Source organism: Coptis chinensis, chromosome 7 (genome assembly GCF_015680905.1).
Source record: "Coptis chinensis isolate HL-2020 chromosome 7, ASM1568090v1, whole genome shotgun sequence".
Taxonomy (NCBI): domain Eukaryota; kingdom Viridiplantae; phylum Streptophyta; class Magnoliopsida; order Ranunculales; family Ranunculaceae; genus Coptis; species Coptis chinensis.
In genome coordinates this window covers 1,947,746-2,071,166 of record NC_141462.1, presented here as the reverse complement: position 1 = coordinate 2,071,166, position 123,421 = coordinate 1,947,746, and the positions used below count along the sequence as shown (strand labels likewise).

Sequence of the window (123,421 nt, the reverse complement as noted above, 5' to 3'; positions counted from 1 at the left end):
ATCCGGTCCTGCAAATTTTGAAAATAAATAATTAAATTAATTAATTAAATAGATAAAAACGTATTTTTAAAATACGGGCATTACACTATCTCTATACAACCAAAAGTATAAACTTGACTCTGTCCTCGTCAAGCATAAGGAAATCCTCCCAAATCACCATAACCTTCATCACTAGGGTTAGGAAAACCCTCCTCCGCAACTGGCTCGTCTGAAATATTAAGTAGGATGAGCAAACAACTATGCCCAGTAGAAACGCACATAACCAATACTAGACTGCTTATAACAAAACATTTAAAACATGCAGGTTTTTATAATAATATCCAAATATCGTGACTATACAATAAATCACTAGCTAGCATAAATCATATCGGCATGCTTATTTAATATTCAAAATATAGTTTTCACAGTCATCATACAACTATTGTGGCCGCTGCATCCTATTAGAATGGTGAGGGTACGACCGGTACTTTCGGCCCGATCCGCGGGCAATCTCGGTTCAAGACTTTCCAAAGTGTGAACCATGCACCGTTGTTTTCCGATTTTACCGGGGGAGAGCTGAAATGCCGTTGTTGTTGTGTTCGCACACACAAAATCCCCAAACTTTTTAGGGCTCAGGTGGGCCCAGTGACCACGACCCCATACGGCCGTCACCTAACTTACGGTGGTCAACCGTTCGACGACCGCAGACTCTTTCGGGATCCCGACACATCCGAGAGTGGACTAAACTCTCACTCGCCTAAACCTCATCGAGGTAGCATGTAACCCCACTCAAACTAATCACCATACAGAGTGACACGTACAAGCATGGTTATCTAGACAAGTAGAAAAGGAATTCCCGGACTACATCCAGTGATGCATCCTTTAAAGGTGGTCCACCACCTCGAAGGTGTACACCACGCTTGGAATCTAGAAAATTAACTGCGTCTCCTGAGTTCGACAACAGTTCCTTCTTTATAGGAATTCACAATTCCTTTTCTAAATCCCCTCGTGATAAACCTAATAATATCTATATATATACTCCTATTACCGATTGTTTTCAAATACTCTAGTTACATATTTAGTTTTTCTTTTAAAACTGTTGATTATGTAGGTGTGAGTTCCTGGATTTCCCATAATCGAGTAGAACAACCTATGACTCCCAAACGGCCAGTCATAGTAAATAACAACCGATGATTCCCAAACGGCGAATCATCGTAAATAACACAACCATCCCGGGAACAATCCAGAACCTCCCACCTAGTTACAAACACCCGGGTAATCCTCACCCGCATACAAAATCCATCTCTCTGTCTCCTTACTGAGACAAGAGACGCGAACCCTTCCCAAAACCAGTTTTTCTCTTTTAACTAAGAAAACAAATCCCCGTTACCCCGATTTTACCAAAAAAACTCATTTCACACGAAAGCTATCTATATATATAATTTATAGCGAAGAAATACAGTGCAAAACATGAATATCATATATACATGCATGGTTGATACACAAACTATCTATTTCCAATTTAACAATTCAAATCATGCATGAAAATAAGCATGCTATATATTGGTATGTAGGTTCCTACCTTAGCAAGCTCCGTTCTCCTCAAGCCCACTTAAATAAATCCAGCCCGCTTAACCGAATCCAACTCCTATAAAATCATATAAGCCCAATCGTAAATCTATTAGAACCCGAAGAAGACAATTAATATTTCCTTTCAACATAAGTCGAAAGAAATAATTACTCGTTGATTATATTAACCACTAACGTAATTATTAATGTACTACCATTCTAGTTACCAAAAGTTTTGTTCTAGACTGCTATAGGCCACCACAAACCGTTCTGTAACACCGACGAGACTTTGCCGGCGATCGACTCCACTACGTTTATTTCTTTTATATATTTTCTCAAGAACTTAACCCCTTTAGATGCTCCGTATTCACTCTCCTCCCATCCCACACAAATTTCCATTTGTAATAAGATCCCAATCCAAGTCCAAATTTCCACTACAACCCATTCCCCACCCTTCGGTTCATCTTAAATCTAACAACAATTACTGTCGTGTTCCTTATCAATCGTGCATTACTGAATCAAATCCTAAACAAGTTTAGACTAACATAACTTCTTTAAATTAAAGTGAATATAGCAATTCTTATCGAGTCAGCAAGCAAAAATCGCTCCTAGCTTGCTGCTCCACCAAAATCGCTCCACTTTGTCTCCTCCCACAGCTGCTGTCGACATAACAACCACCCCATTTCAATCATCCTTCATCAATACAACCAAATAGAACGAAATCGAGTTCAAATTATTTGATTGAGGCGAACTAACTCACCTTTTATCTCGATACGACGCGATTTCCAGAAATTTCGAATCCCCACTCTCGCGTTCAGTGTTGACAAGGTTTGGGTGTGAGGAATTGAGGGTTGAATCGATGGACTGGGGAGAATTCGTGTTTCTCTCTCTTAGGTTTTCAGAAATCGCAATTTGGGGAAAGAAAGGGAATTTGGGTGCGATAATTTGGTCGTGCGATTTGTTTAATTTGGGCCGATCTGTGTGGTTAAGGCCCAAGCCCAATATGTCCTAATTAGACTTAAGTCCTAATTCACTCCTAACCACCACTAATTCGACTTAGTGTCTTGATTATTTTTCGGCCCATCCCGCTAAATTTAATCTTCTATATTCTATCTCACCGCAGGCTATGACAATAACCCACTCATGCGTGTAAGCTGTTAACTCGTGCGAGTTTCGACGCGGAAAAGCCGCTAACCTACATTTTTTGCCAAATTTTCGCCTATGGTCGCTTACCTAACGTGCCTTATGAGTCGGAGTTAAGTTTCATCTAGTTACGTACGTTTGAAAAATAAACCCGACGACCAATTTACATAACGACCCTAGAATTGATATGAAATTTACAAAAATACCCTTAACAAGAATTCAGGACTTTACAAAGGGTTTATGTGGGCTGGTCCTAAAATTTTAAGTGGGTCGCATGAGAAATATTTAGTTTCGAAATTTTCAAGTTGGGCCAAATCAGTTTATGGGCCGGGTTAAACTGGGTCAGTTTAGCCAGTCGCTTAGGACCAGGGTTTGAACTCTTTTTAAATATGGGTTTAGGTGAGGATCGGGTGGAATGACCACCGGTTAGGACCGTTGACTATTGGGTTGACTGTTGACCCGTTGACTGTTGACTTTTTCCAAAAATGTTATAGATTGAATTTATGAACCAATCCGATGATAGGATGTGGGTGACACTTGTATAAACTTGTTTGTCAGTATCTAATATAGATTTGACGTCTATCTTGTGTAAATTTTGACACGTGAAGATAGAGAAATTTTAAGATGCATAGATATTTACATTTGAATAAATTACGTAACGAAAATCCTAGAACCTAGCTACCACAACTCATGTGATTTGCCCCCGCGCGGTGTGTGAAATTTGATTGGCCTTCGGTTTGAAGAAATCTGAATGGCCTTTCTGGCGTAGCCGAATAGTGGCTTGATTATCTCGTTCGCAAAACTTTAGAACGAGACGCGCGTTACTTTTATGCCGAATAGTGGCATTACTTACATAATGGCTTTCGTGTTCGTATGAGGGTTACCTGGTGTGCGGCATCCCGCTCAGGGTAGTTATGCACGGAGTGGTACATTATGTAAGGGGAGGCATGTGGATGTACATGTTCGGCGTTGGGTAGCGATTGTGGCAGCCAGAAAAACTAGGTAAAACATAGAGACGACGGGTTACTAGGGACACTTGATAAATGTTACTGCCATGATATTTTCCCTCAGGTGTGGTTATTGATTTAAGACTTTCAAGTTAAGTTTCATTTTTGCTATGATTATTACAAATTGCTTGCAGGAGAGTGGGTTAAACTAATTATTCTTGCAGAGAGGACCCACTCTGCGATAGAGCATGCATAAGGGTAAGTATTAGGCTGACATAAGTTATTTACTCTTAGTTAGAAGTTAAGGTGCCTTTATGAAGGAACTAACTACCCTTAAGCTTAGGCGCCTCGATGGAGGAACTACCTGACATGTAAAGAATGAAATATTATGTATGTCTAAATGGTTTTACTAAGGCTACTCATACCAGCATTATTTATAATGCTGACCCGATTTGCATGTTTGCTAATCGGGTGTGTTCTTATATGAACATAGTCGATCAGCCTGAACATGGTTAGCTGATGTTCGAGAAGGTGGCGTGCTGCTCGTGATTGATGTTAGCATTTATTTAAATAAGATGTCGTTTCATTTTTCCTCAGAGATGTAGTGGAATTTGTTGGGGACATATTTTTAATTTATTTTTTTCCGAATTCTTAAGTGAAGAAGTTTGTAACTTAATTTTTTATCACAAGTTTTCTTAATGATGAGTGGATTGTTTTGAGTATTTTATTGTTTAGTTTTCCGCATGTGTTATTATTCATTAGGGTTATTATATAGATTGGGTTGTGAGGTTGTTGTCACATCTCGGATATCGAGGAGTCGGATATCATTATTATTATCTGATTTATCGAAACTCAGGGTGTGACATAAAGCAAGATAGGAGTGTGTTACACAATGACAGTCAGAGTGTTATACATCCTGGTAAGAATTCCGCCTTTCATTCTAGGACCAAGCACATTGGTCTCCGGTATCATTTTATCCGATCTCTGTTGAAGGATGAGGTTTTGGCACTTGAGAAGATCCAAGGGAGTGAAAATCCGGTGGATATGTTAACCAAGACCGTGCCTACTAAGAAGTTGAAGTTGTGTTCAACTTTCGTGGGTCTTCTAGCTTGAAGACCATGATGGATGAGCAGAGTGTTTCATTAGTAAATTGAATTTGGATTGAGTTGTTTCAATTGAGATGTGATGTGCATGTAGAATCTCGAAGGTTCCAAATGAGAGATTGTTGGGTTTGTGGAACCGTTGAGCTTTGCTTCGGTGTCCGATGTCACGTTCACGGTTTTTTCTGTTTTGAGAAGGGGCACGACCTGCGCTTGAGTTGGCCTTGTAGAAGGCGGGCCCCGCGCTCATGCTTGCGAAAGTTACTGGAAGTTGGTAACGAAGGGGGTGCGACTTGCGCTCGACCACGCCTTATCCAGGGCGCACCCCGCACTCATGCCTTTCGAAATTTTCATTGATTTTTTGATATTTCAGCCCAAAGCCCATTTTCTGACATTTTTCTATGTGTACCTATATAAAGGACATAGAATAGGGTTTTGAGACAACTTTGAGAGATTCATTTCATGGGAATTGTGGGAGCTCTATTGAGCTAGGGTTTGAGTGGGGCCTCTTGTTCTTGATTCTAGATACCTCTTGTAAACTCTCCAATCTTTACTATAAAGAAAACTCGGCTCTTGTGTGGACGTAGGTAATATTTACTGAACCACCTTAAATCTTTGTGTCTCTTTGCATTTACTTCTTGTTTTGCTTTGTTGAGTTTGTTGTGATAACTACCAAAGTCTTGGGTGGGTGACTTCCTTGGTGTGATCTCCAAGTTGAAGTCATTTGGGATAGAAAGTAACTAGGTTGAGGTGTGACTTCTTAGTGAAATCTCCCAACATAAAATGGAGTCTTTGCTTGTGTTAATTATCAAAACTCTTCTTTATTAATTTGATCACAAGTTTTTCTTATAGTATATGAAAATATTTGCCGTAAAATAGCAAAATTATGTCTCGGTTATACATTTTTTTTTTTTTTATGGTTTTGGTGTTGTTCTTGGAGTGTATAAAGAAGCTTTAATGAAGAAAATGAAGTATCCATATGTCATGTGTGTTCAATACGCAAAATTTGAAGTGGAAAAAAAAACAAAAAACACAAAAAAATCCTTCGCGGCAACTCCCGATGCCGTGAATTGTGCGATTTTGCAGCAGCTGTCTGCCGTTGGATATGAGATATCGCGGTAACCCAATACTATAGAACTATCGAACATGTGGGGTGTAAAATGACATATAAAAAATAACCATTATTGTTCTACTTTGTGTCAAAAGGTGCCAATCCCATAAAATAGGGTGCCAATACCGCACTCAGGAATCAGGATGCAAACACCTTCAATAACGAAAACATGAGCAATGATGAGATGGACTCGGAGTAGCACTAAATATGAACTGGATAAAAGAGATTTTTTTTTGGAATAGAGATAAAGTGTTGACAACCATTGGACTCAAACTAAGTGAAACTTCAATGTGTTGTTGAGTGGTGAGTGGCCCACTTACAAGCCCGGGACATGGTTTTAGAGTAGCCCTAACGATTTATGAGTAATCAATTAAGAAAAAAGAATATGTTAGAAACCTAAAATATACTTGCGTTATCTGCCTTTACTGTTATTAGATTTGGGCACGTGGTTCACCGAGAATCATTTGTGGCAGCATATTTTATGCACTCAATATATCCAATATAGAGTTAGTGAGTTAGCTTTTCTAAAGGCAATGGTTTTTCTCACAGCCGCCGCCATTACATGAATAAAAAAAAAAAAAATCCTCCAACCACTATTGTCAAAAGTGTGTGGGAAAAAAAATTTAAAGAAAAAAAAAAAAAAAAAAAATCTAGCCGCCACACAATGTGGCATGTAGTTTAGATTTCTTCTACTCGCCACTCATACTGCCGTGTAGATTTGATGCTATCTCGACATCTCATTAAAACTGGCGTTGTAAATAAGTAAACTTATATTGATAGAGTTGGCGGATTAGTGTTTTGACGTACTATTGTATTAGAATTTCGGTGATATTTGGTATTTTACCACACCATTGGACTTACACCTTTAATCATCAGTATCGACCGCGCCTCGATTAGCTTATTATCACTTTCACTTTTTGGACAGTTTTGATATCAAAAATTCTTTAGCAACACACAAAATGAACCGAAATTTGTGAACACAATGACGTGGTACTCATCAGGCAGGGGGTGTGTGTGTATTTCTCAAAGAAGTACTGCAAATCAAGGTCTTTCTGCTTGCCACGTCATTGTGTTCACAAATTCGGTTCAAAGTGTGTGTTGATGTAGAAACACTCTTTTGATATTACAAACTCTAAAGTCTAAACAAATCTCAACCACCCCAAAAGAGATATTATCAGTATTTATTGAGCGTTAGACTTTTATGCAAAATATATCAGGCTCTCCGTCTTACCAGATGTCCCATTTTATTAGCAGATGCAGAAATGTGGAAGTAACTGTAAAGAAAAAGAGATGCCTTCAGTTGCATTTAGCACACTGGGAATAAGGCAGTCGCACTTGACTTGTCAAAAAAAAGGGAGAAAGAGAGAAATTTGTGATATGTGTGTCGGCACTTGATATTGAGATAAGTGTGTCATTCACGCTCCTCGTCCTGGGTTCTTTTTAAGTGTAGAAAGTTTCCTGAGCTGTATGCATTCGTCTGGTTCATTTTTAAGTTCCAATAAACAGGCCCACTCCATTACCATTGCAATTATTTTTTATATCAGGCACGTTTTATGGAATATTAGTTTTGAGCACGTGGGCTACGCCACGTGTCTATGCAATAATTTATTTGTTTTACTCACTTTTTTTCACAAAAATCTTAAGACGTTTTTGCCTCTAAAGTATACCAGTTATTAGTCTGATATCCAAATATTTATCTTGTAATTTAAAATGCAAATAGGAACAGAATAGTCTAAAAAATTATCTTGATTGAGACAACTCAATTAATAAATTTGCCCACGCTAATCATCTCGTCAAACCGTCCAAAGAAATATAAATGAAGTTGTCTTTTTGTGAACCGATTGTCCCCTCACTCGCCTACGCCTCATTACAACGTGACGTTGCTTTTTTTTTGGAATATGTTGCTATATACCATACCAGTAGGCTTAAATGCTTAATTGATTTTTCAACGTACATGATGTATGTAGCTTTCCCTCTCATTATATATATATATATATAGCTAGATTAGAGGCTCAAATAAACAATTCAATCTCAAAGAATATAGGAGGAACATGTCGTCTTCTAATCTACTGATTGTACTAGTAATCTTTATAAGTTTATTTGGGATGTCGAATGCTCAACTGAATAGCACGTTTTATGCTAATACATGCCCGAATATATCAAGAATTGTTAGAGGTGTTATACAAGAGGCTCTGCAATCAGATCCTCGTATTGGTGCAAGCCTTATTCGACTTCATTTCCATGATTGTTTTGTTGATGTAAGCTCTTAGTTCATGAAAATTAATTTTTTCATCAATCTATAGTTCTATGCCAAGAGTTAGATCTGCAATTTGATTTTGATATATCATGTTCCTTGATCTACTATTACTTCTAAATTTGTTAAAGAGAAAAAAGTAATACTCTTCCTTAGTCCTTAGTTTGTATCTCATTCTACCATTTGATACGTACTAGACTTAAATATGTGCTAATTAATTGTATCTCAAGAAAGTTAAAAATAGTAGAAGCTGCTTTTCATATAAAACAGTTTTTATGTAATACCAATGCAATCAAAAACTTCAGAAAGCGGCTAGTTTTTCCAATGATTCAAACAGACTCGCATGCTATAAGGTTTGAATATATGTATCTGTTTATTTCATAGGGTTGTGATGGATCACTATTGTTAGATAACAGTAGCAGCATACGGACCGAGAAAGACGCTGGTCCCAATCTTGCCTCTGTCAGGGGTTTCGATGTGGTTGATAACATCAAGACTGCAGCAGAAAACGCTTGCCGTGGTGTCGTCTCTTGTGCTGACATTCTTGCAATTGCATCTGAAGCTTCTGTTTCTTTGGTATGTTTCAGCCTTTATGTATGAACACAGTACCCTGGATGATTATGTTTTACCAATATCCAATTCATGTTTGTAGGCAGGAGGTCCTTCCTGGAACGTATTACTAGGAAGAAGGGATAGCAGGACAGCAAACTTTGCTGGAGCCAGTAGGTTTCTTCCTAGTGCATCTGAAGGGCTAACCAATATAACTGCAAAGTTCGCAGCTCTTAATCTAAGTGTCACAGATTTAGTAGCATTGTCTGGTAAGAATTATTTCAGTGCGTTTTAGAAACCACGAATGGTAAATCTGACATGTTAGAGCACATGGTGGCAATGTAGGCATAACACAACTCTTGGTTATTTGTAGGAGCTCACACATTTGGACGTGCACAATGTTTTACATTCAGGGATCGCTTGTACAATTTCAATGGAACAGGAAACCCAGACCGAACATTAAACTCATCATACCGAGCTATTCTTCGTCAAATATGTCCTCAAAATGGAAATGGAAGCATTGTAACCAATTTGGACCTTAGCACGCCGGATAGGTTTGACAGTAACTACTTCAGCAACCTCCGAAGGAAAGAAGGCCTACTTCAATCAGATCAAGAATTGTTTTCAACTAATGGAGCTCCCACTGTGGCCATTGTTAATAACTTCCGTAGACATCAAAGCAGATTTTTTGCAAGCTTTGTGCAATCTATGATTAATATGGGCAATATTAGCCCATTGACGGGAAGCCGTGGAGAGATTAGATCGGACTGTAAGCGAGTTAATGGAGCTGGTAATTGGGTTGGATGGAGCTCCTCTTGAACACAGCTAAGAAATAATCGAAGTGTTCACGATCAACTGCTGGTTCACGAATAAATTTACATATGTTGTAATATATCTATATATCTGGCTAAGATAATACAGGGCTGTATCTACACAACTTTGATTATGATATGAATATCAGGACATTGATAGCTACTATCGATTTTAAATATGGGTAAAAAAGACAAAAATGATGGCTTGTATCCCAATTTCGGGTAAAACATCTTCTACGGCCTTCTTCGCCGAGGTTGAAGGAGAATTTCTTAAAGGAGCAGGATGGAAGGGGCGCGGTATTGACACCCTTGACCAATTCAAAAGTAATGGCACCTTTCCATTAATCACATAAAAAAACACTCACGGCAAGTGGTTGCAGCGATATCGCATAATCTACAGAATCGGGTTGCCTGCCGCAAGATCTTATATCTCACGGAAGGATGTTGTCGTAGGTCATTTTTTGTTTTAAATTTTTTTTAATAGCCACCGTAAAAAAACGTTAGTTGCCGCCAGATGGTTGTCTACTATCTATATACTAAAACAGAGAGTTCTAGGTGAGATTTTTCTCTCTCTTAGGTGGCACTCTATTATAAAAGATAGCCCTTTCTCTCTCTTAGGTGACTTTCTACAATGTTTCCTACCATACCACGTGGCACTCTCTTATAAGAGTCCACATTATTGTATAAAACAATCCAAGTCTAGAAAAGTTGATTCTCTTTAAATAGGCAATTATTCCCTAAAAAAATAGGAAAGATAGATCTTATACTTACACCACAAATTTCATACATATAAGGAATCCTCACTTTTTGTTCTAAATTGATGCTCTTGCCATTGAAGGAAGGTTACCCCGAACTCCGCGATACCTAGGCTCAATCAAGACCTAAACGACTAATCTACGTTGGGTGCAGCAAAAGAGTTATCATCATCATTTTTACTAACTAATTTTACATCATCACAGTACCTAGGAGAAGGACCATGAGGAATGGGGTCGGTGCACAAAAGCACCTTCACACTACTATCAGTGTTAGCTTAGTTTTTTTTTTTTGTAAAGTCTATCACAGTTGGCTTACAAGTCCATCCAGGGGGTTTATATCCAAAACCATTGGATACTCAGAATTGCATGTGGTCAGGCACATTACCATTTGGTATGGTACTAATATTTTGCTCCTCGGATCTGACTTCCAATTTCTTATATCCCCAACCGCCATTTTTATTGATAACTTGCAAGCCAAATAATTCATCACAGCTCCCTTGATCACAAGGTTCTAGCTATGTAACTGCTCTTTCTACGTCGACTAGAGCGCATAATAAGGCCAATTAATCAAGGTTAATGGACCCTATCGTATAGCTACTATGTTAAGTGCGGGTTGTGTGGCACGCCGGCACAAAGTTTTCTCTGCAAGAATGAAAAGGTCGGCAGATTCAAGCTTTGAGTATGGATACACGTAGGGCTAAGTCGGCTAACTACCAGGAATGAAGACCTTCAATGTCTTGCTTAGCTAAACCAAGGGCTGCAAAGTAGATTTTGAGCTACACTTTCAGCTTTGGTTTAACCTCATCACTGAGGTCGCGTAATTGTATAACAGCTCATGAGAGTAACACTATCACAAGCAGTAATGGGGAATTAGAGAAAAAATTTAAAAATTGTCTATACCTACACTACCACGAGCAATATGTAATAGGGAGTCCATTAGTGAAAAAATTTATTGTGTTCTCTGTCCAGGTTCCGTCTCTAGCTACATAAAATACATTACATTCCGAAATTAAAGATGAGAAGGAAGCAAGTAAGATGAGAAGGTATATATGGATCGTTAGCAGTGCCGGCTCAACCCTTAGGCGAGTTAGGCAGCCGCCTAAGGCCTCAAATTTGGAATGCCTCATATTTTCTAATTTATCCCTATATTTGTTTATTATTACCTAATTTTATAAAGAAAACAACACAAAAAACGGATATGATAGTCAATTTGTTTACAAATGAGTTTTCTATCCACGCACTAAATTCCGGAGTGAATTAATTTGGAGTGTATACAATCCAATAGTCCACTGCACAAATGACATATCGAAGTATTAATATGAATCCAATTGCTACAAGTGCATAGAAATTTCAGTTTTTGTAGAAGTGTGCTCATTTAATCAAATTGATTCGTTGTAAGAATAAAAATAAATGGGGGAAATCCCACATTAGTGAAAGAATCTCCACATTCTATGCCTTTTCAATTCTTCTTCTCTCTTAATTAAACTGCCTTAATTAAAGAAATTCCCATTACTAGATTTTCATTGATACTAGATTTTGACTCTTAATTTATAATAAAATTGTGAATTTTTTTGGTGATTATAGATACCCTAGGAAATAAATGCCTCGCAAATAAAGGCCTTGCCTAAGGCCACATCTTGGCTTGAGCCAGCCCTGATCGTTAGATCAAGTACTACTTGCACTAATTTTGGTTTAACATGTTATTATTCCACTTAGGCTGACATATATGAATCATCGATCACATTATCAAAATGATATTTGAGGGTATAAAAAACCCAAGCAAGGATGGAGCAAAGGATTCTTGATATATTAGCAATTAGATGAACAAAAAGAGGTTATGTACAGCTGAGGTGGACAATCAATCCTAGGTGGCAATTTCTTATAACAGAGCTCTCCCACGTGGATCAATTAAAATTGTCACATAGACTCATCTCTCCACTAAAACTCTTCACGAGACAATAGCAAACCCAATTCATCACCACTTCTAAACTCACTTGGTTTCTGCCGCTATAGCTAAAGCTTTAATTACCTAGACACGAGAAGAGAAAAAGAAACCTTTCAATCGATCAAGTTCTGAGCCCGATTCACATGCCTTAAAATGTACAACAGCCCAAGCATCATATCATATAGTAAAACCCAATTCATGGATGAAAGTTTTGCTAGATAACTGGTGGTTAATGCGTCACTGTGGAGATTAACTACGAGCAATACATGTATGTCACCAAGATGCGAGTCAGAAACATCTTTGAGAAGATTAGAAGATTTCCAATACCCCTTTTCATTATACATAAAATAGTCCTCAACAGGATACGATGTTCATCAAATTTCAATGAGCAAGTGTTTTCAAAATTGAGCTTTCTCTCGGGAAATATTATATTATACTACACAATTGTCGACTACAAGTTTGGCCAGAGTCTGGACAAGTATTACATTTCAGCATCACATAGTTAACTTATTAGAGCAAATTCTATTAGTAATCGAATTGTGATGCTCATCTTCTATATATTAACAATAACTTTTCCTACTCATCGTCCTGCTCATCTTCTGATTACTATCTTTTTTTTTCATTACCATTGTAAAGGTTATGTTTCGTTGACCTTACAAATGTAGGCAGTTAGGGGGAAGATGGTATTTGTGATTGGGTTTGACTGAGTTCATATGGACAAACTGCCTACGTATCAAGTTCTCTCTCTGGGGGCAAACTTGAATCAGGTCAGACCTAGTTCCTCATCCTCTTTACATAGGCAAGGTGCCCACGCCTCTTGCATTCCCGCATCAGGTCAGATCCAGGTCTTCAGGTCATTCGCCAGCCTTGATGGCGAGTTATGGACATTTATCATGAAGCGTGCTCGAAGCTCCGGTCTTGATGATGGTAATAAAGACATACGTTACAAGCTGTTGCGGAACGAGAGGAGTGAGCGCTATGTAGGTCGCTTCTGGATGAGACCACCCACTCGACTCGAGTCCCTTTGAAGCAAGCTCACAAGACGAATGTGAGATCGGTTGGTGGTAAGGTCGCTCTGAGCGCGAGTTGAGTATGTTGCTTGCCTGATTCGAGTCACTATGAAGCGAGCTCTGAGGACGAGGATACGAGGTCGGTTGGTGGTTCTGTATGTGTTAGACACGTGTCTGGTATCCATTGGTTGTGGATATTACACCCTCACACAACCACATCTCAATAGGTCGCTATATCCGAAATAGCGATCTATTGAGAGAGAACAGTGGCACGTGTATGGCACATGCGAGGGTGTGGGGATTTTTTAAACTGGATAGGAACCATTTCATTTTAGGGTGGGTGAAAATATCACGTACTTGAAAAGACCACGCATAAGAAGACGTGTCAATCTAGGTCTAGGTGTAATGATGATTTGCATTGGAAATTGAGACCTCTAAGGGAGGATTTTCTCTCTCCTAGGTGGCACTCTAATATGAGAGAGAATCTTTTTCTAATAGCCTACAATACCACATGGAACCTATTTAGAGAGTTTGAGTGTATTTCTACTTCCTATATATTTTACCAAAGAAAAAAAACTTGCTAAAAAATAGTTTTCTCTCTCCTATATGGCTTTCTATCATACTCTTTACCATGCCACGTGGAACCTCCTTAGAGAGTTTGATTGTATTTCTACTTTCCATGTTTGGGCAAGAGAATTCTAATTGGCAACCATATAGAAAACGTTGCTAAAAAATAGGTAATTCTAAGTCCAATTTGGAAACTACCAAGTATGGTCGCAAACCAATCCTATTCGCCATGAATTGATAAGAAAAGATCGACCTACTAAAAAGGTCTAATTTGATAGAAAACGATGGTATGATCTACACAAGAAGTTCAGATTTAAAAACGCACTGCATTATTAAATTTATTAAGTGTTTTAACTAATTAAGGAAAAGATTTAAGGAAACAAATGATTTTTTTCCCAAATAACATACAACTTACTAATGACCCTAGCGTTCCTTATATTTGTGGGAAACTGATGAGAATACAGTTGGGTACCAAGTTAAGTCCATACCAATTCCTGCCAAATTGTTTTATTTTTATTTTTTATGCAGAGACTTATTGAGTATATAAGCATGAAATAGATTTTAGTTTTTGAAATGTGCAAGATTAAAAATAGTGAAATATCAACGAATTAGCATTTTTGTATTGTTTGGAAATCAATGTCTAACCGTATTTATATTTTTTTTTCGATAATCAATGTCTATTGTATGGCGATTGTGTTAGGTTACTTATGATTCAATAACTGAAAAGCGCTTCCTTCAGAGTTCAGATGCTCATGGCTGTAAGGATGTTATCTGTCATTACATCATATCACATTAATTGGGTCTTAGGGACTTTATAGACCATGCATCTTGCCTAGACTCCCAGAGGCACATATATTTTACGGTCATGTGAGTGGGGTGGTTTACACTTTCCACACAAAAGGGTGGTTTCTTTGGGAATTCAACATACACACTCCAAGCTGCGTGCAACAATTCTAGAGAGGACATGTTATTTATAGAACAATCCTTAAATAGACGACCTTTGAGAGTTAAGGATACAAATTTTGGAGTAGACATCTTGATCTTGCAAGACTTCTTCTTGTACTCATTTACTACTACCAAGTTATGAAGTTGAGGAGCACAGATGATAAATAGGGCCAATATTAGAGTATTTTAAGCTCAAAATTTTCAAAATAGGATAATTCAATACTACTTCACCGGAGGAAATAGAGCATGACTTAATTTCAAAGTTTTAAGTTGCATTGAACTGGGAAGTCAAGAAACTACGGAACTTGATACTGAGATTGTTGATGTATATATGTCGTTGAACTGCAACTATAATCCAGTTAATGATTGGAAGTTTTGTATATCGGAATCATCACGGAATAACAAAACTTGGTCCACGAATTCTAAAGTTTGTAAGGTTGACATGTAGTACTTAACACAACCAAATTGAAACTAATTTAGTGATGATGGAGTTAGGGAATGATTCATCTATTTGTATGGTTCTCCAAAATGCTAATGAAGGAAAGGAGAACAATAATGACAACATGGTTAAGATGTTGTTTGATTAGCTGCTGAAAAAGCACATCATTCAAAGGAAGAAACCAAATTAAAGGAGAATCTCATGAGCGATTGTGTATATGGGGACTTTTCCAGAAAATGCATGAACTGAATATAAAACATAATGTTGTCACCTTCTCATCTATTTTGAATGCTTGCAAGTAAACTATACTCTATAATCCTGTTATGTCATGATATGTTTCTCTATTTTTTCTCAAGATAATAGAGTTTGATGTGAGTGTAGCAGGGCCATTGAGTTTGATAGTACAAATAGTCTAGACAATATGCGTTCAATTTGTGTTCAATTCCTATATGTAATGCATATATACAATATAATTATGTTGGTCATGCAATTGCATGTATTACATGATTGAGCGGTAAATAATTATTGAAGAAGTTAGAAAATCCTTAACAAGTGCAGAAACGTTAGCAGTGTATGTGATTTGGACAAGACACAGTAAGTCGAAACAAGTTTGCAATGGAGAATATATAACCAAGTATGGAACACGTGGAGAATGGTAGCTAGCAATATTAGGAAGCACTCAAGACTCGGTAACGAATATGTTAGAATAAAAGAATGTGTATTAGCGAGAAATATGATTGTAAGTGTATGGCCCGAGGAATTAATTACTACTCACTCTGAAATTCAGTGTGATATGGGTAGGGGATGAGTTTGGTTTGAGGATGACGACTGGGCAAGAAAAAGCTTAACTCAATATTGTCTTAATCTGAAGGTATTGTACATCCAAGCTCGATCAATGCCTAAAGTAGAGCTCAAGGCTTTCAATGTCCTGTTCAAATTCATAAACATAATATATCCACTAAAAACCTTATGCATAATAGTGTGGCAGCATATAGGGGAGTCACTCAAATGTAGGTGAAGATACTGGCCTGGACAAAGATAATGCTTATGAAATTACTAACACTTTGAAAACTAAGACCACTTATGCTATTTTAAAGTTGCAAAGTTGTTAAAACTTAGATACTCAACAATTAGCTCATTATCTTGCTTTAATTCTCCTAAATATTCCCTATTCCTTTTTCTAATTTCGCAGACATCTAAGCGTTAAATTTTATAGGTTAAATTATGGAATTATTTTTTTTTATGTAGTCCATGGTACGACGGTTTTTCACATTATAGAGCGTTGGTATTTTAGCTATGAGGGCATGTAAAAGTTTTTTTTAAGCAATTATGTAGGGGATTGTACCTTTGTTGATTGTTTTACTATGAATTTTTACGAAGCAGTTTAAAATTTGTCATTACTAAAGGTGAACGTGTATATGCTTGACTTGATAGCTTCACCTTTGTTTTTTATGGGAAAGAATTCAATTTTTGTGATACCTAAAAGAGTCCGACTATACGGGACTTCTTAAAGACTACAATGTATATATACAAATAATAGATTGCTTAGAGACTACAAAGTGCAAAATTTTGAAATGAAATTGGATTAAAAAAATTCATCCTATATATTATGCAAAATAACTTAAAGAAGCCGGGCGTATGCCCGGATCCAAAATCTAGTGTTCACTAAAATGGAGTTTTTGTTTGTGTTAATTATCAAAACTCTTCTTTATTAATTTGATCACAAACTTTTCTTATAGTATATGAAAATATTTGCCGCAAGATAGCAAAATTATGTCTCGATTAAACTATTTTTTTTCATGGTTTTGGTGTTGTTTTGGAGTGTATAAAAAAGTTTTAAATAAGAAAATGATGTATCCATATGTCATGTGTGTTCAATACGCAAAATTTGACGTGAAAAAAAAAAAAAAAAAAAAAAAAAAAAAAAAAAAAAAAACAAAACAAAACAAAACAAAAAAAACAAAAAAATCCTTCGCGGCAACTCCTTGCTGTAGGATATGGGATCTCGCGGCAACCCGATGTCATGGATTGTGCGATCTTGCAGCAGCTGCCTGCAGTTGGATATGGAATCTCGCGGCAACCCAATGTCGTAGAACTATTGAACATGTGGGATATAAAATAACATATAAAGAATAACTATTATTGTTCTACAATCCCATAAAATGGGATGCCAATACCGCGCCCACGATGAAAAGGCCTTCAATAACGAAAATATGAGCAGTGATAAGATGGACTCGGAGTAGCATTAAATATGAAGGGGATAAAAGAGATTTTTTTGGGAATAGAGATAAAGAGTTGACAACCATTGGACTCAAACTAAAGTGAACTTCAATGTGTTGTTGAGTGGTGAGTGGACATTGACAAGCCCGGACGTGGTTTTAGAGTAGCCCTAGCGATTTACTTGCGTTATCCGCCATTACGCCATTACTGTTACTAGATTTGGGCACGCGGTTCACCGAGAATCATCTTTATGGCAGCATATTTTATGCACTCAATATATCCGCAATATAGAGTTAGCGAGTTAGCTTTTCTAAAAGCAATGGTTTTTCTCACAGCCGCCTAGTACATGAATAAATAAAAATTCGACGCTCCAACCACCATTGTCAAAATTGTAGGAAAAAAAATTAAAAAAAAAGAAAAAAAAAATCTAGCCGTCACATAGTGTGGTGTGTAGTTTAGATTTCTTCTACCTGCCACTCATACTGCCATATAGACTTGACGCTATCTCGACATCCCGTTAAAATTAACGTTATAGATAAGTAAACTTATACCGTTAGCGTTGGCGGATTAGCGTTTTGACTCACCATTGGATTAGAATTTCCGTGATATTTGGTGTTTTACCGGACTTACCTTTAATCATCAGTATCCACCGCGCGTCAATTAGCTTATTATCACTCTCACTTTTTGGACAATTTTGATCATGGACCAAAATATCGCCGATATATCCGATATACATCGGTATTTTGGTACACCGATATCGATATTTCCGATATATATCCACCGAATATAGAATCTTTTTTTTCCGATATATATTGAAATTTCCGATATAAAATTTTATCTCGCCGATATAATCGATATATCCGATATTTACGATATATATCAGTTGACTTTTTTACTATTTTTTAATATAAATCCAATATTTCTAATATATTTCCGATATTTTTGATATTTTAAATAGTTTAGACTGGTCAAAAAAAATAGATATATCCGATATATCTGATATATATTGGCTTTTGAGTACACCGATATATTTATCGGTATCGATATTTTGGGCCTTGGTTTTGATATTACAAAGTCTAAAGTCTAAACAACTCTCAACTACCCAAAAGAAATATTATCAGTATTTATTGAGCGTTAGACTTTTATGCAAAATATATCAGGCTCTCCGTCTTACCTGATGTCCCATTTTATTAGCAGATGCAGAAATGTTGAAGTAACTGTAAAGAAAAAGAGATGCCTTCAGTTGCCTTTATCACTGGGAATAAGGCAGTCGCCACTTGACTTGTCAAAAATAAAAAGGGGGAAAGAGAGAAGTTTGTGATATGTGTCGGCAATTGATATTGAGATAATTGTGTCATTATGACATTATGTCATCGCGCTATCGTAATAGTTGAGCTCAATCTCTTATCTGTCCCCCGTCAACCGTATTTGAGACATGATTCACGCTCCCCGTACTTGGGTTCTTTTTAATTCTACAATCAAATTTATCTGGTATAGAAAGTTTCTGAGCTGTATGCATTCGTCTGGTTCATTTTTAAGTTCCAATAAACGGCCCACTCCATTAACATTGCAATTATTTTTTATATCAGGCACGTTTTATGAAATATGTTGCTTTTTATTTGTAACTGCAATATGTAGCAGATGAATAGAACATTGATAGAGAGAGCTAGGTGTATGCGTACACTAGCAGGTTTGCCCAAGCAATTCTTGGCAGAAAGTGTTAGCACAACAGTTTACCTGATCAATAGATGACCGTCAGTATCTTTGGATTTTAAGATTCCAGAGGAAATGTAGAGCGGGAATAATGTGAACCTTTCTCATTTGAAGGTGTTTAGTTGTGTCATATGTCCACATTAGTGACCAAGCTAGAAGCAACCTTGATGCTAAGTTACAAAAGTGTACCTTCATCGGCTATGGCAGTGATGATTTTGGGTATTGCTTTTGGGATGATCAAAATCGAAAAATCATTCATAGTAGAGATGCTGTGTTTAATGAGAAGGTGATGTACAAGGATAGAGATGAAGCACAAACCAAGGAATCGGTTACAAAGAGTGGCATATAGTATGTTGAGTTGGAAGACTTTGATATAAGTCGTGGTATAGTGGGAGCCCCACAGTCAGAGGATGACAGTAATAGTGACTCAGATAATAATGAGGATACTACACCACCGAGTCCATCTCCACCTCGTGCCCCAAGGAAGACATTCAGGCCACATGCACCAAGTACGAGATATCCACTCTCCACCTATGTGAATTACTTGCTGCTTACTGATGGTGGCGAGCCTCAATGCTATGATGAAGCATTGGCCGGAGGTGAGTGATGCAAGCAAGTGGGAGCTTGCTATGCAAGATGAGATGAAGTCCCTCATCTCTAATGGCACTTGGGAGTTAGCCAAACTATCCATGGGCAAGAAGGTTCTACAGAACAAATGGGTGTTTAGAGTCAAAGAGGAACATGATGGTTCAAAGAGATACAAAGCGAGGCTAGTATTCAAGGGCTTTCAACAGAAAGCAGGTGTTGACTTCACAGAGATATTCTCCTTAGTGGTGAAACTGAATACCATTCGGTCAGTGTTGAGTATTATTGCAACGGAAGATTTGTATCTTGAGCAGTTGGATGTTAAAACTGTCTTCCTCCATGGTGACCTAGTTGAGAAAATTTACATGTAGCAACCGGAGGGTTTCATCAAGAAGGGTAAAGAGAATATGGTATGCAGGCTCAGAAAGAGCTTGTATGGTTTGAAACATTCCCCTAGGCAGTGGTACAGGAAGTTTCATAACTTCAAGCAAGGAAATGGCTACTATAAGTGCAACGCTGACCATTGTTGTTACTTCAAGAGATTCGACTCCAGCTATATCATCATATTATTATATGTTGATGATATGTTAGTAGCGAGTTCTGATATGTTAGAAATTGGGGGATTGAAAGAGAAATTGGCAAGTGAGTTCTCTATGAAGGACTAGGGTGCAGCGAAACAGATTCTAGGGATGAGGATCAGAAAAGATAGGCAGAAAAATATTCTGAAGTTGTCTCAGGCTGAGTATATTGAGAAGGTATTGAAGAGGTTCAACATGGGTAGTGCGCACACCTTTGGCAGTCCACGTCAAGTTGTCCAAGGAACACTCTCCTAAGACTGTTAAGGAAATAAACTTCATGGCTAAGGTACCATACGCCTCTGCTATTGGAAGTCTTATGTATGTCATGGTTTGCACGCGTCTGGATATATCCCAAGCAATGGGAGCTGTCAGTCGATTTATGTCTAATCCTGGCAAGTAACATTGGGAAGCCGTGAAGTGGATATTGAGATATCTGAGAGATACTACTGATAAATGTCTATGTTATGGAAGGGGTGTTGTGAACTTGCAAAGGTATGTGAATCCCAACTTTACAAGTGAGGTAGATCGCAGAAGAAGCATTACTGGTTATATCTTTACAGTAGGTACTACTGCAGTGAGTTGGATTTCTCAGTTATTATATTTGGGCACGTGGTTCACCGAGAATCATTTGTGGCAGCATATTTTATGCACTCAATATATCCAATATAGAGTTAGTGAGTTAGCTTTTCTAAAGGCAATGGTTTTTCTCACAGCCGCCGCCATTACATGAATAAAAAAAAATCCTCCAACCACTATTGTCAAAAGTGTGTGGGAAAAAAAATTTAATGAAAAAAAAAAATCAATCTAGCCGCCACACAGTGTGGCATGTAGTTTAGATTTCTTCTACTCGCCACTCATACTGCCGTGTAGACTTGACGCTATCTCGACATCTCGTTAAAACTGGCGTTATAGATAAGTAAACTTATATTGATAAAGTTGGCGGATTAGCGTTTTGACGCACTATTGCATTAGAATTTCCGTAATATTTGGTATTTTACCACACCATTGAACTTACACCTTTAAGCATCAGTATCCACCGCGCGTCAATTAGCTTATTATCACTCTCACTTTTTGGACAGTTTTGATATTACAAAGTCTAAAGTCTAAGAAATCTCAACCACCCCAAAAGAGATATTATCAGTATTTATTGAGCGTTAGACTTTTATGCAAAATATATCAGGCTCTCCGTCTTACCAGATGTCCCATTTTATTAGCAGATGCAGAAATGTCGAAGTAACTGTAAAGAAAAAGAGATGCCTTCAGTTGCATTTAGCACACTGGGAATAAGGCAGTCGCACTTGACTTGTCAAAAAAAAAAAAAGGGAGAAAGAGAGAAATTTGTGATATGTGTGTCGGCACTTGATATTGAGATAAGTGTGTCATTATGATATTATGTCATCGCGCTATCGTAATAGTTAAGCTCAATCTCTTATCTGGCCCCCGTCACCCGTATTTGAGATATGATTCACGTTCCTCGTACTTGGGTTCTTTTTAATTGGATCTACAATCAAATTTATCTGGTGTAGAAAGTTTCCTGAGCTGTATGCATTCGTCTGGTTCATTTTTAAGTTCCAATAAACGGCCCACTCCATTAACGGCCAATCATCTCGTCAAACCGTCCAAAGAAATATAAATGAAGTTGTCTTTTTGTGAACCGATTATCCACAGTTCACCAACTCACTCGCCTACGCCTCATTACAACGTGACGTTGCTTTTTTTTTTTTTGAATATGTTGCTTTATACCATACCAGTAGGCTTAAATGCTTAATTGATTTTTCAACGTACATGATGTATGTAGCTTTCCCTCTCATTATATATATATATATAGCTAGATTAGAGGCTCAAATAAACAATTCAATCTCAAAGAATATAGGAGGAACATGTCGTCTTCTAATATACTGATTGTACTAGTAATCTTTATAAGTTTATTTGGGATGTCGAATGCTCAACTGAATAGCACGTTTTATGCTAATTCATGCCCGAATATATCAAGAATTGTTAGAGGTGTTATACAAGAGGCTCTGCGATCAGATCCTCGTATTGGTGCAAGCCTTATTCGACTTCATTTCCATGATTGTTTTGTTGATGTAAGCTCTTACTTCATGAAAATTAATTTTTTCATCAATCTTAGTTTGTATCTCATTCTACCATTTGATACGTACTAGAGTTAAATATGTGCTAATTAATTGTATCTCAAGAAAGTTAAAAATAGTAGAAGCTGCTTTTCATATAAAACAGTTTTTATGTAATACCAATGCAATCAAAAACTTCAGAAAGCGGCTAGTTTTTCCAATGATTTAAACAGACTCGCACGCTATAAGGTTTGAATATATGTATCTGTTTATTTCATAGGGTTGTGATGGATCACTATTGTTAGATAACAGTAGCAGCATACGGACCGAGAAAGACGCTGATCCCAATGTTGCCTCTGTCAGGGGTTTCGATGTGGTTGATAACATCAAGACTGCAGCAGAAAATGCTTGCCGTGGTGTCGTCTCTTGTGCTGACATTCTTGCAATTGCATCTGAAGCTTCTGTTTCTTTGGTATGTTTCAGCCTTTATGTATGAACACAGTACAGATGATTATGTTTTACCAATATCCAATTCATGTTTGTAGGCAGGAGGTCCTTCATGGAACGTATTACTAGGAAGAAGGGATAGCAGGACAGCAAACTTTGCTGCAGCCAGTAGGTTTCTTCCTAGAGCATCTGAAGGGCTAACCAATATAACTGCAAAGTTCGCAGTTTTTAATCTAAGTGTCACAGATTTAGTAGCATTGTCTGGTAAGAATTATTTCTGTGGCGTTTTTGAAACTAGGAATGGTAAATCTGAAATGTTAGAGCACATGGCGGCAATGTAGGCTTAACACAACTCTTGGTTATTTGCAGGAGCTCACACATTTGGACGTGCACAATGTTTTACATTCAGGGAGCGCTTGTACAATTTCAATGGAACAGGAAACCCAGACCGATCATTAGACTCATCATACCGAACTACTCTTCGTCGAATATGTCCTCAAAATGGGGATGGAACCATTGTAACCAATTTGGACCTTAGCACGCCGGATAGGTTTGACAGAAACTACTTCACCAACCTCCAAGAGAATCGAGGCCTACTTCAATCAGATCAGGAGTTGTTTTCAACTAATGGATCTCCCACTGTGCCCATTGTTAATGACTTCACTAATCAAAGAAGATTTTTTGCAAGCTTTGCACAATCTATGATTAAAATGGGCAATATTAGCCCATTGACAGGAAGACGTGGAGAGATTAGATCGGACTGTAAGCGAGTTAATGGAGCTGGTAATTGGGTTGGATGGAGCTCCTCTTGAACAAAGTTAAGAAATAATCGAAGTGTTCACGATCAACTGCTGTTTCATGAATAAATTTACATATATATGTTGTAATGTATCTATATATCTCGCCAAAATAAGACAGGACTGTATCTACAGTTCTACATAACTTGATTATGATATGAATATCAGGACTTTGATAGCTACTATCGATTGTAAACATGGGTAAAAAATACAAAAATGATGGCTTGCATCCCAATTTAGGGTAAAACCTCTTCTACGGCCTTCTTCGCCGAGGTTGAAGGAGAATGTCTTAAAGGAGCAAGATGAAAACACCTTAAATAAAGAAAACAAGAGCAGTGATGAGATGGGCTACTGTAAGAGGAGTAATCAATTAAGGAAAAAAATCTGTTAGAAACCTAAAATATACGTGTGTTTATCTGCCTTTATTGTTCCTAGCCTTGGGCACGTGGTTCACCGAGAATTATCTTCGTGGCAGCATATTTTGAGTCCGGTTCCTCTATAACCGGGTACAGAGAGATTGATATCCACACACACACACGTCTCGTATCTCGAGACTATAGAGTATTCACACGGGTTAGGCACACACACACATCTCGATTTCAGATCGACGGTAAAATCTCTGTAACCGGTTGGCAATAACCCGCATATTTTTTATTCAATATATCCTGGCTCACTATAGAGTTAGCGGGTTAACTTTTCTAAAGGCAATAGTTTTTCTCACAGCCGCAAGTACCTATGGCTTACAAAAAAAAAAAACTCGCCAATTGCCATTGTCAAAAGTGTGGGAAAAAAATTTTTTTTAAAAAAAAAATCTAGCTGCCACCCAGTGTGGTGTATAGTTTAGATTTCTTCTATCCGCCACTCATACAGCTGTGTAGACTTGACGCTATCTTGTCAGGAGTGACCCTGAGTTCTTAAGGGCCCTAGCCGAACACTTAATGTGAGGTCCCCTATTTTGAGCTATATAGAGAGAGTTGATTAAAATGAGGTGAATTGATAGGTTGGAGAAGAAGAAAGTGTCATTGTGTAGTACACTTTCTATCATGTGAGCAAACTAGTGGTTTTCTTAGTTGATTGTGAGAAAACATAAAACGTGTAGTAATAGTCGTCACTGAATTTAAGACTCTAGTTATAAGCAAAACATTTGGAGCCCTCAAAACACAACTCTAAACCACCCCAATAAAAGAGACTATCAGTATTTATTGAGCGTTAGACTTTTATGCAAAATATCAAGCTCTCCGTCTTACCAGATGTCCCATTTTATTAGCAGATACAGAAATGTTGAATTAACTAAGGCTGAGTTCAATGGTCTGCTACTCTCCATCTCTATCCCTCAAAAGCACAGTGTTATACGGATAGAGAATGGGTTTAGCTGAAGCAAATGGTTTGAACCATCCTACGCCACTTGAACTAGCACGGTTTGAAAGCCACTTTTTTCCACGCCACTTCGACCAACGCAGAATGAAAACCAAAAAAAAAAAACCATTCGACGCCACTTCGACTAGCACAGAATGAAAACCCAAATTTTGAAAAATATGAAAATGCCTCTACGCCCTTAAACAGAACTGCTCTCTTCTTCCTCAACTAATTTTGCCAGTTTCACCCCAAAATTATTTTAGCATCACTTCCCCAAAGATTAACACTATGCTTTTGAAATTGATCACCACCAAAACTATTGGACTCTAAGGTCCATTGGTTTTGAAACCCCATGTTCACCATAACTCGAAAACAATACCAAGGAGAGAGTGTGAGGTAATTAAAAACCCAAAAACATAATCGATCAAAACCCACCATTAATAATGACTAGATCGACCTTAACATACCGGCAGCTTAACAAACACCATCAACACCAATTAAGAAATCTAATGGAAGGTTAAAGGTTCAAAACCTTCCAATGCACTCACTCTCTCATCACTCTCCGCTCACTCTCTCGTCGATCCGTGCAATAAAAGAATGTAAGGTTCAAAAAAATTAGCTTTTCTTAATGGGTTTCATAAATTTGGGAGTATTTCAGTTTTAGTTTTTCTTGCAATTCCTCAAATTTGAATTTTATTGAATATTTATTTATTTATTATTAGTTTATCTTTTTAATTAAATTGAAAAATAATTCTCATACAGTACAGTTCATCCATATTTGAATTGAAAGATTTTCCCATCACAATCAATGAAGTGAAGTGAGATTACTATGTCGACTGCATTAATTAAGTATACTAAGAGAACTCCAAGTTCAGTTTCTCAAGTGTTTAAAGTAACTATGTCTAGTAAACATTAAGTGCTGGCTAAGAAACATAAACATATATGATCAAATGGAAGATTCATAGTGGAAACATACATTATTGCATGTAATACAGTACATCAAAGTATTTGAATTATTATCGTGGACGCTTTGTGGTTAGAATTTCACCAAGACTAAATTAATCTATATCATCAGTAATTTCATTTTGTTTTGTTAATAATAGAAATGCTTCACTTCATCACATGCATGTACATATATCATATATATCATAACAAGATTAACTATCATCAGCACTTCAGAAGTGTATAGTAAAAATAGAAATGCATCGTGTATCATTTTTCAAGTGGTATTGTGTCTCGTTTGTGCATCGTGTATGAGATTGTGCATCATGTTTCAAGTGGTATTGTGTTTCGTTTGTGTATAAGAACTATTTTTCAAGTGGTATTGTGTATGAGAACTTTGTTTAATAATGTTAGCATAGTGTAGTTTGTTTCGTATTTGACTCATGAAACACATTAGTTTAGTGGAATTATTGTTAAATTATATCTTCATGTACATTGTTTAATTCGAATTGATCTCTAGTAAAATGTCCGGATTTGGGCGTGTACTTTGGAGTTCAAGAAGTAGAAAAAAGGTCGTGAAACAAATATCTTCTCATTCAGAGGATACAAATCCTACTATTACATCGGATGATCCCACGTCGTATGAACATGTTGTTCCAAATGAAGAGACACATGTATCTTACAGTTTTCGAAATGGTGGGACAGTTCCAAAAATTGGTCTCAAAGGGATTTGGACTCCGGTGTTAAAGTGGATCAAATTAATAGACACCGTCGAATTTAGGCAATTCATTAATGACATTAGGTTCGACATTTTTGCACGAATAGATGATGAGTAGGCCGACCATGCTTTAACAGAGGCCATTGTGGAGAGATGGTGGGATTCTACCCATACGTTTCACTTACCATGTGGGGAGGTAGGAATCACGCCACTTGATTTCGCTATGTTAACTGGTTTGTGTATTGGAGTTGGGAAGCCACTGGCTTATGATAAGAGCTTTGAGTCATTTGAGTTGGCTGAAGAATATCTCACATTGTTGAATGAAAATGACATTCAGTATGGTAGCATCAAGTTGGTTCATTTGGAGCAATATATGTGCTATGCCTATTCCGATGAAAAGGTGGAAAGGGATATGTTTTTACGAGCTTTTATGTTGTATGTTATTGATCATATTTTGTGTCCAAAAAGCAATAGCACGGTGCGTTTGGGGTATTTGGCGAGTCTTACTACTATAGACGATATTTGTGGTTATGATTGGGGAGGAGCTGCATATGCGTACCTAATTCGATCTTTGGACAAAGTACGTCGCTATGGCACTGAACCTAAGACTAAAACTATGTCGGCGATATGGCAAGTGCTTGAGGTAATGAAAATTTATTACATGTTATTTATTAAATTAAGTACTTAATTATTTAAATTTGTGAGTTAATCTAAATTAATTGTGTTTAATACTGGTATTACTCTTATTGCCAAAATGGCATGCACGTTCGCAAAGTACCCGAGCCTAACCAATTTCCAACTATAAATAATTGGGGTCTAAGTTTTTGTTAGCGTTTTCGGGTGAAGGTCGCCATATTTTTTACCTAGACCTAGTTTGACAGCTAGAGTTTTTCACGAAAATTTAAGCTTCTATTATATGGCAGCCATGGAAGTGTTACATAGAACATCATTATGTTCGAAGGGCTAAAGAGTTGACCGACCTACGATGCATCAGGTTTGGAGCTCATGTACATACATGGTATTTGGGAGAGTGTTGTCACCAAGTTGACGGGTGAAACTTCAATTCCTTGTGCTCCACCTTCCCCTAAATTCGATCTTAGTTATAATTCTCTTTTCGCGACAACTACTGCATTTAAAATATCAAAAAATATTGGTGTTCCTGCTACTAGTTTGGTCCGACTTGTTAGTGAGGACCAAAGAATTTTAACATAAAATGTAGCACAATTAAAGCTTATCAAAATCTATGTAGTTTAATACTCACGTTAGTAGGTATGCTTCTTCCCGCCACGGCTAATGTCAAATCCTTAAAAATGTGGACTACATTGGTCCATCCGGTCTCCGTGATGATGTGAATATCTCACAACCGGGATGCCAAACCTTGTCTTACACACACCTTTACCCCCAAAGAGCGGGGTAGATGCACCCAACACAAAACTATTATGTTTTAAAATAAGCAACCGGACTGGTTCCTATCACTTTACGAAATAAAGCAATCATTCATCACCATATTGAACTAGCGGGTCGAGAATCAAATTCCCTTAATCCAACTTCCTATTTCGATAAGATGTCTCGTAAAGTAACTTAATTTGTTTGATTGTTTTATTTGTATTTATTACCATAATCTTGTTAGTGTTGGTTATGATAAGTAATTGTTATCTTTGAATATATGCAGGTTCTAAGATGAAGGCAATGTTAGATGATATTCTACATGCAAATGCTTCAAAGGCTCGTGGTTATATCTCATATCTCAAATGGGATGTATAGTATCTTCAGTGATGTCATTCGAGCTTTTAATGACACGCTTCCCGTCATAGTAGTTCAAAGAATCAACATACTCATTCCCAAGTATTTGAGACTCATATGACCCCAACCGGAGGTGTATACTATCCTCAATTTGAGCCTCCACAAACATCTAGGCCCCTCTCCTCTTTCATGGTGACTCCGCTTTGATGGCGTTAGAAGTACTTTTCAGGGGGATAGTAGTGGCAATGGAGGGTGGTGGTAGCACGGTACTCTAATAGCTCCCTTGGTGGCTTGATGGTATAACATCCTCAAATTTTTAACCTTAGATTATTTTAGCTATTTTTATAAATATATTTTTGTGATGCTTGTACCATTTATTTTATTTCTTTTATTTAGATGATTAATCAATGTTAGTGTTTTGACCTTTGGGCTTAGACTAACTTCAGCCCATGTTAAGTAATGGGCTTATGTATGGTGGCCCAGTAGCTGAATGTAAATTTTCATTTTACAGATGACTTCTCTTCAGTATAGAAAGCTAGATTTCAAGAGTTACCGTGGTTCATATCTATAAGTGTGCATCGATGGAGGCAATGGAGAGTTGGGAGTAGCATGTACATGGTGCATATGAGCTCTTTGAGAATGAAGGAAACAGGCCAATTTTTATCAAGGAACTTGCATCAGTAAGTTTTGTTTATTAGAATCGGCTAGTGTCTATTCTATTGCTTGAGTACATCAGTTTATTTATGGTCAATATATATTGTTCATTTAAGAAATTAAGAGCATTAGTAGATCGCAAACATAATGCATTACATTGTCAAACGGTAGGTCTTAGGCTAAGTCCAATGGCTCCCTATCCCCTTAAAAGTAGAGCTAAAGTCAACAAATTTTACTCTCTATCATTAATTTTCTCTGTATATATACAAAAGATTTTACTCTCTATCCTTATTTTACTCTCTCTATATATATACAGAGTAAAATAAAGATAGAGAGTAAAATCCTTTGTATATATACAGAGGAAATTAATAATAGAGAGTAAAATCTGTTGACTTTAGCTCTATTTTTAAGGGGATAGAGAGCCATTAGACTCAGCCTTATACATAATTTCATACATGACATCAACCTATAACTTGCATTAATGTCAGTTTTTCTGATTTACTTAATTATTTCCTGTAAGACACAACTAAAGGCATCTCTTGTATGTTTTATAATGTGTATGTGTTTTGCGAGTCCGTTGTTAATACCAGCCCATTAGTCTTTACATTAATATTAAAGACTAATTTTAGTGCTTGTTTCGCGTGGTAGGGTTGTTCTTTTATTTTACTAGTGTATCGTGATTCTGAGAACCTTCTGTGATGCCCTGTGGGATTTACATTCAATGCCCATCTTTTATTCCCCAGGAACTTGGGCTCTCAGTTCCTCTGCTTGAAGTTCACAACGATTGGATAAGACAGTCGGATGGAAAGCTCAGTTTTCTAGGATTTGTCAGACTTCTGCATGGAGCATCTTCACTAGGTAGGTATCAGACTAGTGGGTTACAAATGGCGCGTATCAGACTAGGTAGTTTTTAAAATATATTTCCTTTCAAGTTGTAATAAGTGGAGGACTTATTTATTTTGTTTGTAAGAAATATTTAATTTCCTCGAATGGTGTATATATTTAATATCAGGTTGATTATGGGAAAATATTGAAAATACAAGGAGATTGTCAGGTATGACAGGATGTAATAATGTAGTTTATAATACATTGCAGGTATGACAGGATTAATATTATGAAAAAGTATTGAAAATACAAAGGAGGCTCTATCCATTTTTATTTTTTTTATTCTTTTTTATTTTTATTTTTACACTTTAAATTAATCAAAAGATAGTTTATAATATGTAACTTCGAACACATAACATTTGAAATACAAAACTTAAAAGTTACATACAACACAACATACAACATTGAAACGTGAAGACTGGAACTTGGAAATAATAAGACAACAAACAACTTAATTTATTGGTTTGAACTTGGAAATAATAAGACACCAAACAACTTTATTTATTGGTTTGCACGCTATTCCCACAAGTGATTAATTAAGCGTTGTTCTAATTCTCTATGCTTAGCTCGATTGTGCATATGAGCTAAACGTTGCAAGACTCTTATAAATTCAACATTACTAGTGTCTCGTTCAAGAACAATATGTAGGACAGCAACCTCTTCATAATTATAGTTCCTATTAGGTGGTAAATCTCCAAACTCTTCTGCATGCACATATGTATGTCTTTCTTCTTCCACAATCATGTTATGCATAATTATGCATGCTAACATAACATCATGCAACACATTTTTCTCCCATAGGCGAGCTCGACCCCTAACAATGGCAAATCTTTTTTGAAGAACTTCAAATGCTCGTTCAACATCTTTCCTGTAACACTCTTGCATCTATGTAAAAAATTGTTCTCTTTCACCTCTAGGTTTTTTAATCGCTTTCACTAGTGTAGACCATTTAGGATATATATCATCCGTCAGATAGTAACCAATGGTGTAGTTTCTACCCATGAGAGTGTAGTTTGCAGGAAGGGTAAGACCAAACATGAGATTATTGAAAAGAGTGGAGCGCCACAAAACATTAACGTCATTATTAGTACCTGGTAGGCCGAAGTAAGCGTGCCATATCCACATGTCGTAAGAAGCAACTGCCTCGAGTACGATGGTTGCAGCTCCCATGTCTTCTAGTGTATGCTTGTCATGCTTCAAGTCCAGACACATGCAATCCCAAGTCCAAATACCAACATACCAATCGAGACTACCAAGCATTCCCCGAAACCCCATTAGCTCAAAGAACGCGTTAACAACCTTGCAATGTCCTCCTGGTTTGGTTCTCTCAAATATTCGAGACCAAATGCCTCCACTATATGTTGGCAGAACAATTTTACATATGAGAGTATGGTTGATTTAGCAATGCGGAAATACTTATCCAGAAAATCAGCTGGGGTTCCGTAAGCTACCGTTTGCAAGGCACACAATATTTTTCCCCGAGACGACAATCCGACTTTACCAGCTGCGTCATATTTCTTCTTCCAAACGTCACTATGTTGCTTTAGGCGACTCCTAATCCTCAAGAATAGCTGACTACTCATTCGGTTGTGGCTGTTGAAAATGCATTAATCATATGTGGGATTCGGACCAAAGTAATCAGCCTTTAGACGAGCATTGCCCATGGTTCTATTACGGTTACGATATTTAAGGTCCCCGCAATAGACCCTAGACGGGACTTTCAGGTTGAATGACATTATTATAGATAGCAACCGCTGCAGCAAGATTTGCTTGGATGTCATTAGCTGCAGTATCCAAAAAATCTTGATCTTGTTGGTAGAATTGAAGAAAATGATTTCTTCAATTAATAGCATCATTGTCTTCATTATCAGAAGAGCTGGAAGAATGATGATGAGAAGGACCAGCTCCAGAGGCCATTTTTCTTAAGATTATACAAGAAAGAGAAAATAATGAATGAAGCAAGAAGGTACATTGGAATGGTATATGCTTATTATTGTTTATATAGACAAATGAAATCTAAAATTGAGGTCCACTTTTTTTGAGGATAAGATTTTAAAGATTGGAGATTGGAGCGAGTGCCACATTTATTTCCTGACTTGGAGAGAGTGCCACATTTATTTCCTTGGAGCGAGTGCCACATTTATTTCCTGACTTGGAGTGAGTGCCACATTTATTTCCTTGGAGCAAGTGCCACATTTATTTCCTTGGAGCGAGTGCCACATTTATTTCCTGACTTGGAGTGAGTGTCACATTTATTTCCTTGAAGCGAGTGCCACATTTATTTCCTGACTTGGAGCGAGTGCCACATTTATTTCCTGACTTGGAGCGAGTGCCACATTTATTTCCTGACTTAGAGCGATTACCACATTTATGATTTTTTTAGTTATAAATACGTATCCATTCTTATCATACAATTCACACATTTCTCATTCTGTTTTGAACCAACAAAAAATAAAATCTCATTCTCTTAGTTTTATTCTCATTTAGTACTAAGCTTGTTTTATAGCAATATCTTCTAGGAAATCGTCATTTAACCCAATGGAAGACACAATTTTGATTGAAGCATGGTTACAGTTCTCTATTGATCCAATTACCGGGATCAACCAGTCCTATAACATGCTATGGGATAATATTGCGAATCAGATCACTACGAGACAGAGAGATTGAAGTTCTGTTATATTCATCGAACTAAAAAAAGTTTGAAAGGTCGTTTGGGAATTATCAACAAAGTTATAACTTTGTTTCGTGGTTGTGTCCATCTAGCTGAATCATTTAACATTTCTGGAGCAAACGATGCACATATTGTAAGTATTGATTGAAAATTCACTAGTATTGTTAAATTTATTTTGTATTTCATTTAATATTACAGTTTGTATAATTTTTCTTAACAGATGGCACAAGCAAAACAGATGTATGTCGAAAGGTAGGTCAACTGGTCACAAAAATTTCACCATGGATCACGCATGGGAACTGTACGTACCTCCACATTCGTACCCTGGCTAACAACTTCATTAGGGACTTAATCTTTACATTAAGTCTAAGTGACCGATCCTTGGTTACCTGGACGACTCACAGTTCCAGTTAGCCACTTGGACGGCTCACATATCCATTTAGCCACCTGGACGGCTCACAATTAAGTTAGACATCTGGACGGCCCACAAGTCCAATCAGTCACCTGAGCCGGTAACATGTTCAGTTAACCAGTCTTATATACTTATTTTCTATTTCTATAAATAGGACTCTTCACTTAACAAAGAACTACGTTTTTTAGAGACTTGATTCTGGAAACATATTCTTGATACGTAGGCAACCATTAAAGGCACAGTCTCATTCTTTATACAACATCTCCCCTTGCAGATTCAATAGTGTCTGGGTGAATTCTTACCCAAACAGGAACTATTGAAAGACAACCAGAAATGGGCTCCACATGAAGTCCCACCGACACCTGGCATCTCCATTAACAATATGAATTTCACATCACCCGCATCAGTAAACATTAGTGTCGAGACTGGGGCAACACCTGATTCTGGTATGCCAAGAAATTCTTCGTCGATAAAGGTACGTGGGCGAGACAAAGTAAAACAAGTGAAAAGAGCTGAATCACAAAATGCACCCAGTCTGAAGAATACTCTCGACGAGCGATGGAGGCTATTGAAGACTCGCGTGACTGCGGGAAAAAAGTCTATGAAGTTTACAAATCCAGTGAAAAAAATTCTTCACGTGGTAAAAATAAAGAGAAGTCGTCAACATTCGCGAGATTGAAGTGGGAGTCAAAAAGCATGACCACAAATACTTCAGATATTACACCAGAGGGAAAAATGTATTATAAGATGATGAAACGTCAAATTAATATGGACATGCAAGCATGTATGTCTAGTATATCAAGGAACCTAGACTTCTCCAAATGCGGCAAAGATTCCGATTGAAATTGAATATCTTTTGGAAGTGTTGTGTTTATTTCATGTCATTTTAATTTGCGTGTGTTGTAATAATGGATTGTTTTTTTTTTATGTTATGCAATTTGTTTTATTTTATGATTGTCAATTAATTTGGAAATTTTGTTTTAATTACGCAAAGACACGGCAAAATTAAATTAAATTGAGTAATAGGATACATCCGTAATAAAATAGAAGTAGTGGGGGTAACGTAACAATTCATTGTTCTCATAATTACGATGTGATTAGGTGGAGACACTTTGCAAACCACTCCACTTCAAATGGTGGGTTTGAAATTGCATTTTACATTCCACGCCACTTCACAAACCACTCCAATTCAAATGGGGTGGAATGCACTCTCTATTCCTTAATATCACACTCTCTATATATGGAGAGTAATTTAGAGATGAGGGGCAAAAACCACCGCCACTTCCTCCGCTTTTCAAGGAATAGAGAACCATTGCACCCGGCCTAAGTTAATAAGTCCTTGTAAAGAAAATGAGATGCATTCAATTGTGTTTACAGAATAAATTTGTGGACAAGCAACTGTTTGCTGTCTACAGGACTTTAGTTTACAAGACTTTAGTTTCTGGTTGGTGGGGTGGCTGCCCAAAAACACTGTGTAACTGACCGAAAATGGATTTAACGAATGGGTCTGTCCACAAATTCGGACTCTTGCGTTTATCACTGGGAATCAGGGAGTCGCACTTGACCATCAACTTTTAACGGTCAAATCGCGATAAGTTTGTGGACTTGTCCAAAATAAAAAAGAGAGCGAGAGAGAGAAGTCTGTGATGTGTGTTGGCACTTCACACTTCACTTGATATTGAGATAAGCGTGTCGGTATGTCATCGCGCTATCGTAATAGTTTAGCGTTTAGCTCAATCTCTTATACGAAAGTATTCGAGATATGATTCACGCTCCTCGTACTTGGGCTCTTTTTATTCGTCTGGTTCATTTTTAAGTTCCAATAAACGACCCACTCCATTGACATTGCAATTGTATTTTTACGCCTGTGGGCTTACGTTAATACACTACGAAATTATAAAATGATACACTTCAAAACCTTGAGTCCTTGGTTCCTCATGGAATTTGCCAGGGGAACTTCTAGAAAGACAGATTCTACCAGTATATAGTAGTAGCATTCTTTTATAGAGTACGTTGCAGCCGGCCTATTCTAGATTTTGGATATTTTTTTATATTGGGCACGTTTTATGGAATATGTTGCTTTTTTTTTTGTAACTGGAATATGTTGCTTTAAATATGTTGCTTTATACCAGTACGCTTGATTGATTTTTCAACGTACATGATGCATGTAGCTTTCCCTCTCATTACATCTATATATATAGCTAGATTAGATGCTCAAATAAACAGTTCAATCTCAAAGAATATAGGAGGAACATGTCGGCTTCTAATCTACTGATTGTACTAGTAATCTTTATAAGTTTATTTGGGATGTCGAATGCTCAACTGAATAGCACGTTTTATGCTAATTCATGCCCGAATATATCAGGAATTGTTAGAGGTGTTATACAAGAGGCTCTGCGATCAGATCCTCGTATTGGTGCAAGCCTTATTCGACTTCATTTCCATGATTGTTTTGTTGATGTAAGCTCTTACTTCATGAAAATTAATTTTTTCATCAATCTATAGTTCTATGCCAAGAGTTAGATCTGCAATTTGATTCTGATCTATCATGTTCCTTGATCAACTATTTCTTCTAAATTTGTTAAAGAGAAAAAAGTATTACTCTTCCTTATTTATTAGTTTGTATCTCATTCTACCATTTGATACGTACTAGACTTAAATATGTGCTAATTAATTGTATCTCAAGAAAGTTAAAAATAGTAGAAGCTGCTTTTCGTATAAAACAGTTTTTATGTAGTACCAATGCTAGTTTTTCCAATGATTTAAACAGACTCACATACTATAAGGTACTATTGAATATCTGTATCTGTTTATTTCATAGGGTTGTGATGGATCACTATTGTTAGACAACAGTAGCAGCATACGGACCGAGAAAGACGCTGGTCCCAATATTGCCTCTGTCAGGGGTTTCGATGTGGTTGATAACATCAAGACTGCAGCAGAAAATGCTTGCCGTGGTGTCGTCTCTTGTGCTGACATTCTTGCAATTGCAGCTGAAGCTTCTGTTTTTTTGGTATGTTTCAGCCTTTATGTATCAAGTATCAACACAGTACCCTGGATGATTATGTTTTACCAATATCCAATTCATGTTTGTAGGCAGGAGGTCGTTCATGGAACGTATTACTAGGAAGAAGGGATAGCAGGACAGCAAACTTTGCTGGAGCCAATACGTTTCTTCCCAGTGCAACTGAAGGGCTAACCAATATAACTGCAAAGTTCGCAGCTCTTAATCTAAGTGTCACAGATTTAGTAGCATTGTCTGGTAAGAATTATTTCTGTGAGTTTTAGAAAACCACGAATGGTAAATCTGACATGTTAGAGCACATGGCGGCAATGTAGGCTTAACACAACTCTTGGTTATTTGCAGGAGCTCACACGTTTGGACGTGCACAATGTTTTACATTCATTAATCGCTTGTACAATTTCAGGGGAACAGGAAACCCTGACCCAACATTAAACTCATCGTACCTAGCAACTCTTCGTCAAATATGTCCTCAAAATGGGAATGGAAGCATTGTAACCAATTTGGACCTTACCACGCCGGACACGTTTGACAGTAACTACTTCACCAACCTCCAAAGTAATCAAGGCCTACTTCAATCAGATCAGGAGTTGTTTTCAACTAATGGATCTCTCACTGTGCCCATTGTTAGTAACTTCAGCAGTAATCAAAGCGCATTTTTTGCAAGCTTTGCACAATCTATGATTAATATGGGCAATATTAGCCCATTGACGGGAACCAATGGAGAGATTAGATCTGATTGTAAGAGAGTCAATGGAGCTGGTAATTGGGTTGGATGGAGCTCCTCCTGAACAAAGCTAGGAAATAATCAAAGTGTTCTCGAACAACTACTGGTTCATGAATAATTTACATATATGTTGTAATGTGTCTATACATCTCACCAAAATAAGACAGGACTGTATCCACACAACTTGATTGTGATAGGAATATCAGGACTTTGATAGCTACTATCGGTGATAAATGACAACGAGTAAAACGTACAAAAATGATGGCTTGCATCCCAATTTCGTGTAAAACATTTTCTACAGCCTTCCTCGCCGAGGTTAAAATTTTCTAATCAAACTGGTCCTTTGGTATTATATCCATGACAATGAGTTCATTGTTGTCAACTTAAATCCATGTGATTGCTCCGATATAAGCAACTTTTAGTTAGTTTCGTGTCAAACTATCTTTGTTTTCCATGATTGTTTTCAAATGGATGTGAAATTTACCATAGATGTGAAATTTCCAGTGTCTATATGCTTATTTGAACCATAAGTGATGAATCAAATTCACCCAAAAAAAATTTAAAAAATGTACATTGCATCAGCTGATATACTACTATAAATGTCAAATCTAACTATCTAAATGCTTTGAACATAATTTTAAGATGCCCTGTGGAGTGATCTGGAATACTTGCTAGTTAAAGCAGCAAAGCACCTCCAGGCCCAACCACTTGAAAAGTTGAAATCCAATTCAAGGCAATTGCAGTGATTCTGACAAACGTTTAACATAGAGGACTGATTCGCTAAAGCATCAGCATCAACTTTTACTTATTGTTAAAAGATAAATTCGTTAGTCACAAAGTCTAAACTACTCCTACCCACTCCAAAAGATATCAGAGTATCTATGTGAGGTGGTCAAACTTTTAATGAAAATTTGTGTAAAATACTAAGTCTTACCAAACACCCCATTTAAGTAACGAAATTAGACGCGGATACATTGAAGGAGTCCTGGAAGAATGCATGCGCATATTTTTCCACTTTCTAATTTAAGTTGTATATAGGATGATGATAGTCGTAGTCATTGACATTTGACTAAACATCTCACAAAACTCCGGTCTAAATTGAACTAATCTTTAAAGTTTTAATCTCGAAATATTAATATTTGGGGCCTAAATGGTATAGGCCTATAGGGTATAGAGAAATAGCATAGCAAGACTTTGAGTTTTTTTTTTGGTAACTAGCAAGACTTTGAGTTATGTTATGTTATATGTATTTGGCTGAATCTAATCATTTCATGCAAGATGCCCCAGGGCGAAATATAGAAAAATCCAATCAAATCCCCTAGCATGATTAATTAGGTGACGCGCCTAGCAAACCAAAGTAAATTATTGTTCTTTTCATTTTGTTATGGAATCTTTTGCTTACACTATATATTCAACTAGATTAGAGGGTGATCGTCATATTACAGCTGATTAATAAGCTTTTCCTGCAGACTAAGATCGAGGACTATGTCGTCGTCTAGTGTTTTACTAGTAACTTTCATAGGATTTCTATTTTGTATATCGAATGCGCAACTGAATAGTACGTTTTATGCGAACACATGCCCAAATATATCTAGCATTGTTCGAGGTGTCATACAACAGGCTCTGGCGTCAGATGTTCGTATTGGTGCTAGCCTTGTTCGACTTCATTTTCATGATTGTTTTGTTAATGTAAAGTCAGAGCTCATATCACCACTCATCGTTTATCTATTTCTACTCGAATCGTTTTTCCGCATGTTTGTCAGTCTGTGAGATAGGTATGTACTAATAAAATCTCTATGTGTGTATGCAATAGGGTTGTGATGGATCACTATTGTTAGACAATAGTAACAGCATACAAAGCGAGAAAAACGCTGGCCCGAATGTTAACTTCGACCAGGGTTTTAATGTGGTTGATACCATTAAGACTACACTGGAAAATGCTTGCCCCGAGTTGTTTCTTGTGCTGACATTCTTGCAATTGCAGCTGAAGCTTCTGTTTCTTTGGTATGTCTCCAGACATAAATTTAATTCCCCAAGAAGATTACATGCTATATATTTTTCATTTTGATATTTAGTCCATGTTTGTAGGCAGGAGGTCCTTCGTGGAATGTTTTGCTAGGTAGAAGAGATAGCACGACAGCCAATCAAGCCGAGCTAATACACTAATTCCTAGTCCATTTGAAGGACTAACTAACATTACTGCCAAATTCTCAGCAGTTGGTCTCAACACCAATGACCTTGTAGCGTTGTCTGGTAAATGTTCTTCCAACCTATACTACTGGATTCTAGTTACATTGAATAACACGCATGATGGACACTTTAAGAACAGCCACCCTTCTATTGTTGGTGTAACAAGGTTGTAAGGTACCAACCATGAAAAAGAAGTGAGTCACAACAGTAACTTTGTATACACTCTTGCTGGTGTCCAACTAGCATAGCTGGTGAAGTTAGTGGAAGTTGCTACCACACTCCTCAGTTCAAAGAGGACCAGTATAAGCTATACAGCTGTAGTGATGCTCAAGCAAAGCCATTGAAGTAGCCCTTTCTCTGCCCACGACAGAGGGGGGCATGAGCCTCTCTAGATGAGAGATTCTGCTAATTCGGATTTCAAAGTAGCGTGTGTGTGTGAGTTGAGAAATGCGGCTTGTAAGATTATATATACAATATAATTATATTGGTTAAGTGGCGCGTTTTTTTATTGTTATTGTTGGTATAACCGTCTAAGTACTCAAATAACTTACTGTGTTTAACAAAAGTTTTTGTTATTTTTGCAGGAGCTCACACATTTGGACGAGCACAATGTCGAACGTTCAGCAATCGCTTATTCAATTTCAGTGGAACAGGAAATCCTGATCAAACATTAGCCTCGTCATACCTAGCTACTCTTCGCCAAACATGTCCTCAAAATGGGAGTGGAAGCACTCTGACTAATCTAGACCTTACCACGCCAAACAATTTTGACAACAACTATTTCAGCAACCTTCAAAATAATCAAGGCCTCCTCCAATCAGATCAAGAGTTGTTTTCAACCACTGGAGCTGCCACCATTGTCATTGTTAATAACTTTGTCAATAATCAGACCGCATTTTTTCAGAGCTTTGCACAGTCTATGATTAATATGGGCAACATTAGCCCATTGACAGGAAGCAGTGGAGAAATTAGATCGGACTGTAAGAAAGTTAATGGAAGTTAAATTTGTTATATGGATCAAAGTAATTATTATGCCGCGGTAGAATGTGTAGTTGTATTAGTATTTCGTTCGTTCATTTTTTCTTTATTTGAATGTTAAGCAGGGGTTAGGGAGACCATCACTAGCTGCCTCCTCTTTTACATCATCACATTTTCATATCAAGAGGAGGCACAAAATGCACAATATTTTCATCCAAATTTCTACCTAGTAAAGCTAGGAAGTAGTCCTCCACTCCCCGTATACACAAGAATAAAGGAAATAACCTCAAGCAAGGGACACAAGTTATGCTAACATAACCTCGCCAAATGATTTCTGATAGCACCACCAATCACAGCTGTATCTCTAGTTATAGTCTTATAGATCCATCAATTCCAGTTTCAGTGTCCCTGTATCAGGCTTAATCCATGCACGGCTAATGTTTTCTTTTCTTCTTAGTGCAATATCCAATCCAAATCTTTGAATAAGTACCTTAGTTTGATCAGTTGACTGCAACCAACACATTGTGCTACTGGTTTGCAGCAAAGTGGTTGAAAATGGTCTCCAGTGTCGATTGACTAATGCTATATTCTGCTATTCCTAGTTGGTCCCTGCAAAGAAAATTTCAGGATTCCTGGAGTTGAAAAAAAAATCCCCAGAGCTCAAAGTTTGTCTTACCTGTTTCTTTCTATATGTCCAAAAAATATCAGCAAGTGAGGAGTCTTCACCATATAGAATCTGCAATCAAACAGCACATTAATACTGTCCTGATTGAAGAGCAACTCACTATCAGTACATCTGCAATCATGCATATATCTGGTGCAAATGCAGTGAAAAATATGCATGCAACTAATACCTGGTATTATCGAAGAAACCATTTCAAAAAGAGAATACAAGAAATTATGTAAAATGTACCTGATACTTGACGCTTAGTCCATTGCACCCATGAAATGTTGCTCCAGGGAAAGAAGATACTATAAACGAATCAATTACAGAAAATTTCTCTTTGGTCAACCACCACTCAGAAAATATAAGCAAAGGAATATCACCTACAATCAACACGAATATAAAGGTAAATGTTCTCATGAGAAACTAAGAAAATCGATAAGAACATAAAGACAAGTCCAAAATTTCTCTAGGCATAGTGATAGGAAATTACTTCTTCTAAGGTAATCGATGGGTAAAGACAAAGAATTATAAAAGGGCAGAAAAATAACAAGTAACAGAGAGAACTAAGGGAAATTATGGGGAAATCAAAATATAATTACTATTTTATCAGAGTTTGGTTGACAAGGCAAAATGTTTTAAAAATTTATTCATTTTTCTTTTCTATTGATTGGGATTGTAATATACATACTGTATGAGTCTGACAATTACATGAATTTCAGTTAAAATCAACTTTTCATTTTTGCACGAAAATGGATGGTTGGAAGAATTCTACCGTTTGCAATCCTTTTAGAAAAGGGAAGGAACTTTTACTGAGGGAAAAAGGAAAATGACTGGATATTCACTAATTAGGATATATTCCTTTTGAAAGGGAACTTTGCCAAAACAACATCAATATGTAACAAGCTATCAGAGCAGCGAGTTCTGAGAGAATGAGGTTTGAAATCTCAATCCAGCAGCATTCAGGGCACTTTGGGTCTGTGCCAGTCCTTAGGGTGTGCTTACGAGTATGTTCTTCCCCTGTCATACCTGCTGTCTGGTAACCAGAAATTCTAACAGGTTTCTGCTACAGTGCTCCCTCTCCATTTACGGATTAAGTCACGCTCTCCTCTACGTGCTCTTAAAGTAAGTTCTTCTAACACGCCTACTCTAGTTCTCGCTTTCACTCACACTCAACACTCTGGTTAATTAAAGCTGTTCTCAAATAGCTCGAGCTTTTTTGTCGTAAAAGTGGTCTATAACTTTGTTCTTGAACTTTGACATAAACTAAGGAATTCATAATGCATGCATTGGTTGCACTGAATACAACAGGCTTGTTTAATATAACTATAAACTATTCTTATTCATTGTGCAGTTATGAAATGGCATATTTAAATAAATGTAAAAATAAAATGAAGGAGCACAGAGACCATTCGTACCATAACGGATGAGCTGCTCCGTTAATTGCTCACCAAACACTCCATCAGAAACAGGGGTAGGAGATACTAGTGATCTTAACTCTAGGAGCTTTTAAAGTAAGTTCTTCTAACACGCCTACTCCAGTTCTCGCTTTCACTCACACTCAACACTCTGGTTAACTAAAGCTGTTCTCAAATAACTCGAGCTTTTGTCGTAAAAGTGGTCTATAACTTTGTTCTTGAACTTTGACATAAACTAAGGAATTCATAATGCATGCATTGGTTGCACTGAATACAACAGGCTTGTTTAATATAACTATAAACTATTCTTATTCATTGTGCAGTTATGAAATGGCATATTTAAATAAATGTAAAAATAAAATGAAGGAGCACAGAGACCATTCGTACCATAACGGATGAGCTGCTCCGTTAATTGCTCACCAAACACTCCATCAGAAACAGGGGTAGGAGATACTAGTGATCTTATCCTTGTTTTATTGCCAAGCCAACCACCAACTGCTATAATCATTTCCAGCGACAAACTAATCTCTGCCACAGAAACATTTTCAGAGGCTATATATGGAGTCACTTCCTCCAATGCAGTCCTCGAGATCCCTTTGGATGGCACGGCATGTCAAAAAGCATTTCTTGGATTCTTCGACACAGTTCACTTAACTCACCAGAGCTGACTTCAGTAGGCTTTACCTGAGAAAATGCACACACACGTAAATATCGAGGTGAAATTCAGTTACAGAACATAAATCTGTTACAAGTTAGTTACAATATGATGAGCTGTTGCAAGTTAGTTACAAGTTAGTTACAAGAAACATCTCATATACAATGTGTTTTCTACAGGATAGATTAAGATCTGTTGCACATAACACAGTTTTCAAGATTGACAATGGGATGGAGTCGTCATCTACCCTCAATAGTATGTCTTATTTTACACTAAAGTGTGATCGGTTGATGGATCACAATACACAAGTTCAAAACGTGCTTAAACAAGCTCGTCTGACTAAATCATGATCAGACATCATCTGTAGATTCACAGAGACAGATGCTAGACATTGTGTAATGGATTGAATGGAACATATCAAAGAATTGTTAGAGGTGTTATACAACAGGCTCTGCAATCAGATGCTCGTATAGTCGTATCGGTGCAAGCCTTATTCGACTTCATTTCCATGATTGTTTTGTTGATGTAAGCTCTTACTTCATGAAAATTATGTTTTTCATCAATCTATAGTTCTATGCCAAGAGTTAGATCTGCAATTTGATTCTGATATATCATGTTCCTTGATCTACTACTACTTTTAAATTTGTTAATGAGAAAAAAGTATTACTCTTCCTTAGTCCTTAGCTTGTATCTCATTCTACCATTGATACTAGACTTAAATATGTGCTAATTAATTGTATCTCAAGAAAGTTAACGGTAGAAGCTGCCTTTCGTATAAAAAAGTTTTTATATAATACCAATGCAATCAAAAACTTCAGAAAGCGGCAAGTTTTTCCAATGATTCAAACAGACTCGCATGCTGTAAGGTACTATTGAATATCTGTACCTGTTTATTTCATAGGGTCGTGAACTTGTGATGGATCACTATTGTTAGAAAACAGTAGCAGCATTACGGACCGAGCAAGACGCTGTAGCCTGTAGGGGTGTAAAATGGGCCGGGCCGGTTCAGCCCGGCCCTCAAATCATAAAGCCCATATGATTTGATCATACAACCTTTGCGAAGCTATTAAAGGTTGTCAGGGAGTTTTCCATACAGCTTCTTCTGTTACGAATGATCCTGAACAAATGGTGGAGCCAGCTGTGATTGGTACCAAGTTTGTAATTGACGCAGCTGCAGAAACTGGTGTTTGTCGCGTTGTCTGTACGTCTTCTATTGGTGCAGTCACTATGGATCCTAATAGAGGGCCTGATGTCGTTGTAGACGAGTCTTGTTGGAGTGATCTGGATTTTTGCAAGATGACCAAGCTAGGTTCATTTCCATCAGAATTTTATTATTAACTTAATCATTTTGTAAATGAAATTATTTTTATCTAACACTTTCAGTACAATTGAATGTGCAGAATTGGCATTGTTATGACAAAGCAAAGGTCGAAAGCAGCAAAGATGGGAGATGGCAAAAGAGAAAGGAGTAGATTTGGTGGTGGTGAACCCTTTGTTGGTGATGGGTCCATTACTTCAACCAATCGTCCAACGCTAGCATCGTTCACATACTCAAGTACCTCACTGGTCCGCTAAAACCTACGCCAACTCGGGTACGGACTTTACGCTCACGTTAGAGAAGTGGCTTTAGCTCACATACTCGCGTTTGATCCTTCTCGCTTCGAAGGTATCTATGTGCCAAGAGGGTACTGCACCGCAGTGATGTTGTGGAGATACTGGCCAAATTCTTCCCTGAATACCCCATCCCTACCAAGTAAGTATAGTATATTAATACGTAACTATGTATGAATTTGTACGTAATTAATTACCATTCGCTATCTAGCCAATCAGAGAACACCATACCCACTATTGAGTGGGGGCCAAAATATGAGTAGATAGTGTCATAGTGGCCCAAGTTCCACTAAGGTAGTAAGACTGAATCTGCAACTTTCTACGCATGCCTGATTGTGCTAATGGACGTGCTCAGTGCTCAAAGAAAGTACAAACCGCCATAAGATTACCCGCTTAAGCGAAAAAGACAATTGAGGGCTGTAGTAATTTATTTGTGTTTACATTTTTTTTCCTTACGATATTAGAATCTTATGGACACGTAGCAAATCCATACTTAGTATCATGCATAGCATGCTGAATTTTCCTTTTATCCACGTGTCGACTGATGTGGGTTGGTGGTGTTGAAACTATTCAGTTTCTTACGCATCGAAAGAGGGACCATTCAAGAAGTCTATAGATTCCTTTTTCTTAAGAAAAATGCTAATCGATACCTTAATTAGTCATCGATCTTTTGCCCTAATTATCCCGAACAACACGTTTATATCTGTTTTTGAACATTTATATAGCCATTGTCTATTTTAGTTAGGGTCATCTTTTGATGCCTATTAAACATGGTTACATCGTGATTCTCGTCGTGACAAGCTGACCATATTTTACTAGATATTGTTTTAGACAATTGCCGAGGAATTCAGCATGTACTATGTGAATGTAGTTGTTTTGGGTTTATCTGCCACTTGATATTTAATTAATGGTTTTTAGCAAATCTGAAATTTGAAGGCACCATGATTAAGAGAACCGATGCTGCTCAAAATGATAGAAGTGAATAATATGGTACAACTTCTATTGTGATATTCATTGGTGAAGTTATGAAAAACTCGAAGCGTTGTATTTACGAAGGTGAGTTGGTTTTAATTCGATGCCCTTTACCGCTTATTAGTTGGTTCCATAATGCTATGTTAATTGTATTGATGAGTTAGATTACAATGACTTGGGTTTTCATGCTTAGTTAATTGGTTCCTCCACGAGCCATCTAAAAAAGTCAAATACCTTTTTGTTCATCATGTGTTCGTGTTGGTAAATCTGATTACTTATATTGGACTTTTGTAGGGAATCCATGAACTGCAAGAGCTGCAAAAACATGGTATCAATACCTTTATGTAGTAATTACTATGGTTATGGGATTATGCACTCATATAGGTTCTGCATTATGGAAAAGGATTTGGCTGGAAAGTTTTTGAGGTACTTTGGCAATACTTGAATTAGCATTGACTCGATTCAAGATTGGATGTTTCTTTCATTTTGCCTATGTCTTACATATTTTAATTTATGTTATTTTTAGGATTCAATATTCATGTAGGGTCAATGCATAGATAGTCGAAGGAGATGAGGACAAACTTTACTATCAATTTTGATTGATTTTGATAAAATGTTTATTTTCTTTTCATCAAATTTCAGAATGGCAAATGATAAGGAAAGATTGATCTCTCTAAATTTAGAGCGCACCAAATAGCCACCTTACGATAAGCTTTGGCTCATATCTCTAGAAAGACACTGTGACAAACAAAACCAAACCAAACCAAATCAAATTTAATATAGAGAATTGAAATGACTTTTAAACCCCTCATCTTCTTCTACTGATTTAAACATTTTTCACAAAGGGAAATTCTCATGAAGACTAGAACAGATGGGTCTTGATTATATTTTTATCTAACACAATGATAGCAAATAATTCATACTTGTTTGTTGAAGAATTGAAGAGATGCAGAAAATTATAATTTTATTTTGTTTTATAGTACTTTTGTCTTTATTTTTTATTGTTGAACACTTGAACCTACTCATTAAATATTTTCCTTTTATTCAATACAAATAGATTTTGTGATGTTTTTGTTGATGAATTCTTTCTCTTCTTACATTGATTTTCGTTAAAATTCATTACAGAAAAAAAATAATAAAAAAAAAATGGAGAAGTTAAAGTGTGTTAAAAAGAGAAAGAGGATTAAAGAGTCATTTTGGTATTTATGTCATCTATTTGGATCCTTGTGAGTTGCCAACCACCACGTGGAGTTTCCAAATCAAACACAAGTAGTTTTTATTTATGTTAACTGTGGATGAAATCAGCTCCCATCCGGATGAAATTAGCTCCCATCCGACGGCTGATGAAATAGATCTCTCTCCATAGAGAGATCAATCTCTCCTCATCAGGACTCTTTCAGAATTTGTATACTCATTATGTGTGACTTTTTGGTTGTGATTTGTAGTAATAAAAAGGAATACTTGATCTCAGATGTACTTATGAGGTTTTCTGTTTATTGATAACTTTTGTAGAATTCTCGAAAAAAAAAATGGAGACATTTTATACAAGTGAGGTGGTAAATGGGTGGCAAAGTGAACATTATTTTTTTTAAATACGAAATTGTTTCATTGAGTAACACTCATGTAACCAAAAAAGCGTTACTAATGGGTGCAAAAACCATTACTAATAGTTTAAGGAACGTACGCTTTAAAACCCTTAGAAACCCGTTACTATTGTTGGAAATAATTAACGCTTTTGATGTTGAAAAACCGTTAGTAATTTATTTCAGTGACAGTAAATAACCGTTACTATAAATAATTTGTAACGGTAAAAAACCGTAACAAAATAAATCAATAAATTAATAACGCCCAATTCGTTACGCATAAAAACCGTTACAAATATTTTCAATAACGTTTCTCCACCGTTAAGGATATCCTGTTTAGGTGTAGTGCACGCTAGTCTTAGGTTATGTTAATTTTAATACACTGATACAAAGAGATTTAGAAAACATCTTAATGAGATTTTTTTTTATATATAATTGTTTTCCTTTGTATTATTATTTACTTATGTCTACAGTTTTTTGAATTATGTATAGGCTAAGCGAATTGGTCGAAAGATAGATTTATCTGGTTGTCCTTCATTCATTATATTTTTAGGAGGACTGGGAAAAAATAAATAATAAATAAATAAATAATAAATAAAAATCAGATATGGGTATTGCTCATGTGCTCTGCCAGGTTTAAAGGCTTACGTAAGAAAATGCATGCATGTTTTAACCATATTTTTATCACATTACGGCGTTAAGTGTTTGTGTCGATGAGCCTACAGGAAACACATTTTCCTTAAGTGGTAATTGGTAGGTGGTATGAATTAGATTTTGATTAGTACTTCAGCAGTATCACACATTTTCCTTTTCCTTATCAAGATTCCACAAAAGTTCACGTAGTCTTTTCAATCGTATTGTTTTCGTGCACTACTCCCAAGTAGAGTAGGATGTCTATGCTAGAGCATTTTAGTAGCTCTCTAAGTCCATGATCTCTAAATGGAATCATACCTAATTAATAAATCAATGGAGCACTCATCGTAGGAATCACCGTACGTTGAATTTTGATTGTTTTTTGGTGTTATGGGTAATCACAGAAATTAGTTTGTTGGCTTTCTCTAGATAAACAACAGAGCATACATCTGAACACCATTTTTGAATTATGAAAGATTACTTGATTGAGTAGCTTTGAATATGACATAACCTCGACTCCAGTTGATGATGGAAGAGACAGCATGTGTTCATCTATTCCTCATACTACCTGTAAGAGAAAAAACAACTGGAGTTACATACCTCTACAAGGATTAATTTCATAGACCAGTCACACCCATACCACTATTAGACGTACGGATGGAACCTCCGGCAAATAAGTCAGTTGCTAATTTCATTGTTGCTACACACCATGTGCTAATAGACGTACCACTTAACACTTGGTCTTGGACAAATTAACGGATGGAATCTTAGATAAATAAGGTCACGAACATGAAAAGTGGAGTAAAAGCACTTGCAGTCCAGGACCAAATGTTAGCAACAATAAAATTAAAAAGAAAAAGAAAATAACAAACAAGGAACAGAAGGCAGGCCTTATAGTATTCAATGTATGTGGCACACAAAAAATGACTTGTACAAGCGTGATTCACAATAAACTTAACGACATCGATCTTAACCTAAACATATTGGGAATTATAGAAACAAAATAAAATTTAAAAATTAAAATTACCATATTAAATTTAAACCCATACTATAAATCAGTAAACCATGAAATGCATTGCAATAATTCAAACCATCACCAAACAGGTACAAGACTTTGCAAAACTTTTCCATTTCCTTATGAGAGTAGAGTAACGTAACAATAAAAATATCTCAAAATTTTATTTACATTTGTACCCATGTATCCCAATAAAAAAATACTGAATAGTGCATCTAATTAGTTGGGCTTTCCATGGTCTCTCTTTCATAGTTTCATTCAACCACAAACGAAATGAAGAACAAAACATTAATGGGCAACGAAACACATAATATGAATTAGCATATTCAAAAAAAATAATATAGATGCATATATATATATATATATATATATATATATATATATATATATATATATACTACGTACAACGTAATAAAAAAAATATCTTATGCAAAAAGACGCGACAAAATTTATTAATGAAACACATTGCTATATAAGTGACGACCTTAACTCATTAAAGCTGACCAGTATCACTTTCAAATGTGTTTAAAGTACTCTACTACGAACAAAATCAATATGGTTAAGGTCACAAAAGATGAAATGATGAAAACTAAGAAAGCTTACCTTGAGTGCATTTGCTAATATTCCAATATTTCCGTATACATCTTTCCATCTCAAGTTATCTAAGGTACTTTTCCTCAATAATTATAGTTCCCACGGGAACCTCATTGTTTCCCTTGCTGCCCCTAGCAACAACTTATCGTGGGATATAGATGTCTTTCGTCCTTGCTTACAGTAGATCTCTATGGCATTCTGTTCGTGAGGCAACCAGTCAAGAGGAGCTACATTTATAGCCTCCGCACAATTGAAGCCACAATTGAACCCTGAATGACATCCTCTAGGGAAGGTGAGAACAAATTCCCTTGGATTTTGAACACATTGATAAGCTTAGGGCACCACTACAAACTCACAGACAACACTTTCAACCCAGAAACCCTGTGCTACGTGACTACGATGTTCCTGTTTCTTTTCTGAAACCCAACAGTTCACCCCATCTTCAACTACCACATCCACAATATTGCAGTATCTTTTAAAAATATCACTCAACAGAAGAATCAAGACATAACAGGGTATTTTCACAGAAATTAACTAAGATGACTAATATCATATAAGAAAAAGAAGATATATATTAGTATAAAAGATTAAAGGCTTAAAGCCTATTCATAACTACTCTATATATCGAACAATAGTGAACATCCATGTCACTAGGAAACAAACCATCAGTAATGCTCTTTCTTTTTTCCAATATATAAAAATGCAAAAATAATCCACACAACAATAAAATCAATATGTAGAATAGAATGAATTTACCAGTATACAAAATTTCCCACGGCAAAAAGATATGACGAAAACGAATATGAGAGTGAAATCAAACCTGGTACTCGTGACCCTAGCGTGAGATAGAGAGAGAGAGTATGTGAGGAAAAAAATAACTAAATGCCTGTCTTCGATCTTCAGCCTAGGTAAAAGAGAGAGAGGGGAAGGGAAGATTTATTAGAGGAGAAAAGAGAAGCTCTTGTTTATAAAGAAGAGAATGAAGGAAAACAAACCTGGAGAACGACTCGAGTCTTCTTCTTCAAATTTTAGTAGTTGTTTCACGGCTCCTCCTTATTTTCACGAGGGTTTTCATTAGATCTTAACCGAACATCAAAAGCCAAGTCTAATCCAACGGTGGACGAAACAACCGTGGCCAAAATGCGAAGTAAACCCAAACTACACAAACAATACCCGACAGCCATTTAAAAATTTGGCCACGACTGTGGGCCGTTGCCCGTTTGACCCTGGCAACAGCTAATAACCGTGGCTAAACCTAGGTTGTACCTGTGGCCAAAACTCAATTTTCTTGTAGTATATATTGTGTACTACTAATTTTGTAACTCTCCTTAGCTAATTTATTATCGACGCCACATGTACTGTTGCTAATTTATTATTGATGTCATATGTACTGTTCTCTTGGACACGTTGACTATATTTATACTTATCAGAAAGAAGCGATAAGAAATATGAAGAAATGTGAAATAAATTTTTATTCTAATATGTCAAAATCTCAAACACTAAAACATAAACACCAAAGGGCGCTACTTGGTTTAACACTTCAACCTACAACAAACGTCCCTTTCCACTTCGTAAGATGTCAGTTCAATCCTGTTAAAAAATTGCTAAATATGTCAATTCTATTAAATTGTTGAATGTAAGGTAATACAACCAAGCTGCAAAATTCAGAGGGAAAAACTATATATAAGATAAGTCATAATATTGGATGCTCACCTATATTGAAATATATTGAAGAAAACAGCTAAATTACTGAAACAATCAGTGGTGTGGTACTCAAACAAGCCTCTATATATATATAGTGATGGACCACCCATCAAAACACATTGAATACAGAACAAAGAGAAAAATATAAATACAACACCATCCAATAAAAAAAAGTATAAACCTGTTCATTCAGGTCTCAGGAGCATGCTGCACATAGCTATTAATTGTGTTGTTTATTACAAATCATTCTCTCTCTCTCTCTCTAGACATATTGTCAGACACTCAGATGCACTAGTTCATCTCTCTCTATGCTATTGTCTGATTGTAATAGTATTTTCTTTAGCGGTTTCTTCTACTCTTTGTCCAATCTTTGTATAAATACAATGTTCATCATTTGAATCTTGAGCTTCAAAACCACAATATACAATGCATTTTTTTTACTGTATGTAGTAACAAAATATACTATCGGCAAAAGCAAAGAGTCCAGTAGCATAAATGTATGAGATCAGTCATACTTAAAATCAAGAAAAGTCAGAAAAGAGGTAGTTAATGCAATGCAGTATATTAACTCAAATCAAAATTGCTTATTCTTTCACCAAAATTATCACCAATTGTCTTTACTACTAAGCTTCTTTGGTGATTAACACATGAGAATGTTCCAAATCTAGTGACCGCATTCTATTGTATAGCATCTGTGAAAAATATTTGGTATTCTAAGGTAAACTCTTTCAAAAAAAAATTAATAATTCATACAGTGGACAGGGCCGTCCCTGAGTTTTCAATGGCCCTGTGCAAACAGCGAAATGTGGCCCTCTTCCAATACTTTTTTTTCAATAATGCTCATTTATTATATATCTTATTTCCTATTTTTACAAAAATAATTAATGAGGAAAGAGTCAAAGAGAATATGAGGGGATATTTCCGTTGCTTATTGTGATTTGTGAAATTTCCGGTTTTTTGGGCTTTTGGTTGGTTTGGGCTTGTGATTTGCCAAATAGGCCTTTTCTACTAATACTATTTTTTTGGGCCTTGTATATTGGGGGCCCTGTGCGGTCGCCCACATTGCACCTGCTCAGGGCCGGGCCTGACAGTGGATAGCTTCTGTAAGGTGCCACTAATTCAAATCCTCACGTACAATTTCAGGACACTCTTTTGAATTTTCGAAAATCCAAATGACTCAATTTGTTAATAGTGAAAAAGGGTGGTTTACATAGACCACTGCCATTTAAAAGTTGATTTTTCCATCAAAAAACTTATAAGGAAAACCAAGATTGATGAGGGATGAGTCAAAAACAAAATTAAAATAAGAAAGAAAACGTATTTAATGATAAATACCTATAAGTTGCCCACTCCACGTTGTAGGTTCAATGTGAAATTGGGAATGCCCCATTAATTATTAGCAAGCATGTTTCACTAAAATCATCCCTCGAATTCTTAACTCGAATAGCTTCTTTCATAGCTAGTCTCAAATACTCACGAATCAAAATCCTTTTTTTTTTTTAATTAGGGCGATGTCTTTTTCTTGATATTTTTCAAAAAGATTGGAGAGATTTGAGAGATATTGCCGCTATGTGTTTCACGAAGGTTGGGGATTATTATTATTATTTTTTTTTTTTGAGTTGTTAATTACTTAATTACCGACAATTCAAATTGGGCGTATAATTGGTTATTTTAATTCCTAAACATGTGAAAAGACAAATGTTTTTTTTTTTTTTTAAATTGCAAAATACACCAATAGTAAGGTTAAATTGGTAATCAACAAATTAATTATTATTTAAGTGAGGACTTTTTTTTAAAAAAATTGCTGGCATGGCTCCCTATGAGCATCTTGGCAGAAGGAAAATAAAGATAAGCAATTAAAATAAGAAAGGAAATATATTTAATGATAAATACTTATAAGTTGCCCACTCCACGTAGGTTCAATGCGAAATTGGGAATGCCCCATTAATTATTAGCAAGTCTCGAATTCTTAACTCGAATAGCTTTTTTCATAGCTAGTCTTAAATACTCACGAATCAAAACGGATGTTAAAATTGAAATCTCACGTAATATTAATTGCCTTTATTTGCTCTCTCTCTTTCTCACGTATTTTGGTTTTTCCTATTTCCTCTCCCACTTTTTGTGACTCTCTCTCTCCTTCTAATCTCTCATATTTAATGTTTTAACTCTTTTTTCTGACCATATCTCTCTATTTTTTCTCTCTCCTGTTGCAAACATGCGAGCAAGACAATGGAATTGGAAGCAAAATCTATGTCAAGACTTTACATATTAAATCTCTTTTAATTTCTCGATCACTCTCTTGTTACAAATTAAATCATGAGGATTTAGTTCTTGTTTTAAGCAAAGGAATTTTATTTTATTTTTCTTCTGTGAAGACCTTGCGAACAAGACAACACTAGAAAATTGTTCTGCCTTTGGGACTTTTTTTCTCCTATTAAATCAAAGGAATTTCTTCTCCCTTCTTTACTGATTTGAGGTCTTTTGATTGATCTATTTCATATTTTTTGAACTGGCATGCACTGTTACTAAGATTGTTGTTGTTATATATTAATGCTAATAAATCACTTTGGGGTTTCAATTGGATTGGGAGTTAAAGCGAATTAATGATCTTTATGCATTATAGAATCATCAAGAGAACCAGGAGTGGGAGGGCGGTGATAGTGGAAATAAAATATGAGAGGATTACGTGGGAGAAATTGTGAATGCCGAGTGAGATTTTGTTGGTTTTGGGTTTTGAGTAATCACGAGTGAGATTTCAATTTTACCCTTAGGTCTGTATAAGTACATCCGTTTGGGAGCCTAGCTATATATATATATACAGGCTGGATCTTAGAAGTACATACTTATTTTAAGTTAAAATAAGTACGTAAGTAAAACTTTACCTATAAAATGAATTCAAACGTAATTTTTTGTGGATATCATCTACTCACCATAAACATCATCCCTACAAAATTTCAACTCATTTGGAAATCTCTAACTTAGGCAAAAGATTATTGCAAAAATACTATTTTCTGGACCATTATATTTCTTTTTAAAGATGACAACAATTTTTAGCTAGGTTAGAGGTTTCCAAATGAGCTCAAATTTTGTGGAGATGATCTTCATGGTATGTAGATAATACCCACAAAAAATTAGAGTTGGATTCATTTTCAAAGTGATGTTTTAGTTACGTACTTATTTTACTTTAAAATAAGTATGTACGTCTAAGATTGGGCCTGTATATATATATATATTAGGGCGATGTCTTTTTCTTGATATTCTTCAAAAAGATTGGAGAGAGAGATTTGAGAGATATTGCCGCTATGTGTTTCACAAAGGTTGGGGATTTGTTTTGTTTTTGTGAGTTGTTAATTACTTAATTACCCACAATTCAAATTGGGCATATAATTGGTTATTTCTACTATCTATATACTAAAGCAGAGACCTTTAAAAGAGGATTTTCTCTCTCCTATGTGGCACTCTAATAGGAGAGTTAGCCTTTTCTCTATCATATATGGCAATATGAAATATAGTATTTTCTAATAGCCTATAATTCCACGTATATGGAATCTCTTTGGAGAGTTTGAGTGTATTTCTAATTCTTATATTTGGAGAGTTTGAGTGTATTTCCAATTTTTATATATTTGATCAAATAAAAAAAAATGCTAAAAAATAAATAATTTGTAGAAAATAATTTCCTATTACGAATCAAACACTTTTAGTGTTCCAATTCTTATATATTTGATCAAATAAAAAAAAATTGCTAAAAAAAAGGGTGATTTGTAAAACTAATTCTCTATTACAAATCATACAATTTTAGTGTTTATGATAAAGCACCTTATTTTTTCAAATATATCCTTAACACAAAGATCAAAACATAGTTAAAAACAATTATACAAAAAAATAACATCACAAAATATATAATAGAAAATGAAAATAATAATAATAATAATAACGCAAAACAATAATGACAAATATTTTAAAATATGTATAATATCTTGAATAAAACTAACGCCAAAAACAATTAATGGGGAACCCAAAACTGGATGCAAATATATCGAACTAACCTCAAATAATATTTAACTAAAAATCAAAACCTGAATGTAAATGCAATCATTAAACAAATCTTAAAAAGTAATTAATAGAAAAATCTAAATATGGATACAATTGCATTAAACTAACCTCAAATAATAATTAATGGAAAATCAAAACTTGGATGCAAATACATCAAACTAACATCAAAAAATAATTGTCGGAAAATCGAAAATGGATGCAAATGCATTGAGCTAACCCTCAAAGATTAAATTAACGAGAAATCGAAACTAGATGCAACCGCATTAAACTAACCTCAAAGAAAAATTAATTATAAATTGGAAACATAATGCAAGTCATTAGAACTAATCTTAAAAATAATTATCGAAAATAAAACCGGATGCAATTGCATTGAACTAATCTCAAAAAATACACTAGATGCAAAACCTCAAGAAATAATTAACGGAAATCGAAACCGGTTGCAAATTCATTGAACTAACCTCAAACAATAATTAACGTAAAAATCGAAACTATATGCAAATGCAACTTTATCAAAATAATAAACGAAAAGTTGGAAACCGGATGCAAATGCATTAAACTAATCTCACGTAATAATTAACTAAAAAATCGAACCGGATGCAAATACATTGAACTAACCTCAAAGAACAATTAATAGGAAATTGGAAGCAAATGTATTGAACTAACCGAAAAAGAATAATTAACGAAATCGAAACTGATGCAATTGTATTGAACCGATCTCAAAAAATAAATAACGGAATAGAAAATTGGATGCAACCGCATTGAACTAACCTCAAAATATAAATAATGGAAAATCAGAAACTGTATGCAAATGCATTGAACTAACCTCAAAATATAGTTGGCTTATATGTTATGGGAATATCTCGATAAGTATAGTTTTGCATTTAAAATGATGTTTATATTATGTCTTTCCGTATGATTGAGAACTCTTTGCTATTCAAGTAGCTTCAATATATATTAACTTTTTCTTATTAGACAATCTCATAAAATTTCAATCAAACTTCTATTATTAAACAACAAAATGAAGTTGAAGGGTTTTATCAAAGGCGAGTTATGTTTTTTTTAATGGAGAGTGAGATTTTCACGTTATAAAAAATTTGGTTGAGTGATCAATATAATATCAATATATAATAGTTTTATATATTTTGCAAATATTTTTCAGAATAATTAATATAACAAAGACCCGCTAAGTAGATAATCTTTGAAGATTTCACATAATGAGTCATGCATAATTTAAAGAATAATTAACTGGAAATCGGGAACTGGATAATCTTCGATGATCCCACATAGTAAATTAAACATAATTTATTTTTTATGTCATATTTGCAAGGACACTACAGATGGATCAGTAGAAGTTTGTATTACACACCACATTGGATAATTATAAGAAAATCGAAAACTGGATTCAAATACATAACTGAGCTTAATGAGTAATTAATGGGAAATCGAAACTTTATGCAAATTGCATTAAACTAATAACAGAGAATAACTAACGAGAAATTATAAATTGGATGCAAATCTTTGAAAAATATTTAACGGAAAATCGAAACGGTATGCAAATACATCAAAAAACCTCAAATAATAATTAATGGGAAACCTAAAAATTGGATGCAAATGTATTGAACTTAATTCAAAAATAATTAACATAAAATCAAAAAACAGAATGCAACCGCATTGAACTAACCTCATAGAATAATTGGTGGGAAATCGAAACTAAATGCAAATGCATTGAAATAACTTTAAAGAATAGTTAGCGGAAATCGAAACCTAATATAATTGTATCGAACTAACCTCAAATAATTAGAAACTAGATGCATGTATTGGACTAACCTTAAATAGTTATTAACGTGAAATCGAAACTAGATCTAAATGCAATGAACTAATCTCAAAGACTAATTAATGAAACATTGAAAAATAGATGAAACTGCGACTGAACTAACCTAAATGAATAATTAACGGTAAATTATAAATTTGATGTAACCAGTATTGAACTAACTTCAAAAATAATTAACGAAATCAAAAACTTGATACAAATGCATTGAACTAACCTCAAAGAACAATTAACATAAAATCTAAAATTGGATGCAACCGCATTGAACTAACCTCAAAAAAAATTAATTAATGTAAAACCAAAAACTGGATGCAATTGCATTAAACTAAAATAAAAAATTAACTAACGGGAAATCAGAAATTAGATGCAAATGCATTGAAATAATCTAAAAAAAATAGTTAACTAGAAATCGAAGTCGGATGTAATCGCATCGCGACCGACCTCAAAGCATAAATGTCCACTTTTTTAGCCTTCTCACATTAGCAATTGCGAGTAATTAGGAACCCAAAACGAAAGTGAGTTTATAAAAACAGATTCTTACATGTATGCAAACAAATTATAAACTATCGAACTAACCTAGAAAAGCAATTAACGGGAAATCAGAAACTGGATGCAGATGTATTGAACTAACCTCAAAGAGTAATTAACGGGATATTGGAACCTGGATGCAAATGCAATGAACTAATCTCAAAGACTAATTAATGAAACATCGAAAACTTGATGCAACTGTACTGAATTAACCTTAATGGATAACTAACGGGAAATCATAAATAAGTAGATTCAATTGCACTAAACTAACCTCAAATAATAATTAACGGGAAATTGGAAACTTGATGCAATTGCATTGAACTAACCTCAAAGAATAATTAATGAGAAATTGGAAACTGGATGCAACGTACTACATTAAACTAACCTCAAAGAATAATTAATGGAAAATAAAAAACTTGATGCAAATGCATTGAACTAATAATCCTAAAACATATTTGTATTATATGTAGGGAGAATAAATGTCTCAATAAATATAGTTTTGCATTTTAAATAGTGTTTATTATAATTCTTTTATTGTAATTGGGAATGTCTTGCTATTCAAGTAGCTTCAATATTATCTTCGTCATATTGAACATTCTCACAAAGCTTCAATCAAACTTCTATTATTAAACCTAACAATAAAAAGAAGTCGATAAGTTTTATCAAGGCTTGGTGCTTCCTTTTTATAGAGAGTGGTCAAGAAATTTAAATGAGTAATTAGTATAATTTTCATATCTCATAGCTATGCATAGTTGCTAATATTTTTTAGAATAATTTAATATAATGACACCCGTTCGTAGGACACGTTCATGTGAAAAATCTTTTCAAGTGAGAGTAGTGTATTCTTTGAGGATATAGAAACAATCAATCTGTTTTAGTGATTTGTACACATTACGTAAGCCGAATGGTGATGATTTACCGCTAAATCACCATAAATCTAATAAAACTATTATACAAGCTAGATCGAGTTTAAAATAATTTTATTTAAAAATTACGGATTAATATTCTAAACCACAATGTGAAGAGGCTATCTCAATTTTATCCCTTAGTTTCCAAGTACTTATGCACTATAATCGTTGCTCACTAACGTATTTCGGTTTATTTTCAATAAAAATATATTCTTATTCGAAAATGTGACGCTAAATCACCATAAATCTAAGAAAATTATTATTCAAGCTAGATAGAGTTTAAGATAATTATATTTGAAAATTACGGATTAATATCCTAAACCACAAAGTGAAGAGGCTATCTCAATTTGATCCCTTAGTTTCCAAGTACTTATGCACCATAATCGCTGGTCATTAACATAGTTCTATTTATTTTTAATAAAAATATATTCTGACTCGAAAATTTGTGTGAGACATTTTGTAAAGCCTTTTCAGCACATAAAATATTTAATAGATCCCGAGCGTATGCCCGGGTCCAAAATCTAGTTTTAATTCCTAAACATGTGAAAAGACAAATGTTTTTTTATATATGTAAATTGCAAAATACACCAATAGTAAGGTTAAATTAGTAATCAACAAATTAATTATTATTTAAGTGAGGACTTTTTTTAAAAAATTATTGACATGGTTCCCTATGAGCATCTTGGCAGAAGGAAAATAAAAATAAGCAATTAAAATAAGAAAGTAAACATATTTAATGATAAATACCTATAAGTTGCCCACTCCACATTGTAGGTTCAATGCGAAATTGGGAATGCCCCATTAATTATTAGCAAGTATGTTTCACATGCCCCATTAATTATTAGCAAGTATGTTTCACATGCCCTATTAATTATTAGCAAGTCTCGAATTCTTAACTCGAATAGCTTTTTTCATAGCTAGTTTTAAATACTCACGAATCAAACCAAAAAAAAAAAAAAATATATATATATATATATATATATATATATATATATATATATATATATATATATATATATATATATATATATGAATTTTAAAAAATTTGCTGACATGGCTCCCTATGAGCATCTTGGCAGAAGGGATATTAATATAGGTAGGGTTTGTGTAAAATACTAAGTCTTCCCAAACACCCAATTTAAGTAACGAAATTAGACGCGGATACATTGAAGGAGTCCCGAAAGAATGCATGCGCATATTTTCTAATTTAAGTTGTATATAGGATGATAGTCGTAGTCATTGACATTTGACTAAACATCTCACAAAACTCCGGTCTAAATTGAACTACTCTTTAAAGTTTTAATCTCGAAATATTAATATTTGGGACCTAAATGGTATAGGCCTATAGGGTATAGAGAAATAGCATAGCAAGACATTGACTTATGTATTTGGCTGAATCTAATTATTTAGTGCAAGATGCCCCAGGGCGAAATATAGAAAAATCCAATCAAATCCCCTAGCCTGATTAATTAGGTGACGCGTCCTAGCAAACCAAAGTAAATTATTGTTCTTTTCATTTTGTTATGGAATCTTTTGCTTTCGAGTAAGGGTAATTGCTTACACTATATATTCAACTAGATTAGAGGGTGATCGTCATATTACAGCTGATTAATAAGCTTTTCTTGCAGACTAAAATCGAGGACTATGTCGTCGTCTAGTGTTTTACTAGTAACTTTCATAGGATTTCTATTTTGTGTATCGAATGCGCAACTGGATAGTACGTTTTATGACGAGACATGCCCAAATCTATATAGGATTGTTGATCGTGTCATACGGTTTGCTATGCTGTCAGACGCTCGTATTGGTGCTAGCCTTCTTCGACTTCATTTTCTTGATTGTTTTGTTAATGTAAAGCCAGAGCTCATATCACCACTCATCGTTTATCTATTTCTACTCGAATCGTTTTTCCGCATGTTTGTCAGTCTGTGAGATAGGTATGTACTAATAAAATCTCTATATGTGTTTATGCAATAGGGCTGTGATGCATCACTATTGTTAGACGATAGTAGCAGCATACAAAGCGAGAAAAACGCTGGCCCGAATGTTGACGCCAGGGGTTTTAATGTGGTTGATACCATTAAGACTACACTGGAAGATGCTTGCCCCGGAATTGTTTCTTGTGCTGACATTCTTGCAATTGCAGCTGAAGCTTCTGTTTCTTTGGTATGTCTCCAGACATAAATTTAATTCCCCAAGAAGATTACATGCTATATATTTTTCATTTTTGATATTTAGTCCATGTTTGTAGGCAGGAGGTCCTTCGTGGGATGTTTTGCTAGGTAGAAGAGATAGCACGACAGCGAATCAAGCCGGAGCTAATACGCTAATTCCTAGTCCATTTGAAGGACTAACTAACATTACGGCCAAATTCTCAGCGGTTGGTCTCAACACCAATGACCTTGTAGCGTTGTCTGGTAAATGTTCTTCCAACCTATACTACATTACTACTGGATTCTAGTTACGTTGAATAACACGCATGATGGACACTTTAAGAACAGCCACCCTTCTATTGTTGCTGTAACAAGGTTGTAAGGTACCAAACATGAAAAAGAAGTGAGTCACAACAGTAACCTTGTATACACTCTTCCTGGTGTCCAACTAGCATAGTTGGAGAAGTTAGTGGAAGTTGCTACCACACTCCTCAGTTCAAAGAGGACCAGTATAAGCTATACAGCTGTATTGATGCTCAAGCATAGCCATTGAAATAGCCCTTTCTCCGCCCGCGACAGAGGTGGGCATGAGCCTCTCTAGATGAGAGATTCTGCTAATTCGGATTTCAAAGTAGTGTGTGTGAGTTGAGAAATGCCGCTTATAAGATTATATATATAATATAATTATATTGGTTAAGTGGCGCGTTTTTTTATTGTTATTGTTGGAATAACCGTCTAAGAGCATCTTTAGCAGTGATATCAACCTAGCATCAAACACCAAATTCTCAACCTAGCATCAAACACCAAGAATTTGGTGTTTTTTCAACTTCAGGAGAACTACATGTTGATAAAAACACCAAAACAACACCAAACCAAACACCAAATCGACCAATATTTGGTTCCAGGTTTGGTGCTGTATCAAATCACTCACGCGATTTTGCCAAAACCGCGCGGTTTTTCCAACACCACGTGGGCTTGGGCTGCTAAATGGGCTTCTATGGCGCGGTTTTGGCAAAACCGCGTGGACTTGGGCTTCAATGGGCGGTTTTGCCAAAACCGCGTGCGTTTTTTCTGAAAATTAGAACTGTGGTGCATAGAACTTGAAAAATTATGAGTTGTGCATAGAAGTTAAGAAATTAACAATTGTGCAATTGAAGAAATTAAGAATTGTAATTCAAAATCAAAAAAAAATAAAGAAATTAAAAACCTATGATTGTGATTATGCAGTCCAAAATCTATGATTATGATATAATCATATAATATCCAAAATAATCCAAAACCTATCATATTACATCAAATTTATTTAGCTCTCTTTTTACGCCCCTTACCACTCGATCCCTCTCCTCTCTATTTTGGACGTTCGGTCGCCCTCCTAAGTTCCTAATCGAGGGCGATGATCTTCTGCGCATGGGATCGGAGGTTAACTACTTCAGCCTGAAGTTCCTCATATCCTTGATGTTGCTGCGTGTACACTTGTTGCATATCCTCATACACTTTCCGAGTCTCGTCATATGCACGCTGGGATTGCTAATATGTCTGAGAATATGCCTCCTCTCTTTCTTGGCTATAATGACACAGGGCAGTCCTCATCCCATCAAATATAAGAACCTGGTTCTCATATCTTTCCCGAACCTCAGCCTGAAAATCCAAGAAAATACAGTGTGAGTGCATATTATATATATAATGAAGAAGATAAATAAAATAATTAAACTCACCATGGTATACTGATCAATATGCGGCTCTAACTCAGAGAAACGAGCATGAGGCACCTCAGGAATGGAAATATAAGTAGACTCCCCATCAGGTCCACACACAGCAAACATCTGAGGATTACTAGCTGGTAGACACATGAGCTGGCTGATATGCATTCAGAGGTTGTGGGTTGTAAACAGGCTGTGGCGGATGAGGAATACGTAGCTCACGTCTCATCCCTTCCAGGCCCACAAACTCGAAGTTGCTAGCCCGACCAACAGGAGGCAACAACGGACCCATAGAGACATGGTTCCACCATCTATAATACTGATCAGCAGTCTGATCAACAACAAAAGAAGACGCATCTAGCCAAGGACCACCACTGGCATGAACTTCATGAACTTGAATTCTACCCCACGACTTTGCATCACTAACATCTGGCATGGGAGCACATGGAACTCCATAACGCCCGATCATCCGCCCCAACATCCGTCGCCACAAGATTCCAAACCCGATCCACGTGCGGCAAAAACAACTCTGTGACGTGACAACACACAAGCATGTTGTACAACTGGATCGTCAAAGGCAGTAGACAAACGCCAAGGTCTCCACTCAATAGATGACAATGATCTAATATCAATCTGAGCACGAGCCATAAATATATTATTCCTAATCTGCCCTCTGTTACGAGTCAAGTGAGGCCCTGACCAACTAGCAAATCTAGGGCGAGTATCAGCAATCATGTCTATGTTAGGACAAAGACATCGAAAGTACTCATAAAACCAAATCTCTAAAAGTCCCGTGAATCCTGCCTGAGGGGACTTCTACTTCGAATGTCCGCGGAAGCTTTATCTAACGCCGATATCAATGTGGCATATACCGAGCTACCCAGTCATAATCTCTCATAGTATGCAAATCGGATACATAAGCATAATATCCCGTCAGAGAATGAATGACCATTGGGAAACAAAACATGCCCAATAAAAACATCAAAAACGCCTCTAACATACATCTTGACAAGACCCTCACTATCCGGTAGAATCAAAGCTAACTCCGCCGTGTATCGATGCAAGAGGGGTTCCATATATGCGATCTTAATATGAGATAGCTTAATCCCAGAAGAATCATAAGCATCCGCACCCAAACGAGGAAAACTCATAAGCATAATATCCATATTCTCATAATTTGTATGAAAAGATATCGGTTGGCCTATACCGATACTCAACCCAGAAATCATAGTGAAGTCTAGTGGTGTGAACCCTAACTCCGCACAAGGAAAATGAAATGTATGAGTTCTACTCCACCATCTTTCTACTAAAGCTATGACCAATCGCCTAATCACCCTTCTCATAATCAGATCAATCAAAATACCCAAAGGTGTATACAAAATACTATCTCTAATATGTACAAACTCATCCAAACTCCTAATAACCTTCCACCACTTTCTAACACCAAGTAAAGCCGATCTAACTCGGTAGTCAACAACATACTGATATTATAAAAAAAAATGCGTATAAGATAAATAATTAATTGGTCCAACTCAACTAATTAATATTCAAAATATTTAATCAAAACTAATTAATTACCCGAGTATTAGTCATCGCACTCGACACGTGTTTTGTATCACGTGTAGAAGACACAACTTCCATATCAAGTGCTTCTCCAGGTGCAAATTGTCAATCGAAGTCGTTCATCTGATACTCCAGTACATAGGGATGTCTATCATCCGGCGCGACATCCTCGGGTTCTTCTTCCCCACTGTCTTCTCCCCCACCGTATTCTACTTCCTCAGTTTCTTCTCCCTCATCGCCAATGTCGTCTGTGTACTATCAATCATCACAGTCGAAAAGTTCAAAAGGATCCATATCAAATTTTAAGAGTTTAGGTAGGTTTTTGTTTTTTTTTTAACTAAGGAAATTGTTTTATAATTGTGAGAAGAGGTGAAAGTAACTGAACCGCGCGGCTTTGGAACTGTTTATATAGAAGTAGCACGCGGTGTTCTGAACACCGCGCGGTTTTGCCAAAACCGCGGGACTTGGGCCTGTCAATTGGGCTTTAGTGGCGCGGTTTTGGCAAAACCGCGTAGTTGCTTGGTGTTTTTTTTATGTTGCTCCTAAAGTTGCTTGGTGTTTTTTTGGTTTGGTGGTTTTTTGGTTCAAAATTTTAGTGTTTTTTTGGCTGCTCTGCTAAAGATGCTCTAAGTACTCGAACAACTTGCTGTATTTCACAAAAGTCTTTGTTATTTTTGCAGGAGCTCACACATTTGGACGAGCACAATGTCGAACGTTCAGCAATCGCTTATTCAATTTCAATGGAACAGGAAATCCTGATCAAACATTAGCCTCGTCATACCTAGCTATTCTTCGCCAAAGATGTCCTCAAAATGGGAGTGGAAGCACTCTGGTTAATCTAGACCTTACCACGCCAACCTATTTTGACAACAACTATTTCAGCAACCTTCAAAATAATGGAGGCCTCCTCCAATCAGATCAAGAGTTGTTTTCAACCACTGGAGCTGCCACCATTGTCATTGTTAATAACTTTGTCAATAATCAGGCCGCATTTTTTGACAGCTTTGCAGAGTCTATGATTAATATGGGCAACATTAGCCCATTGACAGGAAGCAGTGGAGAAATTAGATCGGACTGTAAGAAAGTTAATGGAAGTTAAATTTGTTATATGGATCAGAGTAATTATTATGCCGCGGTAGAATGTGTAGTTGTATTAGTATTTCGTCCGTTCATTGCTGAGCAATTTACACCGGCAGTTTTAATTTGCATACACCTCTGCATTTTCTAAGTTGCGCTTTATAACTATTATTTTTTAGCTTATTTTTTATACAAAGGTATAATTTATTAAGTATCCAAGAAAATCATACAAGCGTAGTAGAGGGAAAAAAACAAAAATAAAGAAAAAGACAAAACGAGCTACAAATTCCTCTCTTTTTTCTGGATGATATCTTTTAAATTTTTTATTAGATTATAATAATTAATCAGTTAATTATTTTATTTCATACAAAAGCCTCTGAGTGGTTGTACAAAGTTACACTCGCGTTGGCAAAGAAAATATGAACATAGAGAGAACCCAAAATAAAATAAAACTGGAGTGTAGTATTTTATTTCTTTATTTGAATGTTAAGCAGGGGTTAGGGAGACCATCACTAGCTGCCTCCTCTTTTACATCATCACATTTTCATATCAAGAGGAGGCACAAAATGCACAATATTTTCATCCAAATTTCTACCTAGTAAAGCTAGGAAGTAGTCCTCCACTCCCCGTATACACAAGAATAAAGGAAATAACCTCAAGCAAGGGACACAAGTTATGCTAACATAACCTCGCCAAATGATTTCTGATAGCACCACCAATCACAGCTGTATCTCTAGTTATAGTCTTATGGATCCATCAATTCCAGTTTCAGTGTCCCTGTATCAGGCTTAATCCATGCACAGCTAATGTTTTCTTTTCTTCTTAGTGCAATATCCAATCCAAATCTTTGAATAAGTACCTTAGTTTGATCAGTTGACTGCAACCAACACATTGTGCTATTGGTTTGCAGCAAAGTGGTTGAAAATGGTCTCCAGTGTCGATTGACTAATGCTATATTCTGCTATTCCTAGTTGGTCCCTGCAAAGAAAATTTCAGGATTCCTGGAGTTGAAAAAAAAAAAAATCCCCAAAGCTCAAAGTTTGTCTTACCTGTTTCTTTCTATATGTCCAAAAATATCAGCAAGTGAGGAGTCTTCACCATATGGAATCTGCAATCAAACAGCACATTAATACTGTCCTGATTGAAGAGCAACTCACTATCAGTACATCTGCAATCATGCATATATCTGGTGCAAATGCAGTGAAAAATATGCATGCAACTAATACCTGGTATTATCGAAGAAACCATTTCAAAAAGAGAATACAAGAAATTATGTAAAATGTACCTGATACTTGACGCTTAGTCCATTGCACCCATGAAATGTTGCTCCAGGGAAAGAAGATAGTATAAATGAATCAATTACAGAAAATTTCTCTTTGGCCAACCACCACTCAGAAAATATAAGCAAAGGAATATCACCTACAATCAACACGAATATAAAGGTAAATGTTCTCATGAGAAACGAAGAAAATCGATAAGAACATAAAGACAAGTCCAAAATTTCTCTAGGCATAGTGATAGGAAATTACTTCTTCTAAGGTAATCGATGGGTAAAGACAAAGAATTATAAAGGGGCAGAGAAAATAACAAGTAACAGAGAGAACTAAGGGAAATTATGGGGAAATCAAAATATAATTACTATTTTATCAGAGTTTGGTTGACAAGGCAAAATGTTTTAAAAATTTATTCATTTTTCTTTTCTATTGATTGTTACATACTGTATGAGTCTGACTATTACATGAATTCCAGTTAAAATCAACTTTTCATTTTTGCACGAAAATGGATGGTTGGAAGAATTCTACCGTTTGCAATCCTTTTAGAAAAGGGAAGGAACTTTACCGAGGGAAAAAGGAAAATGACTGGATATTCACTAATTAAGATATATTCCTTTTGAAAGGGAACTTTGCCAAAACAACATCAATTGTTGGGTTGTTGGAACCGTCGAGCTTTGCTCCGGTGTCCGTATGCCACTCTCGACTCCTGAACCTGATGAAGAGGGCGCTGATCGGCCATCCACAGCACTCTCGCCATGCTCGATGAAGAGGGCTCCATACCACCTATATACTTCAGCTCATGATCTAATGAAGAGGGCGCCACTCACACCTATGGCCACTCAAGCTCCGCACTGCGGCCCAAGCCCATTTTTCTTCCCTTTTGTCTATGTACACCTATATAAAGGTAATAGATTAGGGTTTTGAAGGACAACTTTGAGAGATTCATCTCTAGGGTATTGTGGGAGCTCTATTGAGCTAGGGTTTGAGTGAGGCCTCTTCTTATTGATTCTTGATATCTCTTGTAAACTCTCCAATCTTTGATATAAAAGAAACTCGGCTCTTGTGTGTGGATGTAGGTAACATTTACCGAACCACCTAAATCTTTGTGTCTCTTTGCATATTTACTTCCATTATTATTGTTTGCTTGTTATGGGTGATGATAAGTTAGTGGTTTTGCTTGTTTGAGTTTGTTGTGATAACTACCAAAGTCTTGGGTGGGTGATTTCCTTGGTGTGATCTCCAAGTTGAAATCATTTGGGATAGAAAGTAGCTAGATTGAGGTGTGACCTTCTAGTAAAATCTCCCAACATCAATATGTAACAAGCTATCAGAGCAGCGAGTTCTGAGAGAATGAGGTTTGAAATCTCCAATCCAAAGAAGATTCGGGGCACTTTGGGTGCATGCCCCTTAGGGTGTGCTTATTTAGTATGTTCTTCCCCGTCATACCTGCAATGCGGTAAACCGTAAATTCTAACAGATTCCCTCGCTCTGATACTCCCTCTCCATTTACGGATTAAGTCACGCTCTCCTCTGCACGGTGCCGGCTCAACCCTTAGGGCGAAGTCAGTGACCGCCTAAGGCCTCAAATTTAGAAGGCCTCATATTTCCTAATTTATCCACATATTTGTTTATTATTACCTAATTTTATAAAGAAAAAAATGCTAAAAAAGGATATGATAGTCAATTTGTTTACAAATGAGTTTTCTATCCACGCACTAAATTTCGGAGTGAATTAATGTGGAGTGTATACAATCCAATAGTCCACCGCACAAATGACATCTCGATGTATTAATATTAATCCAATGGCTACAAGCGCGTAGTAATTTCAGTTTTTGTAGGAGTGTGCTCATTTAATCAAATTGTTTCATTGGAAGAATAAAAACAAATCGGAAAATCCCACATTTAGTGAAACAATCTCCACATTCTATGTATTTTCTTATTCTCTCTCTTAATTAAACTGTCTTAATTAAAGAAATTGTCATTACACTTCTCTCATTAAAATTTTCTCTCTCACTTGTTCTATTTCACTAATTTCAAGTTTAACCATTTGTCTTCACTTTTGAGTTCTAAATGGTTAATCATCAATTCATCATTTAATACTCACAGTTTTTGTGAAATTTGATTTTTTATATTATTATTATTTGATTTTATTTATTTATTTCAATATGAATCTATTCTTTTATTTATTTATAGTTTTGATGTTTATTTGGTTACATTTTTGTCGTTTTTTCATTCGATTTGAGTCATAATACTAGATTTTCGCTCTTAATTTATAATAAAATTGTGAATATATAGTGATTTTTTTTTGTGATTATAGATGGCCTAGGAAATAAAGGCCTCGCAAATAAAACTCTCGCCTAAGGCCACATTTTGGCTTGAGCCGGCCCTGCCTCTACGTGCTCTTAAAGTAAGTTCTTCTAACACGCCTACTCTAGTTCTCGCTTTCACTCACACTCAACACTCTGGTTAATTAAAGCTGTTCTCAAATAGCTCGAGCTTTTGTCGTAAAAGTGGTCTATAACTTTGTTCTTGAACTTTGACATAAACTAAGGAATTCATAATGCATGCATTGGTTGCACTGAATACAACAGGCTTGTTTAATATAACTATAAACTATTCTTATTCATTGTGCAGTTATGAAATGGCATATTTAAATAAATGTAAAAATAAAATGAAGGAGCACAGAGACCATTCGTACCATAACGGATGAGCTGCTCCGTTAACTGCTCACCAAACACTCCATCAGAAACAGGGGTAGGAGATACTAGTGATCTTATCCTTGTTTTATTGCCAAGCCAACCACCAACTGCTATAATCATTTCCAGCGACAAACTAATCTTTGCCACAGAAACATTTTCAGAGGCTATGGAGTCACTTCCTCCAATGCAGTCCTCGAGATTCCTTTGGATGGCACGGCATGTCAAAAAGCATTTCTTGGATTCTTCGACACAGTTCACTTAACTCACCAGAGCTGACTTCAGTAGGCTTTACCTGAGAAAATGCACACACACGTAAATATCGAGGTGAAATTCAGTTACAGAACAGAAATCTGTTACAAGTTAGTTACAAGAAACATCTCATATACAATGTGTTTTCTACAGGATAGATTAAGATCTGTTGCACATAACACAGTTTTCAAGATTGACCATGGGATGGAGTCGTCATCTACCCTCAATAGTATGTCTTATTCTACACTAAAGTAAGTGTGATCGGTTGATGGATCACAATACACAAGTTCAAAACGTGCTTAAACAAGCTTGTCTGACTAAATCATGATCAGACATCATCTGTAGATTCACAGAGACAGATGCTAGACATTGTGTAATGGATTGAATGGAACATATCAAAGAATTGTTAGAGGTGTTATACAACTTCATTTCCATGATTGTTTTGTTGATGTAAGCTCTTCATGAAAATTAGTTCTATGCCAGGAGTTAGATCTGCAATTTGATTCTGATATATCATGTTCCTTGATCTACTACTACTTTTAAATTTGTTAATGAGAAAAAAGTATTACTCTTCCTTAGTCCTTAGCTTGTATCTCATTCTACCATTGATACTAGACTTAAATATGGGCAACATTAGCCCATTGACAGGAAGCAGTGGAGAAATTAGATCGGACTGTAAGAAAGTTAATGGAAGTTAAATTTGTTATATGGATCAAAGTAATTATTATGCCGCGGTAGAATGTGTAGTTGTATTAGTATTTCGTTCGTTCATTTTTTCTTTATTTGAATGTTAAGCAGGGGTTAGGGAGACCATCACTAGCTGCCTCCTCTTTTACATCATCACATTTTCATATCAAGAGGAGGCACAAAATGCACAATATTTTCATCCAAATTTCTACCTAGTAAAGCTAGGAAGTAGTCCTCCACTCCCCGTATACACAAGAATAAAGGAAATAACCTCAAGCAAGGGACACAAGTTATGCTAACATAACCTCGCCAAATGATTTCTGATAGCACCACCAATCACAGCTGTATCTCTAGTTATAGTCTTATAGATCCATCAATTCCAGTTTCAGTGTCCCTGTATCAGGCTTAATCCATGCACGGCTAATGTTTTCTTTTCTTCTTAGTGCAATATCCAATCCAAATCTTTGAATAAGTACCTTAGTTTGATCAGTTGACTGCAACCAACACATTGTGCTACTGGTTTGCAGCAAAGTGGTTGAAAATGGTCTCCAGTGTCGATTGACTAATGCTATATTCTGCTATTCCTAGTTGGTCCCTGCAAAGAAAATTTCAGGATTCCTGGAGTTGAAAAAAAAAATCCCCAGAGCTCAAAGTTTGTCTTACCTGTTTCTTTCTATATGTCCAAAAATATCAGCAAGTGAGGAGTCTTCACCATATAGAATCTGCAATCAAACAGCACATTAATACTGTCCTGATTGAAGAGCAACTCACTATCAGTACATCTGCAATCATGCATATATCTGGTGCAAATGCAGTGAAAAATATGCATGCAACTAATACCTGGTATTATCGAAGAAACCATTTCAAAAAGAGAATACAAGAAATTATGTAAAATGTACCTGATACTTGACGCTTAGTCCATTGCACCCATGAAATGTTGCTCCAGGGAAAGAAGATACTATAAACGAATCAATTACAGAAAATTTCTCTTTGGTCAACCACCACTCAGAAAATATAAGCAAAGGAATATCACCTACAATCAACACGAATATAAAGGTAAATGTTCTCATGAGAAACGAAGAAAATCGATAAGAACATAAAGACAAGTCCAAAATTTCTCTAGGCATAGTGATAGGAAATTACTTCTTCTAAGGTAATCGATGGGTAAAGACAAAGAATTATAAAAGGGCAGAAAAAATAACAAGTAACAGAGAGAACTAAGGGAAATTATGGGGAAATCAAAATATAATTACTATTTTATCAGAGTTTGGTTGACAAGGCAAAATGTTTTAAAAATTTATTCATTTTTCTTTTCTATTGATTGGGATTGTAATATACATACTGTATGAGTCTGACAATTACATGAATTTCAGTTAAAATCAACTTTTCATTTTTGCACGAAAATGGATGGTTGGAAGAATTCTACCGTTTGCAATCCTTTTAGAAAAGGGAAGGAACTTTTACTGAGGGAAAAAGGAAAATGACTGGATATTCACTAATTAGGATATATTCCTTTTGAAAGGGAACTTTGCCAAAACAACATCAATATGTAACAAGCTATCAGAGCAGCGAGTTCTGAGAGAATGAGGTTTGAAATCTCCAATCCAGCAGCATTCAGGGCACTTTGGGTCTGTGCCAGTCCTTAGGGTGTGCTTACGAGTATGTTCTTCCCCTGTCATACCTGCTGTCTGGTAACCAGAAATTCTAACAGGTTTCTGCTACAGTGCTCCCTCTCCATTTACGGATTAAGTCACGCTCTCCTCTACGTGCTCTTAAAGTAAGTTCTTCTAACACGCCTACTCTAGTTCTCGCTTTCACTCACACTCAACACTCTGGTTAATTAAAGCTGTTCTCAAATAGCTCGAGCTTTTGTCGTAAAAGTGGTCTATAACTTTGTTCTTGAACTTTGACATAAACTAAGGAATTCATAATGCATGCATTGGTTGCACTGAATACAACAGGCTTGTTTAATATAACTATAAACTATTCTTATTCATTGTGCAGTTATGAAATGGCATATTTAAATAAATGTAAAAATAAAATGAAGGAGCACAGAGACCATTCGTACCATAACGGATGAGCTGCTCCGTTAATTGCTCACCAAACACTCCATCAGAAACAGGGGTAGGAGATACTAGTGATCTTAACTCTAGGAGCTTTTAAAGTAAGTTCTTCTAACACGCCTACTCCAGTTCTCGCTTTCACTCACACTCAACACTCTGGTTAACTAAAGCTGTTCTCAAATAACTCGAGCTTTTGTCGTAAAAGTGGTCTATAACTTTGTTCTTGAACTTTGACATAAACTAAGGAATTCATAATGCATGCATTGGTTGCACTGAATACAACAGGCTTGTTTAATATAACTATAAACTATTCTTATTCATTGTGCAGTTATGAAATGGCATATTTAAATAAATGTAAAAATAAAATGAAGGAGCACAGAGACCATTCGTACCATAACGGATGAGCTGCTCCGTTAATTGCTCACCAAACACTCCATCAGAAACAGGGGTAGGAGATACTAGTGATCTTATCCTTGTTTTATTGCCAAACCAACCACCAACTGCTATAATCATTTCCAGCGACAAACTAATCTCTGCCACAGAAACATTTTCAGAGGCTATATATGGAGTCACTTCCTCCAATGCAGTCCTCGAGATCCCTTTGGATGGCACGGCATGTCAAAAAGCATTTCTTGGATTCTTCGACACAGTTCACTTAACTCACCAGAGCTGACTTCAGTAGGCTTTACCTGAGAAAATGCACACACACGTAAATATCGAGGTGAAATTCAGTTACAGAACATAAATCTGTTACAAGTTAGTTACAATATGATGAGCTGTTGCAAGTTAGTTACAAGTTAGTTACAAGAAACATCTCATATACAATGTGTTTTCTACAGGATAGATTAAGATCTGTTGCACATAACACAGTTTTCAAGATTGACAATGGGATGGAGTCGTCATCTACCCTCAATAGTATGTCTTATTTTACACTAAAGTGTGATCGGTTGATGGATCACAATACACAAGTTCAAAACGTGCTTAAACAAGCTCGTCTGACTAAATCATGATCAGACATCATCTGTAGATTCACAGAGACAGATGCTAGACATTGTGTAATGGATTGAATGGAACATATCAAAGAATTGTTAGAGGTGTTATACAACTTCATTTCCATGATTGTTTTGTTGATGTAAGCTCTTCATGAAAATTAGTTCTATGCCAAGAGTTAGATCTGCAATTTGATTCTGATATATCATGTTCCTTGATCTACTACTACTTTTAAATTTGTTAATGAGAAAAAAGTATTACTCTTCCTTAGTCCTTAGCTTGTATCTCATTCTACCATTGATACTAGACTTAAATATGTGCTAATTAATTGTATCTCAAGAAAGTTAACGGTAGAAGCTGCCTTTCGTATAAAAAAGTTTTTACATAGTACCAATGCAATCAAAAACTTCAGAAAGCGGCAAGTTTTTCCAATGATTCAAACAGACTCGCATGCTGTAAGGTACTATTGAATATCTGTACCTGTTTATTTCATAGGGTCGTGAACTTGTGATGGATCACTTTTGTTAGAAAACAGTAGCAGCATACGGACCGAGCAAGACGCTGTAGCCTGTAGTGGTGTAAACTGGGCCGGGCCGGGTCAGCCCGGCCCTCAAATCATAAAGCCCATATGATTTGATCATAAAGCCTTTGCGAAGCTATAGGTTGTCAGGGAGTTTTCTATACAGCTTCTCCTGTTAGGGATGATCCTGAACAAATGGTGGAGCCAGCTGTGAATGGTACCAAGTTTGTAATTGACGCAGCTGCAGAAACTGGTGTTTGTCGCGTTGTCTGTACGTCTTCTATTGGTGCAGTCACTATGGATCCTAATAGAGGGCCTGATGTCGTTGTAGACGAGTCTTGTTGGAGTGATCTGGATTTTTGCAAGATGACCAAGCTAGGTTCATTTCCATCAGAATTTTATTATTAACTTAATCATTTTGTAAATGAAATTATTTTTATCTAACACTTTCAGTACAATTGAATGTGCAGAATTGGTATTGTTATGACAAAGCAGTGGTTGAGCAGGCAGCATGGGAGATGGCAAAAGAGAAAGGAGTAGATTTGGTGGTGGTGAACCCTTTGTTGGTGATGGGTCCATTACTTCAACCAATCGTCAACGCTAGCATCGTTCACATACTCAAGTACCTCACTGGGTCTGCTAAAACCTACGCCAACTCGGTACAAACTTACGTTCACGTTAGAGACGTGGCTTTAGCTCACATACTCGTTTACGAGACTCCTGCTTCTGGAAGGTATCTATGTGCCAAGAGGGTACTGCACCGCAGTGATGTTGTGGAGATACTGGCCAAATTCTTCCCTGAATACCCCATCCCTACCAAGTAAGTATAGTATATTAATACATAACTATGTATGAATTTGTACGTAATTAATTACCATTCGCTATCTAGCCAATCAAATCAGAACACCATACCCACTATTGAGTGGGGGCCAAAATATGAGTAGATAGTGTCATAGTGGCCCAAGTTCCACTAAGGTAGTAAGACTGAATCTGCAACTTTCTACGCATGCCTGATTGTGCTAATGGACAGGCTCAGGTGCTCAGCAAAGTACAAACCGGCCATAAGATTACCTGCTTAAGCGAAAAAGACAATTGAGGGCTGAAGTAATTTATTTGTGTTTACATTTTTTTTCCTTACGATATTAGAATCTTATGGACACGTAGCAAATCCATACTTAGTATCATGCATAGCATGCTGAATTTTCCTTTTATCCACGTGTCGACTGATGTGGGTTGGTGGTGTTGAAACTATTCAGTTTCTTACGCATCGAAAGAGGGACCATTCAAGAAGTCTATAGATTCCTTTTTTCTTAAGAAAAATGCTAATCAGCTAACTTAATCATCAGTGCTGCCCCTAATTATCCTGAACAACAAGTTTATATCTGTTTTTGAACATTTATATAGCCATTGTCTATTTTAGTTAGGGTCATCTTTTGATGCCTATTAAACATGGTTACATCGTGATTCTCGTCGTGACAAGCTTACCATATTTTACTAGATATTGTTTTAGACAATTGCCGAGGAATTCAGCATGTACTATGTGAATGTAGTTGTTTTGGGTTTATCTGCCACTTGATATTTAATTAATGGTTTTCAGCAAATCCGAAATTTGAAGGCGCCATGATTAAGAGAACCGCTGCTGCTCAAAATGATAGAAGTGAAATATGGTACAACTTCTACTGTGATATTCATTGGTGAAGTTATGAAAAACTCGAAGCGTTGTATTTATGAAGGTGAGTTGGTTTTAATTCGATGCCCTTTACCGCTTATTAGTTGGTTCCATAATGCTATGTTAATTGTATTGATGAGTTAGATTACAATGACTTGGGTTTTCATGCTTAGTTAATTGGTTCCTCCACGAGCCATCTAAAAGAGTCGAATACCTTTTTGTTCATCATGTGTTCGTGTTGGTAAATCTGATTACTTATATTGGACTTTTGTAGGGAATCCATGAACTGCAAGAGCTGCAAAAACATGGTATTGATACCTTCATGTAGTAATTACTATGGTTATGGGATTATGCACTCATATAGGTTCTACATTATGGAAAAGGATTTGGCTGGAAAGTTTTTGAGGTAATGGTAATACTTGAATTAGCATTGACTCGATTCAAGATTGGATGTTTCTTTCATTTTGCCTATGTCTTACATATTTTAATTTATGTTATTTTTAGGATTCAAGATTCATGGAGGGTTAATGCATAGATAGTCGAAGGAGATGAGGACAAACTTTACTATCAATTTTGATTGATTTTGATAAAATGTTTATTTTCTTTTCATCAAATTTCAGAATGGCAAATAATAAGGAAAGATTGATCTCTCTAAATTTAGAGCGCACCAAATAGCCACCTTACGATAAGTTTTGGCTCATATCTCGAGAAAGACACTGTGACAGACAAAACCAAACCAAACCCAATTTAATATAGAGAATTGAAATGACTTTTAAACCCCTCATCTTCTTCTACTGATTTAAACATTTTTCACAAAGAGAAATTCTAATGAAGACTAGAACAGATGGGTCTTGATTATATTTTTATCTAACACAATGATAGCAAATAATTCATACTTGTTTGTTGAAGAATTGAAGAGATGAAGAAAATTATAATTTTATTTTGTTTTATAGTACTTTTGTCTTTATTTTTTATTGTTGAACACTTGAACCTACTCATTAAATATTTTCCTTTTATTCAATACAAATAGATTTTGTGATGTTTTTCTTGATGAATTATTTCTCTTCTTACATTGATTTTCGTTAAAATTCATTATAAAAAAAAAAAAAAAAAAAACAACAACATGGAGAAGTTGAAGTGTGTTAAAAAGAGAAAGAGGATTAAAGGGTCATTTTGGTATTTATGTCATCTGTTTCGGTCCTTGTGAGTTGCCAACCACCACGTGGAGTTTCCAAATCAAACACAAGTAGTTTTTATTTATGTTAACTGTGGATGAAATCAGCTCCCATCCGGATGAAATCAGCTCCCATCCGACGGCTGATGAAATAGATCTCTCCTTTCCATAGAGAGATCAATCTCTCCTCATCAGGACTCTTTCAGAATTTGTATACTCATTATGCGTGACTTTTTGGTTGTGATTTGTAGTAATAAAAAGGAATACTTGATCTCAGATGTACTTATGAGGTTTTCTGTTTATTGATAACTTTTGTAGAATTCTCGAAAAAAAAAATAGAGGCATTTTATGCAAGTGAAGGTGGTAAATGGGTGGCAGAGTAAACATTATTTTTTTTAAATACAAAATTGTTTCATTGAGTAACACTCATGTAACCAAAAAAGCGTTACTAATGGGTGCAAAAACCATTACTAATAGTTTAAGGAACGTACGCTTTCAAACCGTTAGAAACCCGTTACTATTGCTGGAAATAATTAACGCTTTTGATGTTGAAAAACCGTTAGTAATTTATTTCAGTGACGGTAAATAACCATTACTATAAATAATTTGCAATGGTAAAAAACCGTAACGAAATAAATCAATAAATTAATAACGCCCAATTCGTTACGCATAAAAACCGTTACAAATGTTTTCAGTAACGTTTCTCCACCGTTAAGGATATCCTGTTTAGGTGTAGTGAATGCTAGTCTTAGGTTATGTTAATTTTAATACACTGATACAAAGAGATTTAGAAAACATCTTAATGAGATTTTTTTTATATATATAATTGTTTTCCTTTGTATTATTATTTACTTATGTCCACAGTTTTTTGAATTATGTATAGGCAAGCGAATTGGTTGAAAGATAGATTTATCTGGTTGTCCTTCATTCATTATATCTTTAGGAGGACTGGGAAAAAATAAATAAATAAAAAATAAAAATCAAATATGGGTATTGCTCATGTGCTCTGCCAGGTTTAAAGGCTTACATAAGAAAATGCATGCATATTTTAACCATATTCTTATCACATTACGGCGTTAAGTGTTTGTGTCGATGAGCCTACAGGAAACACATTTTCCTTAAGTGGTAATTAGTAGGTGGTATGAATTAGATTTTGATTAGTACTTCAACAGTATCACACATTTTCCTTTTCCTTATCAAGATTCCACAAAAGTTCACGTGGTCTTTTCAATTGTATTGTTTTCGTGCACTACTCCCAAGTAGAGTAGGATGTCTCTGCTAGAGCATTTTAGTAGCTCCGTAAGTCCATGATCTCTAAATGGAATCATGCCTCATTAATAAATCAATGGAGCACTCATCGTAGGAATCACCGTACGTTGAATTTTGATTGTTTTTTGGTGTTATGGGTAATCAATTAGCATTTTGGCAAATTTTCTATAACAAGTGAATTATTTTGGCATCTCTAATACGATTGTAGTATATTATTTTGGCATCTCAAAATTTTATTTACATTTGTACCCATGTATCCCAATAAAAAATACTGAATAATGCATCTAATTAGTTGGGCTTTCCATGGTCTCTCTTTCATAGTTTCATTCAACCACAAACAAAATGAAGAACAAAACATTAATGGGCAACGAAACACATAATATGAATTAGCATATTCAAAAATAATAATATAGATGCATATATATATATATATATATATACAACGTACATTCGTACAACGTAATAAAAAAAAATATCTTATGCAAAAAGACGCGACAAAATTTATTAATGAAACACATTGCTATATAAGTGACGACCTTAACTCATTAAAGCCGACCAGTATCACTTTCAAATGTGTTTAAAGTACTCTACTACGAACAAAATCAATACGGTTAAGGTCACAAAAGATGAAATGATGAAAACTAAGAAAGCTTACCTTGAGTGCATTTGCTAATATTCCAATATTTCCGTATACATCTTTCCATCTCAAGTTATCTAAGGTACTTTTCCTCAATAATTATAGTTCCCACTGGACCCTCATTGTTTCCCTTGCTGCCCCTAGGAACATCTTATCGTGGGATACAGATGTCTTTCGTCCCTGCTTACAGTAGATCTCTATGGCATTCTGCTTGTGAGGCAACCAGTCAAGAGGAGCTACATTTACAGCCTCCGCACAATTGAAGCCACAATTGAACCCTGAATGATATCCTCTAGGGAAGGTGAGAACAAATTCCCTTGGATTTTGAACACATTGATAAACAGGTACCCCTCAGACAATAATATGGAAGGTTGTGTTACTTGCATCCAAGACACGAGTCACACGACTGTCTAAGAAGCATGATGAGCTGCTACAGTGAGCATCCTTGTCACACTAGCAATTGAAGAAAACTGAGCACAACAACAAATAAACCTACAACTTAAGGACTTCCATTTACACAACTTAAGTAACCAGGCAACAGTGTGCATCATAGGGGAGAAGCCAGAGCCTGAGAAAGAATAGAACCCCCAAGGTACAAGGCCTAAGCTTAGGGCACCACTACAAACTCACAGACAAACACTTTCAACCCGTAAAACCCTGTGCTACGCATTGACTCACGATGTTCCTGTTTCTTTTCTGAAACCCAACAGTTCACCCCATCTTCAACTACCACATCCACTATATTGCAGTATCTTTTAAAAAAATCACTCAACAGAAGAATCAAGACATAACAGGAGAGAAGAGAGTATGTGAGGAAAAAAAATAACTAAATGCCTGTCTTCGATCTTCAGCCTGGGTAAAAGAGAGAGAGGGGAAGGGAAGATCTATTAGAGGAGAAAAGAGAAGCTCCTGTTTATAAATGAGAGAAAGAAGGAAAACAAACCTGGAGAACGACTCGAGTCTACTTCTTCGAATTTTGGTAGTTGTTTCGCAGCTCCTCCTTATTTTCACGAGGGTTTTCATTAGATCTTAACCGAACATCAAAAGCCAAGTCTAATCCAACGGTGGACAAAACAACCGTGGCCAAAATGCGAAGTAAACCCAAACTACACAAACAATACCCGACGGCCATTTAAAAATTTGGCCACGCCTGTGGGCCGTTGCCCGTTGGACCCTGGCAACAGCTAATAACCGTGGCTAAACCTAGGTTGTACCTATGGCCAAAGCTCAATTTTCTTGTGGTATATATTGTGTACTACTAATTTTGTAACTCTCCTTAGCTAATTTATTATCGACGCCACATGTATTGTTGCTAATTTATTATTGATGTCATATGTACTGTTCTCTTGGACACGTTGACTATATTTATACTGATCAGAAAGAAGCGGTAAGAAATATGAAGAAATGTGAAATAAATTTTTATTCGAATATGTCAAAATCTCAGACACTAAAACATAAACACCAAAGGGCGGCGCTACTTGGTTTAACACTTCAACCTACAACAAACGTCCCTTTCCACTTCGTAAGATGTCAGTTCAATCCTGTTAAAAAATTGCTAAATATGTCAATTCTATTAAATTGTTGAATGTAAGGTAATACAACCAAGCTGCAAAATTCAGAGGGAAAAACTATATATAAGATAAGTCATAACATTGGATGCTCACCTATATTGAAATATATTGAAGAAAACAACTGAATTACTGAAACAGTCAGTGGTGTGGTACTCAAATAAGCCCCTATATATATAGTGATGGACCACCCATCAAAACACATTGAATACAAAACAAAGAGAAAAATATGAATACAACACTATCCAATAAAAAAAAGTATAAACCTGTTCATTCAGGTCTCAAGAGCATGCTGCACATAGCTATTGATTGTGTTGTTTATTATAAATCATTCTCTCTCTCTCTCTAGACATATTGTCAGACACTCAGACTGCACTGGTTCATCTCTCTCTATGTTATTGTCTGATTGTAATAGTATTTTCTTTAGCGGTTTCTTCTGCTCTTTGTCCAATCTTTGTATAAATACAATGTTCATCATTTGAATCTTGAGCTTCAAAACCACAATATACAATGTATTTTTTTTTTACTGTATGTAGTAACAAAATATACTATCGGCAAAAGCAAAGAGTCCAGTAGCATAAATGTATGAGATCAGTCATACTTAAAATTAAGAAAAGTCATAAAAGAGGTAGTTAATGCAATGCAGTATATTAACTCAAACCAAAATTGCTTATTCTTTCACCAAAATTATCACCAATTGTCTTTACTGCTAAGCTTCTTTGGTGATTTAACACATGAGAATGTTCCAAATCTAGTGACCGCATTCAACATCTGTGAAAAAGATTTGGTAGTCTAAGGTAAACTCTTTTAAAAAAAAATTAATAATTCATACAGTGGATAGCTTCTGTAAGGTGCCACTAATTCAAATCCTCGCGTACAATTTCAGGACACTCTTTTGAATTTTCGAAAATCCAAACGACTCAATTTGTTAATAGTGAAAAAGGGTGGTTTACATAGACCACTGCCATTTAAAAGTTGATTTTTCCATCAAAATACTTCTAAGGAAAACCAAAATTGATGAGGGATGAGTCAAAAACAAAATTAAAATAAGAAAGAAAACGTATTTAATGATAAATACCTATAAGTTGCCACTCCACGTTGTAGGTTCAATGTGAAATTGGGAATGCCCCATTAATTATTAGCAAGCATGTTTCACTAAAACCATCACTCGAATTCTTAACTCGAATAGCTTCTTTCATAGCTAGTCTCAAATACTCACGAATCAAAATCCATTTTTTTTTTTTTATTAGGGCGATGTCTTTTTCTTGATATTCTTCAAAAAGATTGGAGAGAGAGATTTGAGAGATATTGCCGCTATCTGTTTCACGAAGGTTGGGGATTTGTTTTTTTTTTTTTGAGTTGTTAATTACTTAATTACTGACAATTCAAATTTGGCGTATAATTGGTTATTTTAATTCCTAAACATGTGAAAAGACAAATGTTTTTTTATATATGTAAATTGCAAAATACACCAATAGTAAGGTTAAATTAGTAATCAACAAATTAATTATTATTTAAGTGATGACTTTTTTTAAAAAATCATTGACATGGTTCCCTATGAGCATCTTGGCAGAAGGAAAATAAAAATAAGCAATTAAAATAAAAAAGTAAACATATTTAATGATAAATACCTATAAATTGCCCACTCCACATTGTAGGTTCGATGCGAAATTGGGAATGCCCCATTAATTATTAGCAAGTATGTTTCACATGCCCCATTAATTATTAGCAAGTATGTTTAGCAAGTATGTTTCACATGCCCCATTAATTATTAGCAAGTATGTTTCACATGCCCTATTCTCGAATTCTTAACTAGAATAGCTTTTTTCATAGCTAGTTTCAATATATATTTAAAAAAATTTGCCCTGGCTCCCTATGAGCATCTTGGCAGAAGGGATATTAATATAGGTAGGGTTTGTGTAAAATACTAAGTCTTCCCAAACACCCAATTTAAGTAACGAAATTAGACGCGGATACATTGAAGGAGTCCTGGAAGAATGCATGCGCATATTTTCTAATTTAAGTTGTATATAGGATGATAGTCGTAGTCATTGACATTTGACTAAACATCTCACAAAACTCCGGTCTAAATTGAACTACTCTTTAAAGTTTTAATCTCGAAATATTAATATTTGGGACCTAAATGGTATAGGCCTATAGGGTATAGAGAAATAGCATAGCAAGACTTTGAGTTATGTATTTGGCTGAATCTAATTATTTAGTGCAAGATGCCCCAGGGCGAAATATAGAAAGATCCAATCAAATCCCCTAGCTGATTAATTAGGTGACGTATTCTAGCAAACCAAAGTAAATTATTGTTCTTTTCATTTTGTTATGGAATCTTTTGCTTTCAAGTAAGGGTAATTGCTTACACTATATATTCAACTAGATTAGAGGGTGATCGTCATATTACAGCTGATTAATAAGCTTTTCTTGCAGACTAAAATCGAGGACTATGTCGTCGTCTAGTGTTTTACTAGTAACTTTCATAGGATTTCTATTTTGTGTATCGAATGCGCAACTGGATAGTACGTTTTATGACAACACATGCCCAAATCTATATAGGATTGTTGATCGTGTCATATGGTCTGCTATGCTGTCAGACGCTCGTATTGGTGCTAGCCTTCTTCGACTTCATTTTCTTGATTGTTTTGTTAATGTAAAGCCAGAGCTCATATCACCACTCATCGTTTATCTATTTCTACTCGAATCGTTTTTCCGCATGTTTGTCAGTCTGTGAGATAGGTATGTACTAATAAAATCTCTATATGTGTTTATGCAATAGGGCTGTGATGCATCACTATTGTTAGACGATAGTAGCAGCATACAAAGCGAGAAAAACGCTGGCCCGAATGTTGACGCCAGGGGTTTTGATGTGGTTGATACCATTAAGACTACACTGGAAGATGCTTGCCCCGGAGTTGTTTCTTGTGCTGACATTCTTGCACTTGCAGCTCACACTTCTGTTGTTTTGGTATGTCTCCAGACATAAATTTAATTCCCCAAGAAAGATTACATGCTATATTTTTTTTTTTTTTGACATTTAGTCCATGTTTGTAGGCAGGAGGTCCTTCGTGGAATGTTTTGCTAGGTAGAAGAGATAGCACGACAGCGAATCAAGCCGGAGCTAATACGCTAATTCCTAGTCCATTTGAAGGACTAACTAACATTACGGCCAAATTCTCAGCAGTTGGTCTCAACACCAATGACCTTGTAGCGTTGTCTGGTAAATGTTCTTCCAACCTATACTACATTACTACTGGATTCTAGTTACGTTGAATAACACGCATGATGGACACTTTAAGAACACCCACCCTTCTATTGTTGCTGTAACAAGGTTGCAAGGTACCAAACATGAAAAAGAAGTGAGTCACAACAGTAACTTTGTATACACTCTTGCTGGTGTCCAACTAGCATAGCTGGTGAAGTTAGTGGAAGTTGCTACCACACTCCTCAGTTCAAAGAGGACCAGTATAAGCTATACAGCTGTATTGATGCTCAAGCAAAGCCATTGAAGTATCCCTTTCTCTGCCCGCGACAGAGGTGGGCATGAGCCTCTCTAGATGAGAGATTCTGCTAATTCGGATTTCAAAGTAGCGTGTGTGTGTGAGTTGAGAAATGCGGCTTATAGATTATATATACAATATAATTATATTGGTTAAGTGGCGCGTTTTTTTATTGTTATTGTTGGTATAACCGTCTAAGTACTCAAATAACTTACTGTGTTTAACAAAAGTTTTTGTTATTTTTGCAGGAGCTCACACATTTGGTCGAGCACAATGTCGAACGTTCAGCAATCGCTTATTCAATTTCAGTGGAACAGGAAATCCTGATCAAACATTAGCCTCGTCATACCTAGCTGCCCTTCGCCAAAGATGTCCTCAAAATGGGAGTGGAAGCACTCTGGCTAATCTAGACTTTACCTCGCCAAACAATTTTGACAACAACTATTTCAGCAACCTTCAAAATAATCAAGGCCTCCTCCAATCAGATCAAGAGTTGTTTTCAACCACTGGAGCTGCCACCATTGCCATTGTTAATAACTTTGCCAATAATCGGGCCGCATTTTTTCATAGCTTTGCAGTGTCTATGACTAATATGGGCAACATTAGCCCATTGACAGGAAGCAGTGGAGAAATTAGATCGGACTGTAAGAAAGTTAATGGAAGTTAAATTTGTTATATGGATCAAAGTAATTATTATGCCGCGGTAGAATGTGTAGTTGTATTAGTATTTCGTCCGTTCATTGCTGAGCAATTTACACCGGCAGTTTTAATTTGCATACACCTCTGCATTTTCTAAGTTGCTGCGCTTTATAACTATTGTTTTTGAGCACTTTTTTGTATCGTCGCACAAGGTATCAATACCTCTTGAATTTTTTATTATAATTTAAATTAAGTATCCAAGAAAATCATACAAGCGTAGTAGAGGGGAAAAAACAAAAATAAAGAAAAAGACAAAACGGGCTACAAATTGCACAGCTATTCCTCTTTTTGTTCTGGGCGATATCTTTTAAATTTTTTTATTAGATTATAATAATTAATCAATTATTTATTTTATTTCATACAAAAGCCTCTGAGTGGTTGTACAAAGTTACACTCACGTTGGCAAAGAAAATATGAACATAGAGAGAACATTCCATCTGCCAAAATAAAATAAAACTGGAGTGTAGTATTTTTTTTCTTTATTTGAATGTTAAGCAGGGGTTAGGGAGACCATCACTAGCTACCTCCTCTTTTACATCATCACATTTTCATATCAAGAGGAGGCACAAAATGCACAATATTTTCATCCAAATTTCTACCCACTCCCCATATACACAAGAATAAAGGAGTCCTCCACTCCCCATATACACAAGAATAAAGGAAATAACCTCAAAAAAGGGGCACAAGTTATGCTAACATAACCTCGCCAAATGATTTCTGATAGCACCACCAATCACAGCTGTATATCTAGTTATAGTCTTATAGATCCATCAATTCCAGTTTCAGTGTCCCTGTATCAGGCTTAATCCATGCACAGCTAATGTTTTCTTTTCTTAGTGCAATATCCAATCCAAATCTTTGAATAAGTACCTTAGTTTGATCAGTTGACTGCAACCAACACATTGTGCTATTGGTTTGCAGCAAAGTGGTTGAAAATGGTCTCCAGTGTCGATTGACTAATGCTATATTCTGCTATTCCTAGTTGGTCCCTGCAAAGAAAATTTCAGGATTCCTGGAGTTGAAAAAAAAAATCCCCAAAGCTCAAAGTTTGTCTTACCTGTTTCTTTCTATATGTCCAAAAATATCAGCAAGTGAGGAGTCTTCACCATATGGAATCTGCAATCAAACAGCACATTAATACTGTCCTGATTGAAGAGCAACTCACTATCAGTACATCTGCAATCATGCATATATCTGGTGCAAATGCAGGGAAATATATGCATGCAACTAATACCTGGTATTATCGAAGAAACCATTTCAAAAAGAGAATACAGGAAATTATGTAAAATGTACCTGATACTTAACGCTTAGTCCATTGCACCCATGAAATGTTGCTCCAGGGAAAGAAGATAGTATAAACGAATCAATTACAGAAAATTTCTCTTTGGCCAACCACCACTCAGAAAATATAAGCAAAGGAATACCACCTACAATCAACACGAATATAAAGGTAAATGTTCTCATGAGAAACGAAGAAAATCGATAAGAACATAAAGACAAGTCCAAAATTTCTCTAGGCGTAGTGATAGGAAATTACTTCTTCTAAGGAATCTAAGGTAATTGATGGGTAAAGACAAAGAATTATAAAAGGGCAGAAAAAATAACAAGTAACAGAGAGAACTAAGGGAAATTATGGGGAAATCAAAATATAATTACTATTTTATCAGAGTTTGGTTGACAAGGCAAAATGTTTTAAAAATTTATTCATTTTTCTTGTCTATTGATTGGGATTGTAATATACATACTGTATGAGTCTGACAATTACATGAATTTCAGTTAAAATCAACTTTTCATTTTTGCAGGAAAATGGATGGTTGGAAGAATTCTACCGTTTTACTGAGGGAAAAAGGAAAATAACTGGATATTCACTAATTAGGATATATTCCTTTTGAAAGGGAACTTTGCCAAAACAACATCAATATGTAACAAGCTATCAGAGCAGCGAGTTCTGGGAGAATGAGGTTTGAAATCTCCAATTCAGCAGCATTCAGGGCACTTTGGGTCTGTGCCAGTCCTTAGGGTGTGCTTACGAGTATGTTCTTCCCCTGTCATACCTGCTGTCTGGTAACCAGAAATTCTAACAGGTTTCTGCTACAGTGCTGCCTCTCCATTTACGGTTTAAGTCACGCTCTCCACTACATGCTCTTAACTCTAGGAGCTTTTAAAGTAAGTTCTTCTAACACGCCTACTCCAGTTCTCGCTTTCACTCACTCAACACTTTGGTTAACTAAAGCTGCTCTCAAATAGCTTGAGCTTTTGTCGTAAAAGTGGTCTATAACTTTGTTCTTGAACTTGGACATAAACTAAGGAATTCATAATCCATGCATTGGTTGCACTGAATACAACAGGCTTGTTTAATATAACTGTAAACTATTACATAAAACACCATATATGACATATATAGGGTTCACAAATTTATGTTTACTAACTATAACTATTCTTATTCATTGTGCAGTTATGAAATGGCATATTTACATAAATGTAAAAATAAAAGGAAGGAGCACAGAGACCATTCGTACCATAACGGATGAGCTGCTCCGTTAATTGCTCACCAAACACTCCATCAGAAACAGGGTAGGAGATACCAGTGAGCTTATCCTTGTTTCATTGCCAAGCCAGCCACCAACTGCTATAATCATTTCCAGCGACAAACTAATCTCTGCCACAGAAACATTTTCAGAGGCTATGGAGTCACTTCCTCCAATACAGTCCTCGAGATCGCTGAGTATTCCCTTTGGATGGCACGGCATGTCCAAAAGCATTTCTTGGATTCTTCGACACAGTTCACTTAACTCACCAGAGCTGACTTCAGTAGGCTTTACCTGAGAAAATGCACACAGGCGTAAATATCGAGGTGAAATTCACTAAATTTCCAATAGTCGTGAATACCTCTAGCTCGAGATGATTTCCAAAACGAGTTTTCAGATGCTGAGGACTTCCAATGCATCTTAGACGACCTCCAACCTACATGTTGCATTAAAGATGATGAATACACAATGTCATAGGTATTTAATACAAATGAATTCAAGTATGTGGTGTCAAAATAAATGCTTCTAACAAATACCATTATTCCCATTCGAGTGCAGAGTGCTTGAGCTTCATTCATACTGTGTGTAGTTAAAATAACTGCAGTCTTTCCCTGCCTGGTTGATAGGTGAGATATAACTTCCCACATGAATCGCTTGGCAATAGGATCCATACCTATAAAAATGCAAAATAGAGCAGGTAACAATTAGCTAAAAGTCGGAGGTAGAGAAAAACAGAGTTTCCAGCAACAGTATGTACATGTGCAGCTGGAGATGACAAGTGAAATAAGAAACATCTCATATACAATGTGTTTTCTACAGGATAGATTAGGATTTGTTGCACATAACACAGTTTTCAAGATTGACCATGGGATGGAGTCGCCATCTACCCTCAATAGTATGTCTTATTCTACACTAAAGTGTGATCGGTTGATGGATCACAATACACAAGTTCAAAATGCGCTTAAACAAGCTTGTCTGACTAAATCATGATCAGACATCATCTTTAGATTCACAGAAACAGATGCTAGACGTTGCAATTAATCAAATGGTTGGTGAGCACGGATAGGAAGCCAACATTGTGGAATGGATGGAATGGAAACAAGAGGTAAATAAAGTAATTAATATAAGAAACAAAGATATAGACCTGTGGATGGTTCATCGAGAATAACAATTGGAGGATCTCCAATCATTGCAATTGCAACAGACAATTTACGTTTGTTACCGCCACTAAGAGTAAATGAAGGTTTATTAGCATGTTTCCATAAGTCAAACTCCACCAACTTTTCCTCAACTACCTGCACGGTAGTGCTTTTCCCATTAATTGTCCATGAAGTCATTATGACTGATTGAAAGAAAAGTTACTGACAAATACACATGGCCTACAAAGAATAGTACATATAATGATAACTAAGTGTTTCATACATCTTCCATTCTGTTTCCTGGGACCCCTTTTATTCTTGCGTAAAGTTCAAGATGCTCTTTGACAGTTAAGAATTCAAGTAGAGCATCAAATTGTGGGCAATAACCAATCTAAACATGTGATAAACAACAAAAGCAAGTTAGTCGATCATCAGTATATCTGGAGAGAAGGATACAAATCTATTACACAGGACAGTAACATCAGATATTACATGCCGACGAGCAGCCTTGGGATTTGATCGTATATCATTGCCAAATATGTAAGCTGTTCCATCAGTTGGGATCTCTTCCCCTGCATCACCACATTCAAATTGACATGAGAAGATAATAAGGTATGCTACTATATATTTCTCACCACATGAAACTGAAGATACTATGCGTTAAAAAATGATTTATCTTCCTAAAAGAGATTTTATTGGTTTAATGATGAGTGTGAATAGTTGTAAAGGTTCTTCAGTTCGTGATATTTCAAATCTTGTTTAAGTAATAAAGATAGCGTTTATGACTGGAGAAGCAATTACACTTCTAAGATCTAAAAACCAATCACGTTAAAGGACCTCGTGATTACTTCAGCCATAGAATAAAAAAATCATTGCAATAGATCTAAAACCAAAAGGAATATCCAGCGTTTAGAAATGAGAACATGTGCGCAGAAGAGAAACAAGAAGAATAGTCATGATCTAACGTATAAATAGATGTTTCTATAACTCTCGCACTCGCGAGATGAGCCAAAGCCATGTGCATCTTAACATGTTGAACAGATACAATATCTATTTAAACTTTCAAATGAACAACCTACCAGTTAGCATTGAGAGCGTCGTCGTCTTCCCCGCCCCATTTGTTCCTAGAAACCCAAAACACTCTCCTTCTTGAACAGAGAAAGCTAATGAGTGGACTGCAACTTTTGGGGTCTCATATATTCTTCTCGGGAACACCTAAAATTGGAGATAAATTGACCATTGCATGAGGTATCAAGAAAATCGACGGTGAGATATACCACATCAGTCGTACACTCGTACCTTTCGGAGATTACGCAAGTAGATTATAGCATTATCAGCAGACCCTGACAGTACCCTGTGTCTTTCTGCCTGGACATCTATATCATTGTCTTCATCAGCAGCAAGACTTCCAGAGGCTGATCTAAGAAGAGGTTCCGAGTAACTTTCAGGTAATATCTGTTGATGCTGACCAAAATTGCTAAACCACTCCTTGATGGTCAAGGAGGTTAGTTTGTACGAAGGTACAAGTTCAATTCCAATTGTGATAAGGAAGTAGATGATACTCTGTTCCAGATTACAATACATGCAATTACTTAATGAATCAAGGGGAACAGAAAAACAAAATGCAAATGAAAATGAAAATATAAAATTGCCACATGGCTTGCAATATGTAATGTTGAAACACTGAACAAATGCTATATACAACTTTGTCTGGTAGGGTGACGAAAAAAGTTTGCAGTCAATAACTTCTCAGAGGAAATAAGAAATTACAATGAAAAGAAAATGATATGTTGGACAAGTAATCGAGTATTTTGAATTCAACATATTAGTCTTGTCATATCAATCTCCCTCTGTCCCAATCAAGTTTTCAGCTGACAAAAAATGGTCTTTTTACATCATACGATTACTCAATATGCAAATTAGTGCCCAGTAAGAAATATCAATTCGGTGCAAAAAAAACCAAAATCCAAAAAGATTTGGTTGTATTCTAGATGGAAAAATATTCCTTTGCGTATAGTGCATCTCATTTTCAGTCAACTTTTACATGAACGTAGAGGTTCTCTTTGCCTAACAAAATTCTGTTTTAGCAGATGTACAGGTCACTTGGTATCTCGTGCATGATAATCTGAAAGTTCGGTTGTTGAAAATGGTTTCACCTCTACATATTCTGAAGGAAAATAATCAAACTGTACATTTAATAGTATGATCCAACATTGATCTGTAGTGATATGATCAGTAATGACAGCATGGTTCACTATTTTTTTTCTAGCAACAGAAAAAAAAATAATAATTCTTCTACATATCATTCGATTTATTTCAAATAAAAGAAGTTCAGTATGCGTATAGACTAAAGTGATATGTTCCTTGCTACGAATCCAACAGAATGAACATGCTTACAAAATCTTTATCTACAAAAGATGACTTTAGAACACCACCTCAACAGCCAAATAGAATATGGAGGCACCAGTAACATTCCAGTCAAGAATTCCATTGCTCAATCCAAGTTTAATCCCTTGGCGTCGAAGAGCCAGCGAAGCAAGCCCGTCCGCAAAGCAAAATCCTGGTGACAACCTAAAAAACTTCTGTACAAATATTTTTTAAAAATGTTAAAGTTCATTTTGTAACTAACAACTTCAAAGAGAAAAGTAAAGGCGCACTCATTCAAATTATGACACAAACATCTAAACTGAACATACCTTAAGAATCATATTAGCACTTTTGGTTGTTTCAATGAGCCCCATAATAAATGATATCACCATAAGAATGAGCCCAGTAAAGAAATGAACTAACAAGACCACATTCTGCAGAAAAAGGAACAGGATTACTATAGATACAAAGTGTGAGGTGGTATGTTCCAAAAACAAAGAGGACTGAAACCTGTGCGGTGGAATGTTCTGAAAAGAAGAAAGTGAGGCAATATGTTGATGCTGCGATTGCTAATCCATAGACCATAAACAAGGAAAACGTTGGCAGTAGAGACTCTCTTCCTACAAACTGATCCAGGCCTACAAAAGTAAAAGTGAATTAAATTGGTTGCACAACAATGCACAAGCAAAAAAAAATACTGTAAATCTGTCATAATAATCTAGTCTTCTAACGTACCAAAAATGTAAAAGAGAATAATTGCTAGAAATGAAGGAAATAAGAAGCTGATGAAGTCCCAGATGTATGTGGAAGTCCAATATGACAGTACAGATACCTGTAAAAAGGTACCATTTTAGTTAACAACAACATACCACTTACACACTCAAAATAAATACTCACAAACCATAAACGTACCCCACTGATAAGTTGCTGATGCTTTGCTTTTACTTCACGTTCCTGCAAAACGATAATATGCATATGTTGATTATTTCCTTACTGCCAAGTCATAGTGTAAGAGTAACAGAGAAAACTAATAGCGAACAGCAACTCATGTAGTGGCTTTCAGTCCCGTCATGATTTGTACTAAATGCAAGTGGGGAATGGGGGACAAATACACGTACAAGCTTATGAAGTCGTTTACTATAAGAGGCTCTAGTGAAACTTCAGCAAAGATTAGATCATCGGAAGAGAAATTTTTAGAAACAATAAACAGTTCATAATTGATCTATACATAATGTCCACAACAAAAAGACACAAAAGCTGGCATGAATAGGATCAAATGGATGTAATTTGACTTCGTTATGCAGCTCATATTAACTTCTTCAGCTGTATAATACAATAAGAAGTTGAACTGATACTGGGGTTGTGTACTTTTTTATATTTATTTGCTCATTCCAGAAAAATTGCAGAAATGGAGTGTCTTATGTAACAAAGTAGAGCACATAGTCTCAAACCCCAGTAGAGATTCTTTATTGATTATTTATACTTGAAAAGTTATAAAAAGTGAGATGAATGTAGAGAAACTAGTAGGTTCAAGGTCCTCTTGGTTGGTATATTTGGACCAGGGAGTTCAAATCATAACTAACTACTTCAACAAAATAAGATAAGCATAGATGAACTAATAAACTTCATAATTTCTAAAAAATAATTTTATTACCTTAACTACAGAAACTGCAAATGACGCAGGGATGAAAGAGAAAGCAATAGTTACAATAATAGCAGCAGAAAATGCATCCAGATCCTGCATAAAGGGTGACAAATGGTGAAAGTGGAAACATGGCAAGATGAAGACCATTTAAAAAGAAAGAGATGTGTGGTTTACAAACAAAAAACACAAGCTCACTTGAATTACCATTTATACACCTTTTTCATTGACATGTATAGCAATTACTACCTTTTATGTACTAACAGCAAGAAACTTCAATTAAAATTCATATACAAACGGAAAAGATACAGATATATATTCTTGTGCATCATTTTCTTCAATAGAACAGGGAGTGGTGAAGTTTGCATCATGGAAAATTGGAAAAATGTACTCAGAAAACAAAATTTTAAAAAAAATTGTCACAAATAAGGATATAAGATATCATACATGATGCTGCGAGTGCTGACTTCTTGTCATTGGCAGTGGGTGGTTACGTGCTTGAATAGTCATGTTTGGGTTCCGTGTTGCAAGCCTGAGAATGGCACTATTCATCACGTTGATGAAGGTTGGAGCTGAATGTTGACAGGAACTGTTGTGAAGTACAGTGTATCCTAAACTTCTGTCATCACTCTGATCATCCATTACGACTGCCCCATATCTACAGCAGAACGCAGAGGATGAAGCATGCATACCGCGAATTAAACATTCCTAGCCAATTGCAACATAATATAGAGTGGTTCATTATCCGGAAGTCTTACTTTTATACATGTACTTCCTAAGAAACAGAAAACCAGCCTACTTGTACAAACCCAAGTTATTCAACAAGAGTATAAGTCCCTAATTAACTGTATATTCGCCTTGATATATTTGTGTTTGTATCTGTCCCATAAATAACTACCGATTACTGCATGTAGAATGATGATCCTTCACAAACCTTGAGATCCATAACACTGATTGCCAACAACCTTGCCGTGGACTAAAGACCTCAAGTGGTAGTTGTGTGGCCAACAAAAAATGGAAAAAACAAAACAAAGTCGAGTACGACTATGGAGCACAAAGTAAAGAGGTGGATAGCAAAGCGAGAAAGAAACCATTAAAAACATCTCCCCTCTTCTGAATATTGTCAAGAAAGAATGCACCATGTTGGATCAGCAAAGTTTCTCTTGTAACCATGTGAACATTCTGTTAAAGGAATTCCTTAGTTATGTGAAAGACGAATTATGTCGTAACTAGTAAGTTTTGAGACGGGATCTTGCCAATTGTGTCTTATGATTGGTCCCTGTCCTCCTAAACTTATGTTAATTTTTCTGACTTGACCAAAATAAATTTCTTCGCAAAAAAGAACATTTAAGACATAGTAAAGCATAGAAGTAAGGGAGACACCTTGACTGGTATGATTCATTCAAACTAGATATAAGATATTCACTCATTGAAATAAGGGTTGGACCCAATCTCGGTCCTGCCACTCCAACAGCATCTGCTAGTGCCTTCTCCGAATCTGGAAATTCATATGATCTTGGCTCAGCTCTCTGGATCCAGCCTCCCTCTACATAATGTGAAACCTGCATGATGAAAGCTTTCAGTTGGAAATTGCATGTCATGAAGTAGAGAAGAACAATAGTACATGGCACGATTCAGAATAAATATGAAACTATGGAAGAATGATGTAAAAAAAAAAAAAAGACACATACTGCTGCTGAAATTGGCCATGATAAATTGAAAGGAACCGGACCACCACCACCTCCACCTTGTAAAAGAGGATTAAACTCTGACGTTGTTAAGGTCACAGACAACTGATCAGGATGTGGCTTAAGCTTGAGGAAAAGAAGACCAAAGAACAAGAACACAGCTGGGATCACAAGCTGGAAAGCAACTGTTCTTCGGTCCCTACGAGCAGATATTGCCCTCTTTATAAGAAGAGCTTTAAAATGTTCCCAGAATGTAGACCTTGGGATGATACAACTACAACAGAGCCCCTGTACAAAACCTAATATACCAAAAACCATGGTGAAAATCAAACAGAAAGATCTTTTCACTATGGTGAATACTGCCCCAAGAACTTTCCTATAATATCCACAGAGTATTTTGGTATATGAAGCCTTTATCTGAGAATAATGCTGAACATCAGAATCAAGAGAATTAGGTAAAACAAGATCCTTATCCGGTTCCATATGTTCAATTTCTTCTACGTCGCATCTTGCAACTCTTAGAAAAACCTCCTCCAATGTTGTGACTGAGATTCCATAACTTTCAATACCAAAACATACACCGTTGTTACGACTTGTCTCTGATATAGTGTGTTTTATCATGCAGCTTTCTATTTCACGGAACATACTCTCAAATGAAGATGAGGATGCTAGAGGAAGTCTGAAGGAAATCTCTGTACCTACCTGAAAAGATTAAATAAAACAAACTGTTCATTCTCAAGCAAACATTCAGGCATTCAGGACCAAGCATGCCGAATATTCTTCTACTATTGGTGTTATGGTGTGGAGGCCAACCCTGAGCCACCGGTTGAAAGACAAACACAAAACCAAGTGACAACTGGCAATAAAAAAAATTGAAGTACTCTCTGGACCAACGTAATACGATAGTACAAGATATTTGAAATTCTTAGTATTCCCTCCCGCTTCCCCCCCCCTTTTTGACAATTTTAATTTTTGTGTCCTGTGCTTTATGTTAACTGAAAATTATCCAGAGGAAGTTAAAACAAAGAGCTTGTATACCTATGACCTTCCATTTTGACATTTCGATCTGTGAATATTTTAATGAGGAATCAAGTCAGCTTTGTATTAGATGCCTCATTGAATGGACTCCCGGTTAATTCTCGCCACTACCATATTTATTTTTTCTTATTTGCAGTAGTCCACTTTCTTTAATCATTAGTAAGTATTATTTTATGTAAATTGGAGACACTTAAATGTTACTGAAAGTAATGGTCTGTTAAGAAATAATCAGCAATTACTGGATTTAGTATTTAAAAGATGCAGTCCAAATTAGATCAAAAATAAATAAATAGATAATATGAAAAACTCCAACATTAATGACATAAATATAGAGCTTACTTATCTTGTTCCTTTCATACTTTTCATTTTTTCAAATATATCAATTTTTGGGTGAGTATTTACACACTAAAGATGACCATTCTGTTTTACATGATAAATATGTCAAATGTGGAATATAATGGGGTACATACATCGCTCAGTCGAGTTGCTGATGGGACATGACGGTGAACAATGTCTGCTGCAACAGAAGCACTTGGTGCAGACTGAAAAGTCCAAAAAAACATCAAAAGAGAAAATACTAAGAGAAGAATCTTGCTGACATATGTTGAAATATTACATGAATCAAAATGGTGGGTACTGATAATACTGGAATAGGAGAAAACCTTGACCAAAGTAAGAGTATAGCCAACCCCATACTGGTGCTTCAAGAAAAGAGAACTGGTAAAACAAAATGAAAAATCTACAAATGAGAAGAATGCATCATTATATAATATAATTCAAACTCTACCCTAAGAGATGAAGAGGTAAATAAAGTAATGACCTATATAAAATAAATCACACAAATCTTTAGCTCCAGAATGTATTTTTAGGGATGCAGTTGTATGGATGAAAGGGTGCCTTTAATTCGTTGCTGTTAATTGTTTGATTTGTAATCTGATATATGGGTCTAAGTTTTTGTTGTTAATGAGTAATAAATTTGCTGTTGCAATATGGTGACTCTGGAACATCAACGTTTTCAAAGTGAACACAATAGGTAAAAGGGACACCTTGCCAGTTTATATAAAATTTCAAAACGCTCAAAGTTAAATTGCAAAACAGCACCTTCCCTGATACAAACTTCCCAAACATCATTTTAATGCACGTGGACTTGCTACTACCAGAATACTACACTTAAGGTAAATCAAAGGTAGAGACTATACTTGAGGTGTCCTTCCCTCCCATTGTCTTGTCTTCTCTTTTCACAACTTAGAAGACACTATACCTTCTGAGATAATGAACACTCAGACCACTAGCAGAATCACACAAGACCAGAAGAATATCTAATCTCATCCACATGATACCATACGAGAATGGTCTGCCTATCAACTCAAAACATCGGCAGGTTACACAGGAGATGACAATAAATGATATCCACACGCAAAAATCTACTCCAACTACGGCTCAGTGCTCTGCGATTGTTAGTGAACTTTGGACTTCTAATAAGTAACTTGTATCATTTGACACCTGGTCACTCATTGAATTACATATCTTAAGTTTCATACTTTCATCTTATCAGAAGACTCAACGTACGTTTTCTACTACTACTTCAAACTAGTACTACTATTACCACTACCACTACTACTACTACAAATAACAATGATAATTATATAGCAGCAGTAGCACCACCACCACCACCACAACAACAACAATAAAACTATATTTTGGCTAAGATAGGATTATATATAAAAGAACCTTCCGCAGCATTTTAGAGAACCATTTGCCATGATAGCTATACGATCTCCAAGGACGTCTGCCTCGTCCATGGAATGTGTTGTCAACAGTATTATTCTACCCTTCTTGATCTTCCTGATTAACTGCCATATAGAACGCATAGAGTAGGGATCCATTCCACTAGTAGGTTCATCAAGAATTATAACCTGTAAAAAGGAAGGAAGAAACTATCCTTAAAGGTGCCAATCAAGGGATAGCCGGATAGAAGAATAATTTTCTCTTTAAATCTGTGCTGCACCTTACTATTCCCAATCAGCGCAATCCCAAGTGACAACTTTCGTTTCATACCACCAGAGAGAACCCTAACAACTGTGTTAACTTTATCTGCCAAACCAACCTGACCAAATATCATCCAATTTATGCATTTACTTACATAATTAGAGAGAAGATGAACTGTATGATAAATGGACTGAATTCTCCACATTCACTTAAAATAAACAGAAACATGCAATATAGGTTCCAACTACTAAAATTTGCAAGACATGAATCAAAACTTACTTCATCAACCATCTCATGCACGGCTCGTTCTAATGCGTCATCCTTGACACCTTTCATTATGGCAAATAGTTCCAAATGTTCCTTGACCTGGATATTATAACCTGAATAAATTCTGAGGCCAATTATAACCTTAATTGCCATGCAAGAGGAACTTATTGGAATGAGCACCTGTCTAATAAATCATGACTATATAGAACTCAAAAGCGAAACCAAAAGCAGAATTGGATGCTAATGAATAAACAAACATGTTGCTTTTTGTTCAAATGCAATATCTTCATCTTAACTAAGGTGAATATAATGGGAACAGCAAACACTCACAGTTAATTCGGGGAAGAGAATATCGTTTTGTGGGCACACACCCAACTCCTTCCGAATCTCATCCTGCAAATAGATACTAACCGTTACGACATCAAAATAGTGATCCTGGCAAAGTGGAGACAGTATCGTCGTGTAGTTTGTGGTGGATCGTTACACCTGTGTGTGGTGACTTTGTGGGGTAGGAAGTAACATTACCATATCCGTCTTTATATTTTTTCCAAACACCAAAGCATCTCCTGAGGTAGGAGGAATAAGCCCAACAAGCATAGAGATTGTCGTGCTCTTACCAGCTCCATTGTGACCTGCAAAGTAGAAAACTGTCTTTATAGATCACAAACATTTAGTGAGAAAGCCCTAGTGAAGGGCATATAACTGTAAAGAACAAGCATGCTTTGAGAAAAGTCGCCCAAGAAGTACTTTGCCTTGTAGTCCGACCTTCCAATATGCTGGTGAAAATAACAAAGTTGTAGTACCTTGGTAAGAGGAAGCACTGCAATTTTTTTTAATTATTATCACATCTTTTATTCTCATTTTACCAGAAAATCAGCTAATAGTCACTGAGAGTAGTGCCAAATAAAATGTATTTATTATCGATCATGTCACTCTCATTATTACCAGAAGAGACAAAAATACCGACAAAGATTAATTTGCCTATATAACTCTTGATTATGATGAACAAATAGTTGTGACCATCGAATGACTTAAGAAATCAAGAAAATGTTATAACCAATAGCCCATTCACAAAAGTTTTGAAACGGGAGCAGAAAAGTAAAAGTAGCATACCTAGAAGAGCAAGAATCTGGTTCTCATATAAGGTGAGCTGTAATGAGTTCACAGCACACAGTTTACTTTTTCTGGAATTGTATATCTTGTGCAGATTTCTGATTTGGATACATCTATCAAATGAAAAAGTTTAAAATCAATTGAAACATATGATCAACTATGGTGCATCTAATAATCAATAGATATATACATACCTTCTGTCAAGCTCTTGTTGTTTCATATCTAAGCTTATTGCTTCCAAAGCTGGTTCAGAATAACCACTACCAGTGAATCTGATCTCATTTCTGCATAACTTATCATTAATTTTAACTTCTGAACTGCTGGCCTGGTGTGGCAACAAGCTTTTCTTTCCCCAAAAGTATTTCTTAAACAAGAAGTTCCAGGGATAACTCACTCCATTTTCCCTAGGAAGGACCTGGTTAGAACAAAAATCTTGGTGTTAGACAATGTACAATTAAATAAAATCATTCAACCCCAAGTATATCGGAGGCAATGAAATTGCTTCAGTTGAATCACAATTTATTCAGCCATGAAAAGTATAGGACATGATGAAAAATACTGCAAAGTTTATTGATTTTGAAGATTATGAACCTCTAACAAATCTAATAATAGGTTTTTGGACAGACCCAAGGTTTTTTTTTTTTTTTAATTTGTGTGTGTGTGTGGTGTTGAGAAGTATAAGTAGTAAAAAAAATAATCTTTTTTTAACTTTAACCACCAGCTGGTCACTGGATCTGTCGACACCGGTGACCGGAAAATGTGAACCCCGGGAGTTCTCTGCAAATTAGTACTTCCTGGTTTTGTGGTGCTTGTTTCCAATCAATGGTGAAGGTATTTCTTCCTTATATTATCTTTCCAAGTCACTATTTAGGGTTTCCCGTCTTCTAGTTTATATATACCACTTTTCCTCCTCAGTTTCTCATGTGTTCTGATCCGATCCCTTGGAGCTCCCCACTGTCGTGTTTTCAATGTGGGACTAAAACACATACTGTAGCCTACTACTAATGTGGATATTTGAAGATTAAGGCTCTACTTTAACATCCACTCAATTATGAGAAAAGTTACAGATGAAACTTCAAAAGCTTATAGAATAATGCATCAATTCTCCAAAGTTCATGTAAAGGAGAATCCACAGTAATATAACAAATTTATCTCCCATATTTTAGAGTTTTGCACTTCACAACCACATCAATATAATTTCAGTAACATGATAGTAAAAATTCCAACAAATAACCACATAACGTGATAGTCAAAATTCCAACAAATAACCACATAACGTGATAGTCAAAAATTCCAACAAAGGATAAACATTCTTACCTTATCCAAGTAAAGACCAATCACACAATACAAAATTGTGTCGAACAACATCATAAGGAGACACACTGAAAAATTTACTCCAGATGAAGCCTAAGGAGCAAGAAAGTTATTATCAGAACAAGAGGTTCCACTATTAAACTGGGACAAATATATTTTGTTGGAATATACCCTCCATATATTACTCCAACGAAGTCCAACATGAGCACGCTCGTAGTCAGCAAAGTTCACCGTCCCAAGAGCAAAAGCCGTTGGTGAAAGCAAAGAAGCCATGACCTTCAATACCCTAAGGGACAGGAAGAGGTAGAATTAATACTTTCACTGCCTTGAAAAGATGTATAAATTCTTGTTAGATAATCCATTAATAACTTGTGATATGATACTAACATAGGGGCATCTGCATCACTGACTGTGTAATAAGGAAAGAAAGCTCCAAGAAAAGATAGGGTGCCAACCGCCACAGCTGTTTTAGCTCGTGTGAAGAATGTAGAGATTAAAAAGGAAAGCATGACAGTACTCAGTCCAAAGAAAAAGAAGTAAACGAACACAACTGATTCATTGCTATACTTGAAGAGGCTCCCCATCGTGCAAACCGTAATAATAGCAGACGAAACTGCGAACTGTAGAGATATCCCAATTCAGAAAATTTCTAAAATATAGAAACACTTGAGGTGTCTTAAACTGACAAAAGCATTTAATCACACAATACACAATACTTCAGAACTTGAAGAAGAGTTGAATTTTATTAGGCTTAGTTATCAAATATTCAAATTGTTATGTCATGTCGAGTATCGTTTTCCATTTTTGATGTATCCAAGTATCAAATCGCATCGTCTATCGTATGACACGCTTAGAAGTAAGTTTAATCCATAAACATACCTAAATAAAGTCTTAACATTTACAACACTACTAGCATATGGTCTGATTTCTTTTGAATATCTATAACCCCCTGAAGACCCAACTTGTTTGTGCTTAGCAGCAAAATCCTTACCCAACCAAGTCATTGTGATTACACGCATAAATGGTGGTACCATCATAGTCTAGTTTTTGCTTTCACAAATCTCTAGAGTTGCTGTGTTGCTAGCCAAATGCGCAAATCTAACCAAAAATAATCGTGTTAAGTAACCTGAAAGGCTTAACATGAAGTGTACATCCTAAAATGCTAAAACCCTATTACATACAAGCAATAGTTCCTTGATATCTTTGGAGTGTGCCCAAGTTACAAAATTTCATAGGCATCCAAGTTAATCAACATTAGAGTCATCTAGTGAAAACTGAACCTTGTAGCCTGCACTATTTACCTGTATAGCATACGTAATGAACCAAGAAAGGTGGAATATCTCATCTTTCAATCCCATCATATACAGACCTTCTCTGATCTTTTTTTCCTGAGGCACAGATACATGCAAATGTATATTACTCGACAAATATAGTCTAGGCTAATGCTTCGAAGTTCAAACGATGGAGTAATCGAGTTTTAAAATTTTGTACCGATCATAGTTGCATGATATATGTGGATGTTGGGATAAAACAAATATAAAACGATATGTTGCTTCTCAAAGCCTCCCTCGACTAAAAGAAAATCCCTTCTTTTAAATCTTCATTGGAGATGCCAAAATAAGAATTTCAAGTCCTATAGTTTCAGTTGCAATAGCAAAAGTTCATGAAAATTTTCAAACAAATATCTTATTCAGCCATTCATATAAAAAGTATGGCTTTTAATTAATCAGTATAATCAATCGTATTTTGAAACTAATTCTCTTAATGAATATGATTAGCACCTTGCACCTTGTACTCCCCCTCGGGTGATACATACTAATATCCCAACAGCCATATATGCCATGACACCAAGATTTTAACCCATAGTAACATCTAAACATGTTCATAAATCACAGGTAAATTCATGGAATGAGTGTTCACATTTTTCCATAAACTTTTCTGACCTTCTCAAACACGGAATAGCTGATCAGACGAGAAATTGGATAGAGAAATCCTAAGAGGTACCTGCTCACCCCGCATCAAATTCAATCAAAATTGTCTATCAGAAACTAGTAGCTCATAATATTGTTCTCACATAAAATGTAAAGGGTACATACAGCACTCCCATCACTTTCTTAATGATGGACTGGAACTCATCATCAGTGTATGCACGAGTAGGAAATGGAGCAATCCTTATATTTGAAGGTCTGAAACTTGTCCAATTTAGACCCGATGGAGAGGTATGTTGCAGGGAATGCAACCATGGTAGTCTGCTCCCTCCTTTGGAAACAACAGTTTCGCTTTGCTGGGCAGCAAATATAATGAACGAATCCAAAACCTGCTGCAACTGCAACGGAGCAGAAAGAAAATATGACGTACTAGTACACTACCCTGAAATGTCAAATTTATGACAGAAACTCCATATGCTATGACAGGAATTTATGAAAGGAACTTAATGATCAAGAACTATGCAATACCTATGATGAAGAGATGAAGGATATATCTAAACGTTATTCCACAAAGTGTTCAACATATAAAATAAACATAGGACATAGACAAAGTGTCCAATGGTTATGCTCTTCCCAATATAAAATCAGTGAAAATAATGAATAAGGTGGAATGAGAATGAGACGGTATCATACCGTTAAAAATCCACTAAACCCATATTGCAGTGTTGGGACACTATCAACACCCAATTCCAAGTCATTAACATATGGTCCATTTGTATCCATGATGGTTTTGACGTCAGGAAATCCTGAGAAAGCCCAAGAATGATTGAGGCGTATGCTATACGAAAAGGATCCACGACCCTGCTCATGAAATACTATTGCTCCTTTGATTTTAGGATTTGAACAATTCCTGCAAATAGATAAACTGACACCTTAACCTTTGGAAATTTTTATTTTAAGTAAAATTTCAAAGCTGAAATCAAAACAACCAGAAAACAAAAAGCAAGATAAGAACAGATGACAAGGTCCAACTTATAACAGAGTGTCTCCCTCCTTAATTCAGTACACTCCAGAACACAAATACAGAACTTTATTAAAACAATAAAAAGCACATGGATGGTGATGGAGGTAGTCACATATACAATGGGGAAAAAAAACACAAACAGAACAACAGCTATTAGCTAACTAGTAACCAAGGATGCTACAGTCCCTAACAATCTAAAACACAGACACACACTAAGGGATTCTGCAAGTGTGAGCACCTTCACCAACCACAGATAAATTCATTAAGCCAGTGAACCCTCTTAAACACATTATTGGCAACGAGATCTACAACAAAAAAGTCACTGCGTTACACATGTCCAAAAAGATTGACCATTTGTCTAGGGGGATGTAGATAATGACAATAATCATTGGCCTCAAAACAACAGTAAAATCAGGAGAGGCCCACTTAAATTTCTACAAAGGCCACATGCGTACCTAGTATCTACCACTGCAAGTCATTTAGTAAAATAACTTCAGCTCATAACCTATCAAGAAGATAGAAGCATACCTGAGTTGATCACAAGCACCATAGAGATCCGAGCGAATGTAATTTTCCATCTCCTGCTCATCTTTGTAAACTCTTGAAACCACCTAAACAAGAAAAAAGTAACATATAACTATTTTGCGATACGTATAAACACAAACGAAGAAACCCTGTACTATGGAACGATATATACCTTCAAAAGAGGAAAGTTTAAAGAAATTATATTGATTATTGTCTCAGTCTCTTCACTCTCCGGAGCAAAAGCAAGATACTCCCCCTTGTCCATCAATGAAACCAAAATTTGATCAAAACTAGGAGATATATCACCTCTACCAACTTCTACAAACATCCCTTTTCGAATATACCTGTAAATACATAACAACTTAACCCAAATTTCCACAACTCATAGTTAATCAAGTTAACCATCAAAGTAAACTTACGGTTGTGATGGATGAAGTGTTGTATCCACTCTAGTTCTAACAATTATTAACATCAACATCACTATAGTAGGAAGTAAAATCTGTAAAAACAACAAATCAAATTCAAATTCAAATTCAAATTTAAATTCTAGTTCAATCAATTCAATATATAATATATGAAAAACAGACCTCAGCACAAGTAATCCAAGGATGACGTATCTTCAAAGCCAATTCTTCCATAGCATAGCTTTCAACTGCCTACGCCGTGTACTCATTTCTCCTTCTTCAGAACCAGAGAAGGTTTTGTTTTCCAAGTGGAAAAAATGAGGAGAGAGAGAAAATGAAAAATAACAAAAAAAAAAGGGAGGCAAAACAAATAAATAGTTGGCGTGAGAAAGTGGGGTGTTCACTAATAATTTTGCTTTTTGTCGAGGATGATGTGCTCCTTGTGTGTTTGTTGTTAGAGCAAGTCCAATAGAGAGCTGCTAAAAGTGTTATATAGGTGTTTTTTAGTTTGTCCAGTTAAATTTGGCTCCCCAAAATTAAAAAACCAGTCTAATTGTGTTGTCTGTTTTGAAGTGCTAAATAATACAGATACACGATATAATTTATGTCATCCATTTATTATTTTTTTTTTACCCGAAATTTTTTGGATGAGACCGGATACAGGATACTATGTTATACATTTGATTTACAAAATAAATTTAAAACATTAGTTAAAAATGATAAAATCAAATGCACTTCACAATTAAATTTTCAAACTACTTAAAAAACTTAAAGTTGTATTACTAATTAAGATCAATTAAATTCATTTCATAAAATATTATAATGAATTATAAGATTGGCAAAGATAAATTTTTTTAATTTTTATTAATGTTAAAATGAAATATATTATAAATTTTTATTAAAAATATGGTTTTGTTGAGGGCCTCTTTCTAAATTTAAGACTTTTTTAATAGCCCCATTAAAATGACATTTTTTTGACACCTTAGATTGGGTCTTAATTTTTGTTGGGTTTTTTTCTCTTTCTAAATTTAAAACTTTTTATATTTACATTTAATAACCCATATAACCCCAATTAGACTTGGTGTTGTCTGTTTTGAAGTGCTAAATAATACAGATGGCATAATTTATGTTATCCGTCCATTATTTTTTGAAATATTTTTGGACGGATGATACAGTTTCTGCCGTCGAAATTTGTCTCCCGAACTTATTATATCAGCTGCTAGCGAAGGTCTTAATTTTGGCTGAATTTTTTACTCATTCTAAATTCAAGACTTTTTTAGTAGTCCCATTAAAATGACATTTTTGTGATTAGAGTGCTATATTTTCCTTTAACAACCCATATAGCCCCAATTAGACTTGCTCTTATTATATGTTACTCTCGAGACAAATGAGATGACGTGAGTTTGAAGTTTGAAGTTTGAAGATGTGTGATGCGAATATTCGTAACGGACAACCGAAGGGTGAGGGACTGAGGGTCCGAGGAATTATATTCTTTACTTGTAATTTGATTTTGTTGTTAACTTTGAGATTAATTAATTAAATTATTGTGGCTGCCTGCCGACTGATAACGACTTTGTAGGGTATTGCAATCGAAGATTTGTATGTAATTTGACACTTGCATTTGTTTTGTAGAAACCGAGGTTATGATTACTGTAATCGGAACGATAAAAGGAGATGTTGGAAGGCAAAACCTTAGCCAGGATCTCAATATTCTACATTTCTACCACGCTTTCAAAGTCTAACGGTCATCATCAGCCCCACTCTATAGACAGTGACCAATACCAGTTTCTTTTTTTTTTTTTTGTTGGCGGCTCCACTAACCTGATAAAATGGTGAACAATTTAATCTGATATAGCATCTAAACTGTTCGTCCCAAGTTTCAGACACTCTAGGTATGGTGTTGGCTTTGGTACCAAATATTAAACAACTAACCCATTATTTATCTTGAAAACCCAAATTTCCAATGAATGAATAGCCAATTACTTAAATAGGATTGTAACAGGGACACAATGAGTTCAACATGAGTACATGACCTCTTTTTGTGAATATGGAATTATCTATGAGTTTGAGGGCATACTTTAAATTACTTATTTCATGTGAAATGTATCCCAGCCACAAAAGAAAGATATTGTATGTACATAAAACATAAGAGAGGACTTCTTAAGTATGCGTAAGGTGTATGGCTGCGCAGGCCTAAAATGACAGATCCAGTACCGACCGCCAATGGTGTTATCAACTGCCACTGCCAAGCAGGGAGTATGACGTGTGCAAAAAAATTACAAACACTTAAGGGCAAAACCATATGTTTGTAATTCCCAACACCCCATTGTGCCTCTCTTCCTCGCGGATAGAAAAGTAATCGACTACGTGTGGGAAATTTATAAAAAAAAGTATTGCCACCACTATGTGAAGGCGTGCAAGTCCCGCCATTCGTACTAGCATATAGAACATACCCCATCTCTCTAAAACTTGCTTTATAGATAGGTAAAGTAACAAAAAATCTATTTAGACTCTCTTTCGTAACTCCCTAGCGACTCTCTATTTTAGGTGACACTCAAATTATATTTTTATTTTCAAAAATAAAAAAACAATAATATAAACAAATAAATAAGTAATAACTTACCAAATTAAATAACTAAACCCAAAACAGATACAGTAAGAAATAAATAACAAAAACTTATCTATATTGCGCGTAGAAATCAAACAAAATAAATAATATATATATTATAACCAATGCCCAAAAAAGTTTCACTCCCTCTTTCTTTTTTTGTCAAAACCAACACTAAAAAACATATCTTTTTTGAATGGAGAACAAAAAATCATACAATTCTATTGACTTTAAAATAAGAACTAGACATGAAAGATAATGAATGGTATGAATATCAAAATAGTGTGACTGGAGATGAAGATGATAAAATAGGATGATTTGTTTGTTAGTTGCCACATCCAATTAAACTTTTTTATTTTTTATTTTTTTATTTGTTTGATTTTTTTTGTTTGTGGAAATATTAAAAATTGAGTCCAACGGCTCCCTTAATTCATTTTTTTTTTTTTTTTTGATTTTTTTTCTCTTCATTTTGTTTGATTTTTTTGTTTGTGGAAAAAATATTAATAAATTTATTGATTTTATTTATTACTATTTTTTTTAGTTTTAATAAATTTATTGTTGATTTAAATATTTTTAGATATTTAAGTTATTTGTTATTATTTTGTTTCTATGTTTGGTTTTTTATTTTTGGAAAGAGAAAGTGGGATAGAGAGTTAGAATAGCATGTAGATTAAATAGTAGTATCGTTGGCATATAAGTGTTTTTAGGCACTATTAGGATCACAATTTTCGTTATTGGTGACGGATCACCATAGGACTTAGCCTTTAAGGAAAGAAAACTGGATAGATGCGTCTAACCCAAAAGCCTGCGTCTATTTGCAGCCACCAAATTTTATATTACGAGCCCAAGCGTGACAAAGCCAGAAATCGAAAATCAAGCAGGTCTGGAATTGGTCGAAAAATATTGACGTGAAATTTCGATATTTCAGCTTATAAATATCGGAATTATCATTATCTTCTCTAACCAATCATCAAAACGCAGAACCAGTGTGAAAATTTAAGGCAAGTCCTCATTTCTCTCCAACACAGAAAAAATCATTCATGGAAGCTCTCATAGCCACTTATAAAGACGTTGACGACGACGATGACGAAGAAGAAGAAGAAGAAGAAGAGGAAGAAGAAGAATACCATCTCACAAACACCACCAACAATCAAGCCCAACCCATTAAAGAAGAAGTAGAATTATCAGAGGAATACATTTCAGCAGCAGAAGAACAAGAACAAGAACAAGAACAAGAACAAGAAGAAGAAGAAGAAGAGGAAGAAGAAGAGGAAGAAGAAGAAGAAGAAGAAGAAGAAAACATTCCAAAGTCCAAAAAACACAAGCCCCTTTCATCATTAACACAACAACAACAACTACACCAACAACAATAACAACATTGAAGAAGAAGCCTAAAAAAAAGAAGCCCAAGACAAATAGTGTATGGATAAAACAAAAAAAGGGAAAAAAGAAGAGTAAAGTTAACACCAATACTCAGCAAGTGAGTACTGAAAAGTCTACTGTGTTACTAGCACCAATAACTAGAGCACTTGAGAAAACAGATGATAGTGTAGATATGAAGATATGTTTATCAAAGGTTAATAAAGCTGAGAAAGTTGAGTTAAGTGAGGATAGATTATTAGCTGGGAGCTGTAAAGGGTATCGAATGGTGCGAGCCACGAGAGGGGTTGTTAAGGGTGCTTGGTATTTTGAGATTAAGGTTGAAAAGTTAGGAGAAACTGGGCATACTAGGTTAGGCTGGTCGACGGAGAAAGGGGACTTGCAAGCACCTGTTGGGTATGATGGGAGTAGTTTTGGGTATAGAGATATTGATGGAAGTAAGATTCATAAGGCATTGAGGGAGAAGTATGGGGAAGAAGGGTATGTGGAAGGTGATGTTGTTGGATGTTATATTAGTTTGCCTGATGGGGATTTGTATGCGCCCAAAGCGCCAGATATGGTGAGGTATAAGGGGCAGAAGTTCGGGTTTGCTACCGATGGGAAGGAAGAATCAAGCAAAGTTGTACCAGGTATGTCACTGTTTATTTGACAGAATTTTGGTTATGAAACTTTAGGTAGACTGCAATACTGCATTGCTTAATGTGTCTTGGATATGTAGTTTACTTCGCTTATCAATGATTGAGTCTGTTTCTTGCTTAATGTTTTGTACAAATTTATATGTTTTGCTGCTAGTCATTGTTTTGGATGTATAGAATTTGTCTTAAAGCTATTTCACTATGATAGACTGTTGTTGTGTTTGCTGTGTCAGGTAAATGCATTAGGCACACTTAGGGTGTGATGCTTCTATAGCTGGATGCCTCATAGGACGTAAATCGTCTTAGTAAATTCTGCTTAAATGAACACAAACTGGGAAACTATGTCAATGTAAGATTTATTCAGTAACTAAAAGTAATTTAGTGGAGCCAGGATTACTGTAGTGAATTTTGATCTTCTTGTTTGTGTGTGCATGTGTGAATAATAATAGAAATAATAGAATCTATTAAAGGTACTAGGAACAGGATACACCTGTATGTGAGATTCGTAAAGAAACAAAATCATTTTAATCTGTGGCCATATCTGGGTTAGATTAGTTCTTTTGGTGGAGTTAAACAAAAGCATAATTTGAAGAAGACAGTAAGGATGGATGGAAGTGATGGCTACAATGAAGAAACTCAGATTTGTTTTAATGGACCATACCTCATAGAGAGGGGCAGGTGGAAATGGTGACCCACCTAAAGTTAAAGTTGGATCTGTTTGTTTTAGTTGATTTTTTAGTGGAACTTTGAAAGCTATGGTGTTCTACTATCATGGAAAAACATGGGGACTAAGAAGTAAGAATAGATAGCACACAGGATGGCCTCAGTTGTTGATATGGTTGTAGCCTTTGGGAGGTGTATTACTCTTAATAATAAACGGGTAATGTATTACTCTTAATAATGGAGGCTACTCTATTTGGGACAACCTTTAGATTGGTGATGCTTCTCGATGAACGGTGTATACTGTATCCATGGACTGGAAACACTCTCATTTGTGATTACATTGATAGATGCAAACGGTCTATTTCAATGATTCTACATTGAGGGATAAGAACTCAACCAATTTTTTAGATTGATGAGTTTTGCCTATTGTTAAGACTTGGGGATTCATTGATCAGGTGTTTGTGGGAAGACTCAGGGGCTAAGTCTTCTGGAAAATGCACATATGATAGACTGATTAGCTCGTGACTACATATTTTCATGATAACCCAATCACAATGAGATCTACATGTGTTTCCCACAAGCTGTAAAGAAGTTTCAGAGATGCTCTATTCTGGAAACATCCGTTTTTCATCCCTCACTCCTTTTGGAGACCTTTTTGAACAGTTTGATAAATAAGTTGTTAACAGTTGCAACTTCCTCTAGTCAGGAAACTTCTACTATTGTTTAGATGGCAACTGAGGAATGGACATGCCTAAGTAACCAAACCGCTGTCCTCTGAGCAAAACTACGAAGGAGGGTGCCAAACATCTATTTTAAAACTGCTTCTTTGGACCGAGTTATGTGTTATACCCCCATATGTCGTCACTATTAGCTCAGACGTTTATTAAATTCAGTTTCGCACTGTTTGGCTTGTAAACTTATATTTGCGTTAGTTATCATAGATTAGGCTCTCCAAATGAGTTCTTTAATCTTTATTAAAAGGGCATCCTAGAAAGAACACTGTGAGTGTTGGTGGGGTCTGAAACAAATGTTTGAGCTCTCTTCTCTGCCGTGAAAAATGTTTCTGCGAATCAAAACTTTAAACGACTGTCACATTGTGACCAGAAGTTCTGCTTTCTGAACTCTTAGGCTTTTCTAAATTCAAAATGGGATGTAGGATCTTCAGCTCTGGTTAGGTCTTCATACTCTTCTCCCCTAACTCATTTGTTACTTCTGCTGCTGCTATAATCAAACTGTTGCGGTAAACATCTGTAAACACCATCATTTGTCATCCACTCATCCCACAACAATCAAGTCATCTCGTAAATATCCATAGAAACTACGCTCTCTAGCTATCCAAGGTTCTGCCGGGAAGTGACCATGTTGATCTACCACATCTTGCGTGAATGAATTTCAATTTGTTCTGGGCAGGCATATTGTGTCTACCTGTGATTAGGCAAAACAAACCATGCAAACTGATATGTCCATTATTTTCTCTGCGCTTCCTTTAATTCCTAAGACAGTGTCATACGGTAAATTACAATCAAAGAAGTACTTAAATTCCTTTTACATTTTCAATTTTGTTCATGTGCATCACCCAGCCTTCAAGGAAGATACAAATGAAACATAACTCGGTGTATTTCGGTCAACTAATAAACCTGTAGAAGTAGAGAATGGGGAAAAGGATGAAACCAATTTCTGTTGGTTACTCTCTCCGTCTCCATCCGTGAAGCTCAGTTACATACAAGGGTCAAATAGAAACCAATTTTAATTCTTAGGTCAGTCAGTTTTACTGTTTTCTACTTTAAGGTAGAAGGATATTGGAGTTTCATTTGGTTTGAGCCATTTTAGCACTCGGAAATAGAAGGACACTTGCAATACTTTCTCTCCGGGAAGGCTCAGGAAGTTCCAATACTCTTGCCTCCTAGATTAGATGGGGAGCTATGTTAATTCAGAGCTTATTTCACCAATTTGAAGTCGTTAAAGTAATGGAGTTGTTTATCGCCTCATATACTTATGAAGATTTTATCGCTTTGCAGGAAGCGAGATAACCTTTTTCAAGAATGGAGTTTGCCAAGGTGTTGCTTTCAAGGATTTATTTGGTGGATGTTACTACCCAGCAGCTTCCATGTATACACTTCCCAACCAACCAAACTGTGTAGTCAAGTTCAACTTCGGCCCTGAGTTTGAATTTTTTCCAGAGGAATTTGGTGGTCGTCCGGTACCTACACCCATGATTGAAGTTCCTTATCAGGGGTTTGATGGAAGAGCTGAGAACGGTGAATTCATTGAGAATGAAGTTCAGCCTAACTCATGAAAGTTTCTGTTTCACAGGAGGAACAACTAGAGAGCAAATTGTAAAGGTTGTGTAGAAGTGCCAACTTTTAACCCCTGAACCTAAAATATTAGAAATTGACTGTTAAAGTTAATTTGCTGAATGGGTTATGGGTTCGCCTCCAGTCGATTCAGAACAATTATTTCCTGACACATCTGAAGTGGGTTGGCAATATAGCGTTGGGGTGGGTGTTTACAGGGAGAAATTCATTAATAACGAAGGCTATTTTCTCAATAGAATTTTTGGGGACAACTTTGTTTTCAAATTATTGACAATGGAATTGGTTTTGTTTGTGAGGGCGTTTCTGCTATAGTCAGCTGTCTCTTTACTGCATTAATTAATAAGGCGGGATTATCTTGCAGCTCAGCGTTTGGTGAAAATTTTGTGCTGTATTGTCAGTTGTCACAGACTCAGACTCACAGTTATAATTTTGTATTGCAATGATATATGTATTGACAAAGCTAAAGAACAGTGCCAAAATGAGTCAACTATTGTAGCTAAAGAACAATGCCAAAACTAATAAATTATTGTAGCGTTGTGGTATGTGATAGTTACTAAACTACATTCCAATTAATTATTCGTATACTATCGTTTACTAATTTAAAAATCCAGACCCGAACTCAGTCCTGCAACAGTATTATAATATATTTTTATTCTGTGATTTGTGATTCTTGGTCACATTTTTTAGAACGGTTTTGTTCATATTATTTTCCTATATTTACACTATTATTTTTACTGTCTTAATTATTTAGTTTGGACATAAAAACAACATGTGATGTCGCACCTGCATCCTGCTAGTTAGAATAATGTAGTCAGTCCTGTACTGTTCTTTAATTTCTAACTATCAAATTGGTATAACTATTTATGGGCATGCTATCAGCTATCTGTTCTTTTATACGATATATATTTGTATGGCTTCAAATAATGAAAAGGATATCTAATATTGGTGGTCCATGCATTTATAAATGAAATGAATAACATCTTTGTCAATTGACTTGATTAAAAACAAGCCATAATTAGCGAAACTCACTAATAAGATGAAATGTTTATAAAAAAAAAAAAAAAAAAAAAAATTGCTGATTTTTTGATACATCTAGATATTTTCGAATGTGCTGATTTTTTATAAAGGATGATCTATATTATGGGACTAACATCTCCACCAAAAATCTGCTTCTAATTTATTATTTTTTAGGGTGGAGTTTGTATAAGTGGAGCTTATATAACGGGTAAGTTGTTTTATTTGCAAACTTTTATATTCTATTACAAAAGACACTATACACTAAAAGAGTAAAAGGTATGTTCTTGCACGAGTTTTTGTCGTGAAACCTTTAGCTAAGCAAGACAGTGTACATCTTTGGAGAATTAAAAGTATTTGACTGCTATATTTCCCTAAGCATAGATATATAAGGTCGGCTAGGGAGCCTTTTTCAGACATAGAATTAGTCAGCGATCGTACTTCATTAACTCTCTAGGTGCAATGAGATTGTAGGTTTTGAAACACTCCACCTAACTCTCAACTTCAACTCTTCAAGTAACATCATTCAAAGCTAGCATTGATTGACACCCCCAGCCAACTCTAACTATGCTTCATGCCTTCATGTTACCTTCATTTATTTTCTACAATAACATGCTATATACCTACATACTATTATTAATCCAGTATTTCTTCACTACCCAAGAGGTTGGACTGTTAGGAACTCTATCTTCTTTTTCTAGTAGGAGTTGTGGTGGTTTTTGAAATATGGAGATTGAGAGCACAAGTGCAAGTGGCGATGCAAGTTTTTCATTTAGTAGCAATGAATCTGGTGCATTTTTGATTTGGGAAGAGTTGAAAGTGGTGTTAAACAACTTTGGAAAAGGTCCAACAAAAAGGTTGCTCAATGGACTTACTGGGTGTGCTGAGCCTGGTAGGATTTTGGGCATCATGGGTCCTTCTGGATCTGGCAAGTCTACTCTTCTTGATTCATTAGCAGGTAAGTGTTCTCTACTTCTCTCTATGCTTTCTTGTCAAATGCAATATTTGCATGCATTTGATGCATGTGAGACTTCTTGTTTCCATGTTTCAGAGTGATGATAAGTCAGAACTTCTTTTAAACAAAACAATCAGATTGCACAGATATAAATTCATACCCATGTTCTTATTAGTAAATCTTGGTCTGTTCTTGTTTCCTTTTTCCTTCTCTTTTTTTATTCCCCTTTCTTATGTGTGTCACAAGTATAGTTATCATTAACATCATTATGATTATGGCCTGCAAACTTTGAGTTCTGTGCCCAAGTTTGAGGGATAATGGAAAATTTTGTAGCAATAACTCAATAAGAGCTTGACCCAAAGCGACGCGTCCCTCTAATTTAAGAGACCCTATCATCATCTGGTTTTAATGTTTTATGACTTGTCATTGTTTGGAATATAGACTGCACTCCCTTCGACCACAAGTAGATGGTACATGGTGTAACCCTGCTACCAAATGCGCGTCTAACCGAAAAGAAAAATGCAACCAGTCCTGATATGCCTTCAATGCCTTCACAACCAGCTCGGTGCAATAAATCATGCCTGGCCTGTAAGTATAGTCACAGACTCAAACCTTGCCAATGTACTGCTTGGACTCGAGTGCTCTAGCCCAGTCCAACTCTATTACATTTACGCCCCAACTAAGTCCTAGTTCAGACTTCAGACCTTCAAATGCATATTGAGTTGCTCGGAAGCAGACAGTTGAAAAGTATTCCTGATACCACGAGGTATTTCTCGTGATGAAGCAGGCGCGTACTTGTGCGTTTTTACCAATGCATTTCAATTTTCGGACAGTAAAATTTCCATTTTATAACTATCAAATATTGTATTGACAATGTTCTTAAGCTTTCCAACAGGGAGGCTTTCAAGAAATGTTATTATGACTGGGAATATTCTACTCAATGGGAAGAAAAGAAGACTTGATTATGGAGTTGTTGTAAGCACATGTCATTTCCAAATTAAGTTTCACTTAAAACTTGCATGTATAGGCTCATTACTTGATCCTTGGATTTTACAGGCTTATGTGACTCAAGAAGATGTGTTGTTAGGGACTCTTACAGTTAGAGAAACCATCACATATTCAGCTCACCTAAGACTTCCAAGTAGTATGAGCAAAGATGATATAACAGGAGTAATAGATGGCACTATAATGGAAATGGGTCTTCAAGATTGTGCAGATAGAATGGTTGGTAATTGGCATTTAAGAGGTATAAGTGGTGGAGAAAAGAAAAGGCTTAGTATTGCTCTAGAAATTATCACAAGGCCTCCCATATTATTTCTTGATGAACCTACTAGCGGACTTGATAGTGCAGCAGCATTCTTTGTTATTCAAACTATTAGAAACATTGCTCGTGATGGAAGGACTGTTATTTCGTCTATTCATCAACCTAGTAGTGAAGTATTTACACAATTTGATGATTTGTTTCTTCTCTCTGGTGGTGAAACCGTCTATTTTGGTGAAGCAAAGATGGCTGTCCAGGTAATGTGCTATTATTTCTTTCCAACTTCTAAAGTCAGCTGAATTTAATAATGTAAAATCTAATTCTTGCTTTTGTTGTTTGGTGCAGTTCTTTGCTGAAGTTGGATTCCCTTGTCCTAGCAGAAGGAATCCTTCGGATCACTTCCTACGTTGTATAAACACAGATTTTGACATGGTTACCGCCACTCTAAAAGGATCTCAAAGAATTCGTGTAAGAATTTGACTACCAAATCTTTTGTTTTCATCTTTGGCGCACTGTGATCTTCATTAGTCTCCATGATTTTTTATTCTTATCAGTTCTCGGATTTATTTCACAACAGGAAATCGAGCCATCATATTCAGATCCTTTAATGCATTTTGCAACTGCAGAGATCAAAGATTTGCTTGTTGAGAATTACAAATACTCAGAGTACGCAGCAAAAGCAAGACGGCGCATTCGGGACATTTTTGTTACTGTAAGTTTCTCTAAATCATAAGTATACCATCAAATATCCCAAGTTTAGGGTGTCAATGGCGAAGAATCCTAATACTAGGAAAAGTCTTAAGTACTATTTTTCTATTTTTCTATTTTCTTTTTCAAGCAAGAAAAAATGTACATGCCAAACTAGAAAATATAATGGGTGAACTAGTGTTACCCCCACTAGATGGGAAATTAGGGTCTCCCCCCTAAACACACGGTCAACTTGGTTTGACCGTTAACTTTCAAGTCAAACAACTGAAAATGACATAAATGCTCCCACCTAATTAAAATTGAACATTTTCTTTTTGAAAACAATGAGGGCATTTGTGTAATTTTCAATTATTTGACCGTGTGTTTAGAGAGGAGACCCTAATTTCCCATCTAATGGGGGGAAATCCTAATTGGCTCATCTAGTGGGGATCATACTAGTTAACCCAAATATAATTACAAAACTGAAACACTTATCTCCAAATGTTAACATTTGACATTACTAGTAAGTAGTAGCAATCACAATTTCGCATTTCAATTGCAGGAAGGAGGACGTGGTGCCAAAACAAGTAAAGGGAGCCAAGCAAGTTGGTGGAAGCAAGTTTATACATTGACTAAAAGGTCTTTTGTGAATATGTCTAGAGACATTGGATATTACTGGTTGAGGGTCATAATATATATTTTGGTAGCTTTATGTGTTGGAACAATATTTTTTGATGTGGGAACGGGCTACACTGCGATTTTCGCACGAGGAGCATGTGGTGCATTTATTACAGGTTTCATGACTTTCATGTCTATCGGGGGATTCCCATCTTTCATCGAAGAAATGAAGGTAATTCTTCCAGACTGAAACCCTATAACAATGCTTATAACGTTATGGGCACAGTTAAGAAGTGAGGTTGCATTTGGCGAAGCTGTAATTATCTAAAGGTTGTAGCTCTTGTTAAAATCTTGAAGTTTCTGTTTCATACAGGTCTTTAGTCGCGAAAGGCTCAGTGGATACTATGGAGTTGGTGCATTCACCATATCCAACTTCCTTTCGTCCTTTCCTTTTCTGGTCATGATTTCGGTTGTTTCAGGGACAATAACGTATTCTATGGTGAAATTTCACCCCGGATTCTCCCACTTTGTGTACGCCGTTCTTATTATGTTTAGCTGCGTTGCTGTTGTAGAGAGCTGCATGATGGTTATTGCATCCTTGGTTCCTAACTACATGATGGGCATAGTAACTGGAGCTGGATTTATGGTACAAACGCTAGTTCCTCAACCTCCTTTTACTATGTTCTTGTGTTTATCAGAACTGTCTGAATTAGTGTAGACAGATCATTTGTTTCTTGACGAAGTTATTCCCAAAATGCTGTTTAAAATGTTCTAAGCAATTGTCGTTAGTAGGAGTGTATCTAACTAGAGGAAGGATCATTCTATAACTGGAGCAAATTGGAATTAGGATCCTTTAAACCAATACACGAACCTTTGTGATGTCTTGGCCTAATATCAGATTATCAGATAGTTAAACACTTTAAAAACTCATCGTCTTTTTATCAAATTTGCCTTTACGTGGTTCATACATATATTGGCAGTGTAAGTACATTGCCATTTACCAACCTCTCTACTGATTTTTGTTATTCATGTTTGTGTGCTTTTAAGGGGATTATGATGATGACTTCCGGATTCTTTCGGTTTTTGCCTGATCTTCCAAAGCTGCTCTGGCGTTATCCAATGTCTTATATTAGTTATGGAGCATGGGCATTACAGGTAAGTCTTGAAATAAGAACACCATCTTAATAGCTCCTACCATTATGTATGAGCAGTCAAGATGGCATACTTTTTACGTGTCATCTATTGAGTATTGAGAACTCTAAATTTCATTGCATGACGGATCTTTGCAAATCAACCAAATACTCAAGACTGTATGTCGTGGTATGTGTAGGGTCAGTACAAGAACGATATGATAGGGCTGGAGTTCGATCCATTAGTACCTGGAGATCCAAAACTGAAAGGTGAGGAGATCTTGCAGAATATGCTTCGCATGAAGTTGAATCATTCCAAGTGGTGGGACTTAATTGCTTTACTAGTTATACTCGTATCCTACAGATTACTTTTTTTCTTCGTTCTCAAGTTCAAGGAGAGAGCATCACCCTTTTTAAGTACTCTTTATGCAAAAAGAGCTCTTAAAAACTTTAAGAAAAGGCCTTCTTTCAGGACGCAGGAGATTATTTCCACGTCCAAGTGGCACACAACTCTTAGACCTTTATCTTCTCAAGAAGGTCTTAGTTCTCCAATTCCTTGAGTGTTTAACAATTTTGCAAGTAGATTTTCTTTATCATGTTGTACTTTTAAATAAAAGAATAACCATACCAATATATATAGAAGTAAACATTATAGAACAAGATTTATATGTCGTCCCTTTAATAATGATGAATGGAATAATTATGATAAGTGGGATTTTTTTTTTTTTTTTAAAAAAATGGAGGCTACTGTCAATTTTTTTACTGATCTGAATGAGAGTAGATCGACGTTTCGGCCTGCGAATGTATTAATCTACAATTAGTCGAAGGGAAGGCATATGTGTGTTGATATAACTGGAGTATTTTCGTTGGTAGGGCTTGAGAATGAAATATTTGAGGTGGGAGAAACAGCTAATAGAGCAGCGGTAGGGAAGATTGAGAAACGCGAGAATATTTGTAGGGCTAACTAGTATTGTTCAACATTGTTTTATTCCGTTCAGTTTCGACACATTTGGTTTCTTGGCACAACAGTTGAGCTCTTTAAGAGAGTGTAGAAAATTATGGATAGTAAGTTTATGATAGCTGGTTCTAACGAGTTTGTATTTATGAGGATATAATTTGTCATTCAGAAATGACTTGCGGCGCAGTTTGTTGCGTGTTTATCTTAATTATTTGTAAAACTCGTTATCATTATTAATAAAGGGGCGATATTGACTTCACACTTTATGAGATTGACACATCTTTGGCAAAAAGTAGAACAATATTGATTATTTATTATATGTCTTTTACACTCTACATGCCGGATAGTTTTACGGCATCGGGCTGTCGTTTATATCTCATATCCTACGGCAGGGAGTTGTCGCGGAAGACTTTTTTGTGTTTTTTGTTTTTTTTATCACTTCAAATTTTGCGTATTGAACACACACGACATATAAATATCTCATTTTCTTTTTTAGAGCTTCTTTATACACTCAAAGAACAACACCAAAACCATAGAAAAAAAAAACAATTGAAACATAATTTTACTATCTCGCAGCAAATATTTTCATATGTTATAAGAAAAATTTATGATCAAATTAATGAAGAATAGTTTAATAATTAACACAAACAAAAACTCTATTTTAGTAAGCATAATCATCTTGATAACTAACTATTTTTACAGTGGCTATTAAAAAAATTTAAAATAAAAAAAAACACGACAACAATTTTCTATAGGATATAGAATCTCGCGGCAACCAGATATTGTAGATTGTGCTGTCTTGTGGCAGGTGTTTTTTTTTATGTGATTAATGGAAAGTGCCAAATTGCCAATACTTTGGAATTAGTTAAAAGGAGCCAATCTCACATAGGGGAGGGTGTCCCCATAATAAAAATTTCCACCTACAAAACAAAACAAAACAAAACGTAGCCCTTGGCCCATTCTTCACTAAATACACGTGAAGCTGTTGAAAAAAAAACAAAACAAATCACTAAATTATATCGTGTCATTTTAGTCATAATTCTACCAAAGCACATAGTAAGAAGTTGAATAAAACGCTAAAGGTCTAGTCTTGCACAGTTGCACACCTCTTTTGAATTTTAAATTATCTAAACGCAGAATCATTACAGAAAATCTGACGTACCTCCAAATAAATGTCAAGCAAACATCACATCTTGGCTGAACGCTACCTGAATTGTTTATTGAACATCAGATTTTTCTTTTCACGTGATACTGAAGAGTGAAGACTGAAGTTGGTATTTTCTACTGTATATAAAAATATTATTTCGAATCAAATCAGCCATATTAGGTGAACGGTGAGTATCCTTTTGTGTCAAAATTCCCTTGTCCTCACTATATGTCTCTTTGTTAAAGACTTAAAGTATGGTGTGACAGCATAATGGTGGAGGGGTTCACACTATAATAATCGTCTGCGTAAAGAGAAATGGGAGATCTGAATTGCTTCTATAATCTATATACAAAATTACAAATAACCAAAAGGAGGAATGTAATTTGTATTTCTTTTCTGCTACATTCATCTTATTATATTGAAGAATATGGGCTACGTCACGCCCAGTGGCATTTTGGTAATTGTATTTTTTTTTTCTACTGGGACTGTAGACCCCTTAAAACAAAGAAAATCATATTTGTTTTCACATGCGGACCTATGTAGTATGTACAGGTCCCAATCTAACAAACAAACCACACACCCTTCGCCCACATATTTATCCTCCTTTCTATTTTTATGGTCCCTATGGTCCCATGAATAAATAGATTCGATGTGGGTTTTTTTTTTTTTTTAAAAAAAAAAAGTCAGAGTGTTCGAGTCTCCTACTCTCCTTTGAAATTTAAATATTTTTGGTAGTGTTGAATGCTGGTGTTTTTTTTAAAATTTTTTTTGGTAATCAACTAAGATGTGTTGAATGCTGGTTTGAACACAGCCAAAGGGATATCATTGTTGTGAGTGCTTAATTTCTAATTTATGAGCCGGTTCTAACCAAGGCTGTCAATAGATTGGTTTGGGTTGGGTTCTGGATAATCCGAACCCAAACTGATAACAAAATTTGGAACCCGAAATTGAACCGATAACAAATTTAGAAATCCAAAATCAAACCGAACCGATAAGATATATTGCAAATCGAACCCAAATCGATCCGAATTGAAAACTATAAAATCAATTAAATCCTAAATTAAATTAATTAATTTCAGTCACACAATTGATAAACATAAACAAAATTAATTATAAATATTACTAAAATGTCATCTTATCGGTTTGGTAGAAGACAAACCCAAAACCAAACCAATATCATATTAGTTCGGTTTGATTTCAGGTCAGTGGAGGGTAAACAAAATTACCAAAACCCAAACCATTTTTTATCAGTTTGGTTCGGATTGGTTATCGGATTATCGAAACCTATTGACAGCCCTAGTTTTAACACTTTGGGAGCTCAAGTCTCTATTTCCTACCAGTAACTTGAGCAAGTACTTACATGATTAGGCCACTTTAGAATTATAAAAAAAAACATATTATTACTTCATTTTAGTTGTTGAACAGTGGAAATGGCATACATTTGCTCCAATTCTTTCTGTAAGGATTAATATCAATTTCTTGGAGGAGTGTTCGAGTCTCATTTGAATTTAAATACCTTCGGTAGTGTTGAATGTTGGTGTTTTTAAATTTTTTTTTTTGGTAATCAACTAAGACGTGTTGAATGCTGGTTTGAACATTGCCAAAGGGATATCAATGTGAGTGCTTAATTTCCAATTTATGAGCCGGTTCTAACCAGGGCAGTTAATGGATTGGTTTGGGTCGGGTTTTGGAAAATCCAAACCCGAACCGATAACAAAATTATAAATCCATAACCAAATTGAACCGAACCGATATATTGCAAACTGAACCCAAACCGACCCAAATTTAAAACGATAAAATAAATTAAATCAATTAATTTTAGCCACACAATTGATAAACATAAACAAAATTAATTATAAATATTACTAAAATGTCATCTTATCGGTTCAGGTTCATATCGGTTTGGTAAAAGACAAACCCAAAACCAAACCAATATCTTATCGGTTTGGTTCGATTTTAGATCGGTAGAGGGTAAACAAAATTACCAAAACCCAAACCATTTTTTATCAGTTTGGTTCGAATCGGTTATTAGGTTATCGTAACCCATTGGCAGTCCTAGTTCTAACACTTTGAGAGCTCCAGTCTCTATTCCCTACCAGTATCTTAAGCAAGTACTTACATGATTAGACCACTTTAGAATTATAACAAAAAACATATTAGTACTTCATTTTAGTGGAAATGGCATACATGTTACGATATAGGAAAATATGGGCTCGAATGAATAGTGATTCTATATAAGCCTAGTGGCATTTTGATAATTGTATTTTTTTTTTCTACTGGAGCTGTGGACCCCTTAAAACAAAAAAAATCATATTTGTTTTCTCATGCAGACCCACGTACGGGTCCCATCCCTTATTTATTTTTTTAACAAAAAGAAAACGTGGCCGCATGCAAAGAGCGAGGCTAGTTTGCTCCATAGAAGCGGCAAACCTTGCAAAAAGAGAAAAAAAATGGTGGGCCGGCAAACCTATTTTCTGACATTTTTGTTGTCATATCATAGTGAGATCAGTGACTTTTTGATGATGGTGGGCTTTGAGCCCCGGACCTATAGTATCACCACCCAAAGGTTTTACTGATTTTGCTAATCGGCATATGCAATTTTATCACTTGTAGTTAGGGGTGCTATATATTTTGTTTTTCCGGAAATCCAATTTTTCTGAAATCTGATCCGATATTTTTCCAAATTTGGTAAGCATGTGTTCCAATATAAAAAAATTCCTATTCGAATTTTCCCAAAAATAATTATATTGGAATTTGATGTATTTTCAAAATCCGATTTCCGATTATTTTCCGAATAGTTCACATATATTATACGTCAATTTCATATATTACCGAATCAAAATCACAAATAAGTTACAACCAAAATAAAAGCCTTAAAGAAGTAGAACCTTATCTCTCTCACACACATTCAATAAATCAAGACCATCATTTTTTTATGTATCTCTCTTTCTCTAATCTATCTATTTATTGAATTAATTAATGCATTAACATGTTAAAATTTATTTCAAAATGAATGTGTTAAAAAGTCAAAGTTGTTTACTGAATTAACATATTAACATGTTCAAACTGATTGCTAAATGAATGTATAAATTGGATAAAAATGGTTTACGTAAAAGACAATCTGATTATATGGTTAAAACTAGTTTTCGAACTCGTCCTATGAACGGGTGCCACTATATTAAATTATTTTAAAAAATATTAGCAACTATGTAGAACTATGATATATGAAAATTATATTAATCACTCGTTCAAATTTTTTGCACCACTCTCTATATAAAAAAAAAAAAAAACACACAAACATTGATAAAACTCATCGACTTATTTTTGTTGTTAAGTTTAATAATAGAAGTTTGATTGAAATTTTGTGAAAATGTCCAATATAGCAAAAATAATATTTAAGCTACTTGAATAGCAAGGCATTCCCAATCATAATAAAAGAATTATAATAAACACTACTTAAAATACAAAACTATACTTGTCGAGACATTATATTCCCTCTACATATAATACAACTATATTTTGGGGTTAGTCCAATGCATTTGCATCAAGTTTCCGATTTTACGTTAATTATTCTTTGATACTAGTTCAATGTAGTTGCATCTAGTTTTTGATTTCCTATTAATTATTCTTTGAGGTTAATTCAATATAGTTGTATCAAGTTTCTGATTTCCCGTTAATTATTATTTGAGGTTAGTTCAGTGTAATTGGACCAAGTTTATGATTTCCCGTTAGTTATTCATTAAGGTTAATTCAGTGCAGTTGCATATAGTTTTCAATGTTTTGTTAATTACTCTTTGAGATTAGTTCATTGCATTTGCATTTAGGTTCCAATTTCCCATTAATTACTCTTTGAGGTTAGTTCAATACATTTGCATTCAGTTTCTGATTTTTCGTTAATTATTTTTCGAGGTTAGTTCGCATCTAGCTTCCAATTTCCAGTTATTTATGCTTTGAGGGTAGTTCGATGCAGTTACATTCGATTTCCGATTTTCAGTTAACTATTATTTGAGATTATTTAAATGCATTTGCATCCAGTTCTCAATTTTTTGTTAAAAATTCATCAAGGATATTGCATCCAATTTCTGATTTCCCCGCCTATAATTAATCTATGATTTTAGTTTAATGTAGTTGCATCCAGTTTTTTATTTTTCGTTAATTATTCTGTGAGGTTAGTTCAATGCAGTTGCATCCAATTTTCGATTTCCTGTTAATTGTTATGAGGTTAGTTCAATGCACTTGCAGTAAGTTTTCAATTTCCCGTTTATTATTTTTTTAGGTTTGTTCAATAATGCAGTTGCATCAAATTTATGATTTCCCGTTAATTATTCATTGAGGTTAGTTCAGTGCAGTTGCATCTATTTTACGATATTTTGTTAATTAGTTTTTATAAAAGTTCATTGCATTTGCATCTAGTTTCTGATTTTTCATTAATAACTTTTTTAGGTTAATTCAATACATCTGCATCTAGTTTATGATTTCTGATTATTTATGCTTTGAGGTTAGTTCGATGCAATTTCATCCGATTTATGATTTCCCGTTAACTATTCTTTGAGGTTATTTCAATGCATTTGCATCAAGTTTTTTATTTTCCGCCAATTATTCTATGAGGTTAGTTCAATACAATTGCATTCGGTTTTTAATTTTCTGTTAATTATTTTTTGATGTTACTTCAATGCATTATTTGCATCAAGTTTCCGATTTACCGTTAATTATTATTTGAGGTTTATTTGATAGATTTTTGCATATCGTTTCCGATTTCCCGTTAAATATTTTTCAAGGGTTTGCATCTAATTTCTAATTTCCCATTAGTTATTCGCTGATGTTAGTTTAATGCAGTTGCATCCAGTTTTCGATTTCTAATTAATTACTTTTTCAGTTTAGTTTATTGCATTTGCATAAAATTTCTGATTTCCCGTTAATTACTCTTTGAGCTCAGTTCAATATATTTGAATCCAGTTTCCGATTTCTTTTTAATTATCCAATATGGTGCATAATACCAGCTTTCTACTGATCTATCTGTAGTGTCCTTGCAAACACGACATAAATATAAATTATGTTTGATTTACTATATGGGATCATCAAAGATTATTCAGTTCCCGATTTCCTGTTAATTATTATTTAAATTATACATGACTCACTATATATGTGGGATCTTGAAAGATTATCTACGAACGGATCCTGTCATATTAATTATTCTGAATATATGCAACTATATATGCATAATTATTATATACATATATTATATTGATCACTCATCCACTGATAAAACCCCACATACTCTCTATTAAAAAAAAAGTAACTCATCATTGATAAAACTCTTCAATTTCATTTTGTTGTTTATAGAAGTTTGATTGAAGTTTTGTTAGATTGTCTAATAAGACGAAGTTCATATTGAAGCTACTTGAATAGCAAGGTGTTCCCAATCATACGAAAAAATAGTAGATAAACACCGTTTTAAATGCAAAACTATACTTATCGAGACATTCTCACAAAATATAACACAACTGTATTTTGGGGTTAGTTCAATGCATTTGCATCCAGTTTCTGATTTTTTGTTATTTATTTTTTGAGGTTAGTTGTATCCAGTTT

At 35.6% G+C, this 123,421-nt stretch overlaps 10 protein-coding genes, 7 long non-coding RNA genes and 4 pseudogenes across 27 annotated transcripts; 13 read left to right on the top strand and 8 right to left on the bottom strand.

The window, feature by feature from the left end:
* The first annotated feature begins 7,854 nt into the window (after positions 1–7,854).
* LOC147485151 (peroxidase A2-like) lies at positions 7,855–9,627 on the top strand. The gene is made up of 4 exons (XM_086569841.1): positions 7,855–8,107; positions 8,488–8,679; positions 8,756–8,921; positions 9,026–9,627. Exons 1-4 carry the CDS (start codon positions 7,901–7,903, stop codon positions 9,469–9,471), a joined length of 1,011 nt encoding a protein of 336 aa, XP_086425967.1. The 5' UTR covers positions 7,855–7,900; the 3' UTR covers positions 9,472–9,627.
* A 12,423-nt stretch (positions 9,628–22,050) lies between these two features.
* LOC147485150 (peroxidase A2-like) lies at positions 22,051–23,719 on the top strand. The gene is made up of 4 exons (XM_086569842.1): positions 22,051–22,308; positions 22,574–22,765; positions 22,839–23,004; positions 23,110–23,719. Exons 1-4 carry the CDS (start codon positions 22,102–22,104, stop codon positions 23,550–23,552), a joined length of 1,008 nt encoding a protein of 335 aa, XP_086425968.1. The 5' UTR covers positions 22,051–22,101; the 3' UTR covers positions 23,553–23,719.
* Positions 23,720–28,434: 4,715 nt separating this feature from the next.
* Positions 28,435–30,088, top strand: LOC147485149 (uncharacterized). Its single transcript, XR_015201879.1, has 3 exons — positions 28,435–28,593; positions 28,808–28,976; positions 29,694–30,088. It is a non-coding gene; the product is annotated as an uncharacterized LOC147485149 (long non-coding RNA).
* Positions 30,089–30,351: 263 nt separating this feature from the next.
* LOC147485148 (uncharacterized) lies at positions 30,352–30,720 on the bottom strand. The gene has a single exon (XM_086571143.1). The coding sequence runs from the start codon at positions 30,718–30,720 to the stop codon at positions 30,352–30,354; it is 369 nt and encodes a 122-aa protein (XP_086427269.1).
* On the bottom strand, positions 30,721–31,110 carry LOC147485147 (uncharacterized). The gene has a single exon (XM_086571142.1). The coding sequence runs from the start codon at positions 31,108–31,110 to the stop codon at positions 30,721–30,723; it is 390 nt and encodes a 129-aa protein (XP_086427268.1).
* Positions 31,111–34,935: 3,825 nt separating this feature from the next.
* On the top strand, positions 34,936–37,019 carry LOC147485146 (peroxidase A2-like). Its single transcript, XM_086569840.1, has 4 exons — positions 34,936–35,378; positions 35,740–35,931; positions 36,015–36,180; positions 36,286–37,019. Exons 1-4 carry the CDS (start codon positions 35,172–35,174, stop codon positions 36,729–36,731), a joined length of 1,011 nt encoding a protein of 336 aa, XP_086425966.1. The 5' UTR covers positions 34,936–35,171; the 3' UTR covers positions 36,732–37,019.
* Positions 36,014–41,995, bottom strand: LOC147485144 (uncharacterized). The gene is made up of 4 exons (XR_015200722.1): positions 41,918–41,995; positions 40,749–40,882; positions 40,512–40,571; positions 36,014–40,444 (listed from the first exon to the last, which is right to left on the bottom strand). It is a non-coding gene; the product is annotated as an uncharacterized LOC147485144 (long non-coding RNA).
* On the top strand, positions 38,153–39,868 carry LOC147485145 (peroxidase A2-like; annotated as a pseudogene). The gene is made up of 4 exons (XR_015200720.1): positions 38,153–38,356; positions 38,481–38,671; positions 38,756–38,920; positions 39,442–39,868. The product of XR_015200720.1 is annotated as a peroxidase A2-like (transcript).
* A 1,487-nt stretch (positions 41,996–43,482) lies between the features above and the next one.
* On the top strand, positions 43,483–45,405 carry LOC147485143 (cinnamoyl-CoA reductase 1-like; annotated as a pseudogene). Its single transcript, XR_015200721.1, has 3 exons — positions 43,483–43,881; positions 43,956–44,325; positions 45,120–45,405. The product of XR_015200721.1 is annotated as a cinnamoyl-CoA reductase 1-like (transcript).
* LOC147485142 (uncharacterized) lies at positions 44,235–52,272 on the bottom strand. 2 transcript variants are annotated; one of them, XR_015200724.1, is made up of 5 exons: positions 52,020–52,272; positions 49,976–50,570; positions 49,801–49,884; positions 47,853–47,939; positions 44,235–44,318 (listed from the first exon to the last, which is right to left on the bottom strand). It is a non-coding gene; the product is annotated as an uncharacterized LOC147485142 (long non-coding RNA). The 2 variants fall into 2 exon arrangements; XR_015200723.1 differs by lacking the exon at positions 44,235–44,318 and having other exon boundaries at positions 47,741–47,939.
* A 7,144-nt stretch (positions 52,273–59,416) lies between these two features.
* LOC147485141 (peroxidase A2-like) lies at positions 59,417–64,624 on the top strand. 2 transcript variants are annotated; one of them, XM_086569838.1, is made up of 5 exons: positions 59,417–59,544; positions 59,630–59,849; positions 59,976–60,164; positions 60,250–60,415; positions 64,095–64,624. In XM_086569838.1, exons 1-5 carry the CDS (start codon positions 59,525–59,527, stop codon positions 64,511–64,513), a joined length of 1,014 nt encoding a protein of 337 aa, XP_086425964.1. In that variant the 5' UTR covers positions 59,417–59,524; the 3' UTR covers positions 64,514–64,624. The 2 variants fall into 2 exon arrangements, with proteins under 2 accessions (XP_086425964.1, XP_086425965.1); XM_086569839.1 differs by having other exon boundaries at positions 59,423–59,550.
* A 309-nt stretch (positions 64,625–64,933) lies between these two features.
* LOC147485140 (ABC transporter A family member 1-like) lies at positions 64,934–68,780 on the bottom strand (annotated as a pseudogene). Its single transcript, XR_015200715.1, has 4 exons — positions 68,464–68,780; positions 65,777–65,910; positions 65,541–65,599; positions 64,934–65,469 (listed from the first exon to the last, which is right to left on the bottom strand). The product of XR_015200715.1 is annotated as an ABC transporter A family member 1-like (transcript).
* A 1,046-nt stretch (positions 68,781–69,826) lies between these two features.
* On the bottom strand, positions 69,827–71,698 carry LOC147485139 (uncharacterized). The gene is made up of 4 exons (XR_015200716.1): positions 71,469–71,698; positions 70,300–70,433; positions 70,064–70,122; positions 69,827–69,995 (listed from the first exon to the last, which is right to left on the bottom strand). It is a non-coding gene; the product is annotated as an uncharacterized LOC147485139 (long non-coding RNA).
* A 161-nt stretch (positions 71,699–71,859) lies between these two features.
* On the top strand, positions 71,860–72,723 carry LOC147485138 (uncharacterized). Its single transcript, XR_015200717.1, has 2 exons — positions 71,860–72,184; positions 72,303–72,723. It is a non-coding gene; the product is annotated as an uncharacterized LOC147485138 (long non-coding RNA).
* A 123-nt stretch (positions 72,724–72,846) lies between these two features.
* LOC147485137 (cinnamoyl-CoA reductase 1 pseudogene) lies at positions 72,847–73,797 on the top strand (annotated as a pseudogene).
* An 892-nt stretch (positions 73,798–74,689) lies between these two features.
* LOC147485136 (uncharacterized) lies at positions 74,690–75,740 on the top strand. Its single transcript, XR_015200718.1, has 3 exons — positions 74,690–74,706; positions 74,917–75,048; positions 75,147–75,740. It is a non-coding gene; the product is annotated as an uncharacterized LOC147485136 (long non-coding RNA).
* A 1,974-nt stretch (positions 75,741–77,714) lies between these two features.
* On the bottom strand, positions 77,715–80,649 carry LOC147485135 (uncharacterized). The gene is made up of 2 exons (XR_015202053.1): positions 80,369–80,649; positions 77,715–79,263 (listed from the first exon to the last, which is right to left on the bottom strand). It is a non-coding gene; the product is annotated as an uncharacterized LOC147485135 (long non-coding RNA).
* Positions 80,650–81,429: 780 nt separating this feature from the next.
* Positions 81,430–83,572, top strand: LOC147485134 (peroxidase A2-like). Of its 2 annotated transcripts, XM_086569837.1 has the most exons (5): positions 81,430–81,574; positions 81,730–81,949; positions 82,076–82,264; positions 82,351–82,516; positions 83,045–83,572. In XM_086569837.1, exons 2-5 carry the CDS (start codon positions 81,746–81,748, stop codon positions 83,461–83,463), a joined length of 978 nt encoding a protein of 325 aa, XP_086425963.1. In that variant the 5' UTR covers positions 81,430–81,574; positions 81,730–81,745; the 3' UTR covers positions 83,464–83,572. The 2 variants fall into 2 exon arrangements, with proteins under 2 accessions (XP_086425963.1, XP_086425962.1); XM_086569836.1 differs by lacking the exon at positions 81,430–81,574 and having other exon boundaries at positions 81,681–81,949.
* A 369-nt stretch (positions 83,573–83,941) lies between these two features.
* On the bottom strand, positions 83,942–102,745 carry LOC147485133 (ABC transporter A family member 1-like). Its single transcript, XM_086569834.1, is given in 42 exon segments — positions 83,942–84,484; positions 84,553–84,611; positions 84,789–84,922; positions 86,015–86,071; positions 86,074–86,317; positions 86,385–86,459; positions 86,560–86,696; positions 87,168–87,318; positions 87,446–87,553; positions 87,655–87,734; positions 88,242–88,377; positions 88,462–88,725; positions 89,598–89,744; positions 89,859–89,963; positions 90,040–90,167; positions 90,265–90,361; positions 90,442–90,483; positions 91,184–91,267; positions 91,619–91,829; positions 92,555–92,733; positions 92,863–93,561; positions 94,368–94,439; positions 94,560–94,614; positions 95,629–95,813; positions 95,906–96,004; positions 96,166–96,252; positions 96,484–96,546; positions 96,679–96,785; positions 97,267–97,379; positions 97,461–97,681; positions 98,584–98,673; positions 98,752–98,866; positions 98,968–99,200; positions 99,882–99,968; positions 100,524–100,584; positions 100,677–100,906; positions 101,202–101,418; positions 102,061–102,143; positions 102,230–102,401; positions 102,477–102,556; positions 102,645–102,682; positions 102,685–102,745. Coding segments are annotated over 42 exon segments (5,673 nt in total). The 5' UTR covers positions 102,731–102,745; the 3' UTR covers positions 83,942–84,402.
* A 3,270-nt stretch (positions 102,746–106,015) lies between these two features.
* On the top strand, positions 106,016–110,604 carry LOC147485132 (protein TRAUCO-like). Its single transcript, XM_086570148.1, is given in 3 exon segments — positions 106,016–106,422; positions 106,425–107,078; positions 109,766–110,604. Coding segments are annotated over 3 exon segments (1,245 nt in total). The 5' UTR covers positions 106,016–106,109; the 3' UTR covers positions 110,044–110,604.
* A 523-nt stretch (positions 110,605–111,127) lies between these two features.
* Positions 111,128–116,949, top strand: LOC147485131 (ABC transporter G family member 15-like). 5 transcript variants are annotated; one of them, XM_086570144.1, is made up of 10 exons: positions 111,128–111,287; positions 111,781–112,034; positions 112,927–113,006; positions 113,088–113,549; positions 113,638–113,760; positions 113,870–114,004; positions 114,542–114,829; positions 114,971–115,243; positions 115,645–115,752; positions 115,928–116,387. In XM_086570144.1, the coding sequence occupies exons 2-10, from the start codon at positions 111,803–111,805 to the stop codon at positions 116,285–116,287; spliced, it is 2,061 nt and encodes a 686-aa protein (XP_086426270.1). In that variant the 5' UTR covers positions 111,128–111,287; positions 111,781–111,802; the 3' UTR covers positions 116,288–116,387. The 5 variants fall into 5 exon arrangements, with proteins under 5 accessions (XP_086426270.1, XP_086426269.1, XP_086426271.1 ...); XM_086570143.1 differs by having other exon boundaries at positions 111,778–112,034; XM_086570145.1 differs by lacking the exon at positions 111,128–111,287 and adding an exon at positions 116,601–116,949 and having other exon boundaries at positions 111,322–112,034; positions 115,928–115,997.
* The last annotated feature ends 6,472 nt before the right edge of the window (positions 116,950–123,421 follow it).

Bases quoted from the DNA above. Each gene is read 5' to 3' on its own strand.
- LOC147485148 (XM_086571143.1), bottom strand. From the start codon at position 30,720: ATGCAAGAGTGTTACAGGAAAGATGTTGAACGAGCATTTGAAGTTCTT.
- LOC147485134 (XM_086569837.1), top strand. From the start codon at position 81,746: ATGTCGTCGTCTAGTGTTTTACTAGTAACTTTCATAGGATTTCTATTT. The intron at 81,950-82,075 runs GTAAAGCCAGAG...TTTATGCAATAG, and splicing joins TTCTTGATTGTTTTGTTAAT to GGCTGTGATGCATCACTATT. The intron at 82,265-82,350 runs GTATGTCTCCAG...CCATGTTTGTAG, and splicing joins CTCACACTTCTGTTGTTTTG to GCAGGAGGTCCTTCGTGGAA.
- LOC147485147 (XM_086571142.1), bottom strand. From the start codon at position 31,110: ATGGGGTTTCGGGGAATGCTTGGTAGTCTCGATTGGTATGTTGGTATT.
- LOC147485150 (XM_086569842.1), top strand. From the start codon at position 22,102: ATGTCGTCTTCTAATATACTGATTGTACTAGTAATCTTTATAAGTTTA. The intron at 22,309-22,573 runs GTAAGCTCTTAC...TTTATTTCATAG, and splicing joins TCCATGATTGTTTTGTTGAT to GGTTGTGATGGATCACTATT. The intron at 22,766-22,838 runs GTATGTTTCAGC...TCATGTTTGTAG, and splicing joins CTGAAGCTTCTGTTTCTTTG to GCAGGAGGTCCTTCATGGAA.
- LOC147485131 (XM_086570144.1), top strand. From the start codon at position 111,803: ATGGAGATTGAGAGCACAAGTGCAAGTGGCGATGCAAGTTTTTCATTT. The intron at 113,761-113,869 runs GTAAGAATTTGA...ATTTCACAACAG, and splicing joins AAGGATCTCAAAGAATTCGT to GAAATCGAGCCATCATATTC. The intron at 115,753-115,927 runs GTAAGTCTTGAA...TGGTATGTGTAG, and splicing joins ATGGAGCATGGGCATTACAG to GGTCAGTACAAGAACGATAT.
- LOC147485141 (XM_086569838.1), top strand. From the start codon at position 59,525: ATGGAATCTTTTGCTTTCGA. The intron at 59,850-59,975 runs GTAAAGCCAGAG...TTTATGCAATAG, and splicing joins TTCTTGATTGTTTTGTTAAT to GGCTGTGATGCATCACTATT. The intron at 60,165-60,249 runs GTATGTCTCCAG...CCATGTTTGTAG, and splicing joins CTGAAGCTTCTGTTTCTTTG to GCAGGAGGTCCTTCGTGGGA.
- LOC147485146 (XM_086569840.1), top strand. From the start codon at position 35,172: ATGTCGGCTTCTAATCTACTGATTGTACTAGTAATCTTTATAAGTTTA. The intron at 35,379-35,739 runs GTAAGCTCTTAC...TTTATTTCATAG, and splicing joins TCCATGATTGTTTTGTTGAT to GGTTGTGATGGATCACTATT. The intron at 36,181-36,285 runs GTAAGAATTATT...GGTTATTTGCAG, and splicing joins AGATTTAGTAGCATTGTCTG to GAGCTCACACGTTTGGACGT.
- LOC147485151 (XM_086569841.1), top strand. From the start codon at position 7,901: ATGTCGTCTTCTAATCTACTGATTGTACTAGTAATCTTTATAAGTTTA. The intron at 8,108-8,487 runs GTAAGCTCTTAG...TTTATTTCATAG, and splicing joins TCCATGATTGTTTTGTTGAT to GGTTGTGATGGATCACTATT. The intron at 8,680-8,755 runs GTATGTTTCAGC...TCATGTTTGTAG, and splicing joins CTGAAGCTTCTGTTTCTTTG to GCAGGAGGTCCTTCCTGGAA.